The sequence below is a fragment of the Rattus rattus genome, chromosome 6 (genome assembly GCF_011064425.1).
Source record: "Rattus rattus isolate New Zealand chromosome 6, Rrattus_CSIRO_v1, whole genome shotgun sequence".
Classification (NCBI taxonomy): domain Eukaryota; kingdom Metazoa; phylum Chordata; class Mammalia; order Rodentia; family Muridae; genus Rattus; species Rattus rattus.
The window spans coordinates 61,685,738-61,829,916 of NC_046159.1; the positions used below are offsets into that span (position 1 = coordinate 61,685,738).

General features: G+C 47.4%; 1 protein-coding gene across 1 annotated transcript; it reads right to left on the reverse strand.

Annotated features, from left to right (window-relative positions):
- Positions 1-116,761: 116,761 nt before the first annotated feature.
- LOC116902747 (60S ribosomal protein L31-like) lies at positions 116,762-117,191 on the reverse strand. Its single transcript, XM_032905094.1, has one exon. It carries the CDS (start codon positions 117,189-117,191, stop codon positions 116,838-116,840), a length of 354 nt encoding a protein of 117 aa, XP_032760985.1. The 3' UTR covers positions 116,762-116,837.
- Between the last annotated feature and the right edge of the window lie 26,988 nt (positions 117,192-144,179).

The window sequence follows — 144,179 nt, forward strand, 5'->3', positions numbered from 1 at the left end:
GACACTGGACTAGTGAGCACCGGAGGAGGCCACGTAGGGCCTGGTTTTAGAAAAGCCAATCCTTTCCCATTCCGTTCTCTTAGCTCAGCCATGAACTGCCCACCTTGCACCGGACATCACACAAGCATGCGCCCCCCCTCCACGGTGAGAATGAAGTTGGGTGGGTGGGGACAGGGGGACAGAGAAGACTGCTTTCCTTGCCTGGGAAAACCAATGCAGCTTCTGGGTCTGGCGGACTTGGGGCTAGAATATTTCTACATTCTGTCTGGATGGAGACTGAGCAGTCAGCATCTGGGGAGGGTGACCTCAACTCAACATTTCAGAACCTCACCTAGGGAGAGCACAACACCTTCCAGAATGTTCTCAAGACTCCTCCACCCATGGCTCCCCACAGGTCCCCGAGTTCCCCTGTACTGGTGCTATCCTAATCTGGCTGTGACTTTCCACAGCAGAACAATGAAGCCTTCCCTCTCCTACAGTCCTGCCGGGCCTCAGCTCTGTCCCCAGACTCCATTCATGTGTAAGGCCACAGAACCTGGGGATACACCTGGTCCCACTTCAATTCTCAAGTGAGCTGGGTACAGCCTCCGTGGGTGACCTTCTTCGGAGCCTGGTCTCTGAGCTCCTTGAGTTCTCTGCTGACATACACCTTCTGCTGTGGGGCCCCCATTGTTGTCAGGGGCCCCCATCCTGTAGCCCTCTTCTGGAATCCTCACATGCTGAATGTGAAGGCCAGAGACAGTGGGTGTGACCTGGGTTGGTTTGCACTGTCCACTTAGCAGATGGAACAACAGAGTCTAGGGGAGGAAAGGTGACTCCCGAGGGAGCCAGTTTCCTTGAAAGTCGGTGGTGGAGTCTGTGTGAGAGGATTTGGCTAAACCAAAAAAGCCAAGCTTTTTCTCCGAGTTTCCCTCCCTGTTTAACAGCAGTGCCGCCTCCCCCCATAGCCTGGGCAGACCTGGGCAGTCAGTTGGTCTGATGAGCTGGAGCTCGGTGAAGGAGAAGAGGCTGAGGGATCTGCACACTCTTGTCTGGTTGGTGCAGGCGCCAAGCAGGACTGAAGCAGATGAAATGGATCCTTGGCAATGTGTGGCCCTGTGTCTTCCATACCCCAAGCTCTGGCGATGATGGCCTCAGCTTTGACAAACTCCTGTTTGCATGTCACTCAGATACCCCGCTCCCTAGGGAAAGCCCCTCTGCACTGTGACGGGGCACTCGGAATCAGGGTTCCTAAACCACAGGGGCCTCTGCTCACCTGGACACCCACGTCTGTGAGTGGGCGATGGAAGCCACGGTGGCCCCTTCTTCCCCTCCTCCCTCCCCGAGGAAAAGAGACTTTGAAGCTTGCTCTGTCTCTGACAGACCCTGTGAAAATGTCAACGGCTTGGAAACAGGAAAGGTGATATTTACTCAATTGGCGGGTTTGTCTAGAAGGAGGCGGTGTCTGGGCTCACTTGGTGAGCTGAATGGGAGCAAACACGCTGACCTTTTGTAATTCAGTGGGTCAGGAGTTTGGGGAAGGCTGGTCGGGTAGCTCTGGCCTGGGAGTCCATGTGGGGCGAAGGTCTTTCAACAAGTTACTGGAGCTGGCTACCACCAGAAGGCAGTGGGGGTCGGAAGGATCCTCCCACCTGCAAGGTGGTCCAGCCACAAGGCTTCATGCTGTTGAGACAACTTGCTCCTTCCTTCCAGAGGGGCCTCCTCAGGGCGAGAGATCAGCTATGGCCTCCTCAGGACTCAAAGGTAACTTTCTATGTGAGAACCTAGGGAGTGGGTCTTATCCTCAGAAGCCATAGGTCATCACTCTGCATTGTAGGAACATCATTGGCTCACTAGAGCCAGGCCACACAGCAAGGACGCCTGGAGGGACGCCCTGAAGACACATTTGGAGGATGGTCACAACAGGGTGAATGCAAGAGATACAGACACCCCCACCCCTGACCCCCATCCGCACACCCATGGCCTAAGAGGGTCACTTCGAGGGAGGAGAAGGAAATGAAAGAAAACACTAGATAGATATCCTAATGTAGAGAAGTTGTTTGTAATGTGAGTTTACTACTAGAAACGTTTAAAAGGCAAGATGTGCACACCAGGAAACCAAACGAGCAGGGCAGTGGGCTTGAGGCTTTCCAAGAACAGTGAGAAGTGTAGAGAACCTGGGAAACAGGTTTGAACACCAGACGGGTAGACGGAGGAAGGCGGAGAGTCAGGTGATGGAGTGGGAAGCCTCTTCTCTCCCTCCTGAGGGAAGCCCTCAGCACAGAACCCTCACTGAGACTGTGTGAGGCTCTGGGTTCAATGCCCGGTGCTGCAAGGAAGAAGGAAAATGGCAAGAGGTGAAGAGAAGGAAAATCAGGAGGAAGAGAAGAGGAAGAACAGGCTGGAGAAGAGGAGGAGGAAGAGCAGGAAAGGGAGGAGATCCAACTAACAAATACTAACAAGTCATGTTTGTATGGCGCTCATCATAAGCCAACCATCAATGCAGGTTTTAATTTTTCATTTAATTTTTCATTTTAATTTCTACTTGAACTTGTATCTCAATACTTTTATAGGGGCCGGAGAGATGGCTCAGCACCTTCGAGTGCTTACTGACCTCGGAGAGGACCAAAGTTGATGTCCAGTGGCTCTCAACCTCCAGCTCCAGGGGATCTGACACCTCTGCTCTCTGTGCAAACATATCCACAGAATTAGAATTAAAATAGTACAGTAAGTATTTAAATATTTATTTAAAGTATATTATTTTATACCATCCTTCCTCTGTCTCACTCCTCTCTCTTGTTTGTGAGGCAGGGTCTCTCTATGTAGTCCTGGCTGGCTTGGAACTTGCCATGCAGCCCAGTCTGGCCTCAAACTCAGACATCTGCATGCCTCTGCCTCCTGAGTGCTGTGGGTTAAAGGCGTATACCATCATGCCTGGTTGTTGTTTTCTATTTCTACAATCAAAACACGAAATAAAATACAAACCAAACATAAACAAAAACAAGCACAGATAAATCATAGAAAGCACCTTCTCTGATGCAAAGAAAAGTCAGTTTGGATTCAAGGCGCCAAAGCTGAGGTGAGACGACTGTAGACACTTAGCCCCACAAAATCTCGTGTTCAAGGATGAAAGGAAGCCATCTCAGCACGAGAGGAAGAGCCTTCCCACGGAGAGTCCTGGCTTCTCCAGGACTTGACGTTACACAATTATAAACTTCACCACGAAGCAAGAATCACCGTATTTGGACAACCAACATAATTCTAAAGAATTCTGTGCATAGCTGTGACATCACTCATATATAGGTCAGGAAAGTGCCATTCTTGGACATGTAAAGGCTTATGTAAACTCCTGAAAAATAATGGTTCCAAGGCTCCACCGGTGAGCGGAGACGTGAGTCAGACCGAGAACCCAGGACTGGAAGAGGTGGGACAGACTGCAGGGGCATGAGTAACCAGGCCGCAAGAGAGGCTAATGTCTACATCATTGTTCAGAGCCCTGGCTGTAAAATAAAACGCAAACATCAAACGAAATTATTGAAGATTCCAGGCATGTGATTACTTGGAGATGAATGGAAAAAAAATTGACGAGTCCTGGACTCCTATGCGTTTAAATACGTATATTCTATCTTGTTTATATGTTTCTGTGTGCGTCATGAGCCTCAGAAGTGTTCCCAACCGCTGAGCTATTTCTCACCTCCACATTTCCTGTTTAATTCTCGCAGTAGGATGCTGTTGCTTCAGGATGCTGTCTTCTTCTGCAGCTACAGAACCTACAAACCTGCACAGAGAAGGAACAAGGGGAAATCAGTCGACGAAGAAGCTCAGATAAGGAAGCAAGGGAACGTAAGACAGATTGGGCCAGAGACAGCACAAGCACACCAGTCCCTTAACAAACACAAACATAAATATATCCTGCTCTCAGGAACACAAAAGGACATGCAAGTTTAAGAACTATAGGACGGGGCCAGGGGCACAGCTCAGTCAATAAAATGCTTGTCTAGCACTCACAAGGTTCTGAGCTCATGCCCAAAAGTCAGGAGGGTAGCAGAAAGATCAGGAGTTAAAGCTACAGAGTGAGTTTACAACCTGGCTAAGCTACCTGCGATCCTGTGTCAAAAAACTTTAAAGTGAGCCAGGAGTGGTGGCAAGCGCCTTTAATCCCATGGGAGGCAGAGGCAGAGGCAGAGGCAGAGGCAGAGGCAGAGGCAGAGGCAGAGGCAGAGGCAGAGGCAGAGGCAGAGGCAGGGCAGGGCAGAGGCAGAGGCAGAGGCAGAGGCAGAGGCAGAGGCAGAGGCAGAGGCAGAGGCAGAGGCAGAGGCAGAGGCAGAGGCAGAGGCAGGGCAGAGTAAATCTCTGTGAGTTTAAGGCCAGCCTGGTCTACAGAGTGAGTTTCAGGGCAGCCAAGGCTATATAGTGGGTCCTTTTCTCAAAACAACGAAAACAAAAGAAAAAAAAAAGAAATGAAAAGAAGAGAAAACACAGATATAAAATGTTGGTAGTATACCGGGTGGGGTTGAAGGGAAAAGAAGAGGGCGGGATCTGGAGAGAAGCTCAGGGGCTTAGAGAACTTTGTGCTCTTCCAGGGGACCCACATTTGGTTCTGAGCACCCATATGGCAGCTCCCAATCAGCTGTAACTCCAGATCCATAGGGTCCAGCGCCACCTTCTGGCTTCTCTGGGATACTGCGTGCACACAGTGTATAGACTTACACGAGGGCAAATCATTCGTAACAATGTAAAACAAATAAGCCACAAACCAATTAAGAAAGAAAAGTGTTGCTGTTTATAAAACACTAATCTGTAATAAGGACCCGTCCTATTCTATTCATTAGAAACCTAGGAAGTGAAAACTGTCACAAACAGTAGCAGTTCATGAGTTTGTCACCTGACTGGAGATTTAAACACGTGTCTCTCTGTATCTGAAGACAAAGGCCATGAAGTGAAACGATGTGATAGCAGCATCAAAGGCTGAGTGTGGAGACCACATCTGACAGGGAAGACTTGCCTCCCGAGCCTGTATCATGTCTTCACCGTCTTCACGGTCCTGGCCTCAGCCCACTCTCTTACCACAGTGTCTTTGCTTTGGCTCCCTCTCAGCTTATAACCGCCAGCCCTCCACTCTGACCCCAGATTTCTCTGACTCACCTGCCCTAGAGTTTCCTGCTTAAACGTCACCTTCTCGAAGAGGCTTCCCTGCCTCCCTGTGAGGGGACTTCCCCTTCTGGCGCATGCCTCTGCAAGCCACCTCCTTCCCGTCCTGTGCGCTGCCTATTTATTTTCTCAAGCATTAGCTACAGCTTGATGCCAAGTCAGAGAGCATTCGCTCTGATCACTTCTCACCCGCTGCACCCTCTGCTAAGACGTTGCTCATTGCAGGAAAGTCACTCAGCCCGTGATCCCTGAACTGACACTTCACCTGTGAACCATTTAAATGTCTGTGGGCCTCTCCCTCAGGTCTTGGCTGACAGCAGGGATTGATTCTGATCACAGGGGACATTTGGTGATGTCTGGGCACACTAGGGTTTCTGTGACAGCATGGGTGGAGCTTGGGGTTATCTCTGGTCACCTGGAGGCCACAGGGCAAAAAGTCACCTTCCCTACCAGGTCAGGAACAGAGCAAAGCCCAGCAGATGCTGGGGAGTTTAGAGACTGCAAGAAAGAAACAAATGTCTGAAAGTTTTAAGTGTTTGTTGGGGTGTTGTAGTTTGGGTTCTGCTGCTGAAGAGACACCATGACCAAGGCAACACTCATAAGGACAACATTTAATTGGGGCTGGCTTACAGGTTCAGAGGTTCAGTCCGTTATCATCAAGGCAGGAAGCATGGCAGCATCCAGGCAGGCCTGGTGCTAGAGAAGCTGAGAGTTCCACATCTTCATCTGAAGGAGACCGGGAGAAGACTGTCTCCCATGTGCCTGGGGGAGGTGACACTCTTCCTCCAACAAGGCCACATCTCCTAATAGTGCCATTCCCTGGCACAAGCATATCCAAACCAGCGCGTGGGGATTTGGGGTTTGTATGAACAAGCAGTCCCAGGGGGCCTTGGGGCAGAGGTTCTGCCCCATGAAATCTGCCCTGGGGACAAGACACTGTACCACAGATATCAGACCCTATAACAATGTCTATTTACTGTGTGTTTATGTGTACATGTGCCATGGTGTTCCTGTGGAGGTCAAATCTGGGCCGAGGATTGACCTCAAATCCTCAGGCTTAGCTGAAGTCACCTCTGAGCCATCTCACTGGCCTCTAACTCAATATCAAGGCTGCCAAGCAAACACACGGAAGGCAGATACTCCGATGCTAACTCCCCTCCCCCAGCTCCTCTCAGGTCTTCCCCCACTTTCCCACCCACCCAAATCCACATCCTTTCTCTTTCATTAGAATAAAAACACAAATGTAGTAATAGTAGTAGTAGTAGTAATAGTAGTAGTAGTAGTAATAGTAGTAGTAATAATAATAATAATAAAGTAAATAAGGTAAAATCAAATGGGACACACCCATTTTCACACATAGAAATCCCTTAAAAACTAAGTCACAAACCATAATATAGGAGCAAAAGAAATGTAGGGTTTAAAAACAAAACAACCCCCCCAAACCCTCCCCAAAATATCATGGAGTCTGTCTCCTGTTGGCCATCTACTTCAGGCCATGGGCTTGTCCTAGTGAGACTCCCCTGGAGAGAACGAATTTTCCCTTTACCAACACTTGTCATTTGGAGAGAGTTTCTGGGTTAGGGCTGGATGTCTTCTTCCCGGATCAGCACTGAGTCCTGTCATCTGGCTCAGACCTGTGCATGCTGCAATGTCTCTGTGAGTTCCGCCTCTGGACTCCAGATGACTGAGGATCTCAATAGCACAAGCAAGCGCTCCAGTGAGGAGAGGCTCTCATAGGAAGGGGTAGCAGCCCCATAGGAATTTTCCATACCTTTGACCAATTTTGTGAAGAATCTATAACCCATCTTTTAAAGACAAACTTTTTTTTTTATCTGAATTCTCTCAAGACACGGAGTCATTTTGCTCTTTAGTGGCCTCTTACCCACGGCTTCAGCACCTTGTGGGGGCAGCGTGGAGATCTGGCCTCACACCAGAGCTGCTGGAGCAGGACCAAGTCTGAGGGCATCGATGGACCTCCATGTTTGGTGTGAGGATGTCAGTTCTTACTCTCAAGAATTCCTTGAAACTCTCTGTGGACCAAGCGAACGGGAGCCTGGGGACGCGGAGCCGGACATCACGGTTTCATAAAGCTCCCAGGGCTATTCCTGTTGCGTCCAGCTTAGGACAGCACATGTTGGGTAACTGAGTGAAGGTAAAGGGGGGGCTTCTGGCTCCATTCTGCTACCCAAGAGTTAGGCGCTCACTCTGGTGAGAAGCAGGGCGAGGGGGGGGGAGACTGGCTGAGTGGGAACTTTCTTCTGAAAGCCAGTGACTCTCAGACTCTCACTCATTTCTCCCCTGAGAGAAGCCCTCTTGAGCTCCAGGTCCAGGCAGAGGCTGTGGCCTCTGGGTTCCGGTGCAAAGCAGAGGGAGCCAGTTTCTAGTGAGAAGAGTGTGGAGGCTCCAGCCTCTCACATGCTTGAAAGAGCCACACAGAGCAAGAGCCACGAGCTAACAGGGAGCTGCCTATTACTGCCCTGAGGCTGTTTGCAAAGGGCTGGGGTGGGGGTGGGGAGCCGGTGACAGCCGGACAATGTAAAAGTGGAGGAGAGCAGGGAGCTGTGCAGAAGCTGTTACCTCCTCCTTCAAAGCCAGCGGGGGCTGCCTGGGGTAGCCTGGCTACACCACATGGCCTCTGCAGGCCATGAACAGTCTGTCACCTATGTTCAGCAGAGCAAAAGCCCTCTGTGAGCAGCACCTCAGGTGATACCTGTTAATCTCTCTTCGCACCTACTGGGCCCCAACTTTGGTGGTGCTGAGGGGTTACAGATCACAGTTACTGGGCAGGAGGAGGTAGATAAATGGCAACCAATGAGAGTCAGAAAAAGATGAGCGCCAATCCCTGACCCAGCAGTCTACCCTGTACACCACCTTCCGGGAAAGCATCCCCTGTGCAAACCCTCGTAAAGATAAAGAAGAAAATAAAACACGCCTTTGAAGCCTTAGTCATCACCAGGAACGTGAGACTCCATCTCTGAATGGAGTTGTTATTTGGGACTTGTTGCTTAAAAGTGAGAGAGATAAGAAAAGCCCATTTCAACTGTCAGCCGAGGGTGACTCCTAAGGCTGGCCACCACATAAAGCTTAGAGACCCGGGAGTCAGTGCTTCCACTTGAGTGCCGGAGGACCGGTCACTCGGTCCCCAGGACAGTGCCACTAGCAGGTGCTCTCCCCTCATAACCAGTCAGCGGGGCGAGCGCTTTGAAAATGGGCTGAGCAATCTCTTAGTCCTTTGTCCTTCTGTCCCACAAAAATGGGGAGTAGTCAAAGCAGGTGAGGAGCCCTCACACATCTGCTGGCTCCTGAACTGAGGGAAGTAAGTCCACCTCATCTATAAAACACCTTATCTGAGGTATCAAATCCCTGGAATCCTTCCGGTTCAGTTACCTGAGAAAGATCTGGAACTTACTGTGCAAGAGGTATGGAGGCTCCCACTGCGCACTCAAGCTGTCTGCTTCTACGGACAACAGTGTGCATTCATCTACCTTTTACACAGTGACGAGATACCCAGCAAGAAACTCTGGGAAGAAGGCTGACTTTGGCTCCTGACATGAGGTGAGAGGCTACAGTCCATCAGCGTCGAAGGCATAGGGCAGAGTACAGGGCTGGGACCTCACATACCTTGTCTGATCAGAGAAAGGGGGTGCTCTGCTGTCTTTCTCTTTTCTCCCCTCTTTATTCAGTCCTAGACCCCAGCCTATGGGACAGTGCCACCCACGTTCAAGGTGATCTTCCTTGATCTCTTAAACCTCTTCATCAACTTCCTCACAGATATGCCCAGAGGTGTGTCATCCAGGTGATTCCAAAACCAGCTGGCAATGAAGATAAATCATCACACACACAAGCACACACACACACACACACACACACACACACACACACACGATGCACTTGAGCACACAATGTTGCACTGGTGCCCATAGGATCACTCTCTCATGTACTTGTGCTCTCAGGGGCCGTCTGAGAAAGCAAGCTCTCCATGCCACGGCTGAGGACACACTCAGAGACGTCATCAGCGACCTCTGGGGTGTCTCATGGGACAGTGGCTTACCTTCTCTAGCAGAACTAAAGAAAATAGAAAAGGCAAAGCTACTTGGGACATTAGCTCCCTTCCCTAAGTCTCTGCGTCTGCGAGGAACTGTAAACCTCGCTGGCTCGTGACAGAGGTCCGGAACAGAATGATGAATCCTGAGGGCAGCAAGAGGAATAAATGAACCAAACGCTTTTTTTCAGGAAGGGGGCAGTGGGGGTGGGGTGGGGGGAAGACAGCCGCTGCCACCGAAGGAAATGAGAGAAGCAGATGACAGAACTAATGGGTTAGAAAATAGACCATGAATTGATGAATAAAAGTGGGCTCTGGCTCTTTAGGACGACCAATGAATTTCAGGAGCCATCAACAAACCTGATCAAGGGGGAGAGAAAATAGGAGCATGTGAAATGAGGAATGGGGGACAAGTAAAATAAAACAATAAAAAAGAAAACCCCACAGAAATAGCTTCCATCTCGCTGCTAATAAACTCGAAAATCCCAACGAAGTGGAGATTTTTCTAGGAAATATAAACGACTAACTCAGACTGCAGAAGTGGTCGTAAGGCAGGATAGGCTAATAATCTGAGAGGAGGCTGACAGCGTGGTAAAAACAAATTAACCAGAGTGTTTCAGAGGCGTTTCAAGCCTGCAGAGATGGGACCTCTGTGCTGTGTAGAGGGAGAGAGGCCGTGGATAACGAGGGCAGCCCTGACCCGTCCTTTACTAAGCTAGCGTCATCCAGTGCCAGAGCCAGCTAGATGAGCAGGAGAAACTCAGCCCAATGACAGAAACAGACTGAGAGGATCGGAAAACTGACTCTGGCCATGGGTTCCAACAGGTCTCACACACAGCAGGGGCTGACGCTCGCTGGGCAAACGTTGAATTCAGCAGGCATCACTGTGAACAACTATGTTTGTGGGTCAGCGTGGGCCCATCGCATTGGCTCTGTCACAGAGAGACCTTAAATTCTGCATTTATCATTGTGTGTGTGTGTGTGTGTGTGTGTGTGTGTGTGTGTGCGTGTGTGTGTGTATAGTGTATGTACATGCTAGGGTGTATGCAGAGGCTAGAGGAGGCCATCCAGTGTCCTCCTTGATCATGGTCCAGCTTCCTGCTGTTAAGACAGGGTCTCTTCATGAATCTGGAGATAGTTTCTGTCTAGGCCGGCAGCCAGTGAGGCCCTCTAGCCCTCCTGTCTCCACCCACCTTGGTGCTGAACCATCTCCCCTGAGTCTGCGACTAAATCCTGCTCATTTCACTCCCCTACTGTGGAGCACCGATCACCGTTTCTATTTTTAAACTTGGAAAGGGAGGCTGAGGAGGTAGTGCAGTGGGTAAAGTGTGCTTGTGACCCTAACACTGGAGAGGCAGAGGCAGGAGGTTCCCTGAGGCTCGCTCACTGGCCAGCCAGCCTAGCCGAATCAATGAGCTCTGGGTTCAGTGAGAGACACTGTGTCAAAACACAAGGTGGAAGTAAGGGGGAAGATACCCACTGCCGACCCCTGGCCTCCATAGGCTTGTGCAGACACACACAAACAGCACCACTACCTAACATGCACGCGTGTACACACACACGCACATGCACACACACACACGCACACACACACGCACATGCACACACACACACATACACACACACACATACACGCACGCACACATGCACACACACATGCACGCACATGCACACACACACACACGGACATGCACACACACATGCACATGCACACACACACACATGCACACACACACGCATGTGCACACACACACACACACACGCACACACACACACGCATGTGCACACACACACACACATACACTTGGAAAGTGTCCCAAGGTTAGGGGCTTAGGAAGACTAAATCCAACAGCAACAATAGTAACAAACACTTCTTCACACTGAGCTCAGGCACAGAACCAGGCTTGGTAGGTTAGCATTTTAGAAAGTTCTGTGGCAGGGCCACTCATGCCTGATGATGTTTCTGTAAACAGCGGCCGTGAGGAACGCTCCTTTCGTACCGTGGATTCGAGCTACTCTCTCCAGTCAGAAACGACAGCCTCCGCCCAGACAAAGGTGCCCCCGCTCCGCTCGCCCCCACCAGTGCTGCAAGCTTAACAAAGCAATTAAAGAAGAAGATAAAGTGAGGACATAAATATTCCCAAAGGGAAAATATTATTGCCATCATTTTCGGAGAATATGGTTTTTTAATTTGTGCATCTGAAAGAGAAAATCCACTGAAAATGTCACCGCGCTGACAAATGAGAAGCTGAGGTACAGCCATAAACTCCAGCACCTTTCCTTTGACGATGAGCAACTGTTAGGCTGCACCGCAGAGATATATTGCCATCACAACAACAACAGAATTTATGGGGCTAAACTTAACAAGAAATATACGTGATTTATGTGAAGAAAGGGAAAGAACTTTGCAGAACTCCAAACAAAGCTTACAGAAAAAAAAAGCAAACAAGTTACGGGGCTGGCGAGATGGCTCTGGGGGATAGGGCTTGTTACACGAGCTCGAGGACCCGAGTTCTGATTTCTGCATCCACGGATAAGTCAGGAGAGGGTGAGCCTACGTGCAGTCCTGCCATTGGCATGGGGGTGGGACAGAGTGAGCGAGGTGAAGGCTGACTGGGTGGCCACTGCATCCAAACTGGCAAGCTCCAGACTCAGTGACAGACCCTGTATAAAAAAACAGAGGAAGACAGCCACGATTGACCCTGGCTTTCCCCGACCTCCACCTCCTCCCCGTCACACACAGCCCTATGGTGGGGGGTAGAAAGAGACAGACAAAGGGAAGAGGGGCAGACGACTGTCTGAGTGAGATTTGCGTTTAGGACATCTGACAAAATTACTGTGTGTTTCCCTGGAAGAGCAGTTGCGCAAGAGAGGACAGTTTTGAATAAGAGCAAAACGAAGCCTCGTTCTGCAGATGGGAAACATAATGAAAGGCCCCTCACACACACATCAGACACGAACTTACAGAGAAGAAAGTTTCAGAAGGCAGAGCCAGATCCAAACGTGAGCGAGGCTGATTATTGATTATTGATTTCAGAGGTATTGCAGGTGCTTGGGAACATGACTAATCAATACATAAGGTCTAGGGACTGGCGACATGGCTCAGCAGGTAAAGGCGCCAAGCCTGAGAGCCCAAGCTTGACCCTCAGGACCCAGAAGGTGGAGCGAGAACTGATTCCGGCCAGGTCTCCTCTCGCTGGCGTGCACCTCCAACACGTAAATAACAATGAAGTGTAAAATAGATGTCAGCTGGTTACTGGGTGGATCTGGAGTCTTCCGGGAGAGGTTGTCCAGAGCAGATTGACCTGTGAGCATGCCTGTGAGGGGAGAAAGAAAAACAGTGATCCGGGAGCACGGCTGCTCCGTGCTGGACCGTGGCTGCAACACAGTTCCCATTAAGGCTGATGGACGGTGACCTGGAACTGGGAGCCGGAGCAGGCCAGCTTTCTGCTAAGTGGCTTTTGCAGACTGTTTAATCGTAGCAGCAGGCACAGGAAGCAGGACACCCGTCAGTGAGTGGTCACCATGTTGCCTCCCTGCTCAAGTGCTTCATTTTAGGCAGCGGTATGGGGTCATGCCTTCCTGATTGTGCGTCTTCAGGAGCCTGCTGCAGAGGTCTCATCTCTCAGGATGGCTTTGTTTCTCTTCACTGTGTAGCCCAGGATGGACTTGAACGTAATACATAGCCCTGAGGATAGCCTTGAAGTTCTAATTCTCTTGTGTCTGTCTCCACAGCGCTAGGATTACAGACGTGAACCATTGCATCCAGTTTATGAAGTGCTATTCCCAGCGCTCTCTCTCTCTCTCTCTCTCTCTCTCTCTCTCTCTCTCTCTCTCTCTCTCTCTCTCTCTCTCTCCCCATTCTGTAGCCTTGGCTGGCCTGGAACTTGCTATAGTAAGACCATGCTGGCCTGGAACTCACAAAGGTCTCCCTGCAATGGATTCCCTGGATCTGCCTCTGCCGTGCTCGAACTGAAAGCATGTCCTGTAATGCCCAGCTAATTCTGCCAAATTTACAGTCTTTTCTTTTTGTATGTGAGTGTAAGTATGAGTTTAAGTGCACACATAAGTCTCTGAGGTGTGTGTGTGTGTGTGTGTGTGTGTGTGTGTGTGTGTGTGTATGTATGTGTGTGTATGTAAGCCAGACTGTCTTTCCTCAAATACTAGATTTCTTTTTGAAAGGTTTTTCTCCCTGGCCTGAAACTTGCCAAGTAGACTAGGCTGACTGGCCAGGGAGCACCAAAGATTTGTATCTAGAATAATAGAAGATCTCTTATATAACCTAGTAATAAGATAAGTATTCCAGCATTTATAAGGAGCAACAATTTATAAGGAGCAGCAGAGGGGCTGCAGGGACAACCCAGTTCCTGAAACCACACACTGCGACTGCAAAGGAAGAAATGAATTTGGTTCCAGTGCCCATCGGAAGCACCAGGCAACTCACAAGCACTGTAACTCCAGCTGCAGGGGCTCTGTGGGCACCACGGGCACATCCGCATACACATACAAATATATAAAAATAACAACTCACGGGCAATGTATCTGAAGGGATAATTCTCCCCAAATGACTATCACCGCTGGATCAAAGGGCCGATGCTTCTGTAGTTGCCTGTCAGGGAAGAGGAAATTGAACCACAGTTGCCAGATTCCGATTTACAAGGCTGAGAATGGTCCGTGCATTGCTGAGGACACAGATAACATACTGATTGCTTGGGGACTTAAAACAAGACATCTACTGTGCATAGCAGTGTGGCTCACTTCTAACCTGGAGCCCAGCAAGGCCCTTCCCAGTGCTCAAACTAGGAAGAACCCAGAGGCCCAGCAAGCAATGAGTGCATCAAGAAAGCTAGGGGCGCCCCGTGCTGTGAAGCTACAGCAAAGAGTGAATGAGCCTCAGGACAGAGCAGTCCCCTTGCAGTCCCTTTGTGTCCCTTTACAGTGGCAGAAAGTGTAGGTGGTTGCCTTGGCAGCGGGACACCAGAAGAGGCTGGTGCAGAAAACCACAGGGAGATGTTTGAGGAACGTGGAAATGTCGTGGGTTAATGGTTGTGTAGTTACATAATTTTTCAAGCTACATTTAGAATAGATGATTTTTAATATGTCTAAATTATACCCCCGAATAAAGCCTATTTCTCAAATAAAGGGGGGAAGTGTAAGAACAGAGGAAGACGCTTGCCATTCAAGAAGACCTCGGGAAGCGTGCTGGTCCTCAGAGCTGGCAATGCGAGGGAGTCCTAGCACCTGAGTGAGCCTTGCTCCTGACCAGGGTCATGGGGCTTTTGGTGAGAAGGAAGTTCTAGAGGAATGGCTCAGTGGATGATGTCATCAGCCCTACCCCACTTTCCCACGGTCACCACGAGTCCTATTCGTTTGTGCCTGTTGTGTGTACTTGTGTGTATGTGTATGCGTGTGGTCAGAGGACAATTTGAAGGAGCTTGCTCTGCTTTCAGTGTGTGGGTTCTGCGGATGGAATTCAGGCCGTCAGATTTGGTGGCGAGTGCCTTTACCTCCATCTCCACCTTGCTGGCCTCCGGGATCTTAGGAGAGGTTCTGCCTCTAGGCAGAACTTTCTCCACTGAAAGATGAGTGAGAAACATAGAGGAGACACCATGAAAACTATTTCAACAGAGGAAGGAGATGATGCCCTGTGAGCAAATGGATGACAAGTGGTGTCAGAGAAAGAAACGTTTTAGGAGACAGACATTTAGAAACTATCCGTCCATCATCTCAAAGGAATGCATGAGAACATGAACTCCTAAGCGTGAAGAGGAAGAACCCGGAGAACGGATGGGAGAGATTCACTTGGCAACAGAAAAGACTAGAAAGCCAGGGTGGGGCTGCATGTCTGTAATCCCAGCACACGGAAGCAGGAGGATCAGAAGTTCAAGGCCAGCCTCAGATAGAAAGCAAGTTGGAGGTCGGTCACCCTGGAATATATGAGACTTTATCTTAGAAAAGGAAAGAAGGAAGGGAAGGAAGAAGAGAGGGAGGGAGGGGAAAGGAGGAAGGGAACGAGAGGAAGGAGAGCCCAGAAAGAAGGGGAAGAAAATTGACTAGTAGACCACCGTGACATGTGAGTGCGTTGGGAAGACACAAGCCTTGTTGACAATCTCAAGAGTGGCGTAGACTTTTGCAAGTAGAGCAAGATGCATGGCAGCTGCCAGGGGAAATCTGATAAAATGAAATGAAATGGAGAAGAAAACAGGCAAAATGTAAGCTGATGCCCAAAAGAGATAAAGGGAACCAGCATAGCGCTGGGGAAATGGCTTGGACAGTAAAGTGCTTGCAAGCACAAGAACTGGAGTTCAATCCTCAGAGCCCATGTGGAAAAGCCAGGAGCACAGCCTATAATCTCAGTCCTGGGAGGCAGGGACAGGTAGATCCCTGGGACTCACTGACCAGCAACCTATTCTTCTTGGTCAGGCAAATGGGAGGCCCTGTCTCAAAAACGTAAGATGAACAGAGCCCGAGGAACAACACCTAAGGTTAACATTTAGGTTCCTCATGTGCAGACACATACATGCATGCACCTCCCCCCATATATACACACACCACATGTGGGTGCATACGCACACAAAGTCCAGCATAAACCTAATGGTTTGCATAGAATAAAGGAATAGAAAAAAATTAAGGTAAAGCTGTCCGATGAGGGGAGCTTGAAAGGATATAGATCTATTGCTGATGGAGCTGGGAGGTCATTGAATAGAAAGGCTCATGGGGCCAGCTAGCCAGAATCAAGTCAGCCACAAGTCACAGTTATCGGTCTCCTAGAGGTTGAGATCCCTCAGACACAGAGCTCAGAGGATCTGAGCTGGATCAAACCTGAAAGCATCCTCCCTAAGGTTGCTTTCATAGTATCCAAAGGTGCTGGGGGAAGGAAGCAGCCAATAGTTTTGCCTATCTAGAATGCTAGGAACCACAACTCAGCCAGGAAAATATCCCTAAGGTGCAATAGCGACTCACATGTCTTGACAGTAACCAACAGCTATAGAATTGGACTTAAGAGCCACTCAAAAGGAGGGAATTCTGCTACTGGAAACCTAGCCGACTACCTGAGACTAGTGACATCATGGGTCTGAAAGGAGAATCTATTGCCACCACTTTATAGGCCGGAACAACTTCCAACTGCCTTCTAAGTACGGACACCCACAGGGAAGTGTAGTTTTTTCCCATGATGCCCCAACCACAGGGCTGTCTAAACAAGACCCCAATGTCCATGCTAACATGGGGTTGTGGGGGAAAGCTCAGGGACCCCACTCTTAGACAAACAACTAAAGGCAACTAAGGAGTGCTCAGAGCAGGAGAATTAGTTTTCCCTAGGGATGACCCCTCAACTGGTTATCCAAAACCAAGTGGTCAGCTCTGAACCCACATACAAACAAGCCCTACTAAACAGACGTGATAGGTTGTGTCTACCCATTTTATGTCTCTATAAGAAGCAATAACAACTAAAGAAAAAGAGGTCATGAAGTTGAGATTTCCTAGGGGTAAGATGTGGGAGAGGGCGAAGAGAGGCAAAGGAAGGAAAACTCTGTAATTGCATTTTTGTTCAAAATAAAGAAAACAAAAAAGAACAAGGCAATAAAGAAAGCAGTGTCAGCTAGCTCAGGCAGGTCCCCAGCAATGCTCAGCTGCAAGGGGTGAGGTGCTGTCTGCAGAGCTCTGAGAGACATGTCACCCAACGAGTTTTCCCTCAGCCAGGCTGTCCCTCAAGTGTGAAGGCAGTAGTCACTCACAAACACGGAAATATGCCAGGACTATTGCATTATAAATCCTTCTGGAAAAACCTACCTGGTGATGGAATCCAGTTCATCGAGAAACGTTGCTAAATAAAGAACTCTGGAATGGAGGTGCCAGCACACTCAAGGCTTAGTGATGATTGTGTCTAAATTTACACACGGAACATTACCGTGTTGGTATAATGTCCACAGTGGGAAAATATCGCTCGTTACCACAGCCCACACCAGTACAAGCTTGCTGCTATGCTAGACTGGTTTACATTTTCTTAATGATGTACACTGACTCTTTACACAGTAAAGAGGTTTGCTCTATATGATACCAGTGTCTTTTACTGATACTCTGGTGAACCAGGGTCTGGGTGATGAGTCGAGGAACCTTCTGGAAAAGACGCTGTAAGATTGAAGAGTGTGATCTCTCCAATGTTTGGTTTGGCTGCTAAAGAGGTTAAAGGAATCTAACATAGGATGCTATGTATGCATGTATGTATGTATGTATGTATGTATGTATGTATGTATGTATTTATTTATTTATCTTAAACACAGCCTTGGTCATGTTCCAAGATCTCATATCCTTGAACTTGTTTCTTTAGGGGAAGAAAGTGCTATTTGTAGGCAAACTCAAAATTGTTTTACTAAAATTCTAGTGTGTGTGTGTGTGTGTGTGTGTGTGTGTGTGCATGTGCACACATACACACATGTGTAATATAGTGCAGTGCATGTGTATGCATGTGTGCACGTGGAACCAGAAGTGTACACTGGGAGACTTCAACTATCTCCTTCTACCTTAATTCTTGAGACAGGGTCTCTAGTTGAACCCAGAGCTCATCAATTAGCTAGGTTGGTGACAAAGCAAACTCTGGAGTTCTACATGTCTCTACTCACACCATCCTCTGTGCTAGGGTGACAGAGGTATGCAGACATGCATGAGTTTGTTTACTGGGGTGCTAGGGATCCAAACTAAAGTCCTCATTCTTATTCACTTTATCCACTGAGCCAGGCCTCAGCCCAAAACTCTGAACACTGGTCGCCGATACCCTGCCCCATATAGTAACAAAATCTAGAGGGGGGTGGGTCTCTTTGCCACTTGGCCCTGGACTTCCCATTGGCTTTGTTGTCTTGAACAATCTTGAATGCCAGTGGCTATGCTCACTGGGAAATGTCCCACACAGGGATCACCATAAAGTTCTAGTTTTACCTATGGTACACCCATCTCAGGATGAGGCAGTGAAGGCTTTAGAAATTATCAATACCATCAGTAGCAGGGAGACCAGGAATGGGAAGTCCGGCTGCGAGACAAGCTGAAGACACCTCCACCTACAAGTCCCCAACATTGCTTAGGTCTGGACTTCCCCCACCTCTTTATTTAGTTTCCATGGTAACTGCCTCTTCCTAAGGAGGGCAAAAATTAGGTTTGCAAGATGGCTACTTCCAGGTTCTAGGTTTGACTTCATTTAATTAAACCAGTCTAGACCACATATCTAAGCCTGGCTAATATTTGTGGAAGAGAATGGCATTTACAACATTAGCTGGACCTGTTCCACTATACTAGGGGTAATTCCGCACCCAGGGGACATTTAGCAACGTCTGAAACATTCTGTCATAATGTAGGCATGCATGTGATGAGCATCTAGTTGCTAAGGGCCAGCAATTCTGCTAAACATCTCATGGTACACAGGACAACCCCATACCTCCCCCGAGTAGCCACTAAACCAACAGCACTGATATTGAGAATGGTTTATTGCAATGGGGACCCACCTTAGAGCTAAGATGGGGTTTGGGTTGGGGTCATTTGGATTGCTTGGCTGGTTCACAGTGGGTGAGGGAGAAATGGGTGCTGGGAAGACAATATTGTGTCCTCGGCAGACCACTAGGTGGCAACTGAAATATTGCGTGAGTGCAACTGATAGACTCTGGGGACTCCTAGGCATACTTGTGGAGATTGCATGACATGGCCCAGAGAAACCCAGGTTATTATCAACAGAGTGACTGACCTCATTCCTTCCCAATGCCTGATGAGACCTTGGCCAACCCAACACAATTGTAAAGACTTCGGAATAAGGCCTGGTGGTTCGGAGTACCGTTGCCTGCTAAGAAGTCAGAGAAAATGTGGGGTGTGTGGAAGGGGCCTGAGTCCTGGTACACAGTGCACGCTGCAGACGGGAGCATCCTCGGACTCAGGGCTCCAGGTCGGCTAGTGATGGAACTCGATTCTGGAGAAGGGGAACAGAAAGGTGAGGCAGACGGAAGAGAGAACAGGATGAATCCACGATTCAGAGGGAACTGAAAGAGACTTCTGTTAAATAAAACCCAAATTCTCAGAAAAGCTGATGATGACCTTAACAGACTTCTAGGAATTAAATGAGGAGTGTTTATGTAAGGCGGGGGGTTGAAGTTTTTTTGAATATACATTTTTTTGTTTTGGTTTTGATTGAGCAATGCTGGGATTTTTTTTTTCTTATAAAAGAAACGCAAAAGAACTTTAAACTTAAGTAATGGCAGCAGGACACGATCAGACCAACTGCATCAAATTCTTATTGGTGATTAAATACATATTAATGGTAAGTGATTCTTATGCTTTCTTTAACCCTTTCCTAACCGTTCTTCCTGTTCATTGGAATTCAAGATGAGAGAGGGGGGGGGAGGGAGAGGGGAGAAGGGAGGGAGGAGGGAGGAGAGAGGAGGGAGGAGAGAGAGAGAGACAGATTGAGTGTCCAGGGAGAATAAGACTTTTGCTCCCAAGGTCATGACCCTTCCAAGGCATTTACAGTAATGCTTCCAAAGTTCTAAGGATAACTCTGATTTCCAGCACACTTGGGGTTAAGGGATGATGAACAAGCCCTTTGCAGCTTGAGTTTACCCCCTTTCTCTCAAGCTTCAGGATCCCCCTCTGGCGTTTTGTGTGTAAGGATTTTCCGGGATCTTATCATTACTCGCTTCGAAATGCAAAATAGAGATAAGTTGAGAAACTGCAGTCCACAGTAGTCATTTCCTCACAGATGCTGAGGTGCTTAGACTTGACCTTACAAAATACGTGAGGAATTGGCTTTGCCTTGCCACCCCTCCAGGAGTCTTCCTTTACTCAAACAGACTCCACCCACTGCCAGGGGCTGAAGCTAACCTTTCCAGGGTTGAATGAGGCGTGACCAGTGCAGAGGTGTAGTTCCTACAGTGCCCTTTTGATGACTCAAGAGGGACTCAGTGATGGCCCTGGGGTGCTTCATGTCTCTTCTGACACCAGTTGGGGAGTACTATCAGGCACGTCTTGGGAGATCTGTGCAGCTCTGTAAGGTCTTTGTGGAACTTAGAGGAAGATTGGTCTGGATTTAAAAGCTAGGGAGAAGGGTTGGGGAGATGGCTCAGTGAGTAAGGTGCTTGCTGAGCAAACAGGAGGACACGAGTTCAGCTCCCGAGACCCGCATTAAAAAGCTGGGCATTGTAGGTAGCACGTGCTTGTAGTCCCTGGGTCAGTGTGACAGAGACAAGTGGATCCTTGGGGTTGAGTAGGCAGTTAGTGTGAGAGACCATCTTGAGAGTCCACTCCTGAAAGATGTCCTCTGACTTCCACATGTGCTCCATGGCATGCACAAGCACATATATGTACACAAACAAATTAATATTTTTTTTAAAAAATTAAAAGAGACCTAGTTTTTAACAGTAGTAATGGCAAAAAGGTTGGCAAGATAACTCAGAATTCTGGGACACATATGGTAGAAGAAGAGAACTGAGCCTCCCACCCCATCCCAAGTTGTCCTACACACACACACACACACACACACACACACACACACACGCACACACACACACACACACACTACAGAAATGTATAGGAAGTCCTAGAAAGAAGCTGGAATGTGGTGGAAGATATAACACCCACATAGGGTCTTAGACCATGTGGGTCAAAGTAGTGTGAGAAGCTGAAGAAGGGAAAATGTTCACCATTAGAAACAGCCCCGAGAAATGCCTTCCTGTTCATTCCTTTTTAAATTTTTTTTAGATTTGTTTATTTTATATATATATACACACACACACACACATATGTGTGTATGTATGTATATATATGTGTGTGTGTATATATATATACTATATGGTCATACTATACACACACACTCACACACACACACACACACACATATATATATATATATATATATATATATATATATATACTGTTGCTGTCTTTAGACACACCAGAAGAGGGCATTGGATCCATGTGGTTGCTGGGACTTGAACCCAGGACCTCTGGAAGAGCAGTCAGTGCTCTTAACCGCTGAGCCATCCGTCCATTCCTGATGGGCTACACAATAGGCTGTGGGAGTAAAGGGCGGGCAGGGTGTGGGCAGTTCGCTGGAGAAACCTGGTGGGGACCATTGGAGGTCCGTGAGCTGGGATGGCCTGGCCATTATCTGACCTTCCTCCTTCCATAAAGCTGAGGCTGAAGGAGGTTTGGATGGAGAATAAATCACAGGAAAGGAGGGCTATACAGACTGGGAGGATCGAGGTTTGTGATGGATATAAAAGTGATGTTTTAACTTTTCTGGGACCTAACAGCTGCAGAGACAAGATCCTCCCTTAAATCCAGACTGACACAGGGTGGGGGTGGTCCGTGGGATTTCTGGCCTATAATGTGCCTGGTTGCTTTTAGGATTTCCAGTCCACACAGGTGTTGGTCAGTCTCTTGCCCTTGTTGGGTCATTGTTCCCTTCTTCTAAGTGAACCCTACTTTGTGGATGTTTCTTGTTTGGGTACCTGTCCTTCTGGGATGCTCACAGATACCCATCATTGTTTTCTTCTCTCATAGGTTGTCCACAGGCTGGCCCTGCTGGGAAAGAATCCTATGGTTTACTATTGTTCTATTAGCCCGATTGCTTGCCTGATTGCTTGCCCGATTGCTCGCCCGATTGCATGCATTGCTCTAACAGCTGGTGGAACCCTCAGGACAGAGCTGTTCCAGAACTGTGTCTAGTTCTAAATCACAGTCCACCACCTACAAGTCCCCCAGACCCATTTCACAGCCTGGGTGCTAGAGTAGTGGCCTATGGGGTTCTACTCTTGGGCTCCACTCCCCCGGCTCCATCTGAACGACAGAGGCAGAACTTAAGGGGTGGAGGCCTGCCTGATTCTGAGCCAGGAGAAGACGGCTCTTCAGCCACTGCGAGCCTCTCTGGGTGTCTCGGGTCGGTCTGTATCACCCTCCATCTCCCACAGGCCTGGGTTTCTGAGGTCACCTGTGCATTGCTTTGTTTGTCACCCACTCTCGGGGTGAATGGCTGCACCCCAAGGGAACTGGATGCAAAGATCCAGGTCAGATGGAAAGAGATTTCTTCAGAATGTGTTGGCCCAGTTAATGACTGCAGTAGCTATGGAGACAAAGGCTTGGATGTTATATGTTTATCAAATTGGGGTAATGACCCAGGACTGAGAAGGATTAGTGATTAACAAGGTCAAAGGTCAAAGCAACCTGGTCAGACCAGAAAGATGGGGCCAAATTACACTGGATGACTCTTGAGGTGGACACCTGGGGGAGGTGCCTTCCCTTCACCCGATTGCAGCATCCCACTACACTCGGTTGTCTGAGAGCTATCTCTATATTAAAGAGGCACAGAGGAGGAGAATGCCTTCTACTCTATTGGGGGAGTGTGGTATAAGACAGTCTGGAGCACTCCACACAAAGCCCAGTGAGTCCGAGACTCCTAACATCTCTGGGGCTGAGTGAACTAGGCCTGGGTCCTCAGCTCTCCCTGGCTACAGCAGAGAGTGACCTTGAACAGCACCTTCCTTAGGAGGCACAGCGAGGCATTAAAGATTCCACCATGCTGTATCGACACACACGATGCTGGAGGTGTACATTTTTGGGCTACCTTATTAGGTTCTCATATCTACCACCTTCCAACCCTTAGCCACTCCAACCCCAGGACACTAGGGAGGAGAGAAAGAAGGTTAGAGGAGAAATGGGGCATAGAACTCTTTAGACTACTTCCTGCTGACTAGGGGCTTCAGGTTCCTTGGAGGCAAGTCATTCTCTATCATCAGGATATCTCCAACCAGCAACCCAGCAACCCAGCATCCCAGCACCTCAGAAACTTAGCAACCCAGCAGCCCAGCACCTCAGAAACTCAGAAACCCAGCACCTCAGAAACTCAGCAACTCAGCAACCCAGCACCTCAGCAACTCAGCAACTCAGCAACCCAGCACCTCAGAAACTCAGCAACCCAGCACCTCAGAAACTCAGAAACCCAGCAGTAGCAAACACAGCAACAGGGGAGCAGCAGCTACCACAGGCCCCCTGGGGCTCTCTCATTTATACCCTCTCCACAGTCCCAAATGTAAACAAACTATCTGCAGTTGGCAAAACAGCAGCAGCAACAACAACAACAACAACAACAAACCCCACACTTCTAGGGCACAAGACAATCATAGTTAGTGGCTGCAGACAGTCTGAAACAGCGCCATATCCCACACCTGGGACTAAAACAGAAACATAGTCACACAGCATAACCGGGTTTTTAAGGAAACCAAGATTCTCACTACGCGATGCCTGCATGGAAGTCTCAATAGCTCCATACGAGTGATGCATACTTTGAGTAGATAAATCCACTTCAAGCTGGCTTTATCTGTTACATTAGGACACTAATTCACAGAGAGTGGGGGAGACTCCAATATCTCTCTCTCTCTCTCTCTCTTTCTCTCTCTCTCTCTCTCTCTCTCTCTCTGTGTGTGTGTGTGTGTGTGTGTGTGTGTGTGTGTGTGTGTGTGTGTACACGTGTGTGAAATAACTGGTGTATGGCATCCTTGTCAGCTGTGCAGGCTGTCACTACAGCTCAGGGCATCCTGCCCAACAGAGGAGGCTGCTGTTGCTGTGGCCTGGAAGGAAGAGGCTCATTCCTTGAAGTGAGATGGTTCCACAATGGGAGGACGACATAGAGAGCCAAGTCAGGACTTGACTCAGCCTTGGTGCCCCTGGCCCTAAGATGCAAGGAAGAGGGAGCAGCCAGAGGTGAGGTAGGGCTGACGGGGGTCAGGGAAAGAGACGGTCGCTGGGAGATGAGTGTGGATCATGTTGAGGGATTGCTCAGAGTCGTCCCATGGTGCTAGCAGTCTGCTGACCCTGGGGAGTGCTTGTATGGGGGACAGGATGGAGTCTGAGGGCTGGGAACTTCTTATATAATACAAGAAGATATGGTTGGCCAAATGACCCAGGCCTGGTGGGAAAGAAGAAGGAGGATACCTAATAGAGGGACTCCAGGAAGCTGCCAATGTCCTAGGTCTGCCCAGAGGATGAGGGCACAGAGGAGGATCGAGGCAGTGGGGTTCAGGAGATGCCGTGGGGAGAGAGCTCTGATGGGCCTGGAATGGTGAGGGATGTGGCCAGAGGCCACCATGAAGCCACTGGTAATTTCTGAGCAGAACAATGGAGGCGCAGGGCAGGGAACAGAGGGGAAGCTAGATATGGAGATTCATGGTGGCCCATCCTTCCACACTGTTGGAAAAGAAACTAACAGATTCTAGGTGGGCAGAAGAATTGGAGAAGGAGGGAAAATCTCCCCCCAAGAATTCTGAGGATGTGGCAGTCCTAGCAAAGGAGACAGGAGAAGGAAAGGAAAAAGGTGTGTGTGTGTGTGTGTGTGTGTGTGTGTGTGTATGTGTGTGAGTGTGTGTGTGTGTCATTGGACAGCTGACCTGTGTAGGGCAACTTGGGAGCCAGTAAAGGAAGGAAGGGGCTGTGGTGTCTGATCTGGAATCTGAGGCCTGTAAGGGTGAGAGGGGACCGTGCTCAGGCAGGGGAATACAGCATGAAAGGTCTGTTGGTGGCCAGACTAGACATGGCTAAGTCTTTCACTTCTTCCCCAGTCATGCCCACCTCTCCTCTCCTTTTTATTAATACCTCTGGCAATGTGAGTTCCATGGGTTTGTGAGAACCAACTAGCCCAGGGTGGCCTTGGAGCCCCAGCAGTGCTCAGAAAGTTGCTTCTGGGCTGAGGAGATGGCTCAGTGGGTAAATGCTTACTATGCCAGCATGAAGATCAGATTTTGGATCCTTAGAACCCATGTAAAAGTCAGAGGTGAACAACCATAACTCTGTTCTGGCAGCAGATGTAGGAAGCTCTCGATGGCCAATCAGTCTAACTAAAATGATGAACTTCAGGTTGCAGCTGTCTCAAAACTTATAAGGTGGAGGGTAGCTGAATAGAAATATTCTGATATCAACCTCTTGTCTCCACACATGTGTGAGAACATATATATGCACACACACACACACACACACACACACACACACACACACACACACACACACATGAAAAGCAGCAGTGGACTAAGATGGTCAGTGACTGGGTAAAGTGCTTTCCATGAAGCCTGGTGACTGGAGTTGATCCTAGGACCCAGGTTAAGACAGAAGAGAAAAGACTACACAGCTGTGCTCTGATGCATGCCATGGTTCACCCCTTCCCCAGACATCGTCATCATCATCGTCGTCGTCTTCATTCTGATGTCCCTCCCAGGTATCAGAGAGCCAGGGGGTCTCCATCTTCCTAAGGGGTCACTCACTGGGAGCCCCACCTCCCAGTCCTCATGCTAACACTTGCTATTGATGGATAGTCCTCGCTACTCTGACCTTGGTGTTTCAGGAGCAGCTGAGCATCCGTTCACAAGGATGGCTTCCCTCCCACCCCTCCCCGGGTCCCTTCCCCAGAAATACATTTGTAGGACGGAAGGTGTTAGGGTGTGAACAGCCTCCCAGATGTTGACTGGAATTCTGAGGGCAGATGATTTGCCAGAAGGTGTCCGGAGAGGAAGGAGGCTGCTGTAAGATATGACATCCTCTCTGGTCTTGGCTTCTGCCCTTGCAGCCTGGGGTCCCACACCTCCACAGGTGACCTGGCTGGAGGCTGCAAGAAAGTAGCTCACAGTCTTGGCTGCCCCACTCTCACAGGTATCTGCTTCAGAGAGAGTTGTGGGTGGTCAAAGCGGATCAACCGGCTCCTGAGCTGCTGGCCTCTGCTCCTTCCCATTTGGCATCCTCTAGTAAGGGGAGCTCTCTCTCATGTGGACAGTAGCAAAGACTAATATTCGAGTGGCCTGGTAGACTCCTGTACTCAAATCCTACTTCTCTATGTACCAGCAGAGCAACTGTGGGCGTGCTTTTTAAATATCTAAATTTCCATCTTTGTTTGCAAGAATGGGGTTTCTGATTCTTCCGATGGTGAAGCTTCCAAAGAGTCGAAATGAATTGATCCATGACTGGGCACACTAGAAATCTCTACAGTGGTCCAGTGTAGGGTCTGAGCCTTGTTCCTTCTGGTCGGCCTCCCCTGGCTCCTGTCTCTGCAGGACACCCTTCATCCTGCGTCTGTGTGGGGAGCAGGCAGACAGGAGACGGCACATCCCTGGACTGGCCCCAGACAGAGAGGGCGGAATGTGCGTGTGTTGGAGCACAGTTGATCCGTGAAGCAGACCCTGGAATGCACCGGCTCATCTGCTCAGTCCCAGATGGAAATATATGAACAGACTTTATAAACAAAAGCAGCGTGTTAAAAAGAGAATAAACCAGTGAGCTGGCCTGAACTGAAAACGGAGCTCTGGGTTTTCTGACGATTTTCTTTCAATCTAAACAGAGTCCTTCCCTCTCCACTCCAGAGCCCTCACTCTCCTCCAGGCATGGATGCCGGTGGCTGCCTGCGCCTCCCTCTCCCGCAGCCCTGCCACGTGCCGGCAATCTCCAGCTGCGCAGAATTCTTCCAGCTGCTAGAAACTTCTCTTGAGAGGCTAACAGTCTCTTGAGATGACTGTGAGTCACGAAGGAAGCTCTCTTTGAGAGAGTCAGAGCGCATTTACCGGTAGATCCAGACACGTGACCTTGTGTGTGGGAGTTGAGCCATACCTACAGAAAGACCCCGAGAACTAATTTACAGGGTTCATGTGCAGCTTCGGTGTGAGGTCCCGCATCTCTTTGCTACTCCCATTACCTCTCCCCCAGATTCTTGGGCAGAAGTCGTCTCTGGAAGGCAGGCAGAAGAACATCACCTTCAGACCCAACTTCTGGAGTCCTCGTTTCTAGTGTCGGTTCTTCTATCTCCCACTCTGGTCAGGGAAGCGTGACAAAGGCCTCCCTTAGCCTCGCCCCACTTTCCCAGCATATTTCTTCCATCCTTTCCCTTTTCACTGGCCTAATTCAGCTGAGGTGGCCCCTTCCAGGCAGCAATTCTCTTCACCTACACGTGCTATGGGTTGCTCCAGAGCCGTGTATCCAGCAGGAAAGCAAAGTTAGGAAGCCCTGTGTCTGTATCTGCCCAGAGCCTCGCAGGTGCCTTGTCAACTTGTGTCTATAATCAAGAAGCAGAGAGTTGAAAGCTTGTGGGCCTCACTCTCTCCTTTTCAGTCTGTCTAGGACTCCCACACCCATCCCTCAAGCCCACGGGATGGTTCTGCTACTTTTAAAATGGGGTCTTCTCTCCTCACCTGATCTAGAAAGTTTCCCTCAGAGGAGACTCTTTGGTGATACTTTGTTTTGTCAAATCGACCACCTTAACTCTCACATTTTCCAAGCCCATAGAACCTTCTGGTTGGCATTCACTGTCCCCAGGCGCTGTGATGGTGTCCCTAGCACTCTACCTCGGAATCCGGCTCTTTGAGAGCTCAGCCGTGTTTCCAAGGTGGCCTTTCTTCACCTTCCACTCTGAAAGGCAGGGCTCTTCTAGGCCCGCAGCCTCCAACGCTTTGAAAATGGAGAGGTAGCACTAATGCAGCTGCTTGGACAGTGGATTCTGGGACTTGCTGACTTTGGGAGCCTTGAGATACATGAAGACAGTGGTGGGTACTGTCCCCTCTGCTTCACCTCTGCAAAGCTCAGTGCCCACAAAGGGAAGCCATGTTCTTATCCGGACCATCCCCACCATGGGATGGCCTGCTTGGAGGTGGGGGTGCTGAACTCCCCAGCGATGCTGGGGTTGCTGCAAGCAGAGGACCCTTCAATCCTATGCTTTATTTTTTCCTTAAATGAAGTCCGGGGGAATTCCTTTTGGGGGGAACCTCACTCTGAGGCCAAAGCATGTGACAACCTTCTTCCTAGGGGTTCATGTGAGTCTGTTTTCTTCTGGAAAGTGGCACTCACAGGGCTTCTGAACTAAGAGCAGGCTCTTAGCAATTTCTAAGGCAGCAATGACCATGGTTGATTTGTCCTCCAAACCAACCATTTTTTTCCATGAAGCTGTACCTTTGTATATCCATGCTATACTCTGGGGACATGCTGAGAGAAAGCTGTCTGTCATAGGCAGGTGGAAAATGCATGTGGGGAGGGTGCGCACCTGGTTAAGCCTCTGCTCTTGGTGTTCTGACCCCATTTTCAACACCCAGAAGGCCAGGCCCTGTAGGCTACCACACTACAGGCTTCTGCCCTGAGGCCCATCTGGCTGTGACCCTGATGTCATCACTCCTTGGGGCCATAACCAGTGTGATTACTGTGGTTACTAGCAGCCTGGAGAGTGGCAGAACAATGCATGACTCAGCCCTCCATGCTTCTGTTGTGGGTTCTAATTTTAGGCCATTGTTCCGTTCCGTTCTGCTCTTCCCAGAATCCTAAGGGGTGTGGAGGCCAGCTGGCCAAGATGGAGACCAAGAAAGACTGAGGAGGGGTGGAAGAGAGAGGCAGGATGCAGCTGCTTGCTCTATGTTGGGGGTGGTGGCATGGGTAGAGCTTGGAGGTTCTGAGAAAGATCACCATTTATAACCAGGGCTTTTCTTCTGGTCTCCACAAACAACCTGAGTTGCTCTGACCCTCGAGGTCCCTCTGATGATTTAGTCTGTCAGCTAAGCTCCAGGGAGGAAGATCTGGGAGCCCCACAGATCCCAAGCCCTTGGGTTTGCAGGGGAGTGAAAAGCAAGTTTCAGAGAGGCAAGAAGACCCTTGATACCTAGAGTGTATGTTTCCTCCCACTCCTGCCTGTGGGCCCTAGGCTGAGTGGCTTCAGAGAGGGTGAAGAACTGCTCTCAAGTCCTGGGCTCACCCACATTTTCTTCCAAGTGGTCTGCAGCCGACATGCATGGTCTAAGCATGAGAGTGGCCTTAGATGAGGGTCAGTAAACCAGAAATCCATTCAAGCATTCTTCCTTACCAGATTCTCTTAGTAATCCTTATTGGTTATAAATGACAGGAGAGGGCTGGGTCTGGAATCCTGCTGCCTGGTCTTAGCACCCACATGATTCTAGTAGGTTCTTCAAAGCCCACCTTTCTCTAGTGGATGACATGGTATATAAGTTGTAGGTCCTTTTACACACACACACACACACACACACACACACACACACACACACATTCTCTCTCACACAGACACACTGAAAGAAACAGACAGATACACATAGAATGAGAGAGAGAGAGAGAGAGAGAGAGAGAGAGAGAGAGAGAGAGAGAGAGAGTGTTACCCAGCTATGGCCCTGCCTGAAACTGGCTTTGAACTTCCACAGGAACCACCACTCTTCTCTTGGTTTTCCCTCCCCTTGTTTCTCCCCTGAGCTGGTTAGGGAAGAGCAGAGTAGGAATCCAACAGCCTCAGCACCCCACCTCCACCCTTAGATGGTTGAATCACCCCGGTGAGTTTCTGGTTTTCTTCAAGCCTTGGTTTTTCTGGGAGCCTAAATTTCCTTTCCTATTTTGCCTACAGAGGGCAGAAGAGCTCCGAAGGGCCCTTGATTGCCACTGTTGGCTCTGGGTGGGTTTTTCTACACGCACCTCCTTGTGTGACTCAAGCAGAGAGGCACAGAGGGCTGGGAACCCCAGAACTGCAAAGGCTCTTAGGGCCCATGCCCTTATACCTCTTCCTAGTACTCTTCTGTGATGGTTAACCCCAGCCATCAACTTAGATAGCCTCTCTGGGCACACCTGAGGAGAAAAAGCTTGATTAGACTGAGGTAGAAAAATCTACACATCATGGGTGGCGCCATTCCCTTGGCCAGAATCTGGATTGTATAAAAGAGAGGAGTGAGCAGAGAAGTAGTTGTCCTTCTTCCTTACTGCATACAGCGTGACCAGGTGCTTTTAGCTACTGTAGGCTTGACTTGCCTACAGTAAGCCATGAAAGACTATATATTTCAATGAACAATAATAAATATTTACCTCTTTAACTTACTTGTGTCAAAGTATTTTATGTCAGCAACAGAAAAGTATTTGTACTGGGCAGTTTTATGTCAATTTGACACAAGCTAAAGTCATCTGAGATGAAGTAACCTCAATTTAAAAAATGCCTCTATAAGATCTAGTTGTAGGCAGACCTGTAAGGCATTTCCTCAATTAGTGTTCAGTGGTAGAGGGACCAGTCCTTTGCGGATAGTGCTATCCCTGGGCTGGTAGTCCTGGGTTCTATAAAAAAGCAGACTGAGCAAGCCATGGAGAGCAGGCCAGTTAGCAGCACCCCTCCATTGCCTCTGTATCAGCTCCTGTCTCCAGGTTCCTGCCTCACTTGAGTTCCTCTCCTGACTTACTTCGATGATAAACAGCAATGTGGGTGTGTAAGCCAAATAAACCCTTTTCTTCCCCGATTGCTTGGAATTCTATTCAGCAATAGAAGCCCTAAGGCAGTAACTAAAGCATCTTTCTCAAGCCCGGCTTTTCACCTCCTCTTTTAGGGACTCTACTAATCAGCAAAGGCTTCTTTGTAGTTCTTTGTTTGCTTGTTTGTTTTATTTTTTTCATCACTAGAGCTCCTTTTCTCCAGTACAGCTCCTTATATTCCTTACCACCCACCATCATTTCCCACACAAATCAGAAACTTTATGTCTCTCATGACAATTCTGTCCCTGACATATCCACACAAATGTTCTGGCCCAGGAAGGCTTTGTGTGTGTGGCCAAGAAGACCGAAGTGATTGGGTGCAGCTCTTTATTAATGATTGAAAAATTACCCCCAAACTTCAGAGACTTAAGAAGTCACTGTTTTATTATACCTCACATTTCATGGGTCAGCACTTGATAGAATTCAGCTTGACAATTCTACTTTGTGATACCCACTGAAGTTACTCAGTAACCACATCCGGTGAAGGCTCTTTAGGGAGGCGTTGGAGTGGCTAAACTCACACAACAAGTGTTCCTGGCTAAGTTCCTCAGAGCAAACAATCCTTGGGGGAAGGCTGGGATGAGCTCTGTCAAGCAGAGTACTACCAGGAGGCTGTCTCCAGTGGAAATCTCCAATGGGAATGTCTGGTCCACAGACTGAGTGGACCCATCCCACATTCAAGAGGGGAGGAGTAGATCCCATGTTTATGGGAAGGCTGTTAAAACCTTTCAGTGGCTTTACATACCTTACTCTCATTCATGATTTGATCTACAGGCATCATGTTCTGTACTTGAAGATGAACTACCTAGAAGTCATTCTAGGTCCTTAACAACATTGACTTTCCCAACAAGAGTGCGATTTCTCCCAGAGAAGAAGGAGAGAAAGATGTGGTCATGTACTATAGTCTGAAGACTACAGGACAGGCCTTAGGAACTGAAATTGATCAAGGGTCAGGCTGATGACCTGTTGTCATGATCTGTCCCCTCAGCTCCAGGTACAGTCAAACTGAAATACCAGCTCAGGAGCTGTGCTCAGCAGTTAGCTTTAGCTGTCAACCTGACACAGCCCAGAGTCACCTGAGAAAGGAGGCTCAATAGAAGGGTTGTCCTGATCAGAATGGCCTGTGGGTATGTCTGTTTGTCTTGACTATTAATTGAAATAGCAGCCCCAGCCCACTGTGGTGGCACCAATCCCTGGACAAATAGTTTTGAACTGGACAAGAAAGCAAACTAAGTGTTGGTCTGCTCTCCACCACACAAGCACCCTTTCCCATGGTTCCCGTTGTGCATCCTTGGCTGTGGGTGAGCTTTTTGGTTAGAGGCAAACAGGCCTTCCTTTGAGCTCCTGCCTTAACTTCTCACAAGGATGGACTGTGACCTGTAAGCTAAAATAGACCCTTTCCTGCCCTATGCTGCTTTGGCCATGGTGTTTGTCCCATAATCAGAATGAAACTAGAATAGAGAACTTTCTCCAGTTCAGGGAATGAAAGACCCTCGGATACTGAGGGATGATGTTCTGGGCTGCAGATCTGGAGTGGCAGAGAACATCTTCTTCCTGGAATGGACTTGAAACCTTAGTAGATCTAGGCTTGCTTATGACTGACATATTAATTGTATTAGTCAGGGTTCTCCAGAGTCTCAGAACTCATGGATCATCTCTATATAGTGAAGGAAATCATTGGAATGACTTACAGTCTACAGTCCCAACTAACCCAACAATGGCCAACTGTGAATGAGAAGCCCAAGAATCTAATGGTTGCTCAGTCCCATGAGGCTGGGTGCAGCCGGTCTTCTGAAATGTGCTGACACGTAAGTGCAAGCAGGTGAAGAAGAAAGCCTCCTTCTCCCATGGTCCTACGTGGGCCTCAGCAGAAGGTATGGCCCAGATTAAAAATGTGCACCACCACACCTGGACTTAAGAAGTTCTTAGAATTTGCTCTGTCCAAGGCTGGCCTTGAACTCAGAGATCTGCTTGCCTCTGTCTCCTGGGATTAAAGGCATGTGCCACCTTGCCTGTATGGCCAGTATGCTTCAAGATCTGGATCAAAAGCCTGTGCCTACCAGCCTCAAGATCTGGGTCACAGGTGAGCCCTCCATGTCTGGATTGCAGCTCATTTCACAGATACTCAGGTAATCAATAGCCACACAATAAGTAACAATAATCAGCAGCAGTAACACCATTGATAATAAAAATATTCATGCATATTGTAATTAACACTGATAACCAATAGGCTCTATTTCATTCTTTTCAGCATCCTTCATCATAGTTGGCAATCCTTTGCTGTCAGGCCCTACTGTTAAAAATTTTTTCAGAAATGAGACTTGTGCGGGTGAAGCTTATTGACCATGGTTGACATTTGAGAGGCTACATGGCTGGGCCGACTCCTTAGATGCCAGCCACTGTCAGAATCTATGCCATTTCTTTGGGTTAATAAAGGAGGGATCCACAATCTCCTGTTTTAGCATAAATCCTGATATAGAGCTGGGGCTTGAAGGATATTCTTCGTTTTCCTAAATTCCCCTCTCTACAGTGTAGAGCCTGTCTCATGCTCAGAGCGCCTCAGCTTCATCTATAGAGGGGAAGATGTAAGCTTCTATCAGGGTGAAAGGTATGCTAGGGGCTAATCATCTTTCCTGTGTCCAACCAAAGGTGTTTCGGGAACTCCAGACCATGAAGTGGCGCTTTCCCATCACAACCCAGTCTAGAACACCGCCCCCCCCACACAGACACACAGACACACAGACACACACACACACACACACACACACACACACACACACACACACACATTTCCAGAGGTTCGCCTCCCATGTGCTTCTGAATCCTGTCATGCTAGTCAAGGTTAACTCTCAATAGGAAGAACTAGGTTTTGTCTCATTGCCAAGTTCAATTGGCGGTTGGGTAAAATAACAAGCTTCCTGAATATTTCCAAATCATGTCCCGGGGCTGGAGATGGCTCAGTGGTTCTGAGCACTTGATGCTTTGCAGAGGATCTGCCTTTGGTTCCCAGAACCCTCCTGGGTGGCTTCAATTCCAGGGGCTCTCCATTGGCGTCAGGTGCACTCTCCATCTCTCTGGTCTTGCAGGATATTCAGGGAGGCAGGCCATTAACAGCTCTGCCAGCTTGTGAATTGGCCTCCAAGCACACTCTAGCATGATGGTCTCCTTCAGCTGAAGGGATCCATGTGGAGGATGTGGAAGCTTGGATCATGTTGGGCAGTGCTGCAAGTCCCTGCAGTTGGGATTCTGTCTTGGGACTGGCTGTGTGGCTTTACTGTGGGGAAAGAAGACTGGGAAGGTGGCATCAGACGGACAGCAAGGACACTGTAAAAGGAAGAGAAACAGGCTTGTCAGCAGACAGACACTTCATATTTTCTGCACGAACTGCCCAGATACCACTGGACACAAATGCAATTATCTTCCTACGTGGAATGCAGCCTTCTGGAAGTAAAGCTGATCCAAAATCAATCATGTTTATTACCCCCTCCCCATCTACAGAACAGGGTGATCTCTCAGCTGCTGCTCCTGTGCCACACCTGCCTTAATGTCACCATGGTTTGTGACAATAGACATTAAACCTCTGGAACTGTAAGCAAGACCCCCCCACCCCCCATACACACAGTTAATGTTTTTTTTAAAAGCTACCTAGGGGCTGGGATTTAGCTCAGCTGGGCGCTTACCTAGGCGCAAGGCCCTGGGTTCGGTCCCCAGGTCCGAAAAAAAAAGAACAAAAAAAAAAAAAAAAAAAAAAAAAAAAAAAGCTACCTAGGTCAGGTTGTCTCCTCACAGCAATAGAATAGTAGGTTATAAACGTGTTGAAACCTATGAAAAATCCAAAGTTAGAGTGGAGAGGCAGAGCTGAGGGATGCTTTGACAGACTTGGGATAATACAGTGGAGTTCAGCTGTGGATACAGAGAAAAGGCAGACTCTTCATCCCATGGAAGATTCTAGAATGTGAGACAGGCAGAGGCCAGGGGAGAGAGATGGGTCCTGTGAACTGCCACAGCCTACACTCTGAGAGGTTATCTCGGATGTCCTTCAATGCATGTAAGAAGTTCAATGACTCATTCTTAAGGACCAGCTGTCATGGGAACAGAATTCTCTCTATGTGGATCCCCTGATGGTGCCATCTGTCCTCGGTCAACTAGGAGCAAGGCCTAGCAGCAGCAAGCATCAGAAGTGTCTGCTTATCTGGGATTACGTGTGCTGCATGGAGAAAACACACAATGGCTGCCGGCCTCTGTCAAATCTTAGTCTAGGACTGAAATATAAACCTGGCATACAGGCAAAACGAAGCCAGCCAACATTTGAGTCAGTTCACTAGACCTCAAACAAAGAAATATTGCTCGTTCCTATTTGCAGCGAAATGAGGAAGGTTCGCTTGAAGTCAGAGTCCAGCAGGAATGGGATCTTCCTTTGGAGTTTGGGCTTCGAACAGACTTCTCTGTAGGCAAGACCCACACCAAGCTTTTTTCCCATGAGTGCTGTGGATTTGAACTGAAGACCTCATGATTTTGGGATGTTTTATCCATCTTCCCAGCCCCCCAGATATCAAACTCTTTAGAGAACTAACAAAACCAAAATATGATGATGGTGGTGGGGATGATGATGGTGGTGGTAATAATGATGATGGTGGTAGTTGTGGTGATGATGATGATGATGATGATGATGATGATGATGATGATAATTTGAAGCAATAATGAAGATTCAAACCTTTGGTTACTCCTATGAAAACCTTCAGATCAGACTATGCCAGAGAGAGGGCAGCAACAGGAAACAGAAACAGTAAACTGGAGCCTACTAACAAAAACCCTGGTGTATTTTTCGTGCCCCTACTGAGCTGGCACCAGCTGCACAGGCAACCGGACACGAAGCTCTGTGAAGCAGGAGGTGAGCAAAGAGAGCTGAGGTCCTTGCCCCTGGCCACTCCAGGGGGGTCAGCCAGAAGATGCTTAGCAGTTTGTACCTGGCACTGCTCTGACCTTTGGTGTAAACACAGGGCTGTTCCTTCACATTGTTTTCTGGACCCCACATCGATGTCCCGTGGGGCCACTCAGTGAAATTCAGTTTTCTCAGTATAGCTGAGTGGTCACAGTACAAAGCCATTATAATAATTCAATAAGAGGGAATAAAAGCGAAAGGCATCCAGTAGTTAACTCGTAAATTTACAGAGACCAACGAAATAAACTTAATGAAAGAACTAATACAGACCAAAGCAAAACTTAATAAATTAGGAAATGAAGACTCAGTGAGCTTATTAAGCAAAGTCAAGTTTTTACTTGCATAAAGAAAGAAATCCTGTGGCTGCTCATAAAACAAAGGGGTTCTCACAAACTACTGAAAACGAGAAACAGCACGGAATCCTAGAAAGAGTGGTCTCTAAAATGAAGACAGCAATAAATAATTGGAAATTGAAATAAATAGATACTAGTTCCAAGAACACAGCAAACTTAATAATCACGCAGACATTTCAAAATATGCTTACTCAAAATCAAAAGTCATCCTGGAATTAAAACCACTATCCTGGTGAGGGGACTATACCATGCTTATGAATGTCTAAAATGTCCCCTAAATGACCTATAGTTTTAAATAACTCGAACCAGGGTTGGAGAGGGAGATGGCTGGGAAGTTAAGAGCATCTGCTGTTAGTGCAGGGGACCTGAGCTCGGGTCCCAGAATCCATTTGCAACTCTAAACTCAGGATGTCCAAACCCTTCCTGTCCCAAGAGCATTGTACTCCTGTGCTCACACCCACAGAGATATATACACATGCATATAATTACAAATTTAAAAAAAGCCAGCCATGGTGGCACACGCCTTTAATCCCAGTGCTTGGGAGGCAGAACAGGCCGATCTCTGAGTTTGAGGTCAGTCTGGTCTACAGAGCCAGTTCCAGGACAGCCAGGGCTGGACAGAGAATCCTGTCTTGAAACCTCCTCCAACAAAAAGACTTTTTTTTGTCTTAGAATAATTCAACTCAAAATTCCAGCTGGGTATTTTTGGGGGCGCAAGAAGAAGTGATGATAAAACTGATAAATGCATTTAAATTTTATATGGAAAAAATCAAACACCAATATTCAAAGCAATTTTTCAAAAGAAGGTTATGTGAGAGGACTGGGCGATTTGGTTTCACGGCTGAGAAATGGTAAGAACTGAGCCTGTGTGGGATGGGGTCATAGCAGATGAACTTATTCGTAGGACGAGAGCCGCCGGGTGGTTTCCCACAGAGGCACGCACTGGGGATGTGATGCTCTCCCCAGCACTTAGAACTTTCTATCTGTAAGCAAAGACAGAAAGCCTTGGCTCTAAGCCAAACCACAGAGAGTTAGCCAATCATAGTCTCCCATGTCAGGGACAATATCCTAAAACTTTAAAAAGAGAACACAAGCGCTTCGAGACATTGCTTTAGGAAGGTTCCTTAGGTTACGGACACACAAAAGTATAAAAAGAAAGCAGAATGAAGCATCTTGCTGTTTGGAGAGCATTCTAAGGAACTCAAAAGTCGAGCTACAGCAGATGTCCTGCTAGGCCACATAAGGGATTCTTTTCCTAATAAGGCAAAGGCTGCAGGAAAATGGATACATTGTTTGAGTAAACACTTAGCCTAAGATGCACTATTGGTGGAGAGGGGTGTGTACAGTTGCTCAAATAATCATACATCAGGAACATGCAAATTAAAACCACAACGAGATATTACTGTATGCCAGAACAGTGAAGATTGAAGGAAGTATAGCCAGTGGGAGCGAGAGCGTGAACCGTGTGCAGCCCCCACTCTGGACATAGGCAAGTACCAGACTATGTCTAAGCCATTTGGGAAAAGTCGGTTTCCCGTAAAATTTAAATTTACCCTTTCCACTCCACCTCCGAGTGACAAATTGCTCAGACAAGCATGTATCGTGTCCACACACAACTCTGGTACAAAGGTTTATAGCAGTTTTGTCTGTAACACCCCTGAATTCATTTCCCAAGGCCATCACGTTAGTATGACCGCAAACTTGATAACTTAAACCAACACGAGTTTATTCTCTTAGTTCTGGAATCCTTTTGAAGGATTCGGGAGATTGCATGCAAGGCAAACCCCACTCCCTACCTCATGTACCTAAGATCTATAGTTTAATCCTCCCTGGGGAGTTTTCCCTGTAGTAACACTTACAGGGTCTGGGGATTAGTGTGAATAACTTTTGGCGAGTGACTTTGGTTTTGAGGTGGTCTTCTAGAAGAGCAACAAGTGCTCTTAACCACTGAGCCATCTCTCCAGCCCCAAGAATAAGTTATTGGGTTAAATTGATTTAATACCATAAAAAAAACTTAACAGAATAGCCTAAAAATGAAAACTAAAAATAAGTAAAAAATAATTAATTACTTAATAAAGGGTACTTGTAAATGGGCCATCAACACATATCACTTCCATGGGGCCCATTCCAGAAAATTGAGATAAGTTTAGGAGGTTAAGAGAAACAGCAGAGAGCTGGGAAAAGAGATCACAAGTAGATAGTTGCCTGGCATGTGTGAGATCTTGGCTTCAAACCCCAACACCACACTGGTAAAGTAAGAAAAAAGAGAGAGGAGGAAAGAAGGAAGAAAGAAAGAAAAGATAGAAAGAGGGAGAGAAAAGGGCAAAATGGAGAAGAAAGGAAGGAAGGAAGGAAGGAAGAAAGAAAGAAAGAAAGAAAGAAAGAAACAAAGAAAGAAAGAAACAAAGAAACAAAGAAACAAAGAAACAAAGAAAGAGCAAGTGGAGAGAAAAAGAAGAAGGCTGAGTACATCAAGCACACTGGCATACCCAGTTACTTAGGAGGCTGAGACAGGAGATCACTTGAGCCCAAGAATTTGAAACCAGCTGGGGAATAAAGTGGATCCTATTTCAAGAGCAAAACAAAACAGAAGAGTGCGTGCCAACGAGTGGTACCCAGACACGAATGACTCGTTTTGTGCGATGGGTTGACGACGTGATGCTCCTGGGAAGATGAACCCTCCCTTGAAGTTGTCTCCGTCGGTTTGACCCATCATGACCTGCACTTGCATTTAGTGCCAAGTTACCAAGTCCTGAGGTAGTTGTGTCTGAGACTGGGTCCAAGCCCCAACACCAAGTGGAGGGAGAAATAAAGGCAGGCAAGACAGAAAGAAGGAAGAAGTGACTGTCAGTCCCTCCCTTTGCTGTGTTCACACTACTTTGAGAAGTAGAGTCTACAACTCCCTTGTCTTAAGCTTCTATGTAAGAAGTCCAAGTACCCCACAACTGGCATGCTGTCCCAAGGCTGGCATATTATAAGAGAGCCCAAGCTAGTCCACAAATAGCAGCAGACAAATGTTGTCTGGCCAGCATGGGGATGTTTCAGTCTCCAGCCACTGTTGCCATCCTAGATGAGACCCACACCTTTGTGGAATTGCAGTAAGCCCTCTGTGTTCTAGCTAAACCCCAGAGAACCATGAAGTGTGACAATAACAAAAGGCATTTAAGCCACTAAGCTTGGGCTTAGAAAGTCAAAGCCAGGATAGATGTTTATAAGGACTTAGCACAAAGTAAAGATGATATTCCTGTCAGTAAGGGAAGGGCAGGATCTCTGGTAAACATTGTGCCCACAATGGCTTCTTTTTAATAAAAAATGTACCTAGGGACCAGGAAGAAGTCTCTGTAGGTAAAGGTGTTTTCTGCCAAACCTGACGATCGAGCTCAGTTTCTAGGACCCACATGGTGGAAAGAAAGACCCAACTCCTGAAAGGTGTCCTCAGACATCTACACAAGGATAGTGTCAAAATTTTTAAATACAAACTCATACTATGAAACTATTATAATAAAAAATGAAAAGATAGAGCAACGTGAGAGTATTTTTGCAACAAGGACGTGGGAGTCAATATTCTATATATAAGGCGCTCTTAGGATCAGTAAGGAAATAAATATCTTAATCATAAACGCTGGTAAATTAACATCAGGAAGCTCATGAGATGACAAAAAGAAAAAAACCTATGATTATACTCAAACTATTGGAAATCGGTGCAGAATGAGATCTCTTCCACTGAGCAGACTGGCAAAGGTTAAAAGGAAGGGCACTGTCCTGAGCTCGGGCACTCTCCTAACTTGATTTGAACGTAAATTGGCGAGGCCTTCCCCAGAGCTGTCATCTGTCTCCATTAAGTCCCAAGATTGTGCAAGTCCTTTGACTCAGGATTTCTACTTCTGGGATGGAAAGTTTTCCACAAAGAGCTGGAGAGTGCCGCCGAGTAGAATGATGGGTGGGGGAATGGCTTTCTTCTGTTCCCTCCCCCTCCCCCAGCCCCACCAGGCTGACATCAAGTTAAAAGAGAAGTAACAACAAACAAGGAGATGACAGGGGGATGGAGTTGTCAGCAGAGCCTCGGAAGTTGGGACGTAGATACATTAGCAGTGAACAAAAAAATTGGACGGGCTTGCCTAACTTTGCCTTCCCCCGAATCTCACTATCCTGCAGTAGTAGATGGTTCAAAAAGGCCTGAGCTCAGCCACTTCAGCATTGCACCCTGGAGGTTGAGGCAGGAAGGCTATAAGTTTAAGGCTAACCTGGCTACACAGTGAGACCCTGACTCAGTTCACAAGGGTAGAGATGAGAGGAATCGGAAAAGGTGCTATGAGTCTCTAGACTGGAAGACAGTAGAGGAGAGTGAGTCAACTCTGAGGAGGCCAGGAACTCACCTGAATCCTCAAGACCCAATAACTAAGGGTCCCCGGAGCCTGAGGAAATGGATGAGGGAAGAAAACTATGTGGCAAATATAGGTGAGCTTGTGAACAAAGCTGTGTAAGACATGGTTTTGTGCAGTCTGGAGAATGATCTACAATAGCATGGTTTTGGTTTCTAATGAGTGAGTTTATTAAATATACAGGCAAGCAAAAGTAAAGGAGTAAATAGCAAGATATAAATAGGTGATAGATAGATGTAGACAGATACATGATAGAGATAGGTAGATAGATAGATAGATAGATAGATAGATAGATAGATAGATAGATAGATAGAGCAAAATATGATCAAATCGGTTGCTCAAAATGACTGGTGAAGCCAGGCTGGTTCAGTCAGCCATGACTCCTGATAGGGAGAGCCCCAGAAGCAGTCTTCCTTCTGGTAAGGTTTCCAAGTAAAAGAAGGAACAAACACAGGAAGGTGACAACATCGAATTAGGATCTTATAAATACCCAGCAGAGCCAGCTGGGGAACTTGAGGCAAGGGCCTGGAGTCCGGGTTGAGTGTTCTCCCCACGGCTAAGCTCCTAGCTTCCCTTTCCACCTGTTCTCACATGGTGCATGATACAGGCATAACCTTCCTTGGAAATGGTTTGGCTGCTAGTTGGTCTCAAAGACACATTGTTTTTACTCTTGGTCTGATTCCTGTTCTCTTCTTCCCTTCTGTCAGACTTGGAGAGGCCGGCCCATCCACAGACAAGGGGCCTTGGAAGGCACTTTCAAACAAACATTCTTGGATCTGAAATAGGAAGGGGCCAGTTTCAGAGCCAGCTTCACCGTGACCTCAGCCAGCACAAGACAATTTGGCAATATATGTGTGTTACAGTGGTGCTCAGATCTCCAGGTCTCTTCCCCACGTCTGCCCCTTACTTTCCTCTCTCCTACCCTGCAGGTGACAGCAGGTATGGAGACAGCTGTGGGCACTTTCTGGTTTATGGCCATGTCCTGCCAAGTTCAGTCTCTGTGGCCGCCTTGCCTTCTCATCTGTCCTGCAATCTCCCTCTTCTGTGATGACATTTAGATCTCTCCCAGGTGACCTACGATAACCCCCTCACCTCCAAGTTTAGTGTTAACTGCAAAACCCCCTTTACCAAGTAAATATAATGTATAGGTTCCATGAACTGGGATGTAGGTATCTTCTGGAGGGTCATTTTCAGCCTTCCACACATACTAAATCAAACTGATCGATTTTAGAATATTAAACATACTTATCATTTCAGATTTATGTTTAGATTATGTTAGATTTATGTGTGTGTGTGTGTGTGTGTGTGTGTGTGTGTGTGTGTGTGTGTGTGTGTGTGTGTGTGTGTGTGTGATCGCAGGCATGTACATGTGCATGTAGTGCCCAGGTCCAGAAGAGGATGCTGGATTCCCGTGAGCTAGAGTTGCTGGCGTTTGTGAGTTGTTTGATGTGGATGCTGGGAACTGAGCCTGGGTCCTCCTTAACTGCTAAGCTGTCTCTTCAGCACCGCTCCCCCTACCCCCAATGGAGCATTGTGGTTGATTTTGCTTCTGTCAGTGATAAGATGGACATTTTGGCCTCATGTTACTTATTTGAATCCTGTTTGCTTTTTAATTCCAGTTTTTTTTTCTGGCTGTTTTATGCTGTTCTTGGGTTGATTTCTGTTTAACCCAGAGGTAGAATTTTTTTTATTTAGCATTTGAAGCCCTAAAATTTGTGAGTCGGTGTACCTGAGTGTACTGATGGGAAGAAACAGGTTTTGTGTTAATAGAAGACAAAGCAAGTGTGTACACTTCTAATCCCAGTCCCCAGAGGCAGGTGCCTCTCAGTGAATTAGAAGACAGCTGGGTCTACAGAGTGACTTTCAGGGCAGCCAGCACTGCCTAGTGAGACCTTGCTTCTTTCTTCCATCCATATGGGCATAAGAACACATATGTGTGCAAAACGGTGGAAGCTACTGAGTGTTCATCAGAGGGTGAATGTGTAAACTAAACCGAGAGTATACACACAAAAAATATTGTGCTGTCTTAAAAGGATAGGATTGTGGCATGCTAGCACAAGCACGGTCTAGGAGGACATTATGCTAAGGGAAACATCCATCCCAAAAGACAAATACTGCACAATTCCATTTGTACGAAGTACCCACAAGAATCAAATATATAAAGATGGGAGGGATGTGCATGGCCAGGACTGGGGGCTGGGAAGAAACACACAGCTACTTTCTGATGAGTTTTGAGTTCTAGCTTGAGAAGATGAATGCCTTCCCAAAGCTGGACACTGATGGTGGCCAAAAGCAGTGTGCACATGATCAAAGCTGGAGCAGTAACGCGGTACATCCGATGTTGTGTACATTTTTACCACAATAAACACAACATTGCAATTTAAGCTGGGCGTGGGGCAAATGCTTATAACCCTAGTATTTGGAAGCTAGGGTGTGGGGTTGCTACAAGTTCGAAGCTAGCCTGGGCTACATGGCAAGTTCAAGGCTAGCTGCACAGGGAGACTGTTTTAAATATCCACATCTCTGGTTTCCTCTGGCTTTGATACCTGTGGGAGTCCTGGTTCTTACGCTCTGGAGAGGGAAGACTTCAAACAAGGCAAGGTGGAAGCTCAAATGATCAGAAGGTGAATAAGAGTGAGTAGTGGCACAAGAACACAGTTTAGAAGAGGGAGGGAGTTAAGTTACAACAGCCTCTGCTGAGGCTAGCATGGTCTCTCTCTCCTCCTCCTCCCTCCCCTCCCTCCCTCCCCTCCTCTCTCCCTCTCCCTCCCTCCCCCCTCTCCCTCTCTCTCCCTCCCCTCTCTCTCTCTCTCTCTCTCTCTCTCTCTCTCTCTCTCTCTCTCTCTCTCTCTCTCTCTCTCTCTCTCTTTCTGCTGCCTCCCTGAACTTTCTCCAGGGTGGCACTTCTAGGAAAGTGGCATGTTTTCCTCAGAAATCCATTTTCTTCCCAACTCAGTACAGGATGCAAGAATATGTATAGGGTTTAAGTATCCCAGAGTTGAAGAGTTCACTAGCGCAGAGGACAGAGGCGCACTGCACATGCTCTCCATGGGAAGAATTCTTGAGGCAACTTTAATCTGACTTGGCTAGCATGGACCACTGTCAACTATTGTCCCTCTCATCCTGAGCTGACCCATCTGAAGCTGAGCCCCATCACTGCCTTTATATCTTGATCGATAGCCAACCACCACCATTACCTTACTCCCTGTTCCAGGGCCTTGAGCTGGCCCACTCTTTGTCCTTTATGTCCTATCTTGGGGTCTGTCTGTCAGTCTCTCTTGGAACTGACCTCTTGCCTGATAACCAGAAGTTTCTTTCTCTAGCACAATATGTAACTCCTTACTCACTGTAGACCGTGAAATAGTATTCTGGGCTAACAATATTGTTTTTTAAGCTCCATACCTTATATTATTGAAAAGCCAGCACCAAAACTATCTGGTCTAAGTCATGAACCTGAATGACGGAGGGATAATTCAGCGAGCAGACACTTGCTCACGACTCCCCAGGCAGAGTTAATGAACATGGAACACGGGCCCACAAGACGCCGGAGGAACCAGGAACCAACACGCAGAAGCTGAAGAGCAGATGGTGGCAGACGTACAGCTGTCCACGCCAGTCCACGGGGAAGCCTCGTAAACACAGAGGTGCCTCAGGATGTCACCTTACTCCAAGAGGTGTGTGTTCTTTCCTGAATTTGGGCAAGAATTAGTAAGTGTGTTGACAAAGGCAAATTATACCTGTGAGACATCGAAACCAGAAGGACGGAGAAGCACTAAGGAGAGCAGCTGACCCTGTTGTGCTCCGTGGCTTACACCAGGCAATGCTGGGATCTGTTAGAAGGTTTGGGGGCCTGGGGGCAGTGTGTAGACAATGTGACTGCCACCAGAAAAATCACCTAAAGGATTGCCAATGTTCGGAAGGGTAGTGAATTTTCACTAGACTTTGTTGCTTTTTATTTGATTGATTGATTGATTGATTGATTGATTAACTGACTGACTGAATTGATTGGTTAGAGTCTCACTGTGCAGTTCTGCCTAGTTTGGAACTCACTGTGTGGACCAGTAAACTCAGAAATCTGTTAGCCTCTGCCTCTTGAGTACTGAGATTAAAGACCACCATAAGCAGCTACCACTAGATTTTTGGCTTGATTGTGTGTGTGTGTGTGTGTGTGTGTGTGTGTGTGTGTGTGTATGTGTATGTGTGTATGTGTGTACATGTGTATCTGTGAATGGAGGACAGAGATCAAAGCCAGGTGTATTTACTGCTCTCCACCTTAGTTTTTTGAGGCAGGGTCTCCCACTCAAAATGGAGTTCACCAACTTAGCTAGACTGGCTGGCCAGTGAACCCCACCTGTCTCTGTCTTCCTGGAGTTACAGATGTAACTTTTTGCATGGGTGCTGGGAATTTTAAATATGGGTCCTCATGCCCAGCTCCTTGACTTGACTTTTGAAATATTTTGAGGAGTTAGAGATATGGCATTTGCTTACAACCATGACTGAGGTTCTGGGTTCAAATCCCCAGCACTGCTAAAATGATGTTTAGCATGCTTTTCTGGAAATGTTTTGCTTTTTAAAAATGTAAAGATGTTCATTGCAGTATCATCTGTGAAAACAATTATTGTCTGGGGAGAGCGTGTGAACTGCACCACATATGCAGCCCTCTGTAAAAGTTACAGTTACAGTTTTGGAAGAAAACAGAAAAGACTCTCCCAGGAGCTAGGGGTAGGGTTCCCTCTCCACACTGGATTGTGTCCGGCTTGAGCTTGTGCAGGTCGGGTGCAGGCCGTCTCATCTGCTGTGAGTTCCCATTGCAGCTGCTCTACTGGACTCTATTTAATGAGTTAAACAGAAAGAAGGAGGATGCAAATTTGAAGTGAAGTGTGGATGTGGCAGGAGTGAGGGTGGATGTGGAAGGAGTGAGGGTGGATGTGGGAGGAGTGAGGGTGGATGTGGGAGGAGTGAGGGTGGATGTGGGAGGAGTGAGGGTGGTGGGAGGAGTGAGGGTGGATGTGGCAGGAGTGAGGGTGGATGTGGCAGGAGTGAGGGTGGATGTGGGAGGAGTGAGGGTGGATGTGGGAGGAGTGAGGGTGGATGTGGGAGGAGTGAGGGTGGATGTGGCAGGAGTGAGGGTGGATGTGGGAGGAGTGAGGGTGGATGTGGGAGGAGTGAGGGTGGATGTGGGAGGAGTGGGGGTGGATGTGGGAGGAGTGGGGGTGGATGTGGGGGAGGGGGGTGGATGTGAAGGAGTGGGGTGGATGTGGGAGGAGTGAGGGTGGATGTGGGAGGAGTGAGGGTGGATGTGGAAGGAGTGAGGGTGGATGTGGCAGGAGTGAGGGTGGATGTGGGAGGAGCAAGGAGAGGACATGAGTATAATCGAAACACATTGTATGGACTTTTCAAAGAACTGATAAAAGTGAGGGAAAAAAGAACTAAAAGTGAACAAAAGCCACCAGATAATCTTTGTATAGCTATTTCCCCCTTTGCTTATTGAAGTGATTGATTTCCTGTATGAATTCTACAACTATAAATTTGACAAGTTAGATACAATATACCCACAGACTTGTTCCTAACAACTGTCAATAAATAAAAGATTTTTAAATATTGAAAAAAGAGGCAATGGAGGGTTCTAGATGCTTAAGGCGATTTTCGCTGCTGTTCTTGTTTGTTCTTTCCAGACAAGGTTTCTCTGGGTAGCCTGGAACTAGCTCTGTAGACCAGGCTGGCCTCAAACTCAGAGAGATTCGCCTGCCTCTGCCTCCCGAGTGCTGAGATTAAAGTCTTGCATCACCACCAGGGTCCTCATTGGTGGACATCTGTCTGTCTGTCTGTCTGTCTATCTATCCATCATCCATCCATCTATCCATCCATCTATCCATCCATCATCTATCTATCTTCTATCTATCTATATCCATCTATCTATCATCTATCATCCATCCATCTTTCATCTATCTATCTGGATCATCCATCCATCTATCTATCCATCATCCATCCATCTTTCTATCCATCTAGGGTCTATCCATCATCTATCATCCATCCATCCATCATCTATCTATCCATCCATCATCCATCCATCCATCCATCCATCATCATCATCATCCATCCATCTATCTATCTATCTATCTATCCATCCATCCATCCATCCATCCATCCATCCCTCCATCCATCCATCCATCCATCTATCTATCCATCTATCATCCATCCATCATCCATCTATCATCCATCCATCCATCATCCATCTATCTATCCATCCATCATCCATCCATCATCCATCCATCCATCATCATCCATCCATCCATCCATCCACCCCATCCATCCATCCATCCATCCATCATCCATCCATCATCCATCCATCCATCCATCCATCCATCCATCCATATCCATCCATCCATCATCCATCATCCATCCATCTTTCATCCATCCATCCATCATCCATCCATCCATCTACCCATCATCATCCATCCATCCATCTATCATCCATCCATCTAGGGTCTATCCATCATCCATCCATCCATCTATCCATCCATCTATCATCCATCCATCCATCCATCCATCCATCCATCCATCATCCATCCATCCATCCATCCATCATCCATGGGCATCTACATCCCATCCATCCATCCATCCATCCAATCCAGATCCATCCATCTCCATCCATCCATCCATCCATCATATCCATCCATCCATCAAAGAATTCTGATCCATCCAGGGAAAAAAGAATCCATCCATCATCCAAAGCCATCCAGATAATCTTTGTATCCATCCATCCATCATCCATCCATTGCATCCATCCATCATCCATCCATCTATCCATCCATCCATTCCATCCATCCATCCATCTACATCCATCTATCATCCATCCATCCATCTATCCATCCATCCATCATCCACTTCCATCCATCCATCATCCATCCATCTGTCCATCCATCCAATCCAAATCCATCCATCCATTTATCCATCCATCATCCATCCATCCATCCATCCACCCATCTATCCATCCATCCATTTTCCATCTATCTGTTCTTGTTTGTTCCATCCATCATCCATCTATCTATCTGGGTATCCATCTATCTATCTACATCTATCCATCAAACTCAGATCTATCTATCTTTCTATCTATCTGCCTCCCCGATCTATCTACCCATTCACCACATCTTGGTCTCATCTATATCATCTGTCTGTCTGTCTGTCTGTCATCTATCTATCATCTATCTATCTATCTATCTATCTATCTATCTATCTATCTATCTATCTATCTATTTTACATCCCAGTATCAGCTGCCCCTCTCCTCCCAGTATCCCCTCATTCAGATCCTCCCCTACTTCCGACCTCTCCTCTATCTCCTCTGTAAAGGGGGAACCCCATTCTGGGCACCCCCTCTCTCTCCCACACATCTAGGCCACACACAGTGATCCAGTTAGGGGTACAGGACCCACAAGCAGGCAGGCCACAGACTCAGAGACAGCCCCTGCTCCAGTTGTTGGGGGACCCACATGAATACATCTGCTGCATGTGTGTAGGGGCCTGGGTCCAGCTCACTCTTTGGTTGGTGGATCAGTCTCTGGGAGCTCCTAAGGGTCTAGGTTAGCTGACTCTGTTTTCCTGTGGAGTCCCTGTCCTCTTTGGGTCCCTCAGTCCTTCCCCTCACTCTGCCGTAAGATTCCCTGAGCTTCATCCAATGTTTGGATGTGGGACTTTGCATCCCTTTCCATTGGCTGCTGGGTAGAGCCTCTCAGAAGACATGTATGCTAGACTCCTATCAGCAAACATAACCAAGTATCATCATCATGGATTGGTTCTTGCTGATAGGATGGATCTCAATTTGAGACAGTCATTGGTTGGCCATTACCTCTGTCTCTGCTCCATCTTATAGGCAGGACACATTTTGGGTCAAATGTTTTGTGGGTGGGTTCTAGGTGGATTCTTAATTCACATCGTGGTAGGCATTCTGGGAAGGATAGACTCTTCTGGATGGGATGTCTTGGTGGGTAAGGCTGGGCCTGAAGTAGGAGTCCTAGTTATTGTGTTGTGACAATAGAGTTTACCTACTCTTAGGTGATACATAAAGAGACAAGGCTTGCTGGGCTACACACCATGGCACTACCACGCCTCTGTGACAGTCGGGATATGGTAGAGAAGTGAAAGGGAACTATCTGCTAAGGCTCGAGGTGGTCTCACATCATCACGGCTGCTCTTGTGATAACTGACCTCGTCACAGGAGACAGGACATACGTCCATGAGATAGTTAGTCCACTTATGACCTGAAGTATCCGTGCTCCACTTAGCTGCAACTAAACCTTGTCTTTTAAAAATATCACAATCGGCATCACCACTGCCGGCGTGTGAACTTTTGGGGGATTGGTTATGTCCGAATCATACCAAAAGGCCACACGATGGAAAAGACCCCTGAATCATGGAAAAAATCGTAAGACCAAGGAAAGAGGGGGAATGGTCTGAGACTGTATCTACCTGCAAAGGGTCTTAGGGCCATGCTAGAGAACCACAAGGCTTTTCTTGGCTGTCCAACCACATCCAACACCACCCCAGCACCCTCCCACAGAGTCTACCAGCTGCATGATTATTCTAGAAATGTCTACACCATCTCTCCCCAGACCTTTTCGGTCTGAGGGCTGGCTAGCTGCCAAGCTTGGGCTTAGCATGGTTGGAGGAGTTGGGATTAGGGATGAGACCGAGGACAGGTTTAGCAGTGAGTCTGAAGCCAGGTTAAAGTTTAGTATGAGGCCAAGCATGAGGTTTGCTCTGTCATTGGGGTTCAGGTTTATCAGCACACACTGGTTTCTGATTAGACCCAATTTATTTCTTTGTCACCTGCACAAAACAGAGCAAAGTTTAGCCAGCTGGTCTCTACACCTCTGCCTTTCTTCTTCACTGTCTTTCTCGGTCTCTTCCTGCTAGGTACCTGATCTCTCTCTAATCCCTCTGCATATACCCCAAAGTCTCCACCTAGCTCCTCTCTCCCATTCTTATGTTGATGAGAAGTGGTGAGGAGGCTTCACCATGTAGCCAACAACTCCCCATCTGCCCGCTGCATGATAGCACCCCATTCTTAGCTGGGCCCTCAGCAATGGGTGTCCGACTTGGGCTGTGAGAAAGGGGGCCACATCATGGGAGGAGATAGTGGAAGGTGACATTATCATTCTCTTGCAAGAGACAGCTGGGAACCCTGTCCCCTTGACCATCCCCCCAACCAGTGGCTAGGGCTTTTCCCCTTATCCATGCTGGGATAGCTGCCTTACTCAGCAGCCTGGAATCCTGGCCCACACAATACCTGGGCACTTTCGAGGCAGGTAAGTGAAACTTTAATCCCAGTGTTCCTTTGGTTCCTGATCCCCCCCAGCCACTATGGTCTGGGCCACACCCTTGCCATGTCCCCAGCAGCCACTGAAGGACTTGCCATCTTGACCAGCTCAGCCAGCTAAGAGCAGGGTGGAGAGAGTGTGCCGGGGACCACAGAGCCAATACTGTATCCTTGTCACTGCCACTCTCCAGGGTGCACACCTTCCTGGCAATGGCTGCCTTCCAGTTTGGCTGTCTTCCTCTTAGCCCTCAATCATGCCCTGACATGTAGGAGTTTCAGGAGTGGCTCTGCATATGCAAAGCCCAGCCTCGTTCCAAGGGAGGGACCACATTCCCTCCTTCAGCCAGCCTGCTCTTCTCCCTTCTTCTCCCTTCCTCTCCCTTCCCCTCCCTTCCTCTCTCCTCCTCTCCCTTTCTCTCCCCTCCTCTCCTCTCCTCTCCCCTCCTCTCCCTTCCTCTCTCCTCCTCTCCCTTCCTCTCCTCTCCTCTCCCCTCCTCTCCCTCCTCTCCCCTCCTCTCTCCTCCTCTCCTCCCCTTCCTCTTTCCTCTCCCTTCCTCTCTTCTCTTCTCCCTTTCTCCCTTCCCTCTCTCATCTTCTCCCCCTCCTCTCCCCCTCCTCTCTTCTCCTCTCCCTTCCTCTCTCATCTTCTCCCCTCCTCTCCCCTCCTCTCCCTTTCTCCCCTTCCTCTCTCCTCCTCTCCCTCCTCTCCCTCCTCTCCCCTCCTCTCCCCTCCCCTCTTCTCCTCTCTTCTCTCCCCTCCCTTCTCCCTCCTCTCCCCTCCTCCCTCCCTCCTCCCACTTCTCTCCTCCTCCTCTCTCCTCCTCTCCCCCCATCCCCTTTCCTCTCCCTTCCTCTTCTCCTTTCCTTCCTCTCCCTTCCCTCTCTCATCTTCTCCCTTCCTCTCCCCTCCCTCCCCTCCTCCCCCTCCTCCCTTTCTCTTCCCTCCTCTCCCCTCCTCTCCCCTTCTCCCCTCCCTCTCTCATCTTCTCCCCTCCTCTCCCCTCCCTTCTCTTCCTCTCTCCTCCTCTCCTCCCCATCCTCTTTCCTCTCCCTCTCCCTCTTCTCCTCCCCTTCCTCTCCATCTTCTCCCCCCTCTCCTCCTCTCCCTCCCCCTCCTCCCCTCCCCTCTTCCCTCTCCCCTCCCTCTCCCCTCCTCTCCCTCCCTCTCCCCTCCTCTCCCCTTCCTCTCCCCTCTCTCCCCTCTCCTCCCCATCCTCTTCTCTCCCTTCCCTCTTCCCTTTCCTTCCTCTCCCCTCCTCTCATCCTCTCCCATCCTCTCCCCCTCTCCCCTCCTCTCCCCTCCTCTCCCCTCCTCTCCCTCCTCTCCCCTCCTCTCCCTTCCTCTCTCCTCCTCTCTCCTCCTCTCCTCCCCTTCCTCTCTCCTCTCCCTTCCTCTCCCCTCCTCTCCCCTCCTTCCCCCTCCCCCCCTTCCTCCCCTCTCTCCTCTCCCCTTCCCCTCCCCTCCCATCTTGTCCCCTCCCCTTCCCTTTCTTCTCCTCTCCCCTCCCCTCCCTTTCTCTTCCCTTTCCTTCCATTTCTGCCCTGCCTTTCTCTTTATCCTTATCTTCCCTTTTTTGTCCTCTCTTCCTCCTGCACCCCCTCATCTTCCTCTTCCTCCTATCATCTTTGTCTTCCTTTACCTCCTCTTTCTTGTTCTCTTTCTTTTTTCTTTTCCTCTTCTACCTCCTCTCTTCCTCTTTCTCTTGTTTCCCTCCTCCTTTCTATTCTATCTTCCTCCTCCTCTTCTCCCACCTTTCTCTCTTTTTCTTTACCTGCCTTTCCTGTCTCTTCTGCTCCCATCCTCACCTTTCCTCCACTGTCCCATTTGCTGTCTCATGGTGTCACTACATCCCCAACCTTGCCTGGTCTCCAGCCTCTATGCCTAGCTTCATTTCTGCATCTTTCCTCACTTGCTTGCAGACCACGCCCACGCCCACCCCATCATCCCAGAGCACATCTCCTTCCACATTCTCCTACAACAAAGACTGGCCACAGAGACCCCGTGACAATGATGATAATTAGTGAGAATGGTCATTCTTTAGTATACCTTACCCAATTGTCTCCCTATAGGAATTCTCAGTAGTGTTAATGGTTCAAGGTAATCAATACCAGAGACCTACTGAGGGTGCAGCCCCCACTCCCCTCTCTGAGACAAGTCATCCCAGGATGACTGAAAACTGACCACAAAGGTGAGAATGCCTTTGAACTTCTGACCCTACACTCCCTAAGTGCTAGGACTGTAAGTGTGCACCACCACATCTGGTTGTGCTGCACCAGGGATGCAACCTAGGGCTCTGTGGGACGCAAGTGCTCCACCAGCTCAGCTCCAGCCCTGGCCTGGCTCTCCTGAAGATGAGATGGAGTTTGGGAGAGAAGAAGCAGCTGATAAGACCCCAGGGATGTGTATCTGAACTGTGTGACGGTGAGGAATAGGGTGTCGCTTCAGGGCAGACAGTTTCAAAAAAGGGGACATCAGAGCCCAAGAGCTCAGCTTCTGTGACATTTAAGCAAAGAGGAGAAAAAGGTGAGAGGCTACTTGAGCCAAGATGTCAGACTTGTACCTGAACTCTTGGCAAGTAGAGTCGCAGTGGTCTCTTCAACATGGAAGGATTAGGATGCAAAGATTTTTATCAAGAAGCAAGATACCACGCTGCACCACCGGCTTCATTCTCTCAAGTCTGAACCCCCAAAGGTTGTAGCCAAAGGCATCGGTGCAGATTTCAGCCCCATTGAAGACAAAACTCAAGGCTACTGCATCTGAGTACAATGGAGACCTGGGGGTGAGATTGAGGTGATGAGGTTCTTTTTGCCTATGCCCAGAGAACCAGGGAGAGGAAGACTCCAGAGAGCCGCACCAGCTTGTGCTCAAAGCCTCCGGTGGTTCTGTGTGTCTTGTGGTGAGTCTTGGGAGCTGCTCTGTGGTCTGTATCCTGAGTGACTGCATCCTCTGTTCCACAGTGTCCCAGGCTATGGGTCTCAGCAGCCTCCACATGGCCTTTGTGCCTCTGTCCTTGAGTTCCACCCTTGGAGGCTGAGCAGGGGCTTTCTTGGGGAGCCTTCCAAGCTTAGGACAGGTGAGGCTAGGTCTTGCCTTTGTGTCACCCTTACAACCCCTGACTGCTGGGCAGGCATCTTCGGGTGGGGCGCTTGGCAAATTGGTGCCTATAAAGCACTTAACAGCATAAAGGATGACAGGGATAAGGGATGTGGCATTAATCCCATCTCTTGAGTCAGAGGAGGAGCTGGGGAGGGGACAGTCCCCAGGCATTATAGGACCAACCAATCTGTTACCTGCCCAGGACCCATGTCATCTCCAAAAGATCTGCCTTCTGAGTCTATACCCCAGGGGTTCCAGAGACACCGCCCCTCTTTCCAGGAAGCTCCACTAGGTGCTCACTGGCTTCTTCTATTTTTCTGGATATATGGAGAGAGTAACACCCAGCAGGAATCAGGAGACCTCTGCCTTCAGAAGCAGCTGGAAAGTCTGCAGTTAGTTCTTGGAGATACGGCTCAGTAGAGTCTCTGCTTAGCACACACGAGGCTCCAGGTTTGGTCCCAGCACTGTAAATAGGAATGTGACTCCTTCTATCTAGACACTCACGAGGATGAGTAACCAAGGGACAGCCTCTGAGCAGCTTAAACAAAATGGGTTTATCGGATCATGGAGTCTCAGCGCAGGGTGATTCTAGTCTTGAGGATCTAGGGATTGAACTTTCCATCTGTCCTTTATCTAAGGTAGCAGTTTGTGGTATCCCTCAGGCTGGCAAGTGATAAAAATGACCACCTATGAGCAAACTTTCCCTAAGTCCACATGTTCCATTGAGCAAGAATGATTGACAGGCCAGGGGAGGAAGATGCTGCCGTAGCCTCCGTGCACTGACTCTCGGGGGATCCCTGGAGATTTGTGATAGCAGTGGTGACCTGTAATGGCATAGTTAAGCAGCAGCTGGTGGGAGTATAGTTTGTCCCTTCCATGACCCCTCTAGTCACACCAGTCAATCTTGGAGGTGAAAAACCTGCTTTCTATTATCCAGTCCCAAGCTCCAACTCTGCTTTATAGATTCATTCTTGCCTAAGATTTACCAGGTAAATTGAGGGAAAACACTCCGTGGTTTCTTTGGTGTTTGGCCAAGAGCCATCTACCACTTCTGAGGGTTTTGGGAACCTCAGTGGAGAGCACACTCCCAGCAGGAGTAACCACACTGCTCTGGGTCAGCGATGCTTGCTGCCTGCTTGGGTGTGGCCCTGCTGGCCCTCTGCAGCTGTAACCTGGGCTACAGGGGAAATCACTTCTCTGTTCATGCCTCCCCTGTATCCGCTAAAGTGTTGGGTTGATCCTTTTTCCTTTCTTTTTTTAACTTTCTTTATCCTATGTGCATTAGTATTTTGCCTGTAGTATATCTGTGTATGTCTTGTGCCTGTGGAGGCCAGAAGAGGGTGTGGAATCCATGAGACTGGAGTTACAGACAGCTGTGGGCTGCCATGTGGGTGCCGGGAATCAAACCCAGGACCTTTGGAAGGACAGTCTGTGCTCTTAACCGCTGAGCTATCTCTCCAGCCCCCAACTTTTTTTTCTAGTATGCTGGGTTTGAATTTCATTGTAGGACATCTGTATTTGTTATCAAAAGTTTGGATCTGAGAGGGTCATCAGCCTAGGCTCTACTCTGTGATCTGTAGCCATAGGTGCTGGAGAAGGAGGCTCCACCATCATTGAGAAGTAGCCCAGAAGGAGAGGATCAACAGCACCCATTGTCCTACCTCCTCGGACCATGCCCAGCAAGTGCCTGGGACAATGTCATTCAGGATAAAATTGGGATAAATTCAGGATAGGAGTCCCCAGCAAGAAGAAGTTATAGGTCCAGTGCAATGCCCTGGTGTCCCAAATACTTCACTTGTCTGCACCTCCCTTGGGAACTCGTGTCTTGTAGGCTGCCCAGCGGACCACAGCTACTATATGAACTCTCTGTTCTGGGAGCATCCTACTACTGCTGGTGTTCTCACCCATACTCCTAGGGACCCAGAAAAGTCTATAGGGAGCCTTTCTCAGAGCAAGCTGCCTGCTGAAACTCTCTGGGTCCACAGAGAGAAATGGGGATGATAGCATCAAGAACCGAGGACAAAGGATCACAGCAATGAAGCCAGTGATGAGATGCCCGAGAGGATAAAGGCATTTGTCAGACCTGATGACCTGAATCTTATCCCTGGAACCCCCATCCCTGGGACTCACGTGGTGGAAGGAGAGAACTGACTCCAGCCATTGCTCTCTGATCTCCTTGCACTGTACTCACCCACAAGATAAACACATATAAGGACAGTTAAAAAGAGAAGTAGTGATTCTTTTAATGCTGCCCTGAGGTATCTCTACTCTACAATGGCCCTGCAGAAACTCATTATTTCATTCAGAGTCTGAGCTTCAAACTTCCTCCACAAGGACATAGGGGATGGAGGCATTTGGCAACTCTTGACTCCATGGCCTCCTTGAATGGGTGGGTTCATGTTGCTCTTATTCTTATTCCCAATTGTGGCTAAGAATGAGGCTGGCCCCCTGGGTTTTAGGGACCAAAGCTGTGCCTCAGAAAGAGCATCGTTGGATTAGAAGAGACACATTGGGCTGGGGCTGTAGCTCAGCAGGTAGGATGTCTGCCTAGACTTCTTGAAGACCCAGGTGTGAGCCCAACACCAAATAAACCAGGTGTGGCTGTACTCATCTGCAATCTCAACACTCAGGGTCAGAAGGTCAAGGCCACTGTATACAACATAGCAAGTTCAAGGATAGCCTGGGATACATGAGACTTTGTCTCTAAAAATAGAAATAAATAAGTAAGGGTGGAAGGGAGGGAGGGAAGGAAGAAAATGGGGGAGAACCTGATGTGAATTATGGCTTGCATGCACTTAAGGCTCAGTATGATCTGACCACTCTCCGACTACACTGCTGTCCCATAAGGTGAGATCCTGGCATCAGTGCAGTGGGGTACACCATCTTCTGAAACCCAGTAACTGCAGTCCTGGAGATCCTGACTCATAGGTCCTCTGGAGGAATTGAAGTGGAGACTTTGCTCCCCTCCCAGTCCTGGGGTGGCTGGGCCCATGGAATGACCTCAGCTAGGAAGAATGAGGGGTGAGGAGTCTACAGGGCTGGGCACAGGCTTCTGCCCACCCCTGGAGCCTTCCAGCTCCACCTTGTACCAAATCCCTAGCAGGTGACCCACAGGTAGCCAGACTTCAGGGGTCACTCCAAGGGCCACCCCAATGATTCACAACAGAGTCTTGATCTAGGCCCAGGGCACGGAACTTCCCAGCTCTTCCTTCGTGTAATCCATTGCTTAAAAGCCAAGCATCAGATGAAGCAATCATCCTGACCTCTAGTAGAGACTTCGAACCAGCCTGACATATGACCCTGACCTTTGACTAACCTCTAACCCTGGCTATGGATTGACTGGCTCAAACAGAGTCACAGTGGCTGATCAGGGCTTTAGCTGCAGATGGACCCATATCACAGAGATAGGTGGTACTTGGCAGGTGCTCAAGGGGGCTCTGGGCCTTACTGTATGTGCATGCCCCTTCCCACCAGGGAGGAGTCAGCCTGTCCTGCTTGCTGGTCGTGGTCTGAGACATGGAGCAGTAAGATCTGCTGGTCCTCTCCTGGTCTGGCTGGTCAATGATACCCAAGTTGGAGCCTCCTTTCTCCTGCCCCTCTGACTGCAGCTCTCAGTTTCTAGGGACCTTTAAACCCTTGCTATGAGTTGAGGGGCTCTCCTGGAGCAGTCATGGACTGGTTTAGAGTCTGTTTCTTTCATTATGAGACAAGATCTCACTGTGTAACCAGGACTGGCTTTGAATTCATGATGTAGACCTAACTGGCTCTAAGCTCACAGAAATCCATCTCCCTCTGCTTCACGGACTCTGGGATTAAAGGCATGTGTCTCCATGGCCAGCATAGGCCAGCATTTGAAGAAACACATTTTGTCCATCAGGTTGGTGCATCTGTTCAAGCAGGGTTCCTGTCAGTCACTGAGAAGACTCCAGGCATGGAGTCTCTGGAGTGTTCAACCACAACGTGGATGCTGGAGTTTAGTACACTTGGATCCAAACCCTAGCTTCACTCTTGACTATGAGCCAATTAGTCTTAACCTCTCTGGAGCTTGACTTCCCCACTGTAAAATGGGATCTGTGGCCTGACTTACCTCACAGAACTGTGAGGGTTAAACGGGATAAACTTCAGGGAGGGTCATAGGTAGTCTGTGCTTCTTATTGGGCTTTCTCCATGCAGGGTGACTCATTGGGGCCAAGGTCTTCTGCCTACTGAGTAGGTATTTCTCACCGGGAAGAGTTTATGAGGGCTCTGCTGCCCACCACTGTTTCTCACAGCTTCTCTGGGTTTCTGCCCATAATTCAGCACCATCAGAAATCCTCACCTCCAATCCTTTCTGCGCTGCCTGACCCAGTCCTCCCGTGTCAAGGAAGCTTCCAGGTTTGGCATCTTCCCAGACCTGGCTTTCTGGGGCTAGGCCACAAAGTCATTGTTGCTGCTTCACCGTGATGGCCTCCATGTGATCCCTGGTTGCTGGTGCTCCTAAGACAATGAGGATCCAGGCGGGCCTGTCTTTCCTACGGGAACCTCGGGCATGGGTGTGTGTGGAAGGGGGGTGAGTTCCCTGGTGCAGAGTCACATGCTAGGGACCTCTCAACAGCCCTCATGACCCAAGCAGGCTCTCAGACAGCCCTCAGAAGGGCTTGGCTTCCTTTCCTCTTTTCAATGAATTAAATCAATTAAGTCATTTGGAATTACTCCTGCTGCCACTTGAGGCTTTCTCCTTAGTGAGCCCTGACTCATTATTAGGGCAACAGGGCAGGTGCCAAAGTCAGCCATGACATCCTGTGCCCTAGTACTTCCTGTGGGCAGCCTGGGGGTCCTGCCCATGGACCATTACATAGGGCAGGAAAAGGTCAAGTGTAGGTCAGAGCTAGGTCCATGCTGGCCTCAGGCGGAGACTGTGGGAGCTGGGGTGTGACCAATTGTGAGGTCCCTGTGGGCACCTGTGTTTCCCATCAGCGTCCTTTATGTTGCGTGCTGAGATGCCGTGTGGTCCTTTTTGGAGGCAGATAGAGTAGCATCAACGGGCGGGGCACAGAGATGGTCACACACTTTGCAGCTTTTGCTCTCATTGGAGGGACCCTCCAGCTGCCGAGTGAAGAGCAGCTGCCCCTTTAGAGCCAAACATTCGGAACAAGTCCCAGCTGTCACAGCCTCCATTGAGGGGAGTGGGAACGCCCAGCCTTGGATCACCCCGAAGCTCTCTGTGGAGGGTTGCAAGCTATCTGAGAGGCTGGCTACATCTTTACTGCTTTCCAGCAACGGGACCCTCAGCAGATTCTCTCCACCCTCGGGCTTCACTTCATCTGGGTATTCAGTGGGTATGGTGAAGGTCTGAGCTTGGTTCTCACAAAGAGAAGTCTTAATGTAGTTTATTACGTGTGTGTGTGTGTGTGTGTGTGTGTGTGTGTGTGTGTGTGTTTGTATGTGCACTATGGTACACATGCATGTGAAGGGAGAGGACAACTTTTGGGAGTCAGTTCTCTTTTCTCCCATGCATCCCAGAGATTGGACACAGATTCACAGACTTGGGTAGCAATTGCCATTACCTGCTGAGCCATCTCACTGGCTCGTGGATAGATTAAATACTTTATCTGACTCAAGTTCATTTATGCACTCCTTTTGTTGGCTTGAGCATGGAGCACAAACCTGAGAAGGTTTGTTCAGACTCTAGGCCTGGAAAGATGGCTGACTCCCAGCTCCCAGCACATGGATCCACATATACACAAATGATTGGACCTGTTCCTGCCCAGAAACCCTGTGCTCTCTGCCGTCCCTCATGCACCTCTGCAGCAGGGCTAGCCTGTGCCCCTTTGAGGAAGAAGCCTGCTTCACAGCCTGGGAGCCCCTTCTTGTGCCCCAGCAGGAGGACCTGGACCAGCTTCCCAGGAGCATCTTCTAAGCTGGAAATGAGTTCCACAGAGCTGGACTGGGTCATCTGCCTCCTGGTGGCTGTGCAGGTGATGTCACAGAAACAGTGTTCACTGAGTGTAGACAGGCCAAACCACACTACAGCTCAGCCAACCAGTTAGTCTCATTAGCTGACTTTGTAAATAAAGCAGACAGAGGCAGAAAGAAACACCACAGAGTTAGGGAATGACAGGATGACAAGTTAAGATCATAATTATTCTTCCTTTCTCCCCTCTCTTCCTTTCCTTCCATTCCTTTCTTCTTCCTTCCTCTTCCCCTCTCTTCCCTTCCTTTCTGTTTCTTCCTCATGTCCTCATTTCTTCTCCTTTCTCCCTCTCCTCCTTCAGCTTTCTCTTTCCTCCATTCCTTCCTTCTACCTTCCTTTATCCTTCTTTCTCCCTTCCTTCCTCCCCTTTCCTTCTCTCCCTCCCCGTTCCTTCTTTTCCCTCTTCTTCCTTCCTCTTCCTTTCTTCACCTTTCAGCTAGGTGCTTCCTTGGATCAGGTGTCGAGGATTCATGTGGGGTGGCCATTATGGACCCCAAACACTGCCCACACTGAGCTTTCACTCCAAAGGAGACAGACTTTGATCAACAAACATCAAAGACAGATGGACAACATTTAAAGCATGGGGAAAACATAAAGGAGACAATGTGGACTGGGGACACTGTGTTTGTGTGTGTGTGTGTGTGTGTGTGTGTGTGTGTGTGTGTGTGTGTGTTGAATCGATAGGCAAATCTTGTTTCAGTCTGTATTCATTAGTTTGATCTCATTGGGATCATGTTTCCTGAAAGAGACCATTTAAGAGAGCATTTATTCTAGCTCACTGTTTCAGAGGGTTTCAGTCCGTTGTGGTGGAGAAAGCATGGTAGTGGGGATGTGTGGTGGAGTCTGCTCATGTCACAGTAGATCTAGAATTAGGGTCTGGGTACCACTTTCAAAGTGATCTGCTGCCAGCTAAGCCCCACTTCCTAAAGGTCCCACAGTCTCTCCAGACCAGTTAGGGAGCAAGCATGAGAAACATGAGCTTACAGACACACTTCAGATTCTGTTTATAGCGCAGGCAGACTTGAAGCAGAGGGAAGAAGCCTGTGCATGTCCAGGAGGAAGACCTGAACAGGTCCTGGAAGAGGAGCAAGATGGGAGGGGATACTGTTGGGAGTAGGGGTGGGGCATGACTCCTGAGAAGTGGGTGAAGTGAGGAGCCCATTGGTCCTGTGGGCACCTGCTAGGCCTTTGCATGTTTCTCAAATCAAGTTGGTTTTATCCCAAGAAAAGGAGACTGGCTGTGTTTCTGTGTATGACTTACTCAGTGAACCTGGTCTGACTTTGTGCTTATGAAAAACCCCGACTAGTCAGGAGTCCGGCAAGAAGGAAGAGTGAGGCCGAGACCCACAAGGACATGACCAATGAGGTCCAGAGAACCATAAACACCCATCAGAGGGAGCAAGGGCATGAGAGATGTTGGCTTCTGGGTCTGTTTTGTAGGCAGAACCATAGAGATGAGGAGAAAAGATAATTCAACATGTAGCATAGGCACCTGGAAGGATGGAGCTGCCTTATGGTGAGGTCTAGGACGGAAAAAGTCCTTTAAGAGCATTTGGGGCTTGATCAGTTGTCAGCCCAGAGTAGGGGGAGTTCCCGATGCTGCACTGGCAGCTAGGGGTGGGGGTGAGGCGGCTTGGTGACAGGGAGAGGTCCAGGCATAGGATTTGCTTCTGGGGACTCCCTGGCAGCAGAGAAGGATGGAGACCTTAGTGGGCAGTGACAGATGCTACATCATAGTGAGGCATGACTGGCTCCCAGCCCTGCTGGTCCACAGGGTCTCCTGGGGCAGTTCCATGTCCTGTATTCATTACTTTCCCAGAAGTACATGAAGGGACCCGCCACCTTCTACAGAGAGATTAGAGACCCATGGGACTGCCTGGCCTCTCTGTAGGACTATATGACAAGGTAGCTCTGGGAAGGTGTCTGGACAGGCCTGGAATGTGGGAGTGTGATTAAGGGTGCCCCACTGACTGGCCAGGAGCACATTTCAGCAGAATTGCCCTCTTGCCCAGTGATCACTGGGGACGGCTCATACTCTTGCTGGGAGAGGCCTGGGCTCTGGGGTGGGGGCCTCACTCTCTGTCCTGTCTCCCTGATTCATCCCAGTTCTCCCGGAGGTCTGAGTCACTTTCTTTCCAGGTGAGAGCTGCCAACCAGGGCAAATCCTTTGGGTTCCTGGGATGCATGGGGGAGGGGAGTGGAGGGTTAGGAGGCAAGGGGCAGTAAGGAAAACTGCTGGCCTGGCTTAGTCTAAGGAGAAGCACTGAGTGTAGTTTCATACGTCCGTGTCAAAACCCTGTCTTTGTATGGAATGTGTTCTCTGTCTCTACCCATGGGCCAGTAATTCCCAGGGGCATCTCTAACTATCAGTAGTTTACTAACTTTTCAAACTGTCTTATTTTTCAGGTGGGTAAACTGAGGCTCAAGGAGGGGAAGCCTGATTTAAGGGTATTCATCTAGGAAACAGAGGAACTGGGTACAGGTCTAGTCTTCACCAAGGGCTTGTCCATGGCAACCCCCAGGCTGTTTTCCAACACTGCTCTAGATAGGAAAACTATGGCCTTGGGGAAATATGTTGATTGGCCTTGAACTGTGAGGGGTGAAGGATACATGGAGGGACAGGCTGGTGAGTGAGTCCAGCAGGGTCCGGAGCACAGCCATGAGAGATCTTGGGTGGTCTGGGAGTTAGCCTTAGCTTCACGGAAGAACCAAATCAGAAGAATACCAAAGGAGCAAGTTGGTTAGAGGAAGTTCCAGGCAGGAAAAATCACCAGAGGAATGGAATGAACCTGCTCTCAGAGGCCAAGGACATAGGGTGAGGAGACCTCTGGATTGCACAAGTTTTGAATTCCTATGGAATGTTGTGAGCCACTCCAGTGAGGGGCCCAGGGTTGCTGCCTCTTCACCAGGAAGCCTTCCTTGATTAACTCCTCTGGTTCCTCAACCCCAGCAGGCCTTCCTCCCTTAGTCTGTATTTGAGAAGGAAGGCTCCAGACTTCCTGGGGCATAACTGCTGTCTTAGAAAGGAGGGATTGGGCAGCTTCCAGGGCATCTGCACCAATGATGGAGACATTAAAATATCAGGAAGACCGAAGATGTTTCCAAGAGGGATCAGCAATTAGAAAGAGAGCCATCCCCACAGAGAGGTGGACTGTGTGCTATTTGATATAAGTGAGGATCTGCTCTCCAAAGGGCACCAGGGTGTGCTGTGCTATAGAATTGTAGACAAAATGATTCCTCTATGGACTTGGGTGCATCCTCTTGAAGGAATACGGCTTCACCCATTACCAAGAATGCCAGGACTAAATGCTTTGTAAGTAGGGACTCAGAGAAGAGGAGGAAGACCTAGAACCTACAGGAAGATCCAGAGCAGAGGCCCATAGAGCCATTTCAGCCCCATGCCCACCCAGGTAGTTCACAACCAGTGTCCCCACAGAAAGTCTAATGTGACCAGCCAATGAGACTGCCCATGGCTTCCTTATCCGCAGAGCAAGGACTGGTCCTCTTTGCAGGAAGAATGCAACTTTAAGAAATGCCAGTCAATGTTTAGAGGGCCCAGGAAATTCAAGAAGTAAATACGATGCTGTCTCAGAGTCTATTCTTAGCCCCGAGAAGATGCAGATTCGTTCTGGCCTCCTGCTGTGGACAGCGCCTGGGGTGGGGTGGGGAGACAGAGAAAGTGTGGTACCAACCCACTTTGCTTGTGAATTCCTGCAGTAAACATGCACATGTGGATTTGAATTCTCTATGTAGCAGAGGCGGACTCTGAACTCTTGACCCCCTGCCCCTCCTTCCCAAGTCTTGGGATTGTAGATCTGCACCGCCACACCTGGCTTGTTTAGAGAGTCTCACTACGTGTCTCAGGCTGGCCTCAAACTCCGATCAATCTTCTTGTCTCAGCCTCCCTCCCGAGTGGTGGGATTTCTGGCATGTGCCATATGCTTAGCTTTGCAATAGTAAGTCTAGATGTTGACTCTGAGAAACAGGTGCACTTTAGAAAAACAAAAGCCAGGAGCTTGAGAAGCAAGGTCACTGAGTGACCACAAACCAGAACAAAATGATTAAAAACATATTATGTTGGCAGTGATGTGCCCAAGTCCTAGGAAAAGGAGAGACTGTGAATTATAGATAAATTCAAGCACATGAACACATGCTACCGTCATGGATATATCCGGTTCCTTATTCTAAACACGAAAGAGCATATTGTCCAGCAGAAAACCTGTTGCTCTCCTTTCTTACTCATAGTTGGACAAAGCCAGTTTTGATAGATCATTTGGATAGCCAAACCATTCCTCTCCGTCGGCTGAGCAGCATGCCCTGAGGGCCATGGCTTTCGGGACTGTGGTGGGAAGGGGGGACACCACCAACTTTCAGTTTGGGATTTGCACACTCACACTTCTCACCAGGGGGTTAAACTGTAGCCAGCGGCAGGCGGCTCTGCTCATTCATGGCATTTCCAAGTAAGGATAAACACTTGTAGTATTTCAGATGTTCACCCAACTACAATAATAACGGAAACAACTGTTTTCAATCAGGTACGCTGTAGGTGTTTAGTAGACATTTGTGGTTCGCTGTTTCTGTATACAATTGGGTGGAAATCGGGACTGGGAAAACACTGGGTCATTTCTTTCCCAGTCTGTTCCCAGACCCTCCAATTCTCTCCTCAGGCTCCCAGGTGAGATAGAGGGCATCAGCCACATCATGGAACTCCAGCTGCCTGGCACACTGGCAGAGTTGCAGACTCTGGGGCTGACCTCCCCATGGGGTGTGTGCCCCTGCACCCCTTCTTTGGTGCTCATATCTTGTCTGCACCAGGGCCCTGCTCCCAGCTCCTTCCCCTGGTGTCAGTTACTTTGTTTCCATACCCTGTCTACTGGTGCCATTTTCTTGCCTCCTGTGAGCCAGGCCTCTCTCTCCCTGCTTCTTTGTTGGCCTCCCACTAGTTCTTCACACTACCAGAGGGACACAAAGGGACAGAGTTTTTCATGGCACACTCTACTTAAAATTCTCCCTAGTACTCTCAGACAAACAGGCAGACATTAGCCTCCAAGGGTGTGACCCGGCTGCCTGTCATCTTTCATCGGGGCTTTCTGGATCACTCCCACCATTAGCTTGTGCTGTGTGTACCTCTACTAGGGTACTACCATGGGCTCCACACCCTGTAAGCTCTTACTCTTCCCAGATGTGTGTTCGTGTGTGTGTGTGTGTGTGTGTGTGTGTGTGTGTGTGTGTGTGTCATGCATGAGTGTGATATTTGAACATATTGCCTCCAGGAGAATCAACAAGACATAAGAAAGAACTCTGGATGGAGGCCCATCCTCATATCATATTGGGGGTGATGTTGGGAACCTGGCCCATGGACCTGGGTTCAGAGGGGTTGCCCTCCTCATGTGGATTCTCTTGGCACTGTGAGCTGCTGCCTTCTTGAACCTTGCCCTGTATCTGCAATGCTACTTTTCTTTGGTCACTGTGTCTTCCTAGCTGACTCTAAGCAGATGACAGACAGAGTCTAGCAAGCACTTAGTGGATGCTGTGTCAGGATATGAGCATCGTCTGTTCCCTTCTCCCAGATAAGCCGGCAACATCAATGTCTGCTCTCCTCTCCACCTGCCTCAACTTCCTCAACTCTTGACTCTTGTTTTGTTGTTTTGCAGGAGCGTACTCATGACTCAGAAACCATGGAGCAGGGCTGGGCTCCGTGGGAGTTTGCTGCAGCTGAGTAGGTGCTCAATAAATGTGTGCCAAGCTGAGCATCGGCCAAGCTTGGAGGCAGAGGGACGGACAGCATGACCTGGTTGGAAGACAGTGGTCCCTGGGAGGAGAGAACAGAGAGGCCAGGATTTTGCAGTCAAGGTTCAGTCAGGTGGCTCTGGGGAGGCACTAGGTGCCTGCGACATTCCAGCCCTGTGATATGGGCTGGGTGCTCTAGATAGGATCCTGGCACTGCCCTTAGCCTGCCCCCACCTTCTCCTGGGGCGGGGGTAGGAGGTGGGACCCACTTATCACCAACCAGGCTAGCGGGTGGGGCCAGCCCAGCTTTGGGGAGATGACAATCATGCCACTGACACTCCTCAGTGGAAAATCACCACACCGTGTGACCCCTTCCTGAGAATAGGAACAGAGAGAAGAGGGTCAGAGAACTGCCATGAAGCCTGTGGCCTGGGAAAGGCATCCAGGACCCTCTAATGGGGACAGGCGGGTGGGCCTTCTCCCTGTCATGCCCACATGAATAGCTTAGGTTGAGTCAGCCTACCTGAGGATCGGGTTCTGAATTTTGGCCTTCTAGGACATCATGGAGCAAGAGCAGTTTCTTCCTGGCCACTCAACATTTCTAACCATGTCTTTTAAAATTTAAATTAAGGGGCTGGAGAGATGGCTCAGTGGTTAAGAGAACAGACTGCTCTTCCTAGAGGTCCTAAGTTCAATTTGCACCAACCACATGGTAGCTCACAACCATCTGTAATGAGATCTGATGCCTCTTCTGGTGTGTCTGAAGACAGCTGCAGTGTACTTATATATAATAAATAAATACATCTTTAAAAAATTTAAATTGATTTCATTTTTAACTGCTACCCCAAAACATTAAAAGTTGTATGTATTTATGGGGCATCATGAGATATTTTAATGACTGTGGCCATTGTGCAGTGACTACACATGATTAAACATAAGTTTCCTTAGACACTAACATTTCTTTATGAGAAAAACATCCTTCTTTGGGCTTTGCAAAACATATAGGATGCAACTGTTGTCCACTGTCACCCAAGTGTGTGACAGTCACCATAGCTTCTTATCCCTCACTCTTCAGCCAACGCTAAACACCAAGTTTCACATGTGACCAAGAGCCCCACATGCTTGACATCATGACTGCCAACTTAACACACATCATGGTCTCCACACACCCGTGTTGTCACAGGCGGCAGGTTCTTTCTACAGCTCCGCAGTATCCCATTGCATGCGAACTCTATCTTCTCCATTGGTTGATGGACACTGGTAGGTTGTTTTCAACTTTTGGCTATGGGGAGCACTGCAGTAATAAACCATAAGTTTAAGGTTTTCTAGTCACCTTTATTCAGAACTGGCCGTCTCAGACATGCCCTAGCTGTAGTTCTCTGAGTTCTGTTGAACTCAGCATGAATGTGACCAAATGTATGGGAGGTGTCGGCTTGGGGACAAAGGACATTTATGAGTAAAGAACCTGACTTCTGGCACCCTCACAGGCCAGATGTGAAGGGGCTAACGCACACGGCCTTCTATATAAGACAGGAGCACACACTCAAAGCATGCTCTGTGCGGGGTTGCACATCTTGGGCCACGTCCATCAGAGTCCCAGTGCAGCCTGAGGAACAGGGCTCTATATGCCAGACACCTCTGGGTCAGGGTTAGCTCTCTGCAGCACTGTACGTGTGGGACGCCTTCACATTTCCTCCCATCTCCACACTGGAGGCAGGGTGAGGGACACAGGCTTGCACATTGAGAAGCTGAGGCAGAAGGATCGCAAGCTCCAGGGCAGCGAGACTTTGTTTTAGGGAACAAACGACACGGCCTCACACTTGTGACAGAAGTGTGGGTTTTACCTCTTTCTTTGTAAACACTCTTTTCAACCCTTGCACAACCACTGACACGCAGGTGTAGCATAATTTATTAAACCTATCCCCTGCTACTGAAGATAGAGGTTATATTTGTTTTTCATAACACCAAGCAGAAACTTTTATCCACCTATCTGATGATTTCCCAGAAGTTGCCATGCTGGGTCAAGGGGCAAAGCTTAAAAAAAAAAAAAGTCTTGGGTTCTCACCATCAAGTGCAGTATGGTATACCCCATCAGCTTGTATGTGTGACACCGAGGCTTGTTTCTTGTCCTCCTGCTGGGCCAGGGCACCATTATTAAAAATCATTTACTATTTTCGCCCTTTTAATTCGTTCTGTACTATTAATGACCAACACCTTTTACCTGCTTTTCATTTAAAATTTCACCTTTCCATGTAATCCTATTCATCTACTTTGGTCCTAGAATCTTTTTTTTTTTTTACTTTTACATTATGTTTTTTATGAGACATGGTCTGAAGCTGGCTTGGAACTTACTATATAGTTCAAACTAGTCTTAGCAGTTCTTCTGCCTCAGTTTCCAAGTGCTGAGAGCACAGATGCGAGCCACCACACACCTAGTTTGATGTTGGTTTGTAAGAGCTCTTTACATATTAAGGATACTATCTCTCCTTCCACTCACTGTGCTTCAAGTACTGTTTCCGTGCATCCTGTTTGATTTCATATTTTGTTTTATTGAGAGAGGGAGAGAAGGCAAATTTTAGGCAAGTGAATTTTTTTTCTCTAGCGAATGGCTTTATTCACTTTCCATTTATGGAAGTCCTCCTTTGGCCTAGTTGTTCAGCAGCACTTGTTTGGTCCTTCCATGTGTCTGGCTGACTGGCTTCATGATAGCTTTGCTATCATCTTGGAAATAAGAGAGGGCATTATTCCTGCCCTTGGGGAGCATGTGAGGAATGGAGCAGAGGCTACAGAGTGACAGTTGTCTGTCGCTGTGCACTGTGTACCATAGATAAGATCTGCAGTGAAGATAGAGACAACACAGGAGGAAGCAATGTGGAGAAGATGGGCCTAGTGGTGCTCGAGAGGCCACACTGGGCAGGGGTTCTATTCATTCATCAAATGTGTACTTAGCACGTGGCAGACACTGCTTTAAATCCCAGCCCTTTCCACCTTGAATAGTGTTGATAGTCCTCAGGCCAGTGTTTTGTCAGGGCTGGCTGTGTGGTGGGGGTAGGGGGGTCCTGGGAACGCTAATGCTCCCAGCTCCAGGATTTGAACACTTTGATGGAGAGTTCCAGGTGTTTGCGACCTTTTGACATCAAGATAGGCCATCATCGACACTGCCGTCTATAGAGCTCATCCTCAGGTAACTGAGTTAGTTGACCCCAAATCTCATAATGTTTTCAGTAAGTGTATGCTTTTCCATGCAGTCACATTATTCACAGTTGTCCTCAGCACGTGTGGTCAGATCAGTCACACCTGGTAGACCAGTTGTTTGAAAACTTTCACCATTTAGGGCTGGATAGGGGCGTTTTCGATTCTGAAGGCCAAAGGAGGGACACTCGTGAGACAATAGGTGATTATTTTAAAACAAGAGAAGACATACATCTCTACAAGCTTTTCAGTCATAGGAATTTAAATTATAATAATGATAGGATGTGGTTTTGGGAAGAATACAGGCATACTGAGGCAGAGTGGGATTTCCCAGGAGGCATGGCATTTAGCTTAATTGAACTTTGAAATAAGTCTCTGGGATGGTCAGACGGATTGCAAGGTTGTCTGTTTAAAGCAGTCACCTGGAAGGGAGTTGCACAGCAGGTGTTGGGTGAGACATAGCCCTCAGTCCTCCTGTGACCTGTGACCTTGATTAGCCCAGTGCGACATGAGCTTTATTGAGGAATGACATCTTTGAAGTGCCATGTCACAGAGGGCAGAAGTGGCCAGCAGTATCTGCCCAGGTCTGGCAGGAGGTGAAGGAGAATTCAGCTCAGAGCCAGCATGGGAAGGATGCATAACCTAGATATCTCGTTGCTCTTCTATTGAGACAGGGTTTCCTGCAACCCAGGCTGGCCTCAAATTCACTGAGTAGTGGAGGAAGATCTTGAACTCCTTCCTCCTGCTTCTGCCTCCTGGGTGCTGGGATTACAGATCTGGGTCACCACATCTGGTTTCTGTGGTGCTGGGGTCTAACTCAGCCTTTGCTCAGGCTGATGACTTGGTTTGTGTGCTCACTTTCCCTCAGCTCCAGGAGACCATTCGGAGTCTTGTTTCCATGAGACCAGGAAGACCATGGACACAAATAGTTTCCACATTGCCTGTGATGGTAACAGACAGCCCATCAGTGGGCTGCCCTCTCTTGGGCACTGTCCTTTCCAGATTCCCTTCACAGAATGACAGACATCCCTTATCTTCCCTTCTTGAAAGAACGAATGGGGCAGAGAACACCAAGTGGGGTATGTGTGAGAGCAGGGTCTCATGTTCCAGAGGGATGGACCACATTCCCAGTGGCGTTTGCTTTCTTCTATCAATTCTGCCCAGGAGAACACGAATCATCCCCTTCTCTGTCTCAGGATGGGGTGGGAAATGGACACTCGCTAGGGCCAGCTCTGTAATTAAGTCTGTGGTAAGGGGAAGAGGATCCAACAGGTCCCAAAGTTGTCCCTGATGTCAGTGGACTTACATCCGGGCAGGTGGTTTACAACACGCCCCTGTGAAATCCTCTCGGGTCAGCCCCAGCTGTGACATGCAAATGGGCCCGAGGGACAAACGCAGAGCACTTCTGCTGTGGAAATAGATGGTCACCTCTCCTGTTCCCAGGGTCAGAGGATCTGAAGGGAGCCTGGTGAAGGACTATGAGAGCAAGTTGAGGTGGGAGGGAGGACAGGACTGGGCAGAAGGAATGCCATATCCTCTAATTGGCAGGTGGGTCCCTTAATCTGTCCCCAAAGGTGACCTCATATGGAGCCCTAAGCTTCCTGCCTTAGTGTGGGACTTTCCCTGGCAAGACATGAACAAAAATGTATTCATCTCAGACAAAGAAATGATTCCACCCAAATCTAGCTTAGTAAACCCCTGGGGTTTCTTACAAGTGCACGAGTGACTCAAAGACAGCATCATTGCAAAGCCCATCCCAGCACACATGACAAGGCATGAAAGCTGTTTCCTCACAGAACATGGCGGCATCCTGCCAATGGGGCAGCCTCCTCTCCTCAGCAGCTAGTTGTCCTGTGAATCCTGTACGTTTCAGGAACCTCCTAAGACCTTTCGGTTTCATTTATTTTCTGATCAGGGTTCACACCAGGTCTTCTGATGCGCCTGCTCTTCTCTGCAGTGGGTGAGTGGGAACTACAGGTAGAATGGAAACATGCTGCATCTTATACAAACCTGCGGTTCTGTGGTCCGCCTGCTACCATCATTCTTTTGTCCACTTTGAATGTTCATTGAGGGACAATTCAAACACATTTCAAAGTAGAGAGAGCTGCCTTATGCACCTTCATCTGGACAGTGCACTCCATAACTCCAGGCACCTTACCCCTACTCTGCTCATCTGTTCAGGGACCAGGCTCTACTATCTGTTCTCTTTCCCTCTTTCCCCTCCTCCTTTTCTGCCTCTCCCATCACTCCTCCCTTCTCCTCTTCCTCTTCCTCCTCACTGCTCTCTTCTTTTTCTCTTCCTCTTCCGCCTCCTCTACTTCTCCCTCCTCCCCCTCCACCCTTCCCTTCCGCCCCTCTGGGGTCCCATTGTCTCAGATACTGTTGGCTCTCCCAAGCTTGCTGGTTCTTTCTTTGCGTCTCTTCTCACAGGCATTTCCCCAAATAGGATCAAAGCAGTTAATCCCGCCCTCATGCCTGCTTCTTGGAGGGCTTGGACTACCTGACCTTGCAGGCCCAGCATTCCCAGGAGCAGTTAGTAATATTTTCAATGCTGGTTTCATTTTTGCCTCATCCTTTTTTCTTTCTTTCTTTATCTACTGAAATGATTAAAAGCCAATCCCAGAAACCAAGCCTTAGCGATTTAAAGATAGCATGTGCTTTATTCACAGAGCCCTCGTTTGCATATGTGCCCTCATTTGCATATTTGCCTACCATACAAGCACAATTACTGTGTAATTCACAACTAAGTACAGATGGGAGAGGAAACGTGATGTTCTGAGTCTAACAAGGTGCCACTGGCCCTTACTGTTACAGCTTTAGACTCGCACCAATGCCATTCAAGGTCTACTTAGTGGCAATGTTTGCATTTTTGCTCTTATGTGTGTGTGTATCTGCCTGCCTTATTCCTTGAGACAGAATCTCTCATTGAACCAGAGGCCAGAAGTTTCAGGTGGGCTGGCCTGGGATCCAACTGTCTCCACCACCCAGTGCTGGGGTTACAGGCATACGTAGGCATTCTCGGTATTTTATGTGGGTGCTGGGTATTCAAACTCAGGTGCTGATGCTTGTAGTATAAGCACTTTTAACCACTGACCTATCTTCCCAGACCCTACTCCTGTGAGTTTTGCTCATTTTGTTGTTTAAAGTGTCCCAAGCACAGGATGTTCCTAAGTACGAGAGCTCCCAGATGCATCACAGAGAAAAGGTGTGTAGGATCCACTCCATGCAGGGTTGAGTTGTGCTAGTCTTGTCAAGAGTTCAAAGTCAATGCATCAGACCTATGTGTTATGCCAGGCGTCCTTCAACAGACAGATAAAATGAGCCTAAGTGTGGACCAGCTGAGGAAGACATGGTGAGCAAACGCTAGAAGAAACGCAATCCTGGATTTCCTCAGGGAAAATGACAGAGCGACATTCGTGCTTTAGTGACTTCCTTTGGCAGGTTTATGACAAATGACAAGAATCCACTTTATGTTCTTGTCATGGTGCTTCCTTACAGCATGGTGATGATGTCATACCCAGCAAATCAACGCCCATTCCCTGGCGCCATCCAATATTCAACCTGTTAGGAAGTGTCCCCAATGTCTTCGAACTGTCTCTTACTGAAATAGTGTTTGAAAAGTTCATATCCGGTTATCCTGATTCTGACATGTCTGAGGGGAATGCATATATCTCCCTTTGCCACTGTAAAAACCTTATCAGTTGTCTTGCCTAAGGCTCCTATCCAGATGTCTTTTTTCTTCCGGTGTTGACATTGTCCCTTTATCTCTTATATTTCAGTCTAAAGAATTTCTCTCTAGGAGATTTTTATTACTGTCAGGGTTAGAATATCAAGGGTAAACTGAGGTGGGCAGCTGAGAGTTGGGAAAGGCTTTGGGGAGGGCTGGCTTGGCTGTGGCTTGGATACAGGTCAGAGCTGGCTGCCTTGGCAGGATGATGGATGGTTAAGAGCGAAGACTCAGGATCTGGGATTTCTGGGTTGAAATCATGATCCAGCCACTAATTACCTATTGACCTTGAATAGCTTATGTAATGTCTCTCTGTCTGTGTTTCCTCATTTGGAAAATGAGCATGACAACAATGCTCACACGGTGTGCTAGTGGAGGAATGTTCAATATGTAAGGCTTGTTGTAAAGTTTCAATGAGTTAATGTGTTTCATGCGTTTGGACCCATGCCTGGCGCTTGGTAGTTCCTATCTAAGTGTTTGCTATTGTTACTAGGTTAGGCTAGGGCTTGAGGCTGGGTTGCAAAGAAAGGGTAACTATAGGTCACAAATTCTACTTGGTAGTTGAAGTTCTACCCCCTAGTCCCTAGGGTCTGAGGTTGGGGAGGGCTTGGACCTGTTTTTCTTGCAATCACCTTCTCTTGGCCCCTGCCTGGAGGGTTAGAACTGAGAGGTAGAGTGGGCTCTGCCTCTCTGTCCCCTCTGAGAAGGTCTCCATTCTTCAGCCAGTTTTGTCTCTGAACTTCACCCTTGACCAACGGGATGGTGGGAGTTTCTAATAGAGTTACAGTCCTGAATGGTGTTTAGGGAGAGTATGCAGACATTGTTCTTGGTCCTCAAATCCCTTCTGAGAATGACATCTTTCAAGCCTTGAAGATCCAAGTGTAGAGATTTGAATAATTACATGGAACTAGAATAGAGAAGGCTGGTCCAGCTCCAACTCAGGAAGGTAAACCCCATGTTAGCCAGAGGAAAGGAGATATGAGTGGTGCGTTCATTCACATGCCTACCATCCTAGCCTCCCACCCATACATAAACATATTTCTGCCAGACAGAGAGCCACCCATGTATCCATCCATCAGTCTGCCACCATCTATCTGTCATCATCTCTCTGCTATCTGTCCATCCATCCATCTGCTCTCTGTCTCTCTGCCACCCATTCATCTATCCACTCTCATCCATCCATCCATCCATCCATCCATCCATCCATCCATCCATCCATCCATCCATCCAGCATCCATTCATCCACCTGCCATTCACTCATCCATCGCCATCTATCTCTGTCATCCATCTATCCATTTGCCATTTATTCGACCATCAGTCTATCCATCTGCCATCATCTGTCCACCTATCTACCTGCCATCCATCTATCCATCCATCCATCATCACAAATCTCAAACACCTGCTCTGAGTCAGGAATGCCTTCCCTGCACTAAAGCAGCTCATTAGCTAGTGAAGGAAGTACACATTTAATTGCTACACACTGTGCTTGGAGAGGAATGTACAGTATGTGATGAGAGTTGGGGAGAGGGTGGAACCATCTATTACTGAAGCCAAGGAGGCCTCTCTTTTCCGTCTTCGGAACTGACTCTTCCACCCCGGTGGTAACCTGTGTCCCAGGGCTGGGGCCAGTGCCAGGTCAATTTTTCAGCTTCCTGTTTGTGTATCACCAGGCTCATTTGCGCAGAGAACTGGTCCTTCTGGAAAGGAGCTAGAATAGCCAAAGCTCTCTACCACACTTTGCCAGGCACCCTGACAAAGTCCCTTGAAGACAGGCTACCTTCCTTACAAACATTCCACTAGTGACACTAAGTGGCTTGGTACCTCTATACATTGACTTGGTTAATATGCATTGACATAGGATGTCTACCTATTGGAGTGCTCCCCACTCCTCCAGACTTGACCTCATGGACGTTGAGCATGAGGCTCTACTTATGTTCCCCATTGACACACCACCCCCTCCCACCTCTCTGCCTCTGATGTCTCTCAGTAATGGCTATCCCACCTAGGTATGGGAATATAATTGATTATAGGCTTCAAGGGTCAGAGTGGAGGGACTGTGATTCTCTTTCTCAAGCCCATGTTGCTGGATCGGGTAGCACCAACCTTGGCTAACAGCCCAGGGCTCAGGACCCGATACCCTCTGCTCCGTTGGCCCCGGGTAAGAGCTGGCATCTCATCCTCATTCTCCCTTCCCAGCTCTGTCTGGAAAGGACCTTTGGAGATGCTTGGACTGGCCTGTGGCCCAAAGAAGCTAGCCAGAGCCTGAGGTGGTTTCAGTGCACTCTCCCTCCCTCTGTCTGGTTGACTAATATTGCCAGCCACTAGCCCCAGGGGAGAGACCACAGCATTGCTTTTGCCACTGCCCCAGCCAGCAGCAATGCTTGTAGCGTACCTGAGATGGTATCTTGGTGAGTGGTGTGGGTGAGCTGTCTCCTAGGAGTGTCTGCCTGCAGCTTGCTCAGCCCATACTTGGCCCCCACCCCAGTCCTGGCCTGGGCTTTGTGAATATTCACAGAAACCTAAGGCTGGTATCCCTGCCCCCAGCACTGTGGAAATGCCTGGCTGGCTGATACCATAACCTGTGCATACAGAGAGGCCTGTAAGTGTGTGTGCAGTGTGCTCATGCTTGTGTGTGTGCGTGTGTGTGCGCGCGCGTGCTTGCATAGGAGAGGAGTCCTCTCATAAATGAATCTTAAGCTTTCTCCTAAATAGAAGCCTTGGAACTATCGCAATTCCCAATGTATCTCTGGATAAGAGACTCACAAAGAACCCCATCATGGGCACTGAACTTTGGTTCCCCCATTTCTTTATGTTTTCTTGTGATCGAGAGCATCTGTGTGTCTGTGTGTGCATCTCTGTCTCTGTCTCTGTCTCTCTGTCTCTGTCTCTGTGTCTCTCTCTCTGTCTCTGTCTCTGTCTCTGTCTCTGTCTCCTCTCTGTCTCTCTCTCTCTGTCTCTCTGTCTCTCTGTCTCTCTCTCTGTCTCTCTCTCTCTCTGTCTCTCTCTGTCTCTCTGTCTCTCTCTCTCTCTGTCTGTATCTCTCTCTTTCTCTCTCTCTTTCTCTCTCTCTCTCTCTCTGGTGTGTGTGCATATACACATTTATGTACACCAGAGACTGACACTAGGTATCTTCCTCCATCACTTTCTATCTTACTTTTAAGAGAGTTTCTCACTGAGACCAGAGCTTACCCATTCAATAAGCCTGGCTGGCCAGCGAGCCCTTAGGGTTCCTCCTGTCTTCATCTTCCCAATGCTGATGGATCTCTCTCTCTCTCTCTCTCTCTCTCTCTCTCTCTCTCTCTCTCTCTCTCTCTCTCTCTCTCTCCTCTCTCTCCTCTCTCTCCCTCTCCCCCTCTCTCTCTCTCTCTCTCTCTCTCTCTCTCTCTCTCTCTCTCTCTCCCCAAACCCCCCGCCCCCGTGTGCGTGTGTTTTAAATGTATTAGAGATTGAATCCAGGTCCCCATTCTTGAACAGCAAGCATTTTACCATCTTCCCAGGCCCACCCCCACCCCAGCCAATCTCCCTAGACCTTTTGGCCCCTATTTTTAATATGTTCTCCCACAACCTGTTGACTTCTCCTACTAGTTATGATCCAGCCCTTCTACACTGTGGGAGATAACACCATGAAGTGTCCTTCTGGCGTTAAGGAAGATCCCCAAAGCAATACTGCCAGAACCAGTAACCCCCACCCATCTCCACCATGACTTATATTTCCTTCATCTTGGATTTCCCAAAGCCCAAGAGTCCTGAGCTACAGGCACGCAAGGAGAATCCCAGAAGAGAGAGCAAAACAAAAGTAACAGAAAGGCCCCACCCTTTAGGATCTGGAGCTGATGGAAGAGATACATTCTCAGCCCGAGGGAGCTCCCAGCCTGTTTGCATCTGTGTTTGTCTGTCTCCCTCCCCTCCTCTTTCTCTTTGTGTGTGTGTGTGTGTGTGTGTGTGTGTGTGTGTGTGTGTGTGTGTGTGTGTGTGTGTTAGAGAGGGTTGGATGTTGCCCAACCCAGAAAGGGAAGCCTGCGTGTGTTCTCCAGGCTACATGACAACTGTATGGGTTTTCGGCAGGCAAGAGCAACCAACAGATTCATTAAGCTCCTGTTTACACATCTATTGTCCAAGCTAATAATGTGATTTAACCAAGCCGATTACCTTCATTAAAAACCATTAGTTCCCACAAGCAGATGTTCCTGCGTTCGCATTTTCCTAATGATACTGGCATTTCGCAACTGCTATTGCAAGGGAGGCCTGTGCCCTGGCTCCTCCTTGGCCACCTCAGCCTACAGGGCTCCATTCACTGATTTCCCTTGCCTTCATATGCCCCACGAAAGGCGTCAGGAGGCAGGCAATGGAGACAGGCCAGGGGATCACTGTCTGACTTCCACACTTGTGTTTTTCATGGCCTTGTGTCCTTGTGAATGGGTGGAACTGTTAGCAGCCCATGGATAGGGCTCAGGTCAGCCTCGTGGTGGGTCTCAGGTACAACAAGGTCAGCTTTTGAGCCAGCCTCCCAAGGGCATCGCTAACACTGCCACCATTGACTGTGTAAAGGGAAGTCTCTGTCAGTGTTTGTCCCCTGCCCACAGGTGTCAAGTGATGGCTCTGTGGCTCTCCCCTTAATTCCTCTAGGAACGTATCAGCAGCCTCATCTTATCAATGATGAAATCGAAAGTCAGGAATGAAGACCTCTCAGCAGTCAATATGCACTTCCAGAAGTCTGGACTGAGAACCCTGGAGGGCTCTGCACAGGGCAGCTGGAGCTGCTGTCCCCTTCCTCTTCTCCAGTCAGTATCTTTGTGTGGGTCGTCTGGATGGCCCACTGCCCCGGAGTGGGGCCAGGATCTGGATGCAGCAATGGATGTGCAGTGACTGCACTATGGGAACGTAATAACACCCAGAGGTGGTCCACATTGAGTATTAGCCATCCTTAGACCCCTGCCACTGACAGACTGGCTGACTCCGGGAGCCTCACTCTGACGTCTCCCCATCAGTAGAGTGGGTTGAAGAATCTTTAGTGTTTTGACACTATGCTGCTTGGGATATTGTGCAGGAAGGAGCTGCCATGTGAGGCTTTGTTCTGAGTCCTTTTGGCACCCCCAGCAACTTTCCCTGCTGGGTAGTGACAGGAGGTTCTGTGCCTGCCTTGCCTCCCTCACTGGCCTCTGGGATTGGGAAAATGTGGGTCAGAGGCAGGATAGATCCTTTCTATGAGGTGGGGCTGGATCAGAGGGCAGAGAATTCAAACCAGCCTAAAGTGGATCTTCTCCCTTCCTTTCTCTCACTCCTGTGTCTCTGGCTTCCTGGGAAGGCCATTCCCACTCCTATCTCTCCTTTTTCTCTTTCCTGCTTTCATTTGACCATGGGCAGAGGCAGCCTTGCCCAGGACAAGCCAAAGCACAGGAAATCCAACCCCTCACCCACAGCTCTTCCTCCCTAGGGCCTCTTCATCTTCTTTCCCTTTCCTCTTGTCCCTGGCCTTCCCTTCCTCCACCTTTATTTTCTTTCTTGATTCTGAATACCTGCCCCCTTCCCTGTTCTCATCTATCTCTCTACACATACCCCCAACATGCTTTCTTCCCCCTCTCTCTGTCTGCATCTGTCTTTTTCTCTGTCTCCTCCCCCACCTTCCTTACTGAGTCTGTCTTTCCAGTCCTGATGTCTCCATTGGCATCGCCTGAGACAGGAGTACCCTTCACACCTGCAAGACACAGAAACTTCCCAAATCCACATGGGAGGAGGTGGAGGGCTTGGTCCAGGTATGTCAGCAACTGTTGACCTTACTGCCCAGGAAGTCAAATGAGCCCAAGGGAGTAGAGGACAGTTTCCTTTTGAGCCTTTAAAACAGTGCTTACAACCTTCCGGATGCTGCGAACCTTTAATACAGTTCTTCATGTTATGGTGATCCCCAACCATACAATTGCTTTTGTTACAACTTCACGATTATAATTTGGTACTGTTATGAATTATAGTTATGAATTATGACATAAGCATCTTTGTTTTCCAATGGTCTTGGGTGATCCCTGTGATGCTGCTTTCAAACAACCTACAGTTGTTGAGAGCCGGGTGGTGTGAGGAGTGTACGTGGAAGAGGGTAGGCTCCCCCTCAGCCCCCTTCAGCCCTGGCATAGACATCTACTGGAGACAAACACTTTGCCAGACTTGGGTGGTGTTGTGGAGAGGCCATTCTCTGTAGCTCACGGCCTCTGATGGCTCCTGAGGGGGCCATAGAAAGCATCACCATGGCCACTACTGGCTGGGTCTGAGGGATGGGAAAGCCTTCTGAAAGAGCTGTTTGCTTTGAAGGAGACGCACAGAACAGGGAACTCAGTAGTGAGGAGAGCAAGCCTGCTTTCTCTGGCCTGGAATTCTAGCACTGTTTTGACTTTGCGAACCTTAACGAATATGTGGCTCTTGGCAACTTGGTCTTCTCATCTAGAGAGTGGCAGTCATTTTCATAGCAATCTCTTGGTGTGAACACAGGACTTAGATGACACAGTATATCTGAAACTTTGAAACTTGCAAAAGGCATTCCAGTTGTTTTGAGACGGTCTTTCTTTGCAGTGCTGGCTGTCCTGGATCCTATCATGTAGGCTGCGCCGGCTCTGAAATCCCAGACACACACCTTTCTCCACCTTCTCAGAGCTCAGACTAAGGAGCCTCCCACCACACCTGGCTCAGTGGTCCGTTTTAAGAACATTTGGGTATTTGGGTGTTTATGCACATGTGTCATTGTGTGTGGAGGGCAGAAGTTCAATCTTGGAGGTCGTTCCTTAAGAGATAGCCACTTGGTTTGAGACAAGGTCGCTCGCTCACTTCAGCTCACCAATTAAGCTGGCTGACTGGCCAGGGAGTCCTGAGGATCTGCCTGGTTCTGCCTTCACTGTGCTAGGATTGTAAGCACTCAGCACCGTGCCTGAATTTGTATGTGGATTCTGGGATCTGAGTCTCACACTTGTATGACAATCATTCTACCAACTAATCCATTTCCCAAGCTCCTCAAAAACACTTAAAAATGAAACAGGAGCAACCTGGTACGTAACTGAATACACCTGCAACTATCTTTTGGTTTCCCAGAGTAGGAGCAATGGCCTCCACTCTGTATCGGACTGGCCAGTCAAGTGCCCCTCAGCGGGACATCTGCCTTCTTGGGCTTTCCTGATCTACAAGAAGAACCAAACTTGTGGATGCCACAGAGAAGGCTAAAGTTCCTGTAGCTATGACAGATTTTCCTCAAGAACCCACTACCACCGTTCCCTACTGGCTGAAGGTGGTGACAACCTCAGGGTGGCTGGGGTATAAGCAGACATTTGCCTCCAAGCAGGCTTGGACACAGTAGAAGAGACTCAGGTGGGAGAACCCCTTTCTTGAATAAACTTCTAGAAAGAAATAGGGTCCCTGCATGCCCTGGAGTCTCAACCCAAACCCTTGGAAGCTTCTGCGGCTGGGGTGTGGTAAGAGTGAGTCACCTAACAAGAAAAAAAAACTTAGGAAAACCTTCCCGTGGTCCTCCCTTCCTCCTCCTGTTGCTCATGAGTAGGGATGTGGAGCAGGATCAAAGCCAGCCACACCTCTTGACGTCACCATGCTTCACACCAGGATAAGCCCGGGAGGGGGCCGAGGGGGCTGGAGCAAGAAGAGTATCCCCACACCTTTGCACATACGCCTTCCCTTGGAACACATACATGCACACGGGCACTCACGTGTGTCTTCCCCCCAGCACTTCCACACTTGTAAATATACATGCTTTTGCCTCCTGACCACGCCTTGCAGTGGCCCTATATGAATTCCTTTCGAGGCTACAGTCTTTTCAACAGGGCTGTTTAGTTCGTGTGGGGAAAAAAAAAAAACAAATTAAACATTGCCTTGGGTACCCAGTAACGATTGAGATCTACTGTGAACCAGGGGACACCAGGGCCTTGCAACTTGAAAGAGGACATTTCCCAAAGGGAGGCGATGGGTCTTGGTAATTGTTGTAATAACAGTTAGGTAGGCCTGGGTTGCTTCCTTTTATCCCGTGAGGTCATAGGTAGCTTTCTCCATCAGAGAAAGGCTGGGCCTCCGCCCATCACTAACACCCTCTGGCCCATACTCACCCAGCTGGGGACCTGCCCAGCCGTGATTCTGGGGCAGGGGAAACTTCAGGATAGTTAAAACAAGTGAGCTAATCTCCTGCGTGCCCCGTTCTCCCGGGATGGGACTGGAATTTCCACTTGCCAGGTACATGTTTGGAATCTTCTGCCAGGAAGCGCATCCCAATGCGTGCCCAGCTTCAGTCACTGCCCCACACAACAGCTGATAGCCTGTGACACAGTTAAAACACTGACTTTGCTGCATCAATGATGGCTGGCTGTATAGCTCATCTCCCTCTCCTCTTCAGATGTGTTTACTCTTGGGAAGTTGGAAGTCTCAAAGGTTGAAGAACTGTTCTGATTTAGCCACAGGGTGATGGGAACATCTTCCTAGCCTTTGCCAATGTCTGGCATTGACCAAAGGCTTCTGGTCTCTCTACCTGTGTACTTTTTTATAAACCACCCTGAGATACTGTGATCCCAAGAGTGTACTTGGGCTGTGATGCCCACTTGAGAGCATGGCAGCCTGGTAACCCTGACCATTCATTGCCTGACAAACTCTCCTACACATACATTCAGGGTCATTAGGGCATCACCATGCCCATTCTCCACTGTGACACTGTGTGACTTATGTCTAGTGCCAAATACCCCCCTCACCCTCTACAAAGGCGTCTCTAGGTTGTCCCAGCTTCCCTGTGAGTCTTGTAAAAATCACACACCCATGGCTTTCTTGGAAAGCTTGGTGTTCAGTTCAACCCTTTGTCAGGCACTGGGCTCACATGTAGAATTTGGAAAAACAGTCCCTTGATTTATTCTATTAGAGTGCCAAGCTCTGTCTTATACATGGCTGACTCACAGCATCTCAGACATGTGTGTGATTGATCACTGTGGAGGTTGTTGTTTTTTTTTTTTTTTTTTTTAATGTTAGATTCTGTACATCTGGCTATGCATGAAGCTCCTGCTGAGAATGCTGATGAGGTCAGTGGGAGAAGACCAGTGAGGACAGGCAGGTATGCAGCGAGTGCAGACACTGGGCTTCAGACCCCAAACCCAATTGCTTTGTTGCTAGGTGATGTGGGTCTCCTTGTCTTTGCTCCATAGTTTTCTCCACTGTGGAAATGGTTGACAGCACCTCACAGGACTATATGAGGATCACACAGTTCCATCCAAAGGGCCTGAGAGGCCAGTGCTAGAACCTAGAGTCTCCTTTACTATAGCAGCAATCATGACTTTTACCGTGGTGCGGATGGTAGGCTCTACTCTGAACATTCTCAGTCCCACCATGACCCACAGGTGTGGAGGGATTTTTAGGTTTTAAATGACAAGTTTCCAAAATCACTTTATTATGTAAATGCTAAAGGGAAATTCAGGCTGACTAATAACTTAGAGCACAGTGAATTGCTAGGGATCGAACCCAGAGTTTGGTGATGCTAGGCATGCATGCTACACTGAGCTTTAGTGCTAGCCCCAATGTTTGAGTGGTGCTCGGAAGGTTACGGGGGGCTTGAGTCTTTGATTTGCCTATTTTCTCTTTTTCTCTTTCTTTTGGATATTTTCTTTCTCTGGAACCCCCTATCCCTTTCCCCCTCTCCCTGCCTCTACGAGAGTGTTCCCCCACCCACCCACCTACAACCTCCAATCTCCCCTCCCTGACATTCCCTACAATGGGGCATTAAGCCTTCATAGGGCCAAGGGCCCCTCCTCTCATTGATGTCGCATAAGGCCATCCTCTGCTACATATGTGGCTGGAGCCATGGGTCCCCCTTGTATACTCTTTGGTTGGTGGTTTAGTCCCTGGGAACTCTGGGGTGTCTGGTTGGTTGATATTGGTGTTCTTCCTATGGGGTTTCAAACCCCTTCAGCTCCTTCAGTCCTTTTTCTAACCCCTCCATTAGGGGCCCCGTTTTCAGTCCAATGGTTGATTGAGAGCATCTGACTCTGTATTTGTCAGGCTTGCCAGAGCTTCTCAGGAGACAGTTATGTCAGGCTCCTGTCAGCATGCACTTCTTGGCATCCACAATATTGTCTGGGTTTGGTGATAGCATATGGGATGGATCCCTGGGTGGGGCCATCTCTGGATGACCTTTCCCTCAGTCTCTGCTCCACACTTTGTCTCCATATTTCCTCCAATGAATATTTTTGGTTCCCCTTTTAAGAAGGACTGATGTATCCACACTTTGGTCGTTCTTCTTGAGATTCATGTGATCTGTGGATTGTATCTTGGGTAATCTGAGCTGATATCCACTTATCAGTGAGTGCACACCGTGTGTGTTCTTCCTTCTCTCCCAACTGATCAGGTTCTCCTCTCATGGATCGTGGCTCCCCTGGTTTAAAAGGTTTACTAAGCATGAGCAATGAGAGCCTCCCAGAATCCTTAGCAGTTGGGTAGGTGAGGCACAGGTCCAGTCTATCACTTCCTGCTCCTAGGTAAAGACTCAAGGGCAAAGGATTTAGACCACCCTTAACGCTTAGGGAGTGTTTCAGACCAAGTTCTGTCTCAAGTCAGATATCTTGCCTGTGCTTCGCAGCCAAATCACCCTGGATTTTCTGTGTGCATAATACAGAGAAGCCTGACAGGTTCACAGGCTACCAGGAATCCCAGTGAGCAAAGCCATAAGAGAAAGTCAGGAGGCTCTTCCAGCCCCAGTGCCCAGATGCCTATGGTCCTGGCACCACGAATCCATCGCAACCCAGCACATTTGAAGCTCTGTTCACTCTATAAGCTCTTTTTCCCTGACCATGAATATATTGATTTATAAAATAGGTAGGGGGGCTGGAGAGATGGCTCAGCAATAAACAACACTTATTACCCTTGTAGAGCACCCAGGTTCAATTCCCAGTACTTACAATCATCTGAAATTCTAGTGCCAGGGCATCCAATGCCCTCTTCTGACCACCACAGATACCAGACATCCACACAGTATATAAACATGCATGCATACAAAGCATTCGCACACATAAAGTAAAATAAATAAAACCTAAGGGCATGTAGGAGGCCGGGAGGTGGCTCAGTTGGCAAAGGTGTACAATTTTGATGAGTGCGAGTTCAATTCTCAGCATCCACACTCCAGAGGTTGGGCATAGCAGCCTGCACACCCTGGGATCTGCTGGCCAGCTAGCCTAGGCAAACTCATGTACTCCGGGTTCAGTGAGAGACCCTGTCTCAAAACATGAGGAGAGCTATTGAAGAAGATGATCCGTGGCCCACTCGTGCACATATATGAACACTTAGTAAACAGTTAGTAAATCAAAAGTACTATTCATAAGTTGTAAAGCAATTTATTAGGCAATGTTTTTGTTTTATGTATAATTTTACCCTTTTAAGGACAAAAGTAAAATCGCATGCTAATGGGTTTTTTAATGCCTAATACAATAAAATATAAAGATACACTGATTTGATACTCACATGCCGAGAAATGGTGATGAAAGACGGCAAAGGTCATTGGTTCTCTGTGATGAAACCATTCTATTCCTGTAAGAGCAGGAACCTTGGCACAATAAAAGCCCTGCAGTTCCTGGACCCTCGTTGACTTTGAGCCATGGTCCTAAAAGCAGCACTTGCCAGCATGCTCCATGTCGTTGTATGCATGTAGGAAAGTTCACGTGTGTTCAGAGTCAAGGCTGCAGTGAGGTCATGTGGTACAACACAGATGAGTACTGTAAACCACCCCCACCGTGATTCATTATGCATTTGAATTTAAATTAATTTTTAGTTGTATGATCAGATACCTTTTAGCCAAGCTATTTTATTCTTGACCCCCCGTATCAGAAGCTCTGCCTCATAACATGACAGCCACTCAAACACCAAATGGCATACCAATCAGGGCTTGGGATAATGGCCTCATCTTGTCCACTCCCCATCTCTGGCAGCCTTTGACTGTTAGAGCCGTGCGAAAGCTCATCTAACATAGTTTTGGGGGCATGGGTCCCTTATCTTGATTTTTATCTCTTAATATAACAAAAGACTTGGAACTATATAACTTATAAAGGTCAGAGGGTTATCCAGCTCGTGGTTGTAGAGGCTGCAAGGTCAGAGGTCGAGAGACTCTGTCTTCTGAGGGGTTTATTGCTGATAGGAACTCTGCAAAGTCCTGGAGTGGCACAGAGCAACAGGAAGAGGAGAGGGACTCATTGGAGATGGAGCCAAACTTTCCCTTATAACAGACCCACTCTCGGGTGCCTCGATAGCCCATTAATCTATGAGTGGATTAACCATTGGCGAGGGCAGAGCCCTCATGACCTCACCTCCTCGTAAAGGCCCCACCTGGTCTTGGCTCTTAACAGTCACAATGGAGATTGGATTTCAACATGAGTTTGGTTAGGACATCCAAGCTGTGTCCCCTACCCCCAGCTTGAGGCCAAGGCAGGAAAATACAGCTGACACTGCCTTTCTTTGCTCTGTGCCAACTCCAGTCCATCCTCAAGGCTCGGTTTGCACCCTCTCTCCATCTGAAAGCCTCCTCTGGCCACTCTAATCCACATGGATCCCAGAGCCTCTCTGGCTCCTGGGGTCAATATGAACAGGGCCGAGCTTGTGAGGGTTCATCCTAGCTGCCCGCCTCCATGTTGGTTGATATTTAGTCAGGATAACTAAAGGTTGCAATGTGTCTTCAGAGACCAAAATTGAGACCTGCCCTGCTCCCTTACTGGATCTCAGCATCCTCCTACTGAAAGCCATGATGGGGCCTCATCCATACTGGTTGCCAGAAGGATGAACTTTGAACTTGGTCAAAGATTCAAGGGTGTAGGCTGGGTTCCATGTGTTGGATTTGGAAGTGAAGGGCAAACGAAAGCTATCTGAGAAGCTGTGTTGTTTCAGTGGAGTCTTCTCACAGCTGACATAACTCAAGACAGTCTCCTGAGTCTCTTTGGTTCTGTCTTCCTGCCTCTGTCTCTTAGTTCTTCTGTCACCATGACCCTTCTTGAACCCAAAGCAGGGTGGCAGAAGTGGTGGGATGGGTCTCAGTTCCAGTCAACTAGGGTCAAAGGTCAGGAGAAGCGTGTCCAAGTCAAGCAGGTGCCCAGTTCTAGGCCACCCATCTCTGCTTCCTGCTGAACACACCTTGCCTCACTCTCTGGAGATTGTCCTTCTGCCCCAGGAGTTTTCGTACACAATGGTTGGCAGACTCTGGCGTTCATTTTCAACACTGTTTTAAAGGTGAATGGCATTTGTCACATTCCTTCCTGGCTGGCTTTGATGTGGGGCGATTCCCACTCCCTAATGACAGGTGCAGAACTAGTAACACCCAGCAGCTCTGGGCGGTTGTGCTATCCCCTGCGGATCTGGTTCCCACAGCTGCTTGTTTTGAGTATCTATTTCAGGGACCTTAATTAAGATCGTCTTTAATGAAGGAGAGGAACTTCTCCAGCGATTACTCCTGACTTTACAGCTCTCTGTGGCTCTGTTGTGTTCCCTCCTCCTCGACTCCCACAGTCTCCACTGTGGGGCCGATTGTCCACTCCAGCTTCCTGGAGGGGGTCAACGGCTGGCGTAGGACTTGTCCCCAAACACACCAGTAATGCTCAAGTTGGATGCAACAACAGATGCATGTGCGCCTGACATCCAGACAAATGACAATGACATCACAGGAGCCCCCGCAGAAGGGACCCAGTGTTTGTTTAATGGGTGAAATGCAGTTTTAAAAATCACTGTATAAATTAGTATTGCACAGTTAATGCTGACATCTGAGGCTGAATGCTTCTGACTCCCAGAGGAACAAGAGTTAGAGATGTAGCTCAGAGATGAAGTGCTTGCCCACCGTGCATGAAGCCCTAGCTTCAATTCCTGGTCTCTCTCTCTCTCTCTCTCTCTCTCTCTCTCTCTCTCTCTCTCTCTCTCTCTCTCACACACACACACACACACACACACACACACGCCTTTACACGCACACGCACACACACACACACACACACACACACACACACACACACACACACACACACACACACGTTGCCAGAACTATAAAGAATGGGTGCTGCAAAAACTGTTAACTAGAAGCAGTTTTTGAAGCCAAGCCTCCTCCCATGGCCTAAGCATTTGCACGCAGTATGTTGGTGTGAACAGGATCTAGCCAATGAGCAGTGTGCTGGGGCCAAGAGCTCCACAGTGGAGAAGGCACTGGTTCAGGCCCTGTCATCCCTGCTTCTGCTGCAGTTCTGCACCGGCCCTACTGCTCCGGTTCAGTTCCCTTGTCTGCAGAAAGGGGGTTCTATTCCTAGTGGCATATTAGGCAGTGGAGCAGCAATGAGACCCTGCAGGGACATTTGGTTGGCAGAGATTGCTCAAGGTCAGGCCAAATTAACATTTGGGCTGTGAGTTTTCTTTTCTTTGTTTGTTTAATTGGTGTGCTTAGTTGGTTGGTTGGTTTTTGCCTCCTGTCTGGAGAAAGAAGGGATTGTACCTTTTTGCCCAAGCCTTGGACCGAGCTGTAGCCACATGTAGCTCAAGTGGACCTTCTCCACCTCCATTCCTCTCCTCAGCCTGGGCCTCCTGGACCTCCTTCTCAAGGCCTCTGCTTCTCTGCTTTCTTCAAGGAGGTCTTCCTGCCCCAAGCCCCAATGCAACTCTACACTCATCCCCATCAATGCTGCCCTCCACAGGGTCCCACCGAAAGCAGATCCAGTTAGTTCTCCACTGAGAAGTCTTGAATTCGAGAATGGATAGAAGCTAGAAAGACTCCAAAGTTCATACTGGCAAACAACCGCTTTGTGGTAAAGACTGAGAATAAGTTCTTGGCTTTAGGGATGGCAATGCCCAGTTCTGCGTCCCTCCCAGGATGGCTTAGACAGATAAAAGATGGAGAATGATGGGAACATGGGGGTATGTGTTGCAGAGGGAGACTCTGTCACCCCAGCACTCACTGAAGTACTGGTAGCCAACTCGAGTCGTGGGCTGAGCACTCAACAGAGGAGCCTTCTCCTCTCTGACCCTCAGTCTCCCCACCTGCAAAATGGAGAGGTGAACGGAGAATCTCAGGTTCCTTGGTAACATGAGGTGAGATCATAATGGGGTTCCAGAGGGATCCTGCCCCATTTGCCTTGTGCCTCTATACACATAAACCCTAGGACTGTGTACTCTGCATGTCCCCTAATGCAGGTGACCCCTCCTGCATCTGGGGGGCGCTGGTTTGGGGGATCAGGATGCATGTAACACAAGTTCAGAGCTTGGAGTACAGAGTTGTACTTCCTGCCTGGACACTCGCTATGACATGTTTGTGGGAAAACCATGGGGCGATTCTGAGCCTGTTTATTTATTTGTAAAATTGAGATGATAATTAGCCTCCCACCATCCACCTCTTTGTGGTTGTGAGGCAGATGTAAGGTGATCTTCTGCTCTGCTGATGCGAGGAGTTATTATGACTAAGCCCAAGGACTAAGCTGGAGTGTAGGACCAAGAAGACAGTGGTCAGCCAGAGCGGCTAATCCAGGCCAGGGTACACTGTGCATCTATGGACCAGGGCTAGGAGAGGGGCTGAAAGCTCAGCTGAACGGGACCCTTCAAAGCCAGGGAGGCCACAGGTGGCAGGAAGAACGGGTGGTACAGTGTCTTTGAAACACACATATCGTGGGGTTTGGTCTTTGAAGGTGCTCAGCATTGATGGTGTTTAGAGGGCTGGAAAGATGGCTGAGTAGGTCAGATCTTTTGCTGTACAACCATGAGGACCTGAGTTTGAGCCCCAGTAGACATGTAGAAAGGTGAGCAATGGGCGTGCATGTACCTGAAAGTTCAGGGCTGTGGGAGGCAGATGGCAGGAGAGTTGTTGGGCCTTCTGAGCCATCGATTTGGCTGTAGACTCAATGAAAGACCCTGTCTCAGGGGAATAAAGTGGAGAGTCATAGAGAGGAACGCCCCATACCCTCCTCTGGCCTCTCTCTCTCTCTGTCACACACACACACACACACACACACACACACACACACACATACACACCACACACACACACACACACACACACATACCAGACATACACACTCATACACACCACACACATGCACACACACATGCACATACACACACACCATATAACCATACACACCACACACCACACATCACATACCCATTCACACTCATACACACTACACACACACACACACACACACACACACACACACACACACACACATCTGCCTATGCTGTACGTCATTAGTTGTTCATTTTGTGATAGAGGAATGTTCTCAGAGAGAGGACATGACTTTCTAGGGCCTCCTGTACCGCTCAACCTTTCCTCAGCCTAATGTCTGGTGGCTCTTGGGATCACAGAAAGCTTTGTTACCTAAAATAGCTTCAGTTCAAGCACTGATCCTGAGACCCTTCGGTCTCCTGCTAGCACCCAAAGCTTGGCCTAGGGCCTTCAGGTAACATACCTCCAGGGTTCCTTACTCCTCACTGTCCACCTGCTAAAACACATGTGTAGCTGGACTGAACCCTGTCGCTGGTACCCCAGATAATGGACTCCCCTGAGCTTGGCTGGGAAACCTAAGAAACCAAGCTCAGAGATGCCTGAGAGGCCTCCCCATAGTGCCCCTGTCCCCTCTGGGCAGGATGCGGGAGATGCTGCTCCGTCTTCCGGGCGTCAGGAATGTGGCTGTCTGTCCAGGGCTGGTGGTCTGCTTTCATCTTGAGGATCCTGAGAGTCACGAGGAGGATCGTGTTACATCCTGGCACTGGCAGTAAGAAATATTAGAGCCAAATTTGTGGCCCACCCCTCATGAATGGATCAAAGTTTATGGGATGTTTATTTTGCATTAGTCCCATCCTTGGCTCCACTTTATAGCTCTACTCTGCATGGACACCCCCCCTCCACCTGCTTCTAATTTATGTCATCTTGCTGAGCGCTTTGTAAGCTGCCTTAAATCCTCCTGTGAAACAAAGGGACGCATTCCCAAACAGACAAACAAACAAGGGAATACCCTTTCGCTCTGCTCGTCAGCATATCATAATTTTTGGCTTGGAAGACAGGATCCCCAACAGCTCTTAATGTCCCTCAGGGCTGTTGTTCTCCAACAAGACCAGCCAGGCAGATAAACGGAGCCAAGTGTCTCCCTCCTCCCCTAGGAGTGGAGAGACAAAAAGCAAACTATACACGGGAAGTCAGGTGGAGATAGGGCTGTGGGAGAAGCAAGCAGAGTGGCAGAGGTGGCCTGCCCAGGGCGCTGGACACACTGAGAGGGACATCTGAGCCGAGTCCAAGCAAGAGAGACAGCCAGGGCACCTAAACAAGAGAGCAGGCAGGCAGGCGGAGGGCTGGGCACAGTGCCAGTGTGGAGACTGTGGTACTCAAGCTGAGCGAGCAAAGAGGAGGCCGATGACTGGTCCTCTCAGGCAGTAAAGACTTGTGCTCTGACATGACCAGCCTTCTATGGGTTTGGGCAGAGGCCTGACATGATCAGACTTAAATGCTAGCACAATCACTGTGACCCACAGGGCACAAGGACGAAGTGGGGAGTCTGGAGCTACAGAGTCCAGACAGCTGGGAATGAGGGTTGAAATCATGGCGGTGGTCAGAGTCTAGAATTCTCCATATTTCATAGATGACTCCTCTAGAAGTGTGTGTGTGTGTGTGTGTGTGTGTGTGTGTGTGTGTGTGTGTGTGTGCGTGAAAGAGAGAGAGGGGATAAAGGGAGGGACGGAGAGAGAGAGAGAGAGAGATGCACTGGTGTGTGTGGTGCATGTACACAGGTGTGCATTTACCTGTGGAGAGTAGAAGTCAGATGTGTGTGTGTGTGTGTGTGTGTGTGTGTGTGTGTGTGTGTGTGTGTGTGTGAAAGAGAGAGAGGGGGCGAAGGGAGGGACGGAGAGAGAGAGAGATGCACTGGTGTGTGTGGTGCATGTACACAGGTGTGCATTTACCTGTGGAGACTAGAAGTCAGGTGTGTGTGTGTGTGTGTGTGTGTGTGTGATGCACTTGTGTGTGTTTGATGCACTTGTATGTGGGGCTGTGTGTGCACAGATATGCACTCGTCTGTGGAGGTTAGAAGTCAATCTCACACACCAACTCTCAGGTGCCATTCATCTTGTTTTTAAAGGCAGGATATCTTACTGGAGCTCACCAACCATGTGAGTTTGGCTGGCCGGTATGGTTCCTTTGGCTTTGCCTCCTCAATGCTGGGATTACAAGTATATCCTCAAATACCTCTCTTACTCTGTGACTAACAGGACTCACATGCAGGTCCTGTTTCTTGTATTGCAAACTTGTTACTCACAGAGTGACCAGAGTCCTGGCATTCAGTTTTGCAGTTAGTTTTATGTTACATGTTTTTGTTCTTGGTTTTTTTTTTTTATCACTTTTTGGACCCCAAATAGTGTTGTGGGTATGCTGGTCTGATCCCCCTTCTAGGTCACTGCCCCCTCTTCATGTCATGGTGCCCACCATGTTTTGCACATTTTCACCAGCCCCTCACCAGCATCCCCTCTTGCATGACACAGGGTTCTGTCAGTCTTCTCTCTGTGTGTGGTGAACCTTTCCTAGCTTGGCTTCAGGCCTGGCTTTGTCCCTTTTACTCTTACAAATGACTGTCATCTTCAGGGTCCAGTCACAGTGAAACTGTGAGCTCCTACCTCAAAGATTATTAAAGAATTTGAGCTGGGGGAAATGGCTCAGTCAATAAAGTGATTGCTTCACAAGGCTAAAGACCTGAGTTCAGATCCCCAGGACACAGAAAAGCCATGTATGGTGGCACATGCTTGTCACCCTAGCTCTGGGGGTAGCCATAAGCGGATTCCAGGAGCTTTCTGGCTTGTGGGTCTTACAAGGATGGTGAGGCTCAGGTTGAGTGAGAGATCCTGTACCAAAAACATAATGTGGAGAGTGATGGTGGAAGTCACCCAGTCTGGAGAGAGGACGTACATACAGACGCATGCCCTCTCCACACACAGAAAGTCATTAAGCAATTGCAGATGGCTGCAGTAGTGTTCAGATCAGCATGGGGCCCATGAGCCCAGTCTTGGTTGATCTGTGGGCTCTCATGCTGCCATTCATGACCACACATGTGGAGGATCTCCCGCCAGAAGCATTGTATTCCTTGAACCCCAGAGCCAAATGTTAGATCAACCTATTGACCTCATTCAGCCCTTTGTCGTTTTTGAAGTTGGAAGCACTAAGTCCCAGCCCAGGTTCACACTCCGAACCTGCTTCTCTTCCTGAAGTTTCTTCTTGATGAATAGCAACATAATCCTCTGAGTTGCCCCAACCAGAAGCCTCTGAGTCATTCCCAACTCTTCCCTGTATCCAGCAGGTCTCCAGGTTCAATCGAACATCATTTCTATTATCTTGATGATCCATCTCCTCCTCTCAGTCTTCTGGTCACTGCCCAGGTTCAGGGGTTCAGCATCTCCTGCTTCTTGTGATGCAATGGTCTTTTCTTCCCCACCTCTGGCCAAGAGCCTTCCTCCACCTTGTCTCTGCAGCAGAGTTTCTAAAACACAAACCTTACTTTCCTTCTCATTTCTATGACTCCCAGACAAAGTCATAGACTAGAGTTGCATGCTGGATTTTGAGAATTAGGTTCTACCTGCTTGTCTGCCTGCCTCCTGACCTTGGCCCTGGCCCTGGGCCTGGCCCAGGACACACTCCTGCCAGTCCCCTGTCCCTAGCCCAGGACAGGCTTCTTGCTACCTTCTGCCCTTAGCTTAGGACACACCCCTGCCAGGCCCCTCCCTGGCCCAGGACATACCCCTGTCTGCCCCTGTCTCTGGCCTGGGACATACCCTTGCTTGCCCCCTGGCCCTTGCCGGGACACTGCCTTTTGTCAGATGATACCTGGAGTGTCACCACCTGCAGGCCACATGGTGTCATATCTCCTTCCTTTCATCTTACTCTCCCTGTGGATTGTCCCCTCCCCAGCTCCTTCCAGGGTTTTCCTATGTGCTTCGTGTATCTGATTCAGGGCATTAAGTTGCACCTCTTCTGCTTCCTGAAGATTCTCTAAAACTGTCAATACCAGAGCTAGAGAAGGTCTATAGCAGCACTAACTGACCAGGCCCTGGGAGAAAGGGAGGGACTTCAGGACTGGGACTCAGCTGAGCACGCAAGTGAGGAGGAATCCCCAGCAGTTTCCAGGCCAGACTTCCCTACAAATCCCCAGAGGGCCAGCAGCTGGAACAACAGGGATGACCAAGGAGGGCGTGTGGCCCTGTTGACAAATTCAAAGTACCTGAACTGGAAACTGGGTCACTTCGCCTTGATGTGAGTGCAGGGTCACCAGATGCGGCTTTCTGAGTCTTGGAACCAACTGAGCATGCCGTGTGGGTGGGGTGCTGCTCTGTGACCTCTGGACGGCATCCTGGTTCTGAAGGATGGAAAGGAATCCTATGGTTGGTGATGGTCCCTGAGGCCTCAGCACCCACTGGGGCACCTCTTCTCCTCCTCCTTGTTGACATGGGGTCATAGCTCCTTTCCTACAGAACAAGCACACCTAAGGCATTTGGAGTGAGATCGTGGAGTTATTCGCAGAGCCCTAATCTCAGGGCCTGCCCGGAGCCTTTCGCTCCAGAGGTTCTCCGAAGGAAAGCCTTGGAAGGAGCAGCAGCCACAGGGAGCTAGGGAGGGACAAACCGTGAGAGAATGAGAGGAGAGAGGTTTGACTCCTCACGGCCTGCAGGTGGTGACACGCCACTGGGTACGCAGACTGCACACCAGGTGAACGTTCAGCTGCCACCGGCACTTGGGACCTCTCTGTTCTCAGTGTGGTCACCCTCCACCCTACTGCTTTGAAGGGAAGGTGCCCATGAGTGTCGTGGAAGCCGGGCAGAGTGGAATGTGGAAGTTGTGGTGCATCCACCTTCCGAGGGGAAGTGTTGGTGTTTAGATATCTAACCGCCCAAGGGTGGATGATCACCTTTGAGAGACCAAGAGGGACATTTGTGGGTCAGGAGGCATTGTGCCTACTGTGAGCCTGCTCCGAAGGGAGGAGAAAGACAAGCCAAAAAAGAACCAGGGCTAATAAATCTAATAAGAGGGAAAATCAGAACAAAAGAAAGAGTTCAGCATAAGGAAATATGACAGCCATGGGATTTAGAAAGTTAACCAGATATAAACACAGAAAAATATGAATGTAAAATCCTGGGAAGAAAACATGGATGAGACAAGAAAATCATAATAAAATATAAATAATTATAATCAAAAGAATAACACTGAAATAAATATCCATTTTTGTTGAGATAGATTTTTTTTGTTTAATGTCCAAATTCTGTTCATGTTTATATGCCAAAATTGGAAAGCTGCAAGTAGGGCATTAAACTGGAGGACGAGGGGCTGATGAGACAGACCAACTGGAGCAGGAGCTGGCGGTTTCTGGGACGTACTTGTTGGAAATAGAACTGACTCTTCCAAGTCATCTTCTAACCTCCATAAGTGCCCAGCGGGAGACAGACAGACAGACACACACACACACACACACAAACGAACAAATAAATGTAGTGAAATAAATAAATATAAAGGAACAAAACTTTTATTGAGTGCAATATCAAAAGGAGAAACAGGAAACAAATTTTAAGGCGGGAAGGTAAGATGTGAGGTGTGAGCTCAAATGAACGAATGAAAGATATTTAGTGAGGCAGAGTAAAGACTCCAGGGAAAAGGCCTTCAGCTTGGTTGTAAAAGTTCAGTCAAGGGTTGTGATGAAGCCGGGTGCATCAACAAGTAGTTATGGAAAGACATAAACTGTGAGAAACACAAGAAGCCAGTGAGGATCCAACTATTGATCCATTGGTAAGAGCAGTGGGAAGTCTACCACACTTCCCTCAGGATGAGGCACTCAGCAGGCTTAGGTGACATTGTTACTAAGTCTGGTTCAATGTACGATAGAATATCATATCCCAGACTTGGGAAAAAATCCAGATACCTCTGATTTGCCTAAAAAAGTAGACTATATACATGCACATATATGAATTATCCATCAATTTCCAAAGCTACTGGGCATTAGCGAAGCTAGGGGTGAGCAAAGCACTTGGACATAACCTTCCCTAATTATTTTCAGGCACTGGAAAGACAGCTCAGTGGTGAAGAGCACTGGCTGCTCCTGTAGAGCTCAATTCCCAGCACCCACATGGCAGCTCACAACCATCTGTAACCCCTCCCACAAGTCCCCCCCACACACACACACACAGAGAGAGAGAGGAGAGAGAGAGAGATCAAATATATCAAATCATATATGGCAAAACCAATGATGTACTCAGAACTGGATTCATTGATTTACTTACTTCATTCTAAGAATGGGAAAGAACTGACATCTTCATTCTGATAACTTATTTCTGATAGAAAAGAAAGAGGCAGAAGAGAATAGAAAGAGGAAATTGAAGTCGTGAGGAAAATGGAATTGATGAGGAAAAACGAAAACAGGGTTCTTTGGACTTAGAATGCCAATAGATATCCACCCCATGTCTAGTCAGTCTGTGCTCTCAAGAATAATACTCAGATGGACAAGAGGTGGAATCCCTTACTAGTTCCTCTTTCTCTCTCTCTCTCTCTCTCTCTCTCTCTCTCTCTCTCTCTCTCTCTCTTTCTCTCTTTCTCTCTTAAATATAGACAACTTACTATGTAACTTACTTATCTTACTTATATAACTCTGGCTGTCCTGTAACTCACTATATAGACCAGGCTGGCCTTGAACTCACAGAGATCTGTCTGCCTCTGCCGGTAAATGCGTATCCTGTCGTGCCTAACTATTCCTGTATTCTTAAAGAAAACCCTTTTAAGACTAGCAAGAAAAAAACACAAAGGGGAGTAAAGGAGGCTGGTAAGAACACAGATATAACAAACCCAGAAAGGCAGTTTTAAGACGTGTTGTCATGCATAGATTCATGTGATTTAAAATGCTGAAGGAGATGAGGAATTCTCCTACTGGATACATGGCAAAAATGCGTCAGGAGCAGACAGAATCGCTAAAGAGATCACAGAAGAATGTAAAAAGCCATAAAATACTTAACGCCCACAAGACCTCAGGCTGGCCAACTTTGGAGCTCAGCTATAGCTTATCTCCAAAGGACTAATAGGCCTTATCTATAGCTAGAGATAAAGTGATTCTATCTGTTAGTAATTTTACGAGACTCATTAGTGCTGCTACTAAAATCTAGAAGATAGCAGAAAATGAAGTCCAAATTATGGAAGATAAATATGACAAATAAATCATTGACATGGGAGGCTTCTGTGGCAACCCATACCTCCCCCGGAAAAGTGACAACCGAGAGAGAAGAACTCTTAAGGTGGTGGTAAGGAGGCTGAAATGCAGCTGTGCACAGTCGATGGCTTCCGGTGGGGTTGCGGTGGGGATGGACTCAGTTTTCCTTAAGGGGCTGGGCACTGGGAGTGTGACCATGCTCTGGAGTATATGGGTAACACAAATTGAACTTGGGTATTTTTTTTCCTTCTTTTTTTTGTTGGGGAAGGGGTCACAAGGGTAGGGGAGTTGACCTGGGAGGACTGGGAAGTGAATATGATTGAGGTTCATGATGTGAAATTCCCAAATAATCAGTAAAATACTATTTTAAAAAACCTTGCTATATGGATGTATATGTGCCCATAATGGATAAGGATATGCAGAAACATTCACCTAAATGAAGATATATAAATGACACAAGTACTGACTCGTAAAGTGGACAAAGATCGGAGAGACGTGCACAGGGGCTGGAGAGACGGCTCAGCATGAAGAGGGCTGCTCTTCCAGAGGACATGGGTTGATTCTGAGAATCTGCTTTGGACAGCTCACAACTGCCTGCAACTCCAGCTCCAGGGGATCTGACACTCGCTTCTGTCCTCTGTGGGACCTGCCTTTGTGTACATGGGCACATGTGTGCACACACACATGGGCGGACACACACACAACTTTTAAAAATACTAAGAAGGGGCGGGAGAGATGGCTCAGCGGTTAAAAGCACTGACTGCTCTCCCAGAGGTCCTGAGTTCAAATCCCAGCAACCACATGGTGGCTCACAACCATCTGTAATGGGATCCGATGCCCTCTTCTGGTGTGTCTGAAGACAGCTACGGTGTACTCATAATAAATAAATAAATAAATAAATAAATAAATAAATAAATAAATAAATACACAAATACATAAATAAATAAAACTAAGAAGAACTCACAGGAACTCAGTAACCTTAAGATACTCGTTTTCCACACTAGTCATGAAATTTAAATCCAGGTTTTTGTTCCACAGAGCTGATGGTGTCTCTGAGCTGGGTGCCGGAGGGTCACTAAGAACCGTTCAGGTTGCAGTCCTGTTTTCAGGAACTTACCCTATAAAAAAATATGTATGTAAGTATCTCAGGGGGATATTAAAACATATTTATTGTAGTATGACTTGAAAAGAAACATGGGGAACACCCTGAAGGCTCTTGAACTGGGGGCTGGTAAAATTAATTATGGTGAATTCAAACACCAAAAGGCACACGTGTGCTCAGGAGGCACAGGGAAGCACTTGTTACTCTGTGACCAGGGCACACTCCACCTGGACAGCAGAGAGATCTTGGCCAGTGTCCAGCTGTCATTTCTTTCTTTTATACACAAGGGATCTGATTGCTGGCCGAGGGTTGCTCATCTTTGACTCAAAGCCGTTTGGGGAAAACCCTGATGACAAAACTTCTTATGGAGAGAAAAGGCTGTCTTCAGGCTCCTGGTCAGAGCACAGACAAAGGCCGAGCGGAGGGGAGGAGGGGAACGGAAACCACCGTGTTAGCTGAAGACCAGTGAACTGGCCTTTCACCGACGGCCTGGGGCCCACATACTTCATTGCTGGGAATGCTCTAGAAGGGATACCAAACGAAAGCTGGCTGGCTGGCCAAGCTCACCTCCAGCCACTGGTCCTCAGAAGTCTACGGTTTTACTGCTTGGACCCAGCTTTGGTGTTTGGAGAAACAGATTTGAATGAACGCCTCTCCTCCCATCACCCATCAGGTATTTGGAGACAAGGCTTTAACTCATTACTAATGTTTGTTTTAACACTCTACATTCCAGTCCTCCCCTTATTCGAAGTTTTGTATTGTTGCATTTTTATACAAATATTTTTATTTATTCACTTAATTAACTAATCAATTAACTTATCTGTCCATTGTGTGGGCACATGCATTCATGTGGAGGTCAGAGAACAACTTTGGGGGTCAGTTCCTTCCTACTGCTCTGTGGGTCTCGGGGCCCACCAGCCCAGCTCCATTTTCTTTACATCCGCTTGCTTTGACTTCTTTATTTCTTTGCTCTTCTATCCCGATGCCTCTTGGTCTCTTCTCTTTTTATACTCAAGGATGGAATCAAGAATTCAGGCTGACAGATTCTAATATGGTTCTGACCAACATCAGCATAGGACTTAGTGAGAATTGGCTCTTCTTACTAGGGTCATACAATTTCTGGTTATAAAATTCTAAGCTATGTCGATAGCAGCCACTTTCCCAGATGGATCACGTTAGACTCCCAGATTGACACTGTCAACTTACTGTGAACTTATGCTCTGCACACCTCTAGGGGGCTCTGTTGATAAGACAGTCCGGATTTATTGATTCCCTTTAATATTTCCCAGCAGGTGGCAGTACAGTGTCTAAGGAGCCTTTCACACTTCATGCAAAGGCCTATGGGTCAGCAGTGCCTGGCTCAAAGTCAACCCAAGGGAAATATCCTGCTCAGGAGTTAATGAGATGACTTAGCTGGTGAAACACTTGTTGTGCATGCACGAGGACCTGAGTTTAATCCCTGGAACTCACATAAAGTTGGGTGTGATGCTGCCCGCCTGTGACTCCATCCAGTGTTGGGGAGGCAGAGACAGGCTGACCTGTGAAGCTCAACAGGAGAGCCAGTTGGTGAGTTCCAGGGAAAGAAAACAAAAGAGACTGTTTCAAACAAGGCGGACGCCGGCATTCTGAGGAACAACACTGAACTCTGGCTTCCATAAACACACAGAGAGAGAGAGAGAGAGAGAGAGAGAGAGAGAGAGAGAGAGAGAGAGAGAGAGAGAGAGAGAGAGAGAGAGAGAGAACACACACACACACACAGAGAGAGAATACACAGAGAGACAGAGAGAGAGAGAGAACACACACACAGAGAGAGAGAGAGAGAGAGAGAGAGAACACACACAGAGAGAGAGAGAGAGAGAGAGAGAGAGAGAGAGAGAGAGAGAGAGAGAGAGAGAGAGAGAAAGGTAGTTAAATATGAGTGGCTCTCTGTATAGAAATCTCTGTCTCCCTGATTTGTGACAAACCCCACCTTTGCTCCCAACATGGGAAATGCAGTTCTCCCTCATTCGAGGGTAGATCCTTATTACTTAGTCAGAGTTTCTCAAGGTCTTGAACTCTTGCCATCTGGGATGAGGAAACTCTGTTGGGGACCCTGTCCTGTCCACAGTAGGAACTTAGCAGCACTGCTGGCTTCTCTCTATGCACCAAATGCCAGTAGATCATTCCATTTTCTCGGTTATGACAACAGAAAACTATGACTTCAGTCATTAAATGTCTCCTGGGGGTAAAATTGTGCCAGTGTGGAGCTACTACCCTACAGTACCTCAGAGATGCAAAGCCTCCTACCTTCTGCGGCTGTCTTGTGACTCCCTCGTCACAGGATGTGATGCATGACCACATCCATCTTGAATCAGCTTGTCACTTGCAGCCCAAAGCATTCCTATGGAACACACAGAATCATACAGAACTCATGCCCATACTTCTCTTCTGCCTCACATCATCTCCATTGCTCTGTGATTGTTCCAGATCCAGTTCCAGGTCACCAGGAGTCTGTGGAGCCCTGATTTTATCCTCCTGTAACTTGGCATCACTTGCAAACCTGCCAAGGTCATACGTATTTTGTCTGAGTTACTAATTAAAGAGTATCATATTAGGACTGGAAAAATGGCTACACCGTTTGGTTCCAAGCACCCATATTGAGTGACTCATAACCACTAAACACCATCTTCTTACTTCTTTGGTTGTTTTCATACACATGGTACACACACACACACACACACACACACACACACACACACAAACATAAACAAACAAACAAATAATGATTGGGTAAACATATCGTACCAACATCCTTCAGGGTTACTTGCTTAGCCAATTATAACGTAACTTGCCAGCAGCTGATTGGAGCTTTTCTTACTAAGATTTCCACAGAGGCTTCATCTGTTGTCTGACAAGAGCCAGGAAGAGCCATCCCCATAGTACGCCCTCATCCTTAGGTCAAACAGTCACACAGGAACACTAGGTCATTCGGGGTGAGCTGTTCCCCAAGAACCAATGATTATGTGGGGTGATTTAGTGTGCAAGAACTGTCTACTCATTAACGCATTCCCGTGTCTTCCGGGCAAAAGATGACACCCATCCCCAGTGTGCGGTTTCCCCATATGTCTCCCATCTGGCCAATAAGCAGTACTCAACACTTACTGATTTCCCGTCTTATGGCTCATTTCTAGCTCTTCCTGACCTCTGCGGTGCTGTAATAGGTTAGCAATCGCGTTGACGCTAATGTTGGATGCTTTGACAGTTAAGGCATCCAAGACTTGGAGTCACTTAAAGCCATCTCGTGGGCAGGAGCCTTTTAGTAAAGGGGTCTACATACTCAATTACACATCACAGATTTTAAGTGAGATGAAGGAATAGCCCAAAGGGCTATGGAGTTCTGTCTCTGCATCCAAGACAAGTAGCCTGGATGTGTGGCAAACAAGGGGAGAGAGAAGCCTCCTGTCAGTGAAAGAGCTATAGACACAAGCCAGGCCTCTCTAAACAGTTGAGAGTGTGTTCAGCTGGGTTGGGGAGATATTTAATATGCAAAGTACATCTTCAGCCCCAATATAAAAACCAGGGCTGTGGCTCGTGTCTATAAGCCCAGGCCTGGGTGCTGGAGGCAGGGGGAGACAGGTGGCTCCCTGGTACTCCTTAGCCAGCCATAGAGTCAAACCAGTGGGCTCCAGGTTCAGTAAGAGACTATTCTAGAATACATAGATGGAGAGTGGCTGAGGGAGACACTTGACATTGACCTCTGCATGTACATGTGCAAGCATGTGCACATCCACATACATAAGTAAACACACACACACACACACACACACACACACACACACACACTACATTTTAATAAAATGAGTTCCATTGACAACCTCTCTAACTTGGAATGTAGTTCCTTTTCTTCTTTATCTGACCAATAACCTCTTCCTCCTCCAGAGGTCAACCAGAGAGCTGCCATGCTGTTGATATGGAGTCTTATGTGCTATGGTTCCTTCCACACCATTGTAGAAATTGACTCCTCACTAGGAGCTACTGGGAGGTGGAACCAGGTGAGACCTGGGAGGTGGTTAGGGGGGTTGGGGATTTAGCTCAGTGGTAGAGAGCTTGCCTAGCAAGCGCAAGGCCCTGGGTTTGGTCCCCAGCTCCGAAAAAAAAAAAAAAAAAAAAAAAAAAAAAGAAAGGTGGTTAGGGTCTTGCTCTCATGGGTAGGTGGGTTAGCCCATTCCTGTGTTTAATTGATGAATGTCTTAAAGACCTAATGGGTTATCTAGAGAGTGGGTCTACTGTAAAAGCCAGTTTGACTGGGTCTCTCTCACACCCCCTGTCTTTTACAATGTGATACGCTGTCTCAGGACATTGCGAGTGAGCCAGTCATCACGAGGTGTGGCCTCTTGACCCAGGCCCAAATCAACTTCTTCCCTATAACTTAGTCTGTGGTGTTGACTCGTTAGAACAGAAGCAGACCTCTTAGTTGATTTTCTCATGTAAAATCACCGTGGTGATGGCAGAGCGGCAGGTGATAGGCTCTCTGGACTGACCACTCATAGACGATAAGCCAGCATCAAGAGAACTAGCAGCATGAGAAACAGACTCAGGGAAGGCTCTGCAGCTCCCCTGGACAGTGAGAAGTGGCGGCTGGATCCAAAGCTGCCTTCTCCTCCGAGTTTAGGGTAGAGGAGGGGAAGGACTGCAGGTTGTGAATGATCAGGTGTCACACGATGGCTTTAAGCATCATGGAGGAACAATGACTTTAAAAAAAAAAGATTTATTTATTTATTATATATAAGTATGCTGTAGTTGTCTTCAGACACACCAGAAGAGGGCATCGGATCTCGTTACAGATGGTTGCGAGCCACCATGTGGTTGCTGGGATTTGAACTCAGGACCTCTGGAAGAGCAGTCAGTGCTCTTAACCGCTGAGCCATCTCTCCAGCCCAGGAACAATGATTTTTCTGTGTCTATCAGAAGAACATGGGGATGCCTATGGTCTGCTCTCTACTACCTAGAATGGGCTCGGATTCTTCACATGGAAAGCAGTGTAAGCCATAGAAAGGAGGGAAGGAGTCAGACGTGCATGATTCACAGGATGGCTTTCGTGCTTCTTGGCTGTGGGACCCTGGAGAGCCACCTAACCTTTCTCAGTTTTTTTGTTTTCTTTTCTCTGGAAATATGTGCAGACTGTTCAACTAATGCCAGTATTGAATCACCTGCTTTGGAAACTTCTTCCCTGTAGAGACTTTGATGGTTAGAGAAGGTCGAGCGAGGCATTCTGGGATTGCTCTTCAAAGCAAAAACGGGCAGTGCCCATGTCATCCAGATCAGGAAGTATGAAGTATTGGCAGCCTCGATTGTCGCGATTTCAAAGGTTCCAGAGTCCTTCTTTGTTGCTAGAGACTGGTTAATGGATTTATTCTTGGGCAATGACCCTTCTGATTAAGCAAAGCATGATCCCAAAGAAAGCATGATTTCCAAAGAGTTTCATTTCTCTGTATGACAACTGTTCACCGGTTCCCCTGGATGGAGCTGGCGCAGGTGGAGAGGCGTGGACAGAGTCTCTCCTCTGCAGATGCAGGGACTTCCTTGAAAGAAATCTCTTTTGCAATGACTGGGTTGGGCTCTTCCTTGATAAAACATTGCTTATTCTTGTGTCTATGTGACCTTCAAGCCTTAGGTCACAAGCTTTAGAGGAGACCCTGCAGGCATCAGCAAGCCGGGAGAGCCTGTCAATACAGACGGGAGAGCAAGGATGGAGAGGAACAGTTTGGTCTTGCCAACTTGGTCTGTTAATGGGTCACACATGGCCTTTCCAAGACAAACTAAGCCAGTTTCAGAAATATCTTTATTTGTATTTACGTTTAGATATTCTCTGTGTTTGTGTGTGTGTGTGTGTGTGTGTGTGTGTGTGTGTGTGTGTGCACGCATGCACGCATGCATTAGGAAACCTTAGGAGTGGTTTCTCAGTTCACCTCCATCTCCTCCAGTGTTGGGATGACAGGTGCATGCCAACACACCCAGTTTTTAGAAAATTTATTTATTTTTTTTAACACAGGTACTGGGAAGAAAATTCAAGTCCTCGTGTTTGTAAGGCAAACACTTGATCACCTGAGCCATCTCCCTAGCTCTATGTATTTGGCATAGGCACACATGCTTGTATATGCACGGTAAATGCGTATGGGTATATGTGTGTGCAAGTGCACACACCTACAGCTTCTATGGAGGACGATAAGTGGCATTTTATCACTCTCCACCTTATTCCCTTGAGGCAGAGTCTGCCACTGACCCTGTCACCAAGCCTCAGTCACCACTCACTCCCCAGGACTGAGGTCACAGAGCCCCATGGTTGTGCATGACTTCTCATCTGGTTACTTGGGTTTCAAACTCAGGTCCTCACGCTCACTCAAGGCAGTGCTCTTGTCTACTAAGTCACCTCCCTGTCCCCAGGTTTAGGTTCATTTTGAGGGCAATTAGAGGGGATTGTGTTTTGGGGAGTGGGATCTAAGATTTTCTACCTTTGACCATATTTTTGAGAAGTCCTTCCTATTTTCCAGGAAAGACAGTAAGAACATGAAGGCTGGGACACAGAGTTACGTTAGGGGAAACTTCCCCCTCTGTGGACCAGAGATATGATTGAACTAGCTCTTGCCCTGGCCTTCAGCCTTAAGTGTATTTACTTTGGGGTACACCTAGTGGTAAGGAGTAGAATGGGGAAAGAAAGAGGGGCCAGGGCCCATCTCAGTAAGGCAGACCAGAAACAAGGGAAGAAGCAGGTAGCTGCTGACCCAGTGAGGGCCCTGGGCCCGTGTGGTCAGCTGATTTAGTTACTTTTCACATCCTGTGATGAAACACCTGACAGCAAGAGCTTGAAGGAGCAAGGGTTTGTTTAGGCTCACAGCTGGAGGGTACAGTCCATCTTGGTGAAGAAGGTGTGGTGGCAGGAGTGTGAGGCAGCTGGACACACAGCAACCATCGTCAAGAAGCAGAGAGACGAATGCTGACTCTCAGCTCTTGAACTTGTCAGGGTTCCCTAAAGGAACAGAATTGATTAGGGGTGTGTGTGGGGGGTGTGTGTGGGTGTGTGTGGTGTGTGTGTGGTGTGTGTGTGTGGTGTGTGTGTGTTGTGTGTGTGTGTGTGGTATGTGTGTGTGTGTGTGTGTGTGTGTGTGTGTGTGTGTGTGTGTGTGTGTGTGTGTGTGTGTGTGTGTGTGTGTGTGTGTGTGTGTGTGTGTGTGTGTGTGTGTGTGTGTGTGTGTGTGTGTGTGTGTGTGTGTGTGTGTGTGTGTGTGTGTGTGTGTGTGTGTGTGTGTGTGTGTGTGTGTGTGTGTGTGTGTGTGTGTGTGTGTGTGTGTGTGTGTGTGTGTGTGTGTGTGTGTGGTGTGTGTGTGTGTGTGTGTGTTGTGTGTGTGTGGTGTGGGTTGTGTGTGTGTGTGGTGTGTGGTGTGTGGTATGTATGTGTGTGTGTGTGTGTGTGTGTGTGTGTGTGTGTGTGTGTGTGTGTGTGTGTGTGTGTGTGTGTGTGTGTGTGTGTGTGTGTTGTGTGTGTGTGTGTGTGTGTGTGTGTGTGTGTGTGTGTGTGTGTGTGTGTGTGTGTGTGTGTGTGTGTGTGTGTGTGTGTGTGTGTGTGTGTGTGTGTGTGTGTGTGTGTGTGTGTGTGTGTGTGTGTGTGTGTTATGTGGGGCATGTATTAGGCTGGCTTACAGACGGTGATACAGGCAGTCCAACAGTGGCTGTCTCACTGTGAAAAGGCAGAGAATCCGGTAGTTGTCCAGATCATGAGGCTGGATGTCTCAGTAGTCTTAATCTGGCACGAGAGTCCTTGAGGATCCCTGGAGAGCTGCTGGCCTTTAGTCTACTTTGAGATCCTGAAGAAGTTAGTTGTAACACCGGTGAAGGATGGCTTCAGCAATATAGTAGATGAACTTGCCAGCAAGAGTGAGAGCAAGCAGGCAAAAGCTTTCTCCTTCCATGTTCTTTCGTGTGAGCTGCCACTAGATGTTGTGGCTCAGATTTAGGGTGTGTCTTTCCACCACAAGTAATTTGATCAAGAAATCTTCACAGGAGTGTCTAGTGCCTGAGGTCTTAGTTGATTCCAAACGTAGTGAAAACTGACAACTAGGATTAGGTCCTGCAGCTATCTGTCTCTTTCTTACTCAGCTTGGGAACCACAGCCACGGAATGATGTCATCCACGTAGAGTATCTTCCCACCTCAGTTAACTTTCTAAAACCTTCCTCACCAACATGCTGAAGGGTCTACCTCCTAGGTTATTCTAGATCCTGTTAAGTTGTTGTTCCTAGTACTAAAAGCAGCAGCCACTGACAATGCTTGGTATAAACGCTGCACCATTTCAGTCCGTTAGCTGGGTTTGAATTCTCCACTCCAGGGTGCTTTCAGCAGAGGAGGGAGCTCTTCCTGAACCCGTGTCCAGACCAGTGTCCCCAGGAATAGAGCGAGCATCAGCCTCTTATGTTTTGCGAGTTAGGGAGAGGTATGACTTCTTAAATCCGCACAGCCTGGGGTTTTAGGAAGAGCAGCTGTGTCTCCTACAGACTGTATTAGTGCCCTTATCAACTTCTAAGTCTAGAAAGTAGGGATAGATAAGAAGGCCAAACTCGTAGGATTTTCACAAAGATTAAATGAGCCTCAGGAATAGCCCACTTCACAGAGGCTGTTAATGTCATCCTTGCTAACCTTGGAAATGCTGGGAAAGGGAGGGTTAGAGAATTAAGCAAAGACTCCCTACAGATGTCTGCCAATATCATCCCAGGCGTTCTTTGTTCTTCAAGACTGAGATGAGAAATCCCACTGAGTACTCAGGCTGACCCATCTCTGCAAACGATGACAGAACTGGGCCCTTGGCAATACAGTAGCATCTCTAAGCCTCACTTTCCCAGAGTTAATTCAAGCAAGAGGGCTGACCTAGAAAACGGCTGGAAACTGATGCTGTGGTATGAGCCTATCCTCCTCCAAGTTGGCTTTGGTGGGAGAAACTTCAGGAGTCTCTCCCAGCATGCCCTGTGCCCCTCTCCAGTTCCTGCCTTGGGCACACACCCTACACACATTAACACCCTTTTTAGTCTGTCTCTCTTTCCTTCTGCACACTTCTGGTACCCTCTAGCTCCTTCTTTGCGCATACCCTGTACCATCTGGCTCTTTTCTTGTGGACACCTCACACTCTTTAGCTCTTCCCTTGGGCATACAAGCTTTGGAAGTGGACCAGTCATGCTATCCCCAGATGTGGGTGCTCCTCAACCTTTCCTTGTGTGGTTACTGCCTTCTGGAAGTTTCCCTACACCTGCACCTTCACGATAGGCAACAGAGTCCAAAGGGTCTCTTACTCCACGTCCCTTGCCTCCTTGCCTCCCAGTGAAACAACATCTCTATGTAGGGGATCATGGCTTCTTTCTGTTTGTTCCTACTAATTAATGGTTCAGTGTTTATTCTTCAATATGGCAAACATTTTTAAGCCTGCGGTAAGTGAATCTGTGAGTTGTTGAATGAACTCAAGTACAGAGAAGTCAAAATACAAAACACTTTAATTTATTCATTCATTAGATCTGATTCCTTCTAACTGTGTTAAACATTGATTGAGCACCTACTGTCTGAGAAGGTGTCTTCTACTGTCTGGACACCCTTCATCTCACTGGGGGTCCAGGGCTCAGGGCCTGCCCAGGCACTTACATATTCTAATGTGGAGGAGAGAAGACAGACAGACAGGATGTTCTCAGTTGGCAAGGTGCATATGAACACACACACACACACACACACACACACACACACACACACACACACACACGTGGTGGGGAGGTCATAGCTGCTCTACCAGATGTTTTAAGGGCTTGTTTTAGACAAGAATTTTAAGAAAGAATGTTGAAAATGGTAAAACAAAATTACAAGGAAGGAGAAGGAAAGAAGGAAGGAGGAGGAGGAAGTGGAGGAGGAGGAAGAAGAGGAGAAGGAAGAAGAGGAGGAAGAAGAGGAGGAAGAAGAGGAGAAGAAGAAGAAGAAGAAGAAGAAGAAGAAGAAGAAGAAGAAGAAGAACAACAACAACAACAACAACAACAACAACAACAACAACAACAACAACAACAGGTACTGCGTCTCATAGCCCTGACTTTGATCTCTGACAGGAAAATGGAGGAAGCAGAGTCACTGGCTTATTTAACTCCCACAGATGCCTCAGTAACTGGTCCGAGCTGCTGCAGAGCGTCTTGTCTAGGTTCATGATCCTACTGCAACTGGGTCTGTGTTTATGTCCATGGCCTGGGCTGTCACTGAAGGCCCTAGAGATGTCTGTGGTCTGTGCTGCAGCCTGAAATCATGCTGATGTCCATAAGAAATGCTACTGCCAGGGGCCATGCTGATGAATGTGGCCTGAGCTGCCACCTGGGGCCATGGTAATGATGGTAATACTCATGATGTCACTGAGGGCCATGTATGGGTCTGTGCTGTGGTCCGAGTTGCAGCTGAATGCTGGGTGGATGTCTGTGGTTTATACTGTGTCTGGAAGCCATGTCAATGTCCCTGATCCCTGCTGGGTTAGAAGGCTTCATCTGGGTCTGAGGCCCTGCTGTAACTGGGAGCCCATTTCATGTTTGTGCTGACTCCAGAAACGATGTGTAAGCTCAATATCCATGCTCCAGAGGCCTGCAAACAGCAAATAAGCTGCTCTCCCAGTCACATAGATGACCGCAGATGCATACTTGAGAAAGAGGGACACAGAAGACTTCTGTGACAACCCCTACCTCCACCCCACCACCACCTCCAAACAGTAATGGCCTAGACTGGAAGCCATCAGAGAGAACTCTTGAAAGCTGTCATAGGATGCTGGAGTGTTGCCCTCTACAGTAGATGACATCCAGTAGGGATTCGGAAAGGGAAGGACTCTTCATTTAGGGGGCAGCCACTGAGAGTTTGGCCACGCCCCAGTGAGTATATAAATAACACAAACTGGACTTTTTTCTGAGGGGGAGGTCATAGGGGCGAGGGCGGGGGTGGACAGGGAAAGATTGGAAATTGAGTGTGGTATGGGTGTATAATGTGAAATCTCTAAAGAATCAATAAAAACATTATGTTGAAAGAAAACAAAAGCAAAACAACAGTAGCTGCATAATATCCCATGGCACATCTGAGCCACCTGTTCTCAGCTATTCTCCTAATCATGACAGTTACTTTTGTGACTTTTCTAATTATTACCAAAATGGGAATGTTGCAAGTATTCTTTAATATACATGCTTGTATGTGAGTTTTGTGGCTAGATCCATATCAGGGCACATGCTCTTATTTATCATATATATATATACACATACATATACATATATATATATGTATATATATATATATATATATATATATATATATATATATATATGCTTACAGCTTGTGTTCCAGATATTTCTTGGCTATGTGCATGTCTTCTTTTGAAATTATCTTTACACATATTTGCCCATTTAAAATGTATTATTTACAGCTTTGTCCAATTATCTATACTCCTTTCATATTCTAGATACTAATCCATTGCAGGTGAATGCTTCACAAATGGCGTCTGTGAGGTGCCTTCCTCGGCTGCACAGACACTTGTTAATGGAATCCCATTTGTTGGCTTTTATTGTCAGTGCCAGTGCCTTGGAGGTCTTATCCCTAAATAGATGCCTTTACTGATGTGTTTAAGCATTTTTTCCTCTTCTCTTCTTCTAGTAATTCCACAATTTTTGCATCTCAAATTTGAGAATTTGATCCACTTTAAGTTGATGGGGTCAAATCCACATCTGCATAGGTTTTATCCAGTTTTCTCACCTCTGTTTAATCAGGAGGTTTTCTATTCTCTCAGGCTGCCCTTTCCCCCTTTCCCTACCTCCCTCTTCTTTCCTCCTTCTCCCTTCTGTTCATTCATCCCTTTCTCCTTTACTCCCCTCTTTTCTTCTGTGGTGCTGGTATGAAATCTAGGGCATTGTGCATGCTAGACAAGTACTCCACAATTGACTAATGAGCTACATCCCTAATCCTTGGCCTGCCCCAACCCCAGGACAGTGTATCTCACTAGCTCAGTCTGGCCTTGAACTCACTATGTTGTGCATCGTGACTTTAAACTCCAGATCCTCCTGCCTTGGCCTCCCAAGTGCTGAGATGATAGGACAGCCATTGTGGATTTCTGATGCCTTTGTTGGCTGTGGACCTGTGACCTCTTTTCTAGACTCTCCACACTGTTCCTTTCCTTTGCTCCCGAGTCTGTGTTGGTGTGTTGTTTCTTACAGTTTTGTGGTATAAACCTTAACTGGGTAGCATGAGAATACAAGTTTATCATTTATGCTTTATGTATGATTTGACTTCAGCTCCTCGGGTTCTTCTGTTTCCAACTGAAGCACAGAAGATTCGGTCTCTCTTTTGCTGTCCTTTTTCTAGCTCTGAGAGAAACGTCTCACTGAATACGTATATACACTTTTGACACAGGATCTTGCTTTGTAGTGAAGGCTGGCCTCAAACGTATAATAACCCTTGTACCTCAGCCTTCTGAGTGGCAGGTTGAATGTGGCGTGCACCACCACAAGTACACAGAGAGGTTAAGACTCCTGGGTGCGACTTAGTGAACAAGGCATCCAGATCAAGAATCGATTATCAGGGTTTGGATAGATGACTCAGCAGTCAAGCATTTTCCTTCTAATCTTGAGTACCAGAGTTTGGATCCCCAGAATCCATATAAATATTGCGTATGCATGGCAGCCAGCCTGGGATCCCAGCTTCAGACTGATGAGATAAGGGATTCCTAGAGCAAACTAGTAGCAAGACTAACCATTTCACTGAACTCTGGGTTTAATCGAAAGTGCTTGCCTCAGTGAATAAAGTGGAAGAGCAATTAATGATTCATATCAACTTGGACCTCTACATACACACACACACACACACACACACACACACACACACACACACACAGTTTGTGTTGTAGCATGTTACTATCCTTTCCCATGCCTGAGTTGTGTGCTTGTATGCCTTATTTTATGTATCTGACAATTGATTGCTGTGCATGTGAGTTATAAGTGATGCTGTTTTGGACCTCTGTGCCACCCATCTGTTGTGTTTTGTTTCATTTTGTTTGAGGCATGTGACAGTCTGATTGTCAACTCGATTGGACTAAGAGCCTCCCAGGCTATCAGTGAGACACACTTTAGGTGTGTCTGTGAGGACATTTCCAGACACTGATTGCCTGAAAGTGAGTGGCAAGGGAGAGAAAGGAGAGGAGCAGCCATGTGTGGGCATGTCTGCTGCTCTGTTCCTGGTGCATGCAGATGTGAGCTCCCACAGTCACAGCTGTGAGTGCTACCACAATGCCACCGTGCATGATGGGCTGTCCTTCCGACTGGGAGTTAAGCAAGCTCTTTCTTCCTGAAGCTGCTCTTGTCTGCTATTTGGTTACAGAAATGAGCAAGGTAATTAATCCAGGGTCTACTCCAAGGAGCAGAAGCACCGCACTACCCCAGCAACTTTATTTAAGTTACGAAGTGATTTCTAATCTGCTTTCCAAAGTGGCTGGTCACGTGACACCCTTCTCCGTAGTGAGGATTCTCATCTTTCCATATCTTTACTGAGATTCATTATTAAAGGGTCTCATTATACCAATGAACAATTACATAGACATTAGAACAGAATTTCTAGAAAGTTAAAAGTAAAATGAGCTTTCTGCATGTAGAGTGCATTCCTGGCACCAAGCCCTTCCAAAATCTTAAAATTGGAAAAAGAAATAATTTCTTAAGTGGTACAGCAGTACCTCAAATACTAACTTGTAATAGGCAAATGTTAAAACTACAAGTGTAGTTTGAATCTCAAATGAAAACTGTACCTGAAGTGTCAAGTGTCCATGCGACTAGGTTAAGTATAAGTCGTCCCTTGGGCTTTCTCCACTTTCCCTCATCTTTCTGAATGCACTCTCATGATACTGTGTGTTCAGAAAGGCTCAAGCTGCTTTACAAGCAAGTTGTTTTCTTAAAACAGGCGCTCAAGAGGTGAGCTATGTGATGCCCCCTGACTTCCATGAGCTGGCCCACAGCACTGCTTGTCTCTCTGAGGAGTTCTGCCAGCATCAGGAACATCCAGCCACACCAGGGACAAGCAGAGGGCTAAAGGTCAGCATTAGAACACAATCAACAAGAACCAGGGCAACATGGTACCCACAGAGCCCAGATGTCCTGTTGCAGCAAGCCCTGGACATCTCAGCACAGCTGAAGCCCAAGAAGATGACCTTAAATCCAATCTTTTAAAGATGGCAGAGGCCTTTAAAGAGAAAGAAATATGAAAAATTCTATCAAATGGGTGAAGGAAATGAATACAACTGTTTAAGACCTGAAAATAGAAGCAAAAAAGAAAACACAAACTGAGGGAATCCTGGAGATTTCCATCCTAAGGAAGAGAACAGGAACTACAGAGGCAAGCATCACCAACAAAATAAAAGAGATGGAAGAGAGAATCTCAGAGGTAGAAGATACACCAGAATAAATTTTCAACAAAAATCAGAAGAAAATTTCCATAATACAAAGAAAGAGATGACCATAAACATATAAGAGGTTTACAGAACACCAAATAGAAAAGAAAATATTCCCACCACATGATATTGGAAATACTAAATGTATAGAACAAAGAATGTTTAAAGCTGCAAGGGTAAAGGGGCAAGTACCAAACGAAAGCAGACCTGTCAGAAGTACACCTGACTTTTCAACAGAGACTCTAAAAGCCAGAAGGGCCTGGGTAGATGTCTTGCAGACTCTAAGAGTCCACAGATATCATCCCAGACTACTATACCTAGCAAAACTTTCAATCACCATAGATAAAGAAAAAAAGATACTCCATGACAAAACCAAATTTAAACAGTATCTATCCATAAATTCAGCCTTGCAGAAAATATCAGAAGGAAAATTCCAACCCAAGGAAGCTAACTACACTCAAGAAGACACAGGAAATGAATAAACCCACACAAGCAAACCAAAGGACATGAGAAACACACACACACACACACACACACACACACACACACACACACACAAGCACCACCACCACCACTCACCACCACAACCACCACCACCATCACCACCACCACAACCACCACCACCATCACCACTCACCACCACCATCGCCACCACCACCACCAACATTAAAATAACAGAAATTAACAATCTTTGGACATTAATATATCTCAACACAAATGGACTCAATTCTCAAAGAAGACCCAGTATAACAGAATTGGTAAGAAAGTCGTCCATCATTCTGCTACACACAAGAAACAGATTTCAGCAAGAAAGATAGTCACTACCTCAGAGTAAAGGGCTGGAAAAGGGTTTTCCGTGCAAACAAGCTTAAGAAGTAAGCTGGAGTAGCCATTCTAATGTCTAATAAAATAGACTTTCAATCAAAATTAATCAAGAGACTGGGAAGGACACTTCCTAAAGGAAAAATCCACCAAGAGATGATGTCTCAATTCTGAATATCTAAGTCCCAAATGCAAGGGTACCCACATTTGTAAAAGAAACATTACTAAAGCTTAAATTACACATCAAACCCCACACAGTAATAGTGGGAAACTTCTATATCCCACTTTCACTAGTGGACAGGTTACTGAGATGTAAGCTAAACAGAAAAACAATGGAAATTACAGAGTTTATAAATCAAATGAACCTATAAGATATATACACAACATTTCATCCAAACACACACACACACACACACACACACACATACACAGACACACACACACACACACACACACACACACAAATATACCTTCTTAGCACCTTGTGGAGCTTTCTCCAAAACTGACCATGTAGTTGCTCACAAAGCAAACCTCAACAGATACAACAGAATTGAAATAAGTGCTTGTGTCCCATCAGACCACCATGGATTAGAGCTGGAACGCAAGAACAACAGAAACAACTGAAAGCCTATAAAATCAGGGAAACTGAACAACTCTCTACTTAATGATCACTGGGTCAGGAAGAAATAAAAAAATAAGATTTTTCTAGAATTCAATGAAAATGAAGACACAACATACCCAAACTTATGGGACACAGTGAAAGCAGTGCTAAGAGGAAAGCTCATAGACCTAAGCGCCTCCATTTAGAGTGCTCAGTTAGAGCGTTCTCATGCTAGCAACTTGAAAGCACACTTGGAAACTCTAGAACAAAAAGAAGCAAACACACCCAAGAGGAGTAGATGGCAAGAAATAATCAAACTCAGGGCTGAAATCAATAAGCTAGAAACTATGAGAATGATATAAAAGAAATCAGTGGAACCAAGAGCCCATTTTTTGAGAAAAATCAGCAAGAGAGACAAATCCTTAGCCAAACTAAAAGACAGAGAGACATTATCCCAATCAACAAAACAAAAAATGAAAATGGGGACATAAAACCAGACAATCCAAACAGGAAATCCAAAGAATCATTAGGTCTTACTTCAAAAACTTACACTCCACGAAATTGAAAAATCTAAATGAATGAACGACTTTCTTGATAGATACCACTTACAAAAGTTAAATAGAGATTAAGTAAACAATTTAAATAGTACTACAACCTCCAAGGAAATAAAAATTGTCATCTAAAGTCTTCTAACAAAAATGAAAATGGTTTCAGCACAAAATTCTATCAGACTTTCAAAGAGCTAATACCAATACTCCTTAAAGTATTCCAGGAACATTGCTAAACACATTCTACGAGGCCACAGTCACCCTGACATCTAAATTGCATAAAGACTAAACAAAGAAATGAGAACTTCAGACCAATGTCCCTTATGAACACTGATACAAAAATACTGAATGAAATACTTGCAAACTAAATCCAAGAACATTATCCACCGTGATCAAGTAGGCTTCATCCCAAGGAAGCAGGGACGGTTCAATATACAAAAATCCATCAATGTAATCTATCGTATGAACAAAGGAAAGAAAAAAACCCAAATGATCATCTCATTAGATGCTAAAAAAGCCTTTGACAAAATCCAATACCCTTCCTTCATGTTAAAAGTCTGTGAGAGATCAGGGTTACAAGGTGCGTGCCTAAACACAGTAAAGCTATATATAGCAAGCCAATAGCCAACATCAAATTAAATGGAAAGAGATTTAAAGCAATTTCACTAAAATCAGAGATAAGACAAGGCTCCCCACTCTTTCTGTATCTATTCAATATAGTACTTGAAGTTCAAGCTAAAGTGACAAGACAACTAAAGGAGATGAGGGGGCTGCAGACTGGAAAGAAAGAAGTCAGGTACTATCTACACAATGGAATACTACTCAGCTATCAAAAACAATGACTTTATGAAATTCATAGGCAAATGGATGGAACTGGAAAATATCATCCTGAGTGAGGTAACCCAATCACAGAAAAACACACATGGTATGCACTCATTGATAAATGGATATTAGCCCAAATGCTTGAATTACCCTAAATGCACAGAACACATGAAACTCAAGAAGGATGACCAAAATGCGAATGCTTCATTCCTCCTTTAAAAGGGGAACAAGAATTCCCTTGGGAGGGAATAGGGAGGCAAAGTTTAGAACAGAGACTGAAGGAACACCCATTCAGAGCCTGCCCCACATGTGGCCCATACATATACAGCCACCAAACTAGATAAGATGGATGAAGCAAAGAAGTGCAGGCCGACAGGAACCAGATGTAGATCTCTCCTGAGAGACACAGCCAGAATACGGCAAATACATAGGCGAATGCCAGCAGCAAACCACTGAACTGAGAACGGGACCCCCGTTGAAGGGATCAGAGAAAGGGCTGAACGAGCTTGAAGGGGCTTGAGACCCATATGAACAACAATGCCAACCAACCAGAGCTTCCAGGGACTAAGCCACTACCTAAAGACTATACATGGACTGACCCTGGGCTCCAACCTCATAGGTAGCAATGAATATCCTAGTAGGAGCACCAGTGGAAGGGGAAGCCCTTGGTCCTGCCAAGACTGAACCCCCAGTGAACGTGATTGTTGGGGGGAGGGCGGCAATGGGGGGAGGACGGGGAGGGGAACCCCCATATCGAAGGGGAGAGGTAGGGGTTGGGGGATGTTGGCCTGGAAACCAAGAAAGGGAATAACAATTGAAATGTAAATATGAAATACCCAATTTAATAAAGATAGAGGAAAAAAAGAAGTCAGGTACTAAGATCAACAATAAGTAAATGGGACCTCATGAAATTGTAAAGTTTCTGTAAGGCAAAGAACACTATCAATAGGACAAAACAGCAGCCTATAGAATGCAAAAAGGATTTTCACCAATCCTACATCTGACAGAGGACTAATATCCAAAAGTATATAAAGAACTCAAGCAATTAGACACCAACAATAACCCAACTAAAAAATGGGGTTCCAAGCCAAGCAGAGGAATGTCTAATGACTGAAAGCTCTTAAAGAAATGTTCGGTGTCCTTAATCACCAGGGAAATGCAAATCAGAACGACCCCGAGATTCATCTTACGCATGTCAGAATGGCTATGATCAAAAACTCAAGTGACAGCACATACTGGTGAGAATGTGGAGCAAGGGGAGACACTCCTCCATTACTGGTGGGAGTGCAAACTTACACACTCACTTTCGAAGTCAATTTGGTGGTTTCTCAGAACTGGGAATAGTTCTACCTCAAGACCTAGCAATGCCACTCCTGGGCACATACCCCAAGATGCTCTACCACACCACAAGGACACATGCTCAACTGTGTTCACAGCAGCTTTGTTCATAATAGCCAGAAAATGGAAACAACCTGGATCTTCCTCCACTGAAGAATGGATAAAGAAAACGTGGTACATTGACACAATGGGATAGTACCCAGCTATTAAAAACAAAGACATCATGAAATTTGCAGGCATCCTGAGTGAGGTCACTCAGACCCCCAGAGACTCATAAGGTATGTACTCATTTATAAGTAAATAGTCATAAATGCAGGACAACCATGCTACAATCTACAGACCCAAAGAAGCTAAGAAACAAGGAGAGTCCAATGCTTGAATCTCACTCAGAAGGGGAAATAAAATAGACATTGAAGGTAGGTGGAGAGAGGGAACTGGGTAGAAGAGGGGGTATGGCGGGGAATAGGGAGAGGGTCAGGTGTGAAGAAAGCAGGCAGGGGTGCAGGTGGAGGGGGCATGATACAGCGGGGAGAGAATGAAAATCATAGGGGGAGGCATCTCTGGGATGAGCTTGTGACCTGGGACAGGAAAAGCTCCTAGGAAGTCTGTGGAGGTGACCCTCGCTGAGACTCCTATCATCTGGGTATATGGAGCCTAAAGTGGCCACCTCCTGTAGCCAGGTAGGACTTTCAGTGGAAGAAGGGGGACATCAACCCACCCACAATACCTTTGACTCAAATTTTTCCTTCCTGTACGATGTGCAGGGATAAATATGGAACAGAGTTTGAGGGATTGACCAACCAATGACTAGACCAACTTGAGACCCATCACATCCAGGATAGAGAGCCAACCTCTGACATTATTAATGATTCTCTGCTGTGCCTGCAGGCAGGAGTCTAGCACAGCTGTGATCTGAGAGGCTTCATCCAGCAGCTGATGGAAACAGATGCAGAAACCCACAGCCAAATATTAGGCAGAAATCAGGGAGTCTTGTGTAAGAATGGAGGAAAGGACTGAGGGAGCCGAAGTGGTCAAGGACTACAAGAAAGACCTAACCTGGGCCCAAGGAGACCCACAGAGACTAAACCACCAACCAAAGAGTATGAATGGGGCTTCCCTAGGTCTTCTATTTATTTGTGGCAGGTATGCAGCTTGGTCTTAATGTGGGTCCTGTAACAATTGGAGCAGGGGCTCTCTGACTCTGTTGCCTGACTTTGGATCCCTTCTCACAGCTGGGCTGCCTTGTCTGGCCTCAGTGGGAGAGGATGCACTTTGTACTGCTGGGACTTGATGTGCAGGGGGGTTGGTACCCATGGGAAGCTTCCCCTTCTCTGAGGTGAAGGAAAGTGAGAAATTGGGGAGGGATTTGGAAAGGTGGGACTCAGAGGAGAGGAGCAAGGTGGGGCTATGATCCAGATGGAAAATGAATGAATGAATGAGCAAATGAATGAATTAATTAATTAAATAATCCTGCCACTCAGGTAAGGCTGTCTCAAAAATTTTAAGAGATTATTTTTAATTAAAAAAAAAACTTAAAGAGCAAATGCTTAAAAAGTCATACCATGGGAGAAAATGATTTGAATACAAACATAGAACAAAGAGCTCATTTCTATGCTGTAAGAATTCTTAGAACTTGATAGAAAAGTCAATTAATTGTCTAGTCTCCAAATCTTAAAAAGAGGAATTTTTGTAGCATATTCTCAGTAGTAAACAAATATATTGTTCTAACAGCACCAGCAAGAAAGACACATTCTTGGCAAAGGGAACAGGCACGGTGCCTTCAGACTCTGCTGGGAATGTGAATGGGCACAATCTTTCTGAAGAGCCATTTTGGCACAAATTATTTTCCTAAGAAATTGCATGTCCAGAAATTTGTTCAAAAATTCATTGTTAGCAATAGAGGCCTTTAAGAGCTTGTATACTGCTTAAATGACTCCAGCGGGGAGTTGGAATGATGAGATGCAGTACAATAAAATTACATACAGCCAATAAAGTATTGTTATAGAAATATAAAGACTAACATCGCACTGCATAAAGTGAAAGGGAAAATTAGTGAAGCTTACAGATGTGTTTCTTTAAAACTCAGATACTATTTAAAGTGTAATTCAACTATTGTTATGCTGTGTGTGAGTGTGAGTGTGTGTGAGTGTGTGTGTGAGTGTGTGTGAGTGTGTGAGTGTGTGTGAGTGTGTGTGAGTGTGTGTGAGTGTGTGTGTGTGTGTGAGTGTGTGTGAGTGTGAGAATGTGTGTGTATGAGTGTGTGTGAGAGAGTATATGAGTGTGTCTGTGAGTGTGAGAGTGTGTGTTTGTGTGAGTGTGTGTGTGAGTGTGTGAATGTGTGTGTGTGTGTGTGTGTGTGAGTGTGTGTGTGTGTGTGTGTGTGTGTGTGTGTGTGTATCTAAAGGTCTTTATGTTTTTGGGTTTTTTTTTGTAGTTAAAGCCACAAACATACACAGTGGCACACATTTAATTGCAACACTAGGGAGGAAAAGGCAGGTCAATTCTGAGTTCCAGGCCAACCTAGTCTACAGAACAAGCAGCATCACAGAGAAACCCCTCAAAAACAAACAAACAAACAAACAAACAACAACAACAAAACCCCACAACCCCAACTAATACACTGACTTCTCTGAAAAGAATGTTTCACATACTTCCAATTTCCTGTGTGTCCAGAACAGAGGTTCTCAGATTAATTTCCAACAAAATAACCCTTAGACCTAAAAATTCCACTTATGGGGCAGACAACAAAAAGAAAAAGCAAAACCTGGAGACAGTTCTGTAACTTTATTTGACATTCAGCAGTTAGTTCTCATCCACATTGACCGTCTATAGATTTTTGAATGTGGTAACAGGCACGTAAGTTACCAGTGTGTAGAGCTTGTTTGGTGAATCCTCATCCTCATTACGCTTTCTGGACAAACGTACTCGGATGCGGTACGGAACATTCCTTATTCCTTTGGCCCAGACGGCTTTATTGAGCCTGGTGTCTATGTGCACATCTGGAGTCCCCATCTCCTTCATGGCAAATTTCCGAATTTCTTTGAGTGACCGAGCAGCATGCTTCTTGAAGACCACTCCATGGATGCGCTTGTGAATATTGATGGTATATTCTCGGGTCACCACCTCATTGATGGCAGAACGGTCCTTCTTTTTCTTGCCACCTTTCTTTGCGGGAGCCATTCTGCCGGGCCCAAGTTGGAAAGGAGGTCTTTATGTTTTATAGTTGCTTCTTAATCACCTAATGTCTTAGTCACTTTTGTTCTTCTAGAATGAATATTTTAATTTACAGGCTGGGCGCTGGGAAGTCTGACAGAGCATGTATTACCTGGTGAGAGTTGCTTTCTGTGGATGGTAGACAGCAGAGGGGAAGATAGGGCCAGCTCCCAAGCCCTTTTGCAAGGCATCTGACCTCATTCACAGAGCCATCTGTGCAAAAGAAGCACTTTCAAGCACTTTAAGATTCTTACTCTTGCTGGAGAGATGGTTCAGTGGTTAAGAGCACTGACTGCTCATCCAGAGGTCCTGAGTTCAATTCCCAGCAACCACATGGTGGCTCACAACCATCTGTAATGAGATCTGATGCCCTCTTCTGGTGTGTCTGAAGACAGCTACAGTGTACACATTAAAAAGAAAAGACTCTTACTCTCAGTCTATCACAAGGCACTCCTGAGTTTGGGAGGTAATATAGTCAAAGTATGGTAGCTAGTATCCCTACTGAAAAATGTTCATGTATCCCAGGGAATGGTTCAATCCTCGCAACTTTAATTGCATTTTGGTTCCTAGAGAAATGTGTTGGGAGTCTTTCTTCTGGTTCCCCTTCTTTGCTTCTGCAGTTTCTGACTGTCCATCTGGACAACTGCGGCAGTCCCCACACTCCCCCCACCTTTGAAGGACATAGGACTCTTCTGTCTCTTTTCTAAGTGTAGCTCCAGAGTTTTTCTTCTCAACATGAAAGCCCCGAGCTTTAGCTACTCCAGTGTACGACTACATTCACCCCTACCACATATCTGTACCTAGTTTTGGTTTAGGCCCTAGCTTCACGTGTTATATATATCCTAAAAATTCCCCCCAAGTATCTCAAATTGTTATGCCTTTAGTGCCTGGTTCCCTCGTGAGTTGTCTGCCTCGAGGAGACTCATCACTGCGAACTTCACTTCCAAATCTGACCTTTGGATGTAAAAGCGCCCCTCTGTCCCAACCACCTCCCTCTAATCTCACTAATCAGAATTCAAATCTTTTCCTGCTTCATTGGAACCACTTCTTCAAAACTGAGCTCTTTTTTTGTTTTTGTAACAAATATCTGAGATCATATATTTCATTGAGTTTGGAGATTTTCTTTCGAGGGCATGCTTTTGGAGTCTAAAATGTTCAGGAGCAAGGCCCCATCAACAATTCTGTGTCTGGTGTGGCTTCTTGTTTCATGCCACCTGATAGTTGACTTCACATTGACGAGGCAGTGTAAGCAAACCAAGGTAGAGCATGCTTTTGCAAAACTGAATGAATGAATGAATGAATGAATTGTGTGTTTAGTCATAAATGAGACAACTGAGACCCCCCCCTACAAAGGCTCAGAGGCCATCCTGGAAAAGGGAGCAGAAATATTAAGAGCCAGGGGTCAGGGAAGGTCAGGGTGAAACAGTGTCTTCTAGACGTGATGAGATTGCTACACTAATGAACTGCTGTGGTTGCCAGCAAAAGACCTGTACAAGATCAAGCCAGTCGACGCTGAATCATAGAGTGGCAGGGCCTCATGAGCCTCCAGCCTTCACTGAGGAACTACAGATAGTTGATGGCTACTGGGACAGTCAGTTTTCTTTGGGGTGGTTCTTCACAGGTCAAACACACTCTGGTGGATGGCCTCATACCTAGCAGTATATTGTCAGCACGAATTGTATTGTATTTAAGTCATACTTTTATCTTGTTTTTCCTGACAGGGTTTCTCTGTATAGCCTTGGCTGTCCTAGAACTCACTCTGTAGACCAGGCTGGCCTCAAACTCAAAAATCCACCTGGCTCTGCCTCCCAGTGCTGAATTCAAAGGCATATGCCACCACCACTCAGCTTTAAGTCACATCTTTTTTAAAAGGACACAAAGTTAGGGGTTAGGGGTTGGGGTAGATCTAGAATTAGTTATATGAAATTCTAAAAGGATGAAAATAATAAAGATTAAAACCACCTGCTCTATAATCCATTAATCTGTGTATTAGTTCTCTGACAAGTACCTGATGTAATCACCTCCAAATGTTATTAGAATAAAAATGTGGGGTTAAGTTTCAAGCGCATGACACTTAGTAGACATATTAAGATGACAACATCATCCTTTTGTTATCTCTCACTAAACAAGTATGACTTCTTGTCAGAAGTCCCAGTGCATCCTCCTTGCTGTGAACGTGGGATGAAGGCCTTCTCTGACTGGGAACTTTGAAGGCTCACCCCTTAGCTCATGGAGTCCTGTCCAAGTATCTTTTTCCTCTAAGATTGACTTATTCTTATTTTTATGCGTATGACTGTTTCCATGCATGTGTGTACATGTGTCCTGTGTGGTCAAGGTGCCCAAGGAGACCAGAAGAGAATATTGGATCTCAGAACTAGAATTACAGATGGTTATGAGATGCTGCATAGGCACTGGGGACCAAAGCGGGGACCTTCCAAGAGCAGACACTGCTAATGACCCCACATCATCTCTGCAGTCCCTTAGTCCAAGTGTTTTATCCTGGCCCCAAATGATGAAGCCGACAGAAGGAGGCAATCTAACAGGTATGGAAGGTAAGTGGGTTGTTCTGCGGGATCACTGCTGCTTGGGGCTGCTAACACCACACACATGCTTCCCCCCAGCCTACAGTGTGTAGGATTGAGGTTTCTTGCTTGGTGAGAGGGCTGGCATCCAAGATGGACCTCATTCAGAAAGGAGACCTGGCTCAGTTCTACACCAGGACCTGAGACAAAATACCACCTGGGAATAATGAGCCCTATCGCCTCGTTTCGTCTTCGGGGATTACATTATTCTTTGGGGGGACAGGAAGCAGGATTTGGAAGGCCACACCTGGGGTGTTCATGTCTGCATAAATATTCATCAGAGCTCCCTTTTGATGAACCAAGCCCTCCCCTGATAACTTTTGCCTCACAAAGCTTAAAGAATGAGGAAGACGTGAGAACATGTTTCCTGGCAGATGGCGCCTTAGAACAGATGACGAGGAGGAGACAGGTCAGTCAGCTCCCACTGAAAGGGAAAATTTGGCTTTTCCTGTCCAAGACAGAGCTTCTCGTTCTGAGAAAATTAGGAAGAACGTGAGTGTGAAATTAGGATGGGGTGGTAAAAGCAATTTATTGCTTCTGAGAAAAAAAGTTTAAAAGGCCCCCCCTTTTTTTTTCCAACTTCAAAGCAACAGTGTAAAACTGAGCTGTCAGAAGAGGCAAAGTCACGAAGTCCCAGGAGACGAGCCTCAACTACAGCTACACCCGGCCCCTTCTAGTCTCTCACTTTATTCCATGGTGCGAATTTTTCCAATAGTTCTCAACTATCTCTTTTATAAATTGAGGTCTTCCTATAGAGAAAAATTGTGATCTGTCTTTCACAACAACATTGCAGAAAACACGTATTTACATATTCTTGCGCATCTCTTGTAGGTTTTGGTAAATTCAGAACAAATGCATACCGGGTACCTGCATCACCCCCGGCCTCAGCTCTTTTCTCACTTCTTCACAGTCAAGAGAGGCATATGGACAAGTAAGCCTGTAATTCCACAAGAGTGAGGTAAGAGCCAAGAGGGAGGCAGGAAGGATCCTGGGGGAACACGGATGAGGCAGGCACATGTGTTGGTAGGTGTCACTGAGGCTTCTTGGAGGAAGCTGTGCCTGAGCAAGTGGACGGAAAGGTTAGCAAGGAGAAGAAGGTAAGGGAGAGGGGCTCTACAGTCTGACAGACGGCGGGGGTGAAAAGACCAAATACCCCCTGGCAACTTTCTGATTATTCTGGGATGGGGGAAGAAGCCGTTGTTTAGGAGAGCAAGAGAAGAGCTCAGTGTGTGGGTTGGGTCTGCAGGAGTCTGTCAGTGCGTGGGCCTTGCAAAGATGCCTCAAGAGCACCTTCAAGGCCACAGTAGAAGGGTCTCGGGGAAGGGGTGAGCAGGACCTGCGGTTCAGCGCTGCTCTGCTGTGCTACACTGCCACACACGGATTGAAGGAGTTAAGGGAAGCCTTAGCAAGGTTGGTTAGGAGACCCTGGTGCTCCCCAGGTACAAGAGAAGCCGAGGAGTCTTCTATTCCCTCAGCCCTGCTTCGCGTAACAGACTTCCCTACCAAGAAAGTTGCTGGGGTTCCCTCCTGGCATGGCTGGCCAGTGGTGGGGAAGTGGACCACTTTCTCACCTAGTTCTATTTGGGCACATTGCTTCCTTAGCTTGCTCCACAGTTATATAATTTCATATTCTTATATATTCCCTAATTTTTGGGGTGTGTGTGTGTGTGTGTGTGTGTGTGTGTGTGTGTGTGTGTGTGTTCATGTGTGGGCCTGCACAACTGTGAGCATGTGGTATGGAGGCAAGAGGACAATCTTCAGGAGCCATCCCCTTTCTGGCCAATGAGTTCAGAGCCCCGCCTGTCACTGCTTCCTGGTGCTGGGGTTACAAGTGCGTGTCAGCACCATGCCTGGCTTTTTAAAATATATACATGAGTTCTGGATTTTGAACTCGGATTCCCAGGTTTGCAAAAATCAAGCACTATACCAAGCGGAGTCATCTCTCCAAACCCATTCTTTTAAGAAACATTATTTGTTCATTTATTTTAATGTATATGTGTATTGCTCGCATGAGTTTTGGTGCATTCCATGCATTCAGGGGCCCTTAGAGGCCAGAGGAGGGCACTGGACGCCCTGGAGCTGGGATTAAAAGCAGTTGTGAGCCACTGTGCGGGTGCTGGGAACCAAACCCAGGTCCTCTGCAGAAGCAAGAAAGGCTCTTGAATGCTGAGTCATCTTTCCAGATCAAATATGTATATTTATATTTTATAATAACTCTGCTTCCTATTTAACCCTGTCTTAGCTAGGGTTTCCATTGCTGTGAAGAGACACCATGACCAAGGCAACTCCTATAAAGGACAACATTTAGTTGGGGCTGGCTTACAGGTTCAAGGGTTTAGTCCACTAGCATCATGGTGGGAAGCCTGAAAACAGACATGGTACTGGAGGAGCTGAGTCCAAAGGCAGCCAGGAGGAAACTCTCTTCCAAAGGTATCTAGGAGGGGCTCTCTTCCACACTGGGCTTGAGTTTGAGCACTAGAAGACCTCAAAGCCTACACAGTGGCACACTTCCTCCAACCAGGTCAGGCCTATTCCAACAAGTCTACATCTCCTAATCCCACCACTTCTCATGGCCTAAGCATATTCAAACCACGGCAAACCCTAACCCATGCAGCTGTGCTGACCCGTTTCTCTGCAGGTTCTTGCTGTCTATATGCAGTCACACTATCTCCTGTGCTGATGTATACTGTTGTCACTGCATTGCTAAACTACCCAAGAGCAGAGACTTGGCCTCGTTTGTTCTTGGGAACAGTAGCTAGCACATCAGTGTGCTCGATCTGTCTAGTGAGTGAGTGAACGTAAGTGGATGGATAGGGGGATTACTGTTTTTCACAGGTCCAAGCTCAGGAGAGAGGTCAGAGCTGATAAAGATTCCAGGGCACTTTTGATTACTTGGACTATATAAGATGAAATTGTCTTCAGTTACACGTTAGTAAGTCTGCAGTGTCTGACCTGAGGCCTCCAGGTTTGAAGAGCATTCCTACATTTATTTCGTGTGGCGTTGTGATGTGGTGCTGTCATTTGCAAAGTACATTCATGCCAAGCACACAACGAAGTTACCAAAAAAAAAATCAAAATCAGCACCCAAATCCCGTGGGAGGGAGAGCTAAACCTTCAGAGAGGCAGACGCGCCTGCGAAACCAGAAGAGACTGCTCTCTACACACATTGCTGATTCCAGAGGAAAACACCGGAGGCCATCTGGAACCCTGGTGCACGGAGGCTCCCGGAAGAGGCGGCACAGATCTTCCTGGTCGCTGCCACCCCGGAGAGCCCGTGGGCAGAACCTCGCGAGCGAACTCGAGCCTCGGGGCCACAGGTAAGACTAACTTATCTGCTGCAAGTGACTTGCCGGGTGGAATCAGGACAACAGAGGCAGAATCCCTCTAGGACCAGGCACGTCCTGTGTTTACCGGAAGTCCCACACCCGCGGATCCCGGCCCGCAGCAGCTCTCTGCTCCCAGAACCCGTGGGAGAGATACCTTACTGCCTGGTCGGGTGGGCACTCCTGAGGCTGCAGAGCGGAAGAGACCACCAACACTGCCCACCCCTGCCCACATCCCTGACCCAAGAGGAAACTGTACAAGGCCTCTGGGTTCCTGTGGGGGAGGGCCCAGGAGCAGCAGGAGCCCTGCCTGAGACACCGCCGGAACCTGAAGGAAACAGACCGGGTAAACAGTTCTCTGCACCCAAATCCCGTGGGAAGGAGAGCTAAACCTTCAGAGAGGCAGACGCGCCTCAAAACCAGAAGAGACTGCTCTCTGCACACATTACTGATTCCAGAGGAAAACACGAGGCCATCTGGAACCCTGGTGCGGAGGCTCCCGGAAGAGGCTGCGCAGATCTTCCTGGTCGCTGCCACGCAGAGAGCCCGTGGGCAGAACCCCATGAGCCAACTTGAGCCTCGGGGCCACAGGTAAGACCAACTTTTCTGCTGCAAGTGACCTGCCTGGTGAACTCAAGGCACAGGTCCACAGGAACAGCTGAAGACCTGTAGAAAGGAAAAACTACACGCCCGAAAGCAGAACACTCTGTCCCCATAACTGACTGAAAGAGAGGGAAACAGGTCTACAGCACTCCTGACACACAGGCCTATAGGACAGTTTAGCCACTGTCAGAAATAGCAGAACAAAGTAACACTAGAGATAATTTGATGGCGAGAGGCAAAGCGCAGGAACCCAAGCAACAGAAACCAAGACTACATGGCACCATCGAGCCCAATTCTCCCATCAAAACAAACATGGAATATCCAAACACACCAGAAAAGCAAGATCTAGATTCAAAATCATATTTGATCATGATGCTGGAGAACTTCAAGAAAGACATGATGAACTCCCTTAGAGAACAAGTAGAAGCCTACAGAGAGGAATCGCAAAAATGCTTGAAAGAATTCCAGGAAAACATAAATAAACAAGTAGAAGCCCATACAGAGGAGACACAAAAATCCCTGAAAGAATTAAAGGAAAACACAATCAAACAGTGGAAGGAATTAAAAATGGAAATAGAAGCAATCAAGAAAGAACACATGGAAACAACCCTGGATATAGAAAACCAAAAGAAGAGACAAGGAGCTGTAGATACAAGCTTTACCAACAGAATACAAGAGATGGAAGAGAGAATCTCAGGAGCAGAAGATTCCATAGAAATCATTGACTCAACTGTCAAAGATAATGTAAAGCGGAAAAAGCTACTGGTCCAAAACATACAGGAAATCCAGGACTCAATGAGAAGATCAAACCTAAGGATAATAGGTATAGAAGAGAGTGAAGACTCCCAGCTCAAAGGACCAGTACATATCTTCAACAAAATCATAGAAGAAAACTTCCCTAACCTAAAAAAAGAGATACCCATAAGCATACAAGAAGCCTACAGAACTCCAAATAGATTGGACCAGAAAAGAAACACCTCCCGTCACATAATAGTCAAAACTCCAAACGCACAAAATAAGGAAAGAATATTAAAAGCAGTAAGGGAAAAAGGTCAAGTAACATATAAAAGGCAGACCTATCAGAATCACACCAGACTTTTCGCCAGAAACTATGAAGGCCAGAAGATCCTGGACTGATGTCATACAGACCCTAAGAGAACACAAATGCCAGCCCAGGCTACTGTATCCTGCAAAACTCTCAATTAACATAGATGGAGAAACCAAGATATTCCATGACAAAACCAAATTTACACAATATCTTTCTACAAATCCAGCACTACAAAGGATAATAAATGGTAAAGCCCAACATAAGGAGGCAAGCTATACCCAAGAAGAGGCAAGAAACTAATCGTTTTGGCAACAAAACAAAGAGAAGAAAAGCACACAAACATAACACATCCACGTATGAATATAACAGGAAGCAATAATCACTATTCCTTAATATCTCTCAACATCAATGGCCTCAACTCCCCAATAAAAAGACATAGATTAACAAACTGGATACGCAACGAGGACCCTGCATTCTGCTGCCTACAGGAAACACACCTCAGAGACAAAGACAGACACTACCTCAGAGTGAAAGGCTGGAAAACAACTTTCCAGGCAAATGGTGAAGAAGCAAGCTGGAGTAGCCATTCTAATATCAAATAAAGTCAATTTTCAACTAAAAGTCATCAAAAAAGATAAGGAAGGACACTTTATATTTATCAAAGGAAAAATCCACCAAGATGAACTCTCAATCCTAAATATCTATGCCCCAAATACAAGGGCACCTACATACGTAAAAGAAACCTTACTAAAGCTCAAAACACACATTGCACCTCACACAATAATAGTAGGAGACTTCAACACCCCACTCTCATCAATGGACAGATCATGGAAACAGAAATTAAACAGAGACGTAGACAGACTAAGAGAAGTCATGAGCCAAATGGACTTAACGGATATTTATAGAACGTTCTACCCTAATGCAAAAGGATATACCTTCTTCTCAGCTCCTCATGGTACTTTCTCCAAAATTGACCATATAATTGGTCAAAAAACAGGCCTCAACAGGTACAGAAAGATAGAAATAATCCCATACCTGCTATCATACCACCACGGCCTAAAACTGGTCTTCAATAACAATAAGGGAAGAATGCCCACATATACGTGGAAATTGAACAATGCTCTACTCAATGATAACCTGGTCAAGGAAGAAATAAAGAAAGAAATTAAAAACTTTTTAGAATTTAATGAAAATGAAGGTACAACATACCCAAACTTATGGGACACGATGAAAGCTGTGCTAAGAGGAAAACTCATAGCGCTGAGTGCCTGCAGAAAGAAACAGGAAAGAGCATATGTCAGCAGCTTGACAGCACACCTAAAAGCTCTAGAACAAAAAGAAGCAAATACACCCAGGAGGAGTAGAAGGCAGGAAATAATCAAACTCAGAGCCGAAATCAACCAAGTAGAAACAAAAAGGACCATAGAAAGAATCAACAGAACCAAAAGTTGGTTCTTTGAGAAAATCAACAAGATAGATAAACCCTTAGCCAGACTAACGAGAGGACACAGAGAGTGTGTCCAAATTAACAAAATCAGAAATGAAAAGGGAGACATAACTACAGATTCAGAGGAAATTCAAAATATCATCAGATCTTACTATAAAAAGCCTATACTCAACAAAACTTGAAAATCTGCAGGAAATGGACAATTTCCTAGACAGATACCAGGCACCAAGTTAAATCAGAACAGATAAACCAGTTAAACAACCCCATAACTCCTAAGGAAATAGAAGCAGTCATTAAAGGTCTCCCCAACCAAAAAGAGCCCAGGTCCAGACGGGTTTAGTGCAGAATTCTATCAGACCTTCATAGAAGACCTCATACCAATATTATCCAAACTATTCCACAAAATTGAAACAGATGGAGCACTACCAACTCCTTCTATGAAGCCACAATTACTCTTATACCTAAACCACACAAAGACCCAACAAAGAAAGAGAACTTCAGACCAATTTCCTTATGAACATCGACGCAAAAAATACTCAACAAAATTCTGGCAAACCTAATCCAAGAGCACATCAAAACAATCATCCACCATGATCAAGTAGGCTTCATCCCAGGCATGCAGGGATGGTTTAATATCTGGAAAACCATCAACGTGATCCATTATATAAACAAACTGAAAGAACAAAACCACATGATCATTTCATTAGATGCTGAGAAAGCATTTGACAAAATTCAACACCCCTTCATGATAAAAGTCCTGGAAAGAATAGGAATCCAAGGCCCATACCTAAACATAGTAAAAGCCATATACAGCAAACCAGTGGCTAACATTAAACTAAATGGAGAAACTTGAAGCAATCCCACTAAAATCAGGGGACTAGACAAGGCTGCCTCTCTCCCTACTTATTCAATATAGTTCTTGAAGTTCTAGCCAGAGCAATCAGACAACAAAAAGGAGGTCAAGGGGATACAGATCGAAAAGAAGAAGTCAAAATATCACTATTTGCAGATGATATGATAGTATATTTAAGTGATCCCAAAAGTTCCACCAGAGAACTACTAAAGCTGATAAACAACTTCAGCAAAGTGGCTGGTATAAAATTAACTCAAATAAATCAGTAGCCTTCCTCTACACAAAAAGAGAAACAAGCCGAGAAAGAAATTAGGGAAAACGACACCCTTCATAATAGACCCAAATAATATAAAGTACCTCGGTGTGACTTTAACCAAGCAAGTAAAAGATTTGTACAACAAGAACTTCAAGACTCTGAAGAAAGAAATTGAAGAAGACCTCAGAAGATGGAAAGATCTCCCATGCTCATGGATTGGCAGGATTAATATAGTAAAAATGGCCATTCTGCCAAAAGCGATCTACAGATTCAATGCAATCCCCATCAAAATACCAATCCAATTCTTCAAAGAGTTAGACAGAACAATTTGCAAATTCATCTGGAATAACAAAAAACCCAGGATAGCTAAAACTATGCTCAACAATAAAAGGACTTCTGGGGGAATCGCGATCCCTGAACTCAAGCAGTATTACAGAGCAATTGTGATAAAAACTGCATGGTATTGGTACAGAGACAGACAGATAGACCAATGGAATAGAATTGAAGACCCAGAAATGAACCCACACACCTATGGTCACTTGATTTTTTTGACAAAAGGAGCCAAATCCATCCAATGGAAAAAGATAGCATTTTCAGCAAATGGTGCTGGTTCAACTGGAGGTCAACATGTAGAAGAATGCAGATCGATCCATGCTTATCACCCTGTACAAAGCTTAAGTCCAAGTGGATCAAGGACCTCCACATCAAACCAGACACACTCAAACTAATAGAAGAAAAAACTAGGGAAGCATCTGAACACATGGGCACTGGAAAAATTTCTGAACAAAAAACACCAATGGCTTATGCTCTAAGATCAAGAATCGACAAATGGGATCTCATAAAACTACAAAGCTTCTGTAAGGCAAAGGACACTGTGGTCAGGACAAAACGGCAACCAACAGATTGGGAAAAGATCTTTACCAATCCTACAACAGATAGAGGCCTTATATCCAAAATATACAAAGAACTCAAAAAGTTAGACCGCAGGGAGACAAATAACCCTATTAAAAAATGGGGTTCAGAGCTAAACAAAGAATTCACAGCTGAGGAATGCCGAATGGCTGAGAAACACCTAAAGAAATGTTCAACATCTCTAGTCATCAGGGAAATGCAAATCAAAACAACCCTGAGATTTCACCTCACACCAGTGAGAATGGCTAAGATCAAAAACTCAGGTGACAGCAAATGCTGGCGAGGATGCGGAGAAAGAGGAACACTCCTCCATTGTTGGTGGGGTTGCAGACTGGTACAACCATTCTGGAAATCAGTCTGGAGGTTTCTCAGAAAATTGGACATTGAACTGCCTGAGGATCCAGCTATACCTCTCTTGGGCATATACCCAAAAGATGCCCCAACATATAAAAAAGACACGTGCTCCACTATGTTCATTGCAGCCTTATTTATAATAGCCAGAAGCTGGAAAGAACCCAGATGCCCTTCAACAGAGGAATGGATACAGAAAATGTGGTACATCTACACAATGGAATATTACTCAGCTATCAAAAACAACGACTTTATGAAATTCGTAGGCAAATGGTTGGAACTGGAAAATATCATTCTGAGTGAGCTAACCCAATCACAGAAAGACATACATGGTATGCACTCACTGATAAGTGGCTATTAGCCCAAATGCTTGAATTACCCTAGTGGCCTAGAACAAATGAAACTCAAGACGGATGATCAAAATGTGAAGGCTTCACTCCTTCTTTAAAAGGGGAACAAGAATACCCTTGGCAGGGAAGAGAGAGGCAAAGATTAAAACAGAGACTGAAGGAACACCCATTCAGAGCCTGCCCCACATGTGGCCCATACATATAGAGCCACCCAATTAGACAAGATGGATGAAACAAAGAAGTGCAGACTGACAGGAGCCGGATGTAGATCGAACCTGAGAGACACAGCCAGAATACAGCAAATACAGAGGCGAATGCCAGCAGCAAACCACTGAACTGAGAACGGGACCCCCGTTGAAGGAATCAGAGAATGAACTGGAAGAGCTTGAAGGGGCTTGAGACTCCATATGTACAACAATGCCAAGCAACCAGAGCTTCCAGGGACTAAGCCACTACCTAAAGACTATACATGGACTGACCCTGGACTCTGACCTCATAGGTAGCAATGAATATCCTAGTAAGAGCACCAGTGGAAGGAGAAGCCCTGGGTCCCCTGCAAGACTGAACCCCCAGTGAACTAGACTGTCGGGGGAGGGCGGCAATGGGGAGGGTGGGGAGGGAACACCCATAAGGAAGGGGGGGGAAGGGATGTTTGCCAAATGTACATAAGAAATACTCAAGTTAATAAAAAAAATACAAAAAAAAAAAAAAAAATCTCCCCACAACAATGACAACAATGAGAACAACAAGCCCATGCCTGGTAGATTCATGGTTGAATTGACCAAACTTCTGAAAAAGATAGAATTTGAATGATTCTCAAACTACTCTACAAAGTAGAAATGAAAAACATGCTATAAAACTAAGCCAAAAAGGCAATATTAACCTGATATCAGACCTAACTAATAATACTACACAAAAATTAACCACAGACCAAATTTCCTGAATAATTTATTGATGTAAAATTTTGAACACAATACTTGTAAAATAATTCAAAATAACATTAAGAAGATCACACACCATGACCAAGTCCAATTTATCCCAAAGATATAAGACTAGTGAAACACAGGCAATTTGAGGAATGTGATGTACTATATAAATAAACCCAAGGACAGAATAGTGATTTTGGAAGAGGCCGAAAAGGCATTTTACAAAATTCCACGTGTTCTCATTATAAAAGCCCTGAAGACACTAAGAATAGATAAAATGAACTTCAACATAATAAGGATGATATAAAATAACATATGAGAATCAGCAGTTAATGAACATTTGAAAAAGAAATTAGGAGAAATATTTCCTCTATAATAGCTTAAAATTAACAAAGAATAAACCTGAGAAAGAACGTGAAAGACTTTTACAATGAAAATATTAACACTCTGAAAAAATTATTGAATAAGATCTTAAGTACTTGAAAGACTTTCATTTTCCTGGATTGGAAGAATTAGTGCTGCCAAATGGTTGTATTACCAAAGTAATCTGTAGGTTCAACACAATATTCATCCAACTTCCAAAGTTATTCTTCACCAACGTAAAGAAAAACACTAATAAAATTCATATGGAAATACAAAAAAAAAAAAAAAAAAATCAAAATCATCTCGGAACGTTTTAAGCAAGTAAATAGTCTTGGAGTGGGATATAGCATCACAGCTGCCCCAGATGACCCAACGCCCTCACTCTTCTGGCCCCCATGTGCACTACATTTGCATGGCACACAGAGGCAGAACGCCCATCCTCATAAGATGAAAATAATGAAGTATTTTAAAGTATTTTTAACACCTAGCCTTGAGATGGCTCAGTTAGTAAAACACTTGCTGTGTAAGTGTGAAGATGTGAATTCAGATGCCTAGACCTGCCTAAAGCCAGGTACAGAAGCAAGAAATGGTAATCTAGACTTCCTATGGTAAGAGGAGAGGTGGACACAGCAGAATCCCAGGAAGCTCTTGGGCCAGATAGTCTGGCATACACAGTAGTAAAAAAACAAAAGAGAGGCTGTTTTAAACAAGATTGTTCTTTCACACATGTACACACGTGTGCACGCATGCGCGCGCGCGCACACACACACACACACACACACACACACACACGCACACACACACACACACAATCTAAGCCTGACTGTCTCTGTCTCCTGTCTTAACCTTGTAATCCCTTGAGGTGTCCTCACAGAGATGTGCCACTTGGGGCTAACCCATCTTGGACCTTTAGACTGCAAGCTAAATAAATCACCTTCCTTTACAAGGTCCTCAGCCCCAGGTATTTTGTTATAGAGACAAAAATGGAGATTAATTCTAAGGAGAAAAACAAGGAAGAAGGAAAGGCAGACAGTGTGTGCACTTAAGACGTCAGCAGTGGACGGGAGACTGGAACTGGGCTGCAGCTAGAGTGGCTTAGCTTTAAGTCGTCAGGTGTTGGAGCACCATAAACGCCCGTGGGAGTGGAAGATGGAGAGTGGTGGATGAAGAATGAAGCCAGGGTGCTAACTACAAGAGCCATAGCCTGGGAAAGCAGAGGGATTTGACCAACCGACCGACCGCAGTTCTCTGTGAAGACTCCCAGGGAGGTAAGGGCTGCAGCAGACAGCATTCCCTTATCAACTGGAGGGGAGCAACTGAGGCCACAGGGGACCAGGCCTAGGGAGTTCAGCTCACAGGGGCAGCAGATCTGGTGACTTTATTCCATCCTTCCTCTTCATGGGGATGGGCTGGGGGTTGGTGGCTCTGAAAGCTGGTGAGCAAGTCACGAACATGTTTGGCTTGGCCACACCCCTTCGACACATTGAATTACTGTTTAGAAGGCACACTGTGCTGCACCAGCTCGGAGGCTGGTGAGAGGCCTGAGGAGGCTGGGAAAGTGTTAATTCCCATCTGGAGTGTGGGGCCTGGAGTACTTTCTTTGTCTTAGGAAGAGCCCATTCCTTAAGCTCCTCAGAGCCTCCTCCCAACCCTTCCTCTGGGAGAAGCCCAGGGGCCTGGTGCCTGCCCTTCCCTCCCTGGCTCCATTCCTAAAGAGGGCAGTATTTTCACAGGTGGGCCTTGCCTTAAGAGCCCCTTTATAAGAAGACTCTGGCTTTTTAAACTGGGACCAATAAAAGAATTTGCCAAGAGGGTCTTTGAAGTAATGACCTCCCTAGTTACTGCCTTGAAACATATTTTTATGTCCTGGAGGAGAGATTATGCATTGAGGGGCCTGAGAACTGTGGGAGGCAAAAGACCCTGAGGGTGGCAGAGTCCTGGCTCCTGTCCAGAGGCCCAGTGAGAGGCAACAGCTTGGGGAAATCACAGTCACAGAATTCTGTTTCTAAACCCACTTCTTGGGCAAAGCAAGGCATGTCTGGATTAGGTCTACTTATTCTCCATAGATCCAGGCCTGCCAGCCTCAGTGTGAGGTCTAGGCTAGTCCAAGCCACATGGGGTAGCCCATTCCCATGGCTGTGAGGAAGTACAGAATGGAAGCAGAGGGTAGGGAGGGAGTGAAAGCAGAGCAAGGAAGTGACAGGGCCCAGAGGGTGCCTAGCCATGTTCCTTCCTTGTCATTAATTTTTTTCTCCTGGGAGCTGGGGAGATAACTTAGTCCCTGGAATTCTTATTGCACAAACTTGAGGCCCTGAGCTCGATCCCGGTATTGATTTCTTTTTAAAATCTAAGTGTGGTAGCCTGCACTTGTAATCCCAGAAGTGGGAAAATAGGGATAGAAAATAGATCCCTGGGGCTCGCTGAACAGCCAGCCTAGCCTAAATGGAAGGTTTGGGCCCTAGCGAGAGACCCTGTCTCAAAAACTACAGTGAGAAGCAACTACAGAACAACACCACAGCGACCTCTGCTCATTTGTACCCGCAACACATAAGTGATCTCTTCTTTCACAATCCTTCGTTCATTCTTCAAATATTGGGGAAAACTTTAAAAATTACATGTATTTATTGTGCGACACCCATGTCGAGGTCAGAGGACAGCTATCAGGAGTTAGTTTTGTCTTACCATGTGAGTCCTGGGAATTGAACAGCTCAGGTTGTCATTCTCAGCAGCAAGTGCCTTTACCCTCTGATCCATCTTTCCTGCCCCCAGTTCTTCAAATCTTTATCCACTACTTATTCTACATCGGGCTCACTGAAGAGGATTAAGTAGTGATGGGTGAAGTGGGTCCCTGTCTTCACAACACCTCATCCTGAATGAAGAGAGGATGGAAGAAATGAAAATGCTACTGTGAGGTGCAAACCTAAAGAGCAGTGTAGGAGAAGACAGCTGGTGTGGTGGTTTGAATTCCCTTGGCCCATAGCGAGTGGTACTGTTGGGAGGTGTGGCCTTGTTGGAGGAAGTTTGTCACTGTGGTGGTGGGCTTTGGAGGTTTCCTGCTATGCTCAAGCTCCAACCATTGTTGAAAGCTCCTCCTTGTAGCTAAGTGGGCCATCCTAACGAGCTTGGAAGACAATGGTGCTGAAAGCCTTGGACTGTCATGATACATGACTCCAGGTTGTAGGAGAACTGGGGTGAGGTTCTGAGAGGAGGCAGAGCCGGGAAGGCCAGTGAGACATTGGGAAACTAATCCTAGACCTCAGAAGGGAGATGCTCTGGAGTTCATCAACCTCTGCTGTGGCTATGCATATTGCTGCCAGTAAGTTTCCTGATTCTCAGTCAGGACTCTGCGGTCCCACCCACTTCATTTCAGTCTCTCAGTCTTGAGATAAGCTCTGCCCTTAGCTATCAGTAATGATAACATCAATTCACCCTTTATTCTCTGTGCATTCCATTCCACACTCTTGGCCAACTCTGAGTAGAAAGATGCAGGGAGTTGCTTCTCAGTCCCCACTCTGACTCATCTCCATGGCTTCTTCAAGGTTCTCTGACACCCTCAAGGAAGACTGGATGGCCTGGCGCCACTCTGTTCCTAGCAACATTTGTGCTCAGGTGTTTTCTCCATTCTGGTGTAATGGATAGAAGGCTTGCCAGCTTCCTGGGTCCATTTCAGCTTCCCAGCTAGGCAGTCAAAAGTGTGACAGTCGATTACCAGCCTCATGAAAGCCTTGTTCACCATCCAACCCACACCTCCCATTTAGCCTCCTACAGGAAGTCTTCCAAAGTTTACTCAACATGGCCTTTGGGGGAACTGATTCTGAATGGATCGCCTATCACACGGGTTGTTTAGATCACAGACAGAATTCACCCGACAAGCCAGAACTTGGTTGTCTTCCTCAGCTTCCCCTGTTCTTTGTTTAGTTCACACAGATAGGCTGTGCCAAGCAGGAGAAAGTCAGTTGCGGAAACAAGGACCCCACTCCCAAGCCTCGGGAACATTATATGGTATAAGCTCATGCCTTGCTGCGTCTCTCCACTCCTCAGGCTTGAGGACAAGGCTGAAGCCTACCTGACTTGACACCTTTTAGGTTCACCATTTGGAAGAAGGCTGTGCAGTAGAACTTTCTAGAATGATTCAGAGCTTTCTGGAATTATGGAAAATGCCAGAGGAGTTCCTAGTCACATACAGCCCTTCAGAAACTGAATTGTGTCTATTGTGACTAAGGAATGGAATTTTGCATTTAATCTCTCTCTCTCTCTCTCTCTCTCTCTCTCTCTCTCTCTCTCTCTCTCTCTTTCTCTGTGCAGATGTATTTAAATGTATGAATTCATGTGCACACATAGAAGTCAGAAGACAACTTCAGCTGCTGTTCATCAGATGCGCTTACTTTTTTTTATTGAGACAGGGTCTCTCATCAACTTGGGACTTATTAAATGGCTAGGCTGGCCAGCCAATAGATGCCAGGGATCCACTTATTTCTCCTCCTCCTCCTCCTCCTCCTCCTCCTCCTCCTCCTCCTCCTCCTCCTCCTCCTCCTCCTCCTCCTCCTCTTCCTCCTCCTCTTCCTCCTCTTCCTCCTCCTCCTCCTCCTCCTCCTCCTCCTCCTCCTCCTCCTCCTCCTCCTCCTTCTTCTCCTGCTCCTCTGCATTGGGATCGTAAGTGTGCATCACCATTTCTGATTTTTCTTCTTGATATATGGATTTTAGAGATTAAATTCAGGCCTCATACTCACAAAGCAAACAGCTAACTGACTGAGCCGTCTTCAATTTCATTTTCTGTTCTGTGTCTTACTTAAATGGTCACGTGTGACTGGTGGCCCTACACTGCACTACACCTATTTGTAGCAGGAGGCCTCTGAGGTCTCTTTTGCTCACCTTCCAGGCATGAGGAGGAGAGTGCCCAAGAGGAATTCTCACCTGTTGTTCTCTACCTAGCCAAGCAGTAACCATAGGTCAGAAGTGAATACCCTGACTTGATGAAACTGGGGAAACACACAGATACTCAGAGCAAGAGGTACTTTGCCTCAGGTTTGCCAAGTCAAACATGTGTGAGGCACTGGGCACTGACATCTAGCTGGAGAGGGGAAAGGACCCAGACAGAGCACAAGATCTGAGTCTGGAGATCCTAATCTCTACTGATTGGTAAGATTAAAGTCGTGGACACAGGCCTGGAGGAGGCCAGGATCCTGGTCACCAACACACAGCCAGGCCGGACCTTGAGCCCCGAGGTTCTGGCGTGAGGGAACTAGACGGGCTGAAGGCCCTGGGGGAAATATCTAATCTATCATCCTGGGCCCTGAGAAGGGAAGAGCTAAAAACTGCCAAAGTCTTCTTGGAGCTCTCAAAGGGAGGAGCCTCACAAGGCTTTCAGTTTTCAAACAGCTTTGGATCTCAGATCCTCAGTCGGCCCCCACCCCGGAGGTGAGTCACTAGCTGCAAGGGCAAGAACATGAGGTCATCTGGGTCACACTTCCCGCCTGACCCCAGCCCTGGGGCCAAGTTCAGGGAGTTTCCCTGAGGCCTGTAAGGAAGAGGGCCATTCGTGCCAGAGCCACTACAGCACACCAGACACAGCCAAGCGTGGGGAGGTAGTTGGTCTGGAGCTGACAGAATCCCAGAGCAGAAGAGGAGTTGACTCTAGGGAGACCTAAGGAGGCCAAGAAACTGAGGCCCAGTGAGAGGTCACTCAGAGGTTATCAGTGCACACAACATCCAGAGAGCAGGCCTTTCTAAGCCAGGCTCTCCGAGGCCTCCAGCTCATCTCCACGTTGATGCCTTTTGGCTGCCTGCATCATAACTCAACCTTCCTCATCAGATTTAAGTCCTGCCTTAAAACGTAGAGGAAGACCCACGAAAGCCAAGGAGACGGTCCACCTGGAATCTGGTGCCCTAGGAAGGTCTTTGCATACAGGAAGACCCCTAAATACCAGTCTGAATTTTCAAAACACCTACACCAACTCCCCTCTGGAAAGTTTGAGAAAAGATTTGACCTCAGGATCCCACGAGGGAAGGAGCTCTTGTGGAAACACGAGGCAGAATTATTATAGTTGCCATCTTACAAGGCATCAAAGGCTTTGAAGACAGGATCTAGTCAAAATCAGACCCGTCTGTGGGCTCCTCAGGCTCTGGGAAACCCCATATCAGTTGGACTGTGCTAACCCAATCTACTTAGGATAGGTTTAACCCCAGGATCTTCCACATGCAATATGCTATATAAACATTCTACTACCCAGCCACACTCCCAATTCTTTTCTGCTTGCTTATTTATTTATTTATTTATTTATTTATTTATTTATTTATTTATTTATTTTGATAGGGCCTGTAGCTCACACTAGCCTTCATCTTGCTTTGTTTTTACCTTAAACTTTTGATGATTCTATTTCTACCTCCCATTTGCTGGCAAAGAACCCAAGGCTACATGTATGCTAGACAAGCGCTCTACCTATTGACATACATGCTCAGTCTCACGTTTTCTTTGTAAAATCTGAGACAGGCTCTCACTAAAGTGTCAAGGCTGGGCTAGAACTCACTCTGTAGTTCACATCAACCTTGAACTTGGAATCCCTCGCCTCTGCCTTTACCTCTTGAATAGCTGGGATTACAGACCCAGGCTACCAAATCAGGTTCCTAAGTTCCTTTCAATAAAAGGAAAACTGAGAGCAAAGGATTAGAACTGAAGTCCAGGAGGTGTCAGCCATCTCCACTGTGCTCAGGATGGTGTGTGTTGGGTCTCACCTGCAGAAGCATCTTCAATCTTGAATCCTCCCCTGGATCTCCCAGTGTCCTACAGGCCTGAGGTTACCTAGCTAAGGGCTTGGCTTCTCTGTGTGGGAGGGTAGGGTACACTCCAGGAGCAAACTCTTGTCTTTCCTTTCTCACAGATGGAACCCTACCATTGGCATTGCTCTTCACTGACAGCCGTGGAAGATGGCGTTCCCACCGGTGTCCAAGAAGCTTTTGTCCGCATGTCCTACTGCAGTGTGACTGGCCTACCTCTGCCCTCCTTACATGTTCTTTGTGAACATTCATGAAGCTGAGATGTGTTGAGGAAGCCACAGGGAGAAACTGTTACTATTGGTAACACGGTTAGTTAGGATGTGTGTGTGTGTGTGTGTGTGTGTGTGTGTGTATGTGTGTGTGTGTAAAAGAGAATGAGTAAGTGTATGAGTACATGTGTATGTACGTGCATATAAGTGTGTGTGTGCTCACATGCATGCACGAGAGAGAGAGAGAGAGAGAGAGAGAGAGAGAGAGAGAGAGAGAGAGAGAGAGAGAGAGAGAGAGAGAGAGCACGTGTGTCAGTGTGGTGTATGACAATGTGTTTGCATGAAGTCTTCAGATTGGCTCCAGCCCCTGGTCCAGCTGTTGGGCCTACGCCATGGAAGTGCCTCAAACACGGTGCAGTTCTTTCTCACCCCCAGCCCACAGAACCTGGGAGCACCATAGGTGTTTGCTTTACCCTGGGAGATGGTGGCATCATTTGCAGTGTGTCTGTGGTAACCACGCTCTGAGGTCTCAGTGTGCCTGGCACTCTCCCCACATCACTCAATGGGAATTAGTGAGCCGGCAGGCGGTTCCTTAAGGATTATTTTTCCATTCAACTCCACATTTGGGAGGGCAAATGCTTTCGAGATCATCATTGTCCTCCCGGGGGCCCTGGAGATGCTTACTGAATGTTTAATGAGTGACTGATCCTAACACTGTCCCCGGACTGACCCTGTACTTGCCCTCAAACTGACTCTAACCCTGGCCACGGACCAATGCTTAATTCTGGCACCAGAGACCTAACCCTGGCCACAGCCTGACCTAGCCTCTCACTCCTGTGTCTGAACACTAAGCCTGGCTTCAGATGACCCTTAATCTTAACCTCAAAATGACCCCTGCCTCTGACTCTAGGCTGAGTCTGGCCTCACCTGGCTAGCGATCTTCCCCCTCCCCCAGTGTCTCCTCTCCCTGCTCATTTGCTCATTTTGACTCCTGCTTACCCCTCCCCCTTGCAGTTGCCTGGAGGTGCAAAGTCTTTCCAGGCCTCAGCACCTTCGAAATGCATGCTCCTGGTCCCCCAGGGAACCCCTCTATGTGTTCTTGCTCTTTCTGCCTTGCTTAAATGTCACTTCCTTAAGGATTAGCTAGTTCACATGAGACCCCTGTAGAGTAGGCTCTTAGAATTTTTGTCCCTTAAAAATATGTATGTGCACATGCACATATATGTAATATACATGTACACATGCTTTTATCTGTTTGGTGCCCTCTTCCTAAAGCCTGACCATTAAGGATCACAGGGCCTGACTCCTAGAGGAGACCCACTGTGCAACTGTGGAGTATCTAAATGAATGACTGAGGATCACGTCTTCAAGGCAGCCTTCTCTGCGGCCTGCCTGGCTAGAGGAGTCCCCATCTTCCATCTGAACATCCCCCTGCAAACATTCAGCCTCAGGCTGGCTTCTTTGCCTGGGAGCCTAACCCTCCCAGGCGGCCTACTCCAGCCAGGCCTCTCCCCTCCAGCAGCTCCAGCACACAGGCCCTGGTGGCTCAATAAAAGCCGTTGAACTGTTGAACTGAGTTGGGTCTCTCTCCCCAGCCTCCCCTCTGGCCTCAGATCCCACTGATTCATGTGCAGGGCCATCAGGACTAGCACTTCAAGAAGGAAAGAAACAAATGAAGAAGCCGGGAGACCAGCAGTGGGAGACAGTGCAGACATCCATCTCCCTCTGCCCCCTGTCCTCAGCACAGTCCTCCTGTGGGTTCCTGGCAGGGAAAAGTTCAGACTCTATGTTTTCTGGAAGAGGGAGGGGAAATCTGTGTGTGGGGGATGAAAAAAAAAAGTCCCCAAACTCAAATCACGCACACAGAACAACAAGCCATAAAACAGCACACCATTGGGAGAGGAGGGGTCACATGGTGGGAATCTGTGGAGTGCAGAGGAGGGGGGGGCGGCATTTGAGAAAATGCAGCCTCCTCAATGGGAAACAGATGGACTGAGCAATCTTAAATAGAATCCCAGACTCAGCTTTGGGCAGGAGCTGACCTGGGTGGGGGAACGTCCTCTTGACCCCGTTGATGCACAGAGGGGAAATGGAGGCAGAGGGACAAGGTGACAGGCTGCAGCTTAGCGAGGAGCTTCCAGACTCACCCTGCTCCACGGTCTCCTAGCTTTTGCCAGTCTGCAGATTGGAAGCACGCAATGCTGTGCCCTCCTGCCCTTTCTGAACTTTCTTCCCATGTCTTCCCTTTGGAGTGTAATTTTAGAGGTGCCAGCAAGTCCTTTTGTTCCAAAAATCCCCACTCCTACCCTCGTCTCACTCACAAGACCCGTGCGTGAACAGAGCCTTGCTTGTGAGTGTGCTATGGGTGTTTAGCTGTCCACTTACGCAGTTGTTCTAGCACACTCCGAGTGACAGAAGCATCGGTCCTTCAAGCTCACCGTACCACGCAGTAGATGCAGGAAGACAGGTGAGAATGAGGACGTAGGGCCCAGACACAGTCAGTCTCTGCGCCTCATATCAACCGCACAGGGTTGAGCATCATAGTGAGCGACCCTGAAGCAACCGACACATGAAACAAAGCTGGCTCTTAGGGGAGTCAGCAGATTTATTGAGATCCAAGTGGCCTCTTCTCTGCTCAGCACTGCCCAGCTCTCCTCTTACATAAAGATCCCGGGCAAACATGAACTGGAACATCACTTTCTTTTCTTCTCTGTTACCTCCTCCTGATGAAAAGGCATTGCTGGTCTCCCTCCCAGCTTCCTCGATGATAAAGGCGGTCTGGATGACTTCCACACAGCACGGCGCTGGGCCCTCTAGACTGTGCTGAAAAGCACCAGGGGACTGAGTGCTCATGTGGGTTGTGGTCTTGATGACAGCTCCTTCTCCCCACTGCGCTTTTCTGATAACCTACCACAGCAGGAGAACTTTGTCTCCCTCCAGGAGACAACAAGGAATCACTCACAGCTCAGAGTCATCCCTGTCTTCTACCAGGAAGGCTAAAACTGGGGCATCCTCTTATGTAAAAATCCTGCCCCTGCCTCTGATCTGCTGCAGGGCAGGAAACTCTTTCTTCCGGGTCCCTCCTACGTTAGCATGGTTTCTAGTAGCCCACCATTCACTCTCCCTGACACCATGTCCCGACACTGTGCCCTTGACATGTAAGGAAACTCAACCTGAATAACCAGGGTGGATGGAGGAACCATTCACCGGGATAAGGTGATGGCCGGTATTGATGACTTCTGTGTTGTCATGATCAAAATACCAGACAGCAACAGCTTAAGGAAGGGATTATTGATTCTGGCTCCTGGTTTTAGATGGTCTGGGTCTGTGGTTGCTTGGTTCCGTGGACCTAGGCAGAAGTCATGGTGACAAGAAGGAGTTGTGAGGACCTGGTTACCTCATGGCAGAAACTGTAAGGAGGAGACTGGTGACCAGGTGTGGCTTTCAGAGGCCTGCCCTGTGGCCTACTTCTTCTAAACAGGCCCAACTTCCTAGAGTTTACAGAACTTCCTGAAATAGCACACCAGCTGGGAGCCACGCAGTCTACTCACGAGCCCGTGGGGGTGTATCGTATTGAAGTCATATCACAGTACAGGCCGCCTTCCCTAGCTCTGTCCCTGGCTGCGTCAAGCCAGGACTTCAGCGAGTGAGGAGTGTGCAGTGGCCTCTTCCTGCTCTCTTCCTTGCAAGGCAGATGGTGAGGGAAGGAAGAAGGCCAAACTTCCGTGGCTGCCAGCCCACTTTCCACTTTTAGCGCAGCAGTTGGGAGCACATGGCCTCCCTATCCCTTGCTGCCCACTCTTGCTTCTCTTACCTCTGCTGTGAGTCAAGTCCATGGCATAGGATCTGGCTCCCCAAGTGCCTCCCCATTATGTGAGGGTCACCAGTGTCTCAGGGAGAGGAGCCCAGGGTCCAACCTGCCTCACCAGTGGAGAGCCAAAGGCATAGGAGGGAAAGGTGGAAACAACCGAGGGGTGGGGTCCCCCTGGAGAAGGCAGGGCCCTGGTGTGGCCTGAAGGATGAGTGTGACAAGGTAGTAAACATGGGGAGAGGAATCCCACAGATTTACTCTAGTGATAGTGATAGAAAAAGAGAGCTGTAGGAAGGTGTGGCGATTTGTCTGAGGACAGAGTGGGAACTGAGGGCAGAGCCAGTAGTTGTATCTTTCCTCCGTGTGATGCATGCGCGCGTGAACACACACACACACACGCACGCCATGCAGCATACCCCAAGCATACACATTTGTATGTACACATATCAAACCATACATACATACCGATGTACACACATATAGCACACACATATCACACCCCGCAATACACACACACCACATCCCAAACACACACTTGTGTACACACATCACACCCCACCACATACACATAATGTACACACGCAGAGACATTTATCACCCCCTCCTCTCTCTCTCTCTCTCTCTCTCTCTCTCTCTCTCACACACACACACACACACACACACACACACACACCTCACACACGTAACACACACTCCTAAGCGGCCCCATTTTATGGCTCCTGATTCCTAATCCCAGCTTTGATATCTCTGTTCTCTGTCAAGGTGGGAAGCATCATGTTTCTCTTATCCAGACCACCACCACGAGCCCCTCCACTGACTCTCCCAGCATCACCCCCAGAAGCCGTGTCTGTCCACATGGGCTCTCCACTGACTCTCCCAGCATCACCCCCAGAAGCTGTGTCTGCCCACATGGGCTCTAGTGTTCTAAGTTTATTGCTCACATCCCCCAGGCCAGGTGGCAGCATCTGCCTTCTTCTCACCCTCCCTCCCGGTCTGCAGCCAAGTCTTCCACATCTATGAGATGCCTTCAGGAGAGCCAGCGTCATCCAAAGAGCACATCTCCACACAGAAGAACCAATGGGCAGACAGTGTTAAAGCAAAGCTGTCCAGGGCTCGCATCTGGTTTAGGTCATTTGGCTTCCTTTTTTCTTTTCTTTCACTCAGAATTCTCTCCCTAGTGCAAAAAAAACCTCATTCTTGCCCCCTGGCTTAGACATAAAAGACAGTGTCTTCAGACATAAAACCAGTTGTCTGCTGACTAACTTCTGAGAAGGGAACATGACATCCTCAAGGAGCTCAAAGGCCAATGTGGAGCCAACACTGGAAAATGGTTGCCTCTAAACCAGCAAACTAGATCCCTCACTGAGCCTTCAGCGGAGCACAGAGCTCTTTGATGCTGAACACAGACCCCTCCCCTAACCACATACACCCCTCACTGAACTCCGGCATCTCCACTGAACACAGTGCCTGCCCTTGCTGACTGCAGACACCACCTGCACTGGATACAGATCACTCCCCACTGAACAAAGACCCCCTCCATTGAGTACAGACCCCCTCCACTGAATACAGACCCCCTCCATTGAGTACATATCCCCTCCATTGAATACAGACCCCCTCCATTGAGTACAGACCCCCTCCATTGAGTACAGACCCCCTCCATTGAGTACAGACCCCCTCTATTGAGTACAGACCCCCTCTATTGAACACAGACCCCCCCCCCTTGATTAAACATACCCCCCCTGAACATTGGTTTCTTCTAGTGAACACAGACCTCCTTCCATTAAGCCTTCAAGGCACCCTGCAGAGTGGGACTTGCTTCTTGTCAGTGAGAGCCTTCTTCCTAGAGAGTATTTGGCTAAGATCAAAGACTAAAGCTTTCTTTCCCTGTATCCAGGATTTTCTTAGGTGCATCTCCAGTGATGGTGTGCAGCTGCTGATGCTGTGAAGCTCTGGCTAAGCCAGACACATGGGGGTTGATGGGACATTTGGGACTACGGTTATGAAGCCAAAATAGAAGAAACAAGAACAAATTCCATGGTACAAGCTGACAGAGGGGACTACAGAACATACCGAAACAAGATATTCTTGCTAAGATCCACCCCGATTGTACTCATGGCTTGGAGAGAAGTAGTCAACCTCTCTGGGTCTCAGTTTGTTCACCTGAAAAATGGGACCAAGAGTAGCTCTGCCTCTTTCTCAGGAACACTGTGGCTTTCAAAGTAGTTAGCATCTAAAATAGCACCAAATATTAATGGACTATAGCATCTTTCTTGAGGGTGACGACCATGTTCCTGTCACGTTTAATGTCCCCTGAAGCAGCAGGTAAAGCTCATGACAGGTGGTCAGTCAGTAATTTCTGAATTGATGAAACTGAAGACACAGTCTATATCTCGGTGGAATTGAAGCTTTACCCTGGGGGAGGGGGAGGCAGGAAGGGTGGTCAGCATCCCACAATGGAAGCAGCTATAGAAGAGGAGGGAGAGGCCTTCGTTCACTCAGAGACATCTAATTTAGAATTTGCGATGCTTTTACAAGGCTGGGGAGGACCTGGGCCCTGCCAATGGAACATGTGCTAAGCAAACACCTGGTGAGATGGAGACAATCACACCAGGTCCTGTCAGCCTCCGGGTGCATAGCGTGTTCCAGATGGCAGCGATCGCCGTGCCCTTGCACAACACCAGCCTGCTCGGGAGCCGTTAGCTTGTCAATCACAAGTGAACCTTGACCTTATCTATGAAGCAGCCAGGACGTTCCCTTGACCGTGATGTCTTAATGGCCATCTAGGGTGTTTAAGGAACATAAAATTTTATATTGTTGAAACCAAACCATTCCTGGCCTCTGTCTGTCTCCCCCAAGGCAACTCAGATCCATTCATGGTTTTCAAAGAGAGTCGACGGCCTGAAGTCTGCCACTGGTTAACTGTGTGTAACCTCCCCAGTACTGGGCATGGGCTCAGGGGCTCCTCCTAATGCAAAGAGACAGCCTCGTTCCTCTGCCAGCCTTGTCTCTTCTGCCCAGGGTTCTGGCTGGAGAAGATCTGACCTCCAAGGCTGGAGGCAGAAGGTGACTTATGCACCCCTTCAAGCTTAGACTGCAAAGCAGACACCTTGGTAAGCTCTGGCAATCAGGCGGGAGAGAAGAGGTTCA

Bases quoted from the DNA above. Each gene is read 5' to 3' on its own strand.
- LOC116902747 (XM_032905094.1), bottom strand. From the start codon at position 117,191: ATGGCTCCCGCAAAGAAAGGTGGCAAGAAAAAGAAGGACCGTTCTGCC.